This window comes from Apteryx mantelli, chromosome 1, assembly GCF_036417845.1.
Source record: "Apteryx mantelli isolate bAptMan1 chromosome 1, bAptMan1.hap1, whole genome shotgun sequence".
In the NCBI taxonomy this organism is placed as follows: domain Eukaryota; kingdom Metazoa; phylum Chordata; class Aves; order Apterygiformes; family Apterygidae; genus Apteryx; species Apteryx mantelli.
This window is the reverse complement of record NC_089978.1, coordinates 143,701,257-143,845,435: the sequence shown is the minus strand read 5'-3', so window position 1 is coordinate 143,845,435 and position 144,179 is coordinate 143,701,257. Positions and strand designations below refer to the sequence as shown.

Here is a 144,179-nt window from a genome sequence, read left to right as displayed (position 1 = left end):
ATAAACATGCTTTAGGGTACAGCAGGTGAACTCCAAATTTCGTAACTTGTATAACAGCATCACTGTGCTTTGCAAATACTGAATTATTTGTCATCAGAAAATTAGAACTGCCACCCTACCCCAAATGCTCTAAAACTTAGTATCTTCTCTGGATTACATTTTCTGAAAGATGTCCCATGGCCAAAAAACAGAGTAGATAAAGTCACCATATACATTTGATGCAAAATTATTTGGGAAGATACTGTACATTTTATTTTCCCCTTCAGGATTATAGCGCCTGTGTTTAGGGATTGACCTTTTGCTCAGCATGCCAGTCGTTTACCCAGTTAGTCTTCCATGCTCGGGCTCTGAGGTGTCTTCCTCATGGGATGCCAGAAACTCATCCAGCATGGAGGGGCATTGGACCACCTGAGGGGTCTCAGCTCTCTCCTTTTACATTGTTTTTGTTAGCCAGACACAGGACTTAAGGATCTAGGAAATTCGCATTCAGAATTTCCAAAGAGCGGGTCACATTTTCTCTACAGTCACTCCTTCAAACCCCTTCCAGATGATGGCTTTGTCCTTTGCAGTTCCTGACAGCACTTCAATATTTACCTTTCTGCACCTCAACTCCTCTCTTCTCAGGCTGAGGCTGCATAACTAGGAAAGCTAGGCCCATATGTGTAAGCATGTTTAGCAAAAAATACTAATAATCCAACACCACTGGACAGTGATTTGTCTTTTTGGTTTGTTTTTGGCAGGGCCCTGGAGAATTTGCATAAATAGAAAGACAGGTAGGCATAAACCAGTGATGAATGGATCCCTTGGCTTCCATGGTAAGCCACAGCTCCAGGCTGAGTGATAAGACCAGGGTATTAAAATGATTGCCTTATACAACAGTGTGATATGTGTTCTCAGGGTGCTTCTTCAGCACTGGCAATTATCTCTGTTAATGATGCGTTTGCAGTGAAGCTTGCTGGACTTCTTGGACCCAGTTCAGCCAAAACATTGCACCATCAGCTTCAGTGGATCTCAGCCCATTTAAATGAAGTTTGAGGTTTTTGCACCATGATTTACAGCATGTGATGCTTGGACAAAAGCGAATTGTGGTTGTACGCTGGCTTTTAAAAATATTTTCACTCTTGAAAGAAGCCTGATTGACGAAGAATATAAGGCATTGAATAACACACCAGATTTTACTAAGAACACTCTAAATATGCAAATTTATGGGAGGGGAAGCAATATTCTCACTCCTATTTAGGGTGGTTTTGATAGACAGAAATAATTCTCTTGTCACTTGTTACAGAGAAGAATTATTAATTTTGCTTTGTCTGTATAAAAGGCAAAAGCCAGCAATCATGTTACAAAGTAGGCTGCACAAATTGGTTGACTTTCAATGCCTCCTTCCCATCACATTTCATACAGAAGAAAAGATTTCTTAATGGTGCCAGGTTCCATTAGAACAGTAGCACAACATAGTTTTAATTGACGCATACTATGTCTTAGGAAAATAACAGGCAAACTCCCTGACCATTCAATTACCATATAAATAAGAATGCACATATCTCCTCTCATATCAGCATCTTGCTTTTTTTGTTGTTGACGAAAATATGTTAATGGCTAAAAGCAGCTTTTCATTTGAATAATGACTTAATGCTTCTGTGAATTTCAGATGGTGGATTAAACCCCTTCTTTAAAAGTTTGCAATTTCCCTATAGTTCACCAGCTGCCTTTGCTCAAGGAAAAAAAAGGCAAATGGGAGACTTCAAACCTCAGCACCTGCTAGGGTGCTGCTGTGGCTTATAAATCTGTTTAGTAAAACGAAGCATGCAAGTCCTCTGCTATCTTTTGTTCAAAGGACTATCATTGATGGGAGAGAGGGAAAAGGCCAGTGATGTGTTTTATGGTGTAGCCCAGGCTGGGCAAGGCAGAGGAGGCCCACAGGGGTGGGCAAACCTGGTGGTGTCTGTGGGACCCTGACAAATACCAACTGCGCCCTTTTCCCTTACTCTTTCATGTAAACAGACACTCTGGGCGCTGGATATCAAACTTGCTTCAATCCAGCTAAAAAATCAGTAACACCCCAGTGAAAATGATACTGGCACTGTGCAATAGCACTCACACCAACCACAAGGCATGCGCCCAGTGACATATAAAGGTGCAGCTCAACAGCCAGCCTTTAGGCACTTCTTGATTTCTGGAGGAAAGCTCAAAAGTTAAAAGCTCAAACAGGTACTGCTGTTCAAGTACGCCTAGATGCTGTTCAGATTCCTATTCTAGGATGAAAAATCAAGGCAATATCATATTCCCCACACCTCAATTCTGAAACAGTTTAGTCCTGCACACTGACTGCCTAACAGAAGCTTCGAGCATGTGAGGCAAGGTGAGAAAGTGATCTGTGGCTGGAGCATGCATCGGTGGAGTGGATTGCCCCAACCTGCGGTTACATGCTGGGATATACAGTAGCACAGGGCTGTGCTTGTGGTAGTTGTTCGATTAAACTGATGGTTAAAATTGCAGCCAGTTCTGAATCAGCTGTTAAAAAAAAAGCTTCCACTAGGTGGAAGGCTCTTCTTTCTACTTACTCCTCATCTCTTCTGCCTGCTCACTGAGAAGCAGGCCTGAAAGCTGCTGTGCTCTGACTGTACCCGCACGTTGCTTGGAAGAGCACTTTTATTGCATTGGCAATTCATTCCTGTAAGGGCAAGGCCCATCTTCCAAGTCTGCTTTTCCTCAGGTGTACTTAGCACCTCTCTCTGAAAAATCCAGTCTGTTAATTATTAGCTCCAAGTGACATATATGTTCAGACTGAAAGCAGGAAAACCATCAGGATCTTCACAATAGTGTGATTTGTTTTTCCCAAGTGAATTCCTCAAAGTAGCTATGCCTTTCTGTCCCTCTTGCTGTGGAATAAGAATCTATGTCCATTCATCTTGCTAGATAGGAAAATGATTTATGTTGTACTATACACTTGGAATGGTGCAAATAAAGGTATGTGTAAATAGGTATCTTTGTTTATAATTGCTGCTTGTAGCCATTATGTTTCTCTCATAAGGCCCATTACTGCAATAGCAGTGCTAAAACAAAAGGACCTATTTCGTTAGTTTAGAAGGGGCTCCCCTGGCAGAAGAGTAAGATTCAGCTTACCTACCATCTTGATCAAATAGAAGAAAATTAGGTAGGGTTCAAGCAGGCATGATATTGATTTAAAAAATCATATTTTAAAATATTCCAGTTTTAGTTCCTTTTATATACCTTCTGTATTTTTGGTCCATGGAGAGCACAGTTGGATTCCTAATTTCATACATCCATTTTAAAAAGCAAAAGACAATATTCCGTAATAGAGTACATAGAAGTTGAGCATAATAGATACAAGACAGCAGAAGCCATATGGAACATGAATAGGATTGCCTTGCTTTGCTGCCCATTATCATCATGGTCTTGTTCCATATGGTGATTGAGTTCTGTTTACATGACTTTGATGTCTAGGCATCTATGTTATTGGAGCTGTTAACCAATTAATAAAAATCTACTGCCATATGTGCTGATTCTACAGTTAGTTGTTTTATTTGCATTGGAAATTGATTTGGGAAGATCTCTGTTCTAAATCCTATTCTGATCACAATAATGTCCTTTCATATGGATACTGCACTCACAGTTGCACTTACAGCTTGTGCTTATTAGAGGGGGAGCTATAAATTGATGCAAAACTTTTGGTAGAAATTCAGATCCAATCAGTTCATAACCCGAAACAAGCCAGTTAGTTCTTTATGGTCCATAACTTGGGAACAAATTCTGATTAATGAATGCATGTCAGAAACCAAAGTTTAAATCATCACCTTACATGTAATTCAAGAAGGTGTTAAAAGAAAGGATAGGTGTAAAGATGAGGTGTTAAGAAGCTCATGAAGAGCCTTCTGGACAAGGGCTGATGAAACAGATAAAAAAGAACTTGGTTTAAGATTATTCATCAGTTGTTAATACATTTGGAAAGGGATACACAATCTCGCATTTTGGCTGAAGATCAGATATTTTAAGGATTCTCTTGTGAGCTTTATGAAGGACAGATTTTGTCATGTCTTTCTACCAGAAAGTGTACAACTTTTTTTGACACACCTGGTCCATGTTCAGAGGCAGGGTGATCCACTCCTAGGTTGGGTGGATCATTGCTCAGGGCCAATGTATGTCCTCACTGAAGTCTTTGGAGAAGTTATTTTTCTGAAAAACGCAGGTATGTCATCTTTCTCCATTTATCCCTATTTATCTCTGTCCTCCAGGAATTGCCAGCCAGGCTCACTTTGCCTTATGTTTACATTATCTACTACAACAACAAATGCATTTGTACAGCAGTGGCTCAATACCACTTGTTCTGTGTCACAGAACAGTTCTCTTGCACAGTTATTCTATGCATCATAATAAACTTGCTTTTGCCAGTGTAAAAATGTTTTCCTGCTATATTCAGTGACACGAACCCAGCAAATGAGGATTTGGCCCATATTAGAGTTTATTTCCTTTAAAAGGGAATGACTTTGAAAAGAGCCTGTGGATTCACCAGACTGCTATTACCGTAGCTCACTAATGCTAATTACCATGGAATTTCCCGTTTGAGGAAATCCAGCTGTGAGTTCATAAACGTGGGAAAGCAAATGGAGAGGAAAAACAAAATTCAGACAACTCTTCAGTCACTTAAATCTTGCTTTTGAATCATAGCTTTCTTTCTGCATTCTATTCCATTTTGTAGCAAAGAAAGGCTCTGACAAGTTGCATGAATGGGGGAAGTATTAAAGAAACAAAACCAGAAAACAAGCAGTTCTGTTTTACTGACATGTATATTATTTTTACTATAAGTGGTATAACATGAACTTCTCCTTGCCTTTTAAATTATGTTTTTGCTTTACTATCCATACAGTAGTACTGCACTGCCATTTTCGAAATTACAGACACATTCAAAGAGTACTGGAGGTTCCATTCAATCTATGTATTTATGCTGCACTCATCCTGGTAACCGACACGTTATACATCATAAATGAATCTAATTTTAAGGGATGGGGTTAAGTTGTTTTGCCTTAGAAGGTTTTCATTTGTAACTTTTTCTAAAGCAAATTTTAACAACAGTGACTTACATTCCTTAAGTGGACCTGGATATAAATTACAGATTTACAGATGACAAATAACATATATTTTGTTCTTGTTCATAAGGAATGAAAGGCTAGAATATGTACACATGTTAGAGTCAGACTGTCTACACTTACTCTGTCTGTAAATACCACAAAGGAAACTGGGGACTCTCTTATTTTGAAGGAAAAAGATTACATGACTGATTAAGCTTAGCCTAGCAAGATGTCACAGCCATACTAATTGATTTCTTGGAGACAAAACCTTGCTATTTCTATTCCTATTTCTACGAGATTGCATAAGGTCAGCTGGTCTCAGTGCTGAAACTTTTCTTAAAGACCCAACATGCAAATGTGTTCCAATTTGAGAGAAAAATGAGAAATCTTCTACAAACCTGTAGCCTAGCCTGGTATTACTTCAATTTTTTAGCAGTAAAACTTGCTTTCTGTAGGCAAAGTCTAGTCCATACTTAGCTTTAGAGCCTAGCTACAGATTATTGATTATCTACTGGCATAGTTAAATTAACACCTTGCACAGGCATTCTGCCAACAGCAGATGCTGAATAGCTGCGTTAGCCCCAAAGTCTTGCAGCAATGACCCTACAACCCTTACAGTTATCACTGCCCTGATCTGACTTTGGCTGCTCAGAAGATCACAGTGACTGCAAGCTCCCCTCTTTCAGATCTCTAGATTACCTCTTTCTACAAACTCAGCTTAGTGAGTACATAGGCAGGGGTCTATACAAAGCCGTCTCTAAAGAAGCTGTTCATTCAGACAAGGAAAAAGACCTAGAGAGGCTGAGGTACAACAGGGAGGAGTTTCGTGCTAGGTGAAGGATATGGAAGTACAAAAGTCCAACCAAAAATCTGGAGTTGTCTTCCTCCCCTCCCTTTTGTGCTACTGCTATAAAGAATTATATGTCATTCTTAGCAAGGACCTCACCATGGATGATGTCTGGAGAAAAGCATCCTGGAATCTCATATCAGTTGGGAGCTAATTAAGAAAGTAGCAAAGTCCATGGAAGGAGATCTCTTTTAGACCAAACTAATAGTAGAGAAAGCTCTCTCTGGGTTCTGCAGAACAAACTGACACTTCTTTCACTCATGCACTTCACTTCTACATCTCTTTTTTCAGATGGCAGTTGGCTGCATTTAGACACAAGTAAAATAAAATTTTGTTTTCAAGTAATACGGTTTATTCTAAATCCACCCACTGGATGTGTTAGTAAAAAGGAAACTGGAAGCAGCGTTCTTCAGCTGCTCTTTTGTGGTTGGGGATAAAATGCCAATACAATAAAAATACAAATGTAATGCAATGCATTTGAGACAGAAAAGACATGTAAAGCGATATCAGCATATTGAAGTTACATACATAAAATCACAAAGGCAAGAATGTAAGTAAATCTGGGAACTAGGCAATCTGAATGCACGGTTTTGCCAAAGAAACCTTTGAGGCATGCTTTGAAGTAAAAAATATAACATTTGGCTTTTTCAGACTGATGACTAAGCCCTAAATCAAAGACAGGCATGCTGTATTTTAATTTGAGGTCAGACCTAGTGATCACAGCAGCCCAGGAAAGATACAGAAAAGTCTAGAGACTTTTGTGGGGGACTTGTACTTGGTGAGAAAAAGAAGTGATCCAAGCAACTACAGGCTCTTTTATCTGACCTCATTAGTACACAAAGCTTTAGAACAAATGCTGAAGGAAAAACTAATTAAAGATGTGGAGGTAAATGGAAAGCTGGTTAAAATGCAGCAGGGCTTCACCACAGATAGAAGATGCCAGACTAAGCCAGTATCTTTCTCTGATAGATCATTTTTTCAAACAATGAAAATATGGTAGATCAAATCTATCTGGACTTCGATAAAGCATTTGAGAGGATGCCATGTGAGAAAATATTAATTAAGATGGAGAGATGTGGATGAATGCAAGAAATGAAAAGTAAGGACAATGGCATGTGCTGAAAGGGAAAGTCTAGATGGAAGGAGGTTACTAATGCAGTTCCTTAGGGACTGATCTGGGAACCAATCTCAGTTAAAATTTTTATTAGTGACCTTGGCACAAAAAACATGAGTCTGCTAATGAAATTTGCTGATGACATAAACCTAAGAGCTGCTGTTATGACGGAAAAGGATTGGAATACCCTACAGAAAGAACTGAACGAGGCTGTGGACAAGAGGAAGAGAAACGATATGCAACTCAATAGTGGCAATGCAAAGTTGAGCAGGTAGCAGAAATTCCTACTAATTCCAATAAAGCGGGGTGAGGAGGGAAAATACTAGTGCCACACACTTGTAAAAAAAGGGTACGTGAAAAAGAGAGATGTCTGTCTGTCTTATACAGACTGGGCGGACATCACCTGTCTGCTCCCCAGCCAGACAAAACCCCCACTGTTGGCAGCACAGACCTCGTCGGCAAGTACATGCCTCAGAGCCAAGAGTTACAGCTGACTTTTCCCCTTTAGATCACAGTAATGAATTATAAAGGGCCGATCTCCCCCCGAGCTCTGTCAATATGTTCATTACTTCCCGCTGCAGTCAGATGGCAATGCTCAAAAACTTGGTAATTTTTTTCCCTAAAAAATAAAAAGGCGGTAAAAAAGAGGTTAATTCCCGCATCTTGCTTTTGGTTTTAATTTTTTGTTTTTATTTTTCTGCTGCCCTCGGGCCAACTCAGATTTCCTTCCCAGACTATGCCGGACTTGGCCGACCCGGTGGGCGGCGAGCTCGGCGCGGCGCGGGGCGGGGCAGCGCCGGCAGCGCCTCACGCCTCGCCCGAGGGGGTGCCACCCCTCCCTGCCGCACACCGTGCGCGGAAAGAGAAACCGAAAGGGCGGCCCAACGGCCCAACGGCCGCGCCCCAGGGGGCCGCGCGCGCCACGGCCTCGCACCGCCCGCCCGCCCGCCCGCAGGTGAGCGCCGGCCCCGGGGTGGTGCCGCCGGGGGGAGCCTGCTTCGCCCGGCCCGGCCCGGCCCCTGCGCTGCCTGCGTGCCCCCCGCCGCCGCCCGGCCAGGTACGTGCGGCGGCGCCGGCGCGGAGGGAGGGAGGCGGAGTGGGGCCGGGGCTCCCCGGGAGGCGGCGGGGGACAGTCGCTGCTTCTCGGCCGGGGCGGCGGGGTTGTGGTAGCCGCCTGCGCTGGGAGGCCGCGGTGGGGCCGCGCTGCCCCGGCCCTCGGCGACACATACACATTTATATACGTCTGTGTATGTGTGTGTGTATATATATATATATATATATGGTAAACCAAGGATTTGGGGTTTGGGCTCTTTGGGTTTCTGAGTAGTTCTGCTGTCCTTTGGGTGCCCTATCTAAAGGTAGAGCAGCCCTCGCTTGTTCTGGGATTTTTTTTTTCTCCTCCCCTTTGCCCCCATAAGTAGTGATTGTACAAAACTCGTAACACGAAGAGTATGCTGAAGGCAGGCAGTGTCGCTGCAGCCGGGGGAGGGGGGGCGGATTTGGGGGCGATCTTCCCGCCCTCCTGCAAGCGTGGAGCAGTGTCTTGGAGTTCGTCCATGAAGACGGGCAGGAGAGGTTTTCGTGGTTGGCCGAATGCAGATTTACAAACCAAAAAAGTGGTTAACTTTGAGGTGGGATACTGATTTTTGCAGTTTCTTCTGGTAACATGACTCAAGGTCATGGTGAGGAACAGGGCTCTCTACTGTAACAGGTATTTTATGGCATGTATGGCAGGTGTTTTACAATAGCGCTTACATCCCAACCTGAGAACCGACTCTTGTGATTATTTACACAAGTAAGTGACTCAGCTGAGGAGGATTTGGTACATTAGGAATATGTGAAATAGTTTGCAAGGTTTGATGGTGTTATAGGTAAATGCGACAAATTGACAACCACTCGGGCCGGGTTGCATAAATTCCAATTTAATAGAATAATTGAGCAAGTCACAAGTAAGCAAAACAGCGCTGGGCGGCCGAGGAGTCTCCTGCTCCACCAACGGCGCGCGCAATCCCCCGCTCACAGTCCCCTTATATGCCTGTAACTTCTGTGGTTGCGCCGGCTGTTGCTGGGGGGGTCGGGATGAAGGCAGGGGTCTTCCTCTGTGTTGTGCGTGGTGCCCTTCAGGTCGCGCGCATACATTTCACAATACAATATTGCTCTGCTGGCTCAGTACAGTCATTGTGGTGATAGCCCGTACTTAGCGCCTAGTTTCATGGTAAAATCACTTCACGAGTTGATGTAACAAATTATCACCTATCACAATCCCCCCTTTTTGTTTTGGTCCTTTTTAATTTGTTCATCAAATCGAACAACAGCCTCCTGTGCCAGGGGGAGCATCTTTCTTTATGAAAATTAATCCACCTCTATCGGTCCCGGACTCCCAGTAACGGACTCCCCAGGTCTTTCCCAAAAACCATCCCGGATCCTCCGGATGGGTGATATTTATTACTAAATGTTTACAAGTTCCCGGGGGGGGGTATAGTGGGGATTTCCCCGATACCCCAGCTGGAAATCCTCTTTAGGGGGGGGTACACCCAGAAGGCCCCCATTTTACAGATAAAAACTTATCTAACCCTGCTTCTGGAGTCCAATCAGAGGCTATAGTTTCACATCCCCAATAAGCACAATAATAAGAGTTTGGGTAGTTACGGTATCCTCACCCAGGATTAGAACTAGGACAAAAGTAAAACCCCATATAATCTAGACATGGTTCAATAGGCACCAACTCACATAAAGTAGCTGTAAATGTAGGACTCCCGGGTACACTTCGTACTTGGATCACTGTTTGATCCTCCCACCTTATTAATGACCACTTAAAGGGTGGGTGTACATTATGTTCCCCTTTGATTCGTCTTCCTATTAAGCCCAGCACAATCATCTTCCAGAGGAGTAGTGAACCCATGGCTTGGCTAACGGATATTTTACGAACCCTTAATGCCTTGGAGGGGCGATCCGTGATGCCAAGTGTCTCTGGGACTTTAAAGAGTCTGGGCCTTTATCCCTGCTTAGGAGGTGGCTTATCGGCCTCAATCCCCACAGTTTCCATACATCTCTGTCTCCTCTGCCTACTCTTTTGCTCAGAGCAGCAGGGTGTACCGTCTTCTCGACAGCAGCCGTATTCTTCAGGGGAACCTCCTGTATGAGCTTTTTGGATTTTTAAAGGCTTCCCAGTTCTCCAGAGTGACACTCAACATACGGCACGGTCCACCTACACGGTCCAGTCTTGTTCAACTTCATCAATGACCTGGATGAAGGCACAGAGTGCACCCTCAGCAAGTTTGCTGATGATACAAAACTGGGAGGAGTGGCCAATACACCAGAGGGCTGTGCTGCCATTCAAAGAGACTTGGACAGGCTGGAGAGGTGGGCAGAGAGGAACTTCATGAAGTTCAACAAAGGCAAGTGCAGGGTCCTGCACCTGGGGAGGAATAACCCCATGCACCAGGACAGGTTGGGGGTTGACCTGCTGGAAAGCAGCTCTGCGGAGAAGGACCTGGGAGTGCTGGTGGACACCAAGTTAAGCATGAGGCAGCAATGTGCCCTTGTGGCCAAGAAGGCCAATGGTATGCTGGGGTGCATCAGGAAGAGTGTTGCCAGCAGGTCGAGGGAGGTGATTCTCCCCCTCTACTCAGCCCTGGTGAGGCCACATCTAGAGTACTGCGTCCAGTTCTGGGCTCCCCAGTACAAGAGGGATGTGGCACTACTGGAGCAAGTCCAGCGAAGGGCCGCAAAGATGATTAGGGGACTGGAGCATCTCTCTTATGAGGAAAGGCTGAGAGAGCTGGGCCTGTTTAGCTTGGAGAAGAGAAGGCTGAGAGGAGATCTTATCAATGTGTACAAGTATCTGAAGGGAGGGTGTCGAGAGGATGGGACCAGACTCTTTTCAGCGGTGCCGAGCGACAGGACGCGAGGCAATGGGCACAAACTGGAACACAGACACTTCCATCTTAACATGAGGAAAAACTTTTTCACTGTGAGGGTGACAGAGCACTGGAACAGGTTGCCCCGAGAGGTGGTGGAGTCTCCTTCTCTGGAGATATTCAAAACACGCCTGGATGCAATCCTGTGCAATGTGCTCTAGGTGACCCTGCTTGAGCAGGGGGGTTGGACTAGATGATCTCCAGAGGTCCCTTCCAACCTCAGCGATTCTGTGATTCTGTGATTCTGTGATTGGTGTTTTCAATTTTGGCCTTATGTGATCGGGGTGGTTGGCGTAGGTACAACCTTTCTCTGGTTGTACCCCTTTAGGAAAAGCTTCCCACCATTCCACCGATCTTTTCTTGAGAGCCCTTTTAATGTCAAATAGGTCAATTTGCCATAACAAAGGCGACAACTGCGGCTAGGGAGGTACCCGTACTACCAATGAGTCCGCTACTTCTCTTTACAAATCCTACATTCATAACACACAAAGGGATAAGAAATACAATGTGAGGTTTTACAAATGCGGTCTTACTTATCAAGGTTTCTAGGTTTCTTCTTAAAGGTTACATACATTCCCATACCGGGGTATAATATTTTCTAACAATATCTTAGCTACCGATTTCGCAGTTGCTCGGGCTACGGGAAAAGCTTCTACAAAGTAAGTTAAATGATCTTCCACTGTAAATAATATGCTTAAGATGGATTGTAATTCCTCCCATGTATAAAGGCTAGGACCCAAAAACTGATCTAGTTTTTCAGCCACCCCTAAAGGGTCTTCTAATAAATTCCCCATTTCCTTCTTAAAATCCCGTACATCCCCTGAACTCAGGGGCACGGACACAAAACCCATCCCTGGTTGCGGTCCTCCCATGGGGAGTTCTCGCAAGGGGTACAGCTGATCAGGTCGCCCACCTCCCCTCGTTTGACTCCTCGTGACCCTTCGGGTTTCTTCTGGGGAACTAGGAGGGTCTAGATCCCAGTCCGGGGTCGTTGGGGGGGGGGGGGCTACGAGGAGGGGCTGGTATTGGGTTTTGAGCTGGAGCTGAGGGAATATAGGGGGGAGGAGAAACGGGAAGTTCCTCCAATATTTTGCTTTTCTTCCTCAAACCCTTCTCTTTCAGGGTAAATATCATGGTTCGAGTATCTGGTCTTATCCATAAACCAGCATACTCACTTTCTTCTAAACTAAAAGGCTCCTTTGAATTCACATATATATTTAGAGCCTGTCATATCCAATTTTCAAAAGACCCATATATTGGCCAGTAAAGGGGGATAATATACCATTTTCTTTTTTTTACTTTTGCCTTTCCTAGAAGGCCAGTCATCCTAATGCTTAATCATTAGGGTAACCTCTATGGGATCAGAAGACTTGCTCTTTTTCTGTCCCACCTTCCGGAGCACCCACCTCAGTCACTCTCTTTCTTTCCGCAGGGGACCGCACTCACACCACCCGAGTCTTTACTGCTAGGACGGTTGTCCCTTCGCAGAGGGCGGCCCAGTTGGCTGACGGGTGCCCCTTTTCGGTCCCCTATTACAACTCTCTTTCCACAGGGGACCGCACTCACACCACCCGAGTCTTTACTGCTAGGACGGTTGTCCCTTCGCAGAGGGCGGCCCAGTCGGCCGTCGGGTGCCCCTTTTCGGTCCCCTGTTACACAAGGACCCCCTCTCCTGGAGGGTCCGCACTAAGGACCCCCTCTCCTGGAGGGTCCGCACTCACACCGTACACAAGGACCCCCTCTCCTGGAGGGTCCGCACTCCCCTGGGGACTTCTCACGTGCTCCGGGTATCCCACCCCAACCGAATGGAACCGCATACATATACTCACTCAGTCCTGAGTCTTCGTTCGGATCTTCGTGCACAAAGTTTATGGGGTACTGCAGTTCTTTTGCTTACTTGTCCTGATTTAGGGTTCGGAAATACAGGTTCTGGTAGGGGAACTACCCACTCAGGGGCCATCCGAAGACGGGATGGGGCGCCTCCCCTGAGTCAGAGTCCCGAAACCAGGGAAGCCTGTATCCGAGTCACGGCACCAAATTGTTATAGGTAAACGCGACAAATTGACAACCACTCGGGCCGGGTTGCATAAATTCCAATTTAATAGAATAATTGAGCAAGTCACAAGTAAGCAAAACAGCGCTGGGCGGCCGAGGAGTCTCCTGCTCCACCAACGGCGCGCGCAATCCCCCGCTCACAGTCCCCTTATATGCCTGTAACTTCTGTGGTTGCGCCGGCTGTTGCTGGGGGGGTCGGGATGAAGGCAGGGGTCTTCCTCTGTGTTGTGCGTGGTGCCCTTCAGGTCGCGCGCATACATTTCACAATACAATATCGCTCTGCTGGCTCAGTACAGTCATTGTGGTGATAGCCCGTACTTAGCGCCTAGTTTCATGGTAAAATCACTTCACGAGTTGATAGCCCGTACTTAGCGCCTAGTTTCATCGTAAAATCACTTCCCGAGTTGATGTAACAAATTATCACCTATCACAATGGTAGATAGGTGAATTTCTGCTCTTGTGGCTGTCCTCACTGACCTCAGGGTAGAGCTTCGTAAGAGCAAAAGTTTCTGCTTGTGTGAGAGTCCTATTGCAGAATTGGAGCTCAAGTCGATGGGAAGCATCATAAGAAACAGAGAGAATGGGGCAAAAACTACAGTAATAATTCTGTGCTTCTCTGGGTGTGTCACAGGTTGAGATTCAACAGTCTAAGTACAAGCCATGAAGTACATTGTGAAGAAAACCTGTAGCTATATACTATACCTTTGGGGTTTTTTCTTCCTCATTGCAACCAATCCTTTGAATTCCTCTTCACCTCCCTTATTATATATATTTTATTAGTTAAATTTTCAGGGCACTTTCTAGATGTGTTATATTTTTCTTTAAAACTTAAAAGGTTCATTTACATTATTCGTTTCCATGGGACCCCTGCAGTCTCTGGTGACCAAAAAATATAGCGTGTAATTACAATTTGTATCAGAGTGCACATGCACAAGGAATTGAATTCACATTCTGCATGAAACTTTCTGACATTTCTAAACGTCTAACCTTATTATTTTCCAGTAAGTGTTCCAGTAAAAAAAAGCAATGCAAGGTTTAGTTAAACTAGTTTAACTTGGGGGGGGGGCACGCTGTGATAGCCGGGAAGTACCTTCTGGAACCTGTTCCACTTGTTAGCCGCTATTTGCATTCCTGTAATTCCTTCAGTGCGACCCCCCCCCCCCCCCCCCCCCCCCGCAATTCACAGCGGTAGAAGTCATCCAAAGGCTGAAACCTTTTTAGGCATTAAGACAGAGACAAAAGAGGCTAAGCCTCTCCTCGCACGCTTGCACTGCAATTAAGCTGCTCACCTAAAATTCGGGGAAAAAGCTTGTTCACAGGTAGAAGCTTTTCCCAATCTGTTGAATGTAACTGAGTGCAGAACCAGGAATCTGCTGTCCTTTAGGTTGTATGTAGTAATGATTGTCTTTTTGGTTTTTTTTAATTTTTTTTTAATTTTTTTAAATTTATTTTTTACTTTTTTTAACACGTGTCGCTGGCCTGCTATTCAGTCCTTGAGCTGAAGGATCGGTAGACTGCTTTTTTTTTTTTTTTTTTTTTTTACTTTCCAAATCTGCCTTGGGTGTTTAGATACAGGAGCGAAAGCGCCTTCTGGAATGGTAGTCAGCGTCAGTGTCCTTGAAGGTAGGAGCCTTACTTCTACATCAAAGCCCTCTTCCAAGGAGAATGACCTCTGCGTCTGTGAGGCGTTTCAGAATCTAAGCCTAGTTTTGCCACTGACTTGTGTGATCCTTGTTATGTTGCCTGAAAAAGAGCATGCCATTTTAGTCTCAAATTTAGCAATTTGCCACGGAGGGACGGAAGGCTTGGAATAGAATTAAGAGAAGCAGTGATGAGTCTGTAACTGAAAAAGTTCTTTTAAAAGCTGTTTTTACACAAATAAATAACTTATTCCAGTGTTTTTGGACAAAAATATGCAGTATTACTGAGTGGAACTAGCTTTAGTAAGTGAAGTGAAACTGACTTCCTAGTTTTGTTTTCTTCGTTGTTAGAACAGGAATTCAAAAAGTTAATAAACACAGTGAGAAATAAACTGTATCTTTAAAGTTCTCCTGGTTTGAATAAGTGTTTAATAATAGTATGGCTGAAGAAATGTGTAGGCAGTATTTTTCATACTCCCTTTATGAACTCTTAAGCTCATCTTTAAGCATATGGAGAGACCCATGAAATAACTGCACGATTGAGCTGAATGAATCTATTCATGATTAAGACTATATGCTGATGTGGATAGCATTTTTTATCAGTTTTAAATTTAGCAGTTCTATCAGTTACATTGTTCAGAGTCAAAACTGACTTTGGTGTAAAGGGTTTGTGCATAGTATAGCTGTAAGTAGTTGTGCTGTGCTGTCTAAATTGGTTACATTTTGAAATTCAGATATAACAATACTGTCATTGTTTCACAGGCATTGTGTTATTGAAATTGCAGTTAATTTTGAATAAAACTGGAGTTATAAATTTGATTCAAATTACGAATATGTTTCATATTTTTAAATGAGACTTAACTGAACATTATACCTTTAGGTTAAGGATGGTCACTCTCCTGACCATATAAACTGCAATCCAAAACGTTACTGAGGCTAAAGATGCAGTGTGCAGCTCTGACAGGTGGAAATTAGGGAATCCAGGCAGAGTTGGCTACTCAGGGCTGGGTCACATAGCCAAGCCACTCGGGGGACTCCCCAGCTTTAGTCTCAGTAGTTCTTGCTGCTCACTGTATTCACAGTTGGGATTTCAGATTACTTTGCCAGCCTCCACACCAACATAGCCTACTGCCAGTCAAATAATACTGACCTGTCATGGTAACCATATATGACCTGCTTATGAGTCATGTGAGGCTGGAGACGCATAGGTTGTCCCACACTGCTTTTGAAGAAAGAAAAAAAAAAAAATCCACCCAACCGAAGCTCAGAAAAGTAGTAGTTGTTTTCATGTACAGGAATGAAGAAGTCCAGTTACAGTTTTTTTATTTAAAGAAAAACAATACACATAATTTTTCATGAAAAATAGACTGTGGCCAGTATCAGCATTTCAGTGGCAAAATAAATACTGAAAATTTTGAATTTGGAAAATATAAAAACTTACTGTTTTTAAATTTTTTTTTTAATAGCCTTAGAATGTGAAGGTGAAAGTACTGATTAAAGGAAATATTTGAGTCATCAATGTGTAAGGCAAAAAGGGAATGAAGGTAAAAAGTAATAGTAAAAGAATTGCCAAAAGACCTTTATATTTTAGCAACACTGCTGGGTGTTACTATAATAAGGTGCAAGTTTTGTTGTGCATATATGCTCTTCAAGCCTGACAGCTTAAAAACTAACAACTCAGTACCTTTTCAAGGAGACAATTATCAAAAAAAGCTTTCTTTGTATCAATGAGAGACTGGCAGGTACCAGTAATACTACAGAATGCCTTAGTCGCACCATCAAAATTTCCCTGACCCAAACTAAAATAAGCTGTTTTATTATAAATTATAAGGCATTTTTAAAAGAAAACTAAATACAATCGTAGGCTTATAATACCCAGTTTAAGAAACAAGAACATTTGAAGGAGGAAAAAAGAAAGAAGAAATGCTTTTCTGCTTCTGCTAGTAGTCTTTTGTTCATAGTTCCTGAATCTTTCATTCTTTATTACTGAATTCACTTTATATGATATTGATGCAATCCATATTCCTTGAGAGTTTATCTCTTCCTCCTGTGCACTGTCTTTTGGAGGCATAATCTTTGATCTATGATGACAATAATTTTCACAGCATATGCAGACAGTGACTGCAGATGGGAATAAGTAGCATGAACTGACGAACATGTAAGAAATAACAATCCTCTAATCATGCAAATAGGGGGTATGGTGGGTCATACCACACTTGCATAAGAAATTATGAATCCTGTGAGTGCTGCCATTTACTTCAACGGGGACTGCAGGTGCCTCTGAGAATCAAAGACTACGCATCCAAATTCAGGCATTCAGAATCAGTGGCCAACACTGAATCGGAGCTGTTATTTTGATTGTTCCTTTGACTAGTGGTTATACTCAGTTTTCATTGATTCTCAAGCCAATTCTTTATGTCAGGCTGCTCTCAAAACTCTTAGTTCTTTGAGCAAAAGCCTCTCCCTCTCTCTCTCTCTCTCTCTCTCTCTTTCTCTCTCTGTGTATATCTATATATAAAAAATAAGGAAACCTGTATATATAGGTTTTCCTCAAAACTATGTTTTCATACTATTCCAAAAGCAAGTTTTGTATTTCTGTTTTCACCATTCAGGGAGCATGGCAGAGCTGTCAGTCATGGGGAGCAGGCTAGGATCAGCTCTCCTGAGGGAAACACTCCATTCATATTAGTTGCATGTTGTCTCTAGGCAAACTCATAGGTAGTCTTAAAATCATCTAAGAGAAAAGTTTGGTTTAATGACTTACAAAGTATCTCGTTGGAAACTGTTGGCAGAAACAAAAATGGAATCCTCACCTTCAATATTAGCTCTGAGACCATCCATTCTCTTCTTTTCTGTGTGCAAGCCATAACTGTGACGATATTCTCTACATTATTTAACAAGAGGGAAAGACAGTCATCTTTTCATTAGAGATGAACAGTTCTCCTTCAGTGCTTCTAGATCACATTCTCCTGTGCTGTGGCTGGGTAGGAATTCCATGGAAAGAATGAGCCTGTAATTAAAAATGTGGCTTTACACATAGGCCTAGGGACCTAAAATATTGTTGAGGCAAGCTCATCTCTGACATTCCCCAAAGTTCGAGCACTAGACTTAGTTTATTGATAATCTTGTAACAAACTCTGTGGCTTTGTATCCATATATAATCTTTTAATAATTAAAAAAATAATAATAATTCTATTTTAGGACATTATATTGACACCAGTGTAGGTCATCATCAAGGCTTTATCTTAAGATTAACCATACAGACTTCTGCCTTTTGATGTGATGGAATAACTGATAGCAGTTGTAGGTTGCTGTTTCTGAGGCCAAGCAGTGTAAGTGGATGTAACAGCGAATGTGCTCATAGGAAAGAAATGGTGAGACGGAACAATCTTGGGTTTCATTTCAAGCTGCATTAGTGGGCACAGATTTTCTGCTTATTATCCCTGGTTGGGATTCATTCAACTTCTCTGTCTCATCTCTTCTCTCTTATCTTGTTCAAATCCCATTTCTTTCACTTAGCCTTCTCAGTAACCCCTCCTGAACTCCGATCTTACTTGCGTGCTTCTTTCGAGGTTGGAAAATTTCAGCCCGTAAATAAAGTTGTGAAGAACTGAAAATAGGGTCTTAGACTTGAAAGTTTCAGGTAGCCTTAATGATACCAACTAGGCTATGATACCAGTCTTGTCCATAATAAAGAAAATCCCCAGCAGTGTGTAACTTCATTGCCCTTCAGTGATGTCTGCCTTAAGGGCTGTTTGATTTGTTCATTCCCAAGATATCTTTTATTCTTTTCTTATGTTAATATATCCTGGGGATATTTCTTTTAACTGTAAATTCTTATTGAAGACTATAGCTGACATTTTATGTATGCTGTGCAGTGCTCGTATTTCACTAAATTTTTCTAACTTTGAAATTAACACCACTGGAGACTTTGGGCTTCCTGTTCTATATGGCTTCTACTAACATCAGGGAATATGGTATCTTTGGGATAACACTGCAGGATTACGCTCACAAGCTGAACATCAGAGCTTCACGTAGAAAATTCACGAGGAATCCTCACAGGGGATAGTGGTGTCCATCCCCACCACAACTTTCTAAACCATGCTAAAATCTATTAGTTATTCTGTCTAAACAGTGACATACAGTGGTAGAGTAATGCAATGGAGGTAACATATAACAAGTTACAACATATACCAAGTTTCCATGAATAGATTAAGTTTGTTTTTTTTTTACTAAATTTTAAGCTTTATTATTATAAATTTTTTAAGATAAATTTCAACCCCCTTATAGAGTTCTTGGGCATTTGAGCACCTACTTAGTAGCCCTTGGTGGGGATTTTGCTGGCCGTCGCCAGGCTCACAGAGATGGGCATGTGGAATCTTGGGCTAGGTGCAAAAAGAGCTGCATAGGAGAAGGGTACTAGGTCATTTACAAGGTAGTAGCCATATTTTTCTATTTTCCAGTGAATAACCTCTAAATAGTCTTGTCTTGTTAGTATTCTACTGATAACGAATTACCTACGCTATTCCTGATTTGGATGATGTTGCTCTCTTAAATCTCTTGCTTTATACACACATGCATGTGCGCGCACACACATCTACTAAAACTTTTTTGCTGAGATCCCTGCCAGGCTAGAAGCATTAGAGCCACCTCTGGGTGAACATTAAAGAAAACCTATTCCCTGTCACTTGTTAGTCCACTGAATATATGAATGCCTGATAATACATGCACTGAACAACCAGTGCACTGGTTGCTACATCCTGAAATACTTCAGGGTAGCTTTTATTCCCTAGCTAAGAAGAATTAGAGAAAATTCTGAACATCAGACTACTGAGTACATTTTTATTTATAAAAAGGCATTGAATTTTTAAAGAAGAATGCATAACCTGCTGTACAAGAAATTGAAAAGACTAAGATGTTTCCTGTCACAGACTTTCCACATCCATCTTTTCATTTATCATTCAGGATTTCACCTGACATTTCAGTCAGAAAAAAAGCACAAAAATGTATATTTTGTCTACTGTACACAGTCTTTAAGTTTACACATACTACACGTAGCTTAAACGAATTGAAATAGCTTAAATGAATTGAAACAATGAGAAAAGGAGTTGTATGTTGTCGTTTTGTTTTTTTTTTTTCCCCCTTCTAAACCATAGTCTTCCTTCTCTTGTAATTAATGTTACTAACCAGTGTCTGTAGCATCACTGAAGTTTCCACTTCTGGAAGCTGTCCCAAGCTTGAGAAGCAGCTTCCTAGAAGCTTGAGTCTGAGGCTGAAATTCAGAAGTTTGGCATGTTCCCCACAAAGCGGGCTTTGAACAAAGCCTTTGCAGCAGAGGCTGTTCTCCCGTAGCTTCAGAGAATACTGAAACTCCTGGCAGCTCCTGTTCATTTAGGGCTAGCTTCGATAGGGGGTAACCCTGACACCTTAGTAGTTTTAGCTCTTTGTCCAAATATACTGTGCACTTTCATGGGGGTATGATGCTTATTGTTGCCTATCAGATGAAATATGAATGAAAAGGCCACTCTTCCAAAAAAGTATTCAATATTTTTAGTGGATTTTTGCTGTGTATTTTAGAAGCTGAGACCTGACAGCTTCAACCTACTTGCTGAATCTTAGCTGAGAACGAGCAGTGTGTTCAGGACGGAATGCTACAAAGTCTTCTACTGAAGTCGAGGGCAAAAAAAGGTGGCTCACCACTTGTACTAAGAGAAGGTGGGCAATTCCTGAGCTCATCAGAAGAGAGTTTTGGTATAAGAAATGATCCCATGCTCAGGAGGAGAATACCCAAAACATAGGAGTGAGGTCCTATCCCAAATTTTTTGGTGTCAGTGTGAGGTTTTGGTGTTGATTTCTCTGGGGAAAGAATTTCGCTTTGTGTATACAAGAGTGCCAGAATACAGGTAGGCAAGTTTTTGATGTTAAACTCAGAATCCAGAAGCAAAGTGTAACTGAAAGCTTTGTGTTATCCCCCTTGCTCTGATATGTTCACTGGGTCTTGTTTCAATGTTTTTTAATCCTGCTTGTGGTAGGAAAATTCTTTTGAGACAGTGTTCAATTAGAGTAAGTTGCTGTATGTTTGCAGCTTTGTTTGTCTCAGTGTCTGGACTTATTATACATACTGCTTTGCTTGACAGAAAGACTAAACAGACTTGACAGACTCACAGTTGTAATCTTATCTTTGCAGTCGGAATCCTGTAAGTCAGGATAAAAGATATGTTATTAAGATCTGAGGAGGAAAATATTGAAGGAAAAATGCAAAAAAATTTTGAAAATTTCATGTTTGATTCGACGGCTATCTTTGTTTGGATGTGGTATAATACTGCATCTTGGTGTTATAAAAATGCTACTGATATTATAGGTCTTTTTAATGAGTTTCTTAATTTTTGTTCAATGTGGGGTGGCTTCCTTGATTGTTTACTATTACCTGGTGACATCCCATGGGTAAACATTTAATGATCTACTGCAGTTAAAATAGAAAGAAAAACTGCGTTTATAAACCTGAAAAAACCTGCACTGCTTCTCAAGCTTGGGACAGCTTCCAAAAGTGAATGCTTCAGTGATGCTACAGACACCAGTTAGTGACATTTACCAGTAGAGAAGGGAGACTACGGTCTAAAAGAAAAAAAAACGCACTGATGACCCTGAAAGCTAGTAATTTTTAAGCGATTAATTGTACTTTCACACACTGCATTTGTTTCTGATTCCCCCTAACAACCTGTTAGCTTTTTTCATCCCTTATTTTCCTATCACTTAAAAAAAGGCTTCTCTTCTCTAAATGAAAGACTCACGTAAAGAAACTGGTAATTTACTGAAGAGACAGTGAAGATACCCATATATAGGATGGTACTAACTGTGCAGAGGAAATAAACTGTAAATTGGGGAAAAAACTTTTCCTTAATTTCTTTTTTCTTATTTTCTTTCCTTAATTTTTTTTTATCTTTGCTCTTATTTGTAACAACACTAGGTAAAAATTTTCAGATAGAAATGTCATTTTAAGTATCAGATGCCTCTGAGAGGTTAAAATAGCTTCTTGTCCCAGCCTTAGAACTAGTAGGGTCCAGTTATTGTAAATGGGTCCCTTTTACAATGCCATCATTTTCAGGACTTAAAATATTCAACATATTCTCCTTTTGGTTTCTTTTTTTCTCTTTCTTCTTTATATTCCTTTCCAGCAGGCAGGAAGTGTGAATGAATCGGCTCTAGAGCCAAATGATCCTTATCTGCCTTTGGAATCGCTTACTTAAAACATTTTCTTCTGAGGATTTTAAAGTCAGATGATGAGAAAAATCTACAATAATGTTTATGAAGCCACATGAGTGTCTACAGAAGCCTGACTAAATTTATGAAAAAAGGAAGAGGGGAATCAGTAAAATTCATACACCAAAGACTGAATGGAAAAGTAATAATACTTTATTCCTGAATTATGCTTTTCAGTGAAGCTTGCAAAGAGCTCTGCTGCAGTGCCATTACTGACTCTGAATGGTACGTTCCTCCTTGAGGAGTCCCATTTATTTTTGCTGTCTGAGTACCAACAGGTGGGTGCAGAATGTGGAAGGTTTGGATGCTGCCAACTGTAGTCTGGGGGAGTGGAACCCAATTTCATCGTAATCCTTCTGGTACCTGGAGAAGTACTGGGAAGGAAAATACATCTCAATATGAGTTAGAGTGGCAAGACCTGATTAGGTGGAGGGTGACAGAACTGCCTCCTGGTTAATCAAGCAGCTAACACTTCTTTGAAGCTTTGATTCATGAAAACCTTGAACACGTAATTCATTTTAGCTGGACTTCTGTTGTGCGTATATTTGAGCTTGTGCTTTATGGCTATCCTGAATGCTTTCCTCAGTCTGGGCCTAATAGGGTAGTTTATCTATTTTACATTAACACACAGCGAGTGATTTACAGGCATTTGTTCTTAACATACAACTAAAAGTGAGGAAAAGGATTAGTTTCTGTGTTTGGAAGGAGGCAGAAAACATCAATTGCTTCATTGCATTGATGGAGTTTCCAAGGCTTATGCTGGACTGTGTCCCTGTTATTGAAAACGTATCTGGTAGGTAGCATACAAGGGTTTTTTTCTGCTGAATAGGCTAATTGACCAAGAGAGAAAATGGAAGAGTTTTGCATACTGGCTCTGAATTCTTTCCAGGGATTGGTGTCTAAGCTACTTCTAAAAAAGATAGAGTTGGTTTAGAAATACTTATTCCAACTGTTGCTTAAAGAATTAACCGACCATGGCCAACAGCTAAGGCAAAGACTGCATATATATAAAGCACTGTAAACAAATAGTTTTTTCTTGCCAACCATGTTGGTAAACCAAGTGTGTTACGCAGTGTTTCTGGAGGGGTAGGCTGTGTCCCCACATACTTGGAAAGGGTATAAATGTTATTTAAGAAAAACAAGTGATTTATTTAAAATGTTAAGTTTCAAATTATGGCAGTGTGAGGAAATGAGCCTCACCTGACAACCTTATTTAATTATGATCATTGCATTAATGAATAATTTGTATGTTCTTCTCTGCTATATGGCCTTGCTGTTTTCTGCTGCTCACTTACAGTATCTTTGTCCCCTTAGTTTCTTCTCAAACTCTGTGCTGTTATGTTTGCATACTGCTTATTAAATATTTATTAAACATATCAAGGGAATATTTTTGGAGGTGTATAAAATGATAAGCTGTTAGGTGCACAGGCTTTTCTCTGAGATCATCTGAAGGGCTTGAGTCCCTGTAAACTTAACAGTTTTTTCCCCCTTGCTGCATGAATTGGTCTAATAAAAACCATCATCTTTCCCTCTCTGCCTTGTTTAAACTCTTAGACCATCATGTCACTACAGCTGTAGTAATACCTTAGGCTATAGGAACACTAATGACTACTTCAACAGATAAGTAATGTAAAATTTCTATAAGTTTTCAAATTTTGTGATGTGCTGGCAGGGAAGAATAATGAATAAGCAATGTGGTCTTGTTAGATGTTAGCGTAGGTTGAAGTAAGTGAATCTACAGCTGATGCATTTGTATCTTTAGATATGTGTAAAAACTGTCATGTTCAAAAGTTCAAGAAGAGCTGGATGCCACTGTTAAGTACCTCTGAAGAGCTTTCTAGTAGTGTTTGATAGAGATGAATGGGCTAATATGTATCATTGCTGTAATATGTTACCAGTGCTGTATTTCTTGTGTGGAAAGTAGGATTTATTGTTTTCCAGATGTTAGAAATTTTGATTTTTTTCGTAGGCTGATGATTTTTGCATGTTCTCGGGGTGCAGTTAAAGATAGGAGGGTAATAAACCAAGTCCAATGACAGTAAGTAATGTTACATGACGGTGGCAAGATTTCTTTTGAGGATGACTTTCATTAAAATATGAAAAAAGTCTGCTAGCAGAATCCTATTAATAATGATATATTGTAATTTCAGTCATGCTACTGCTTCATTTTTTTCCTCCAGTCTCTTACCTGAGAACTTCTTTGTACCAGGCATGAATATAGACAAATACCTTTGGATAAGGTGATGATGTCTTCAGGGTGGAAGTCTTTTATAATGGGGCAGCGGTACCGGAATCATTATTACCAAATACACATGCAAGCAGATCACCCAGCAATAAAAATGTGATCCCAGATCAAGCAGGGATGCACAGTCCCATTTCTGTCAAGTTAATCAAAGTATGTAGAGGCAGCAAAAAAGCATAAATCCGTGTTTATATCAGCTGTAGGAGGACAGAAGATACCTGATGTCACACAAATCTTGCTGGTATAAAGTTAACCTGCCAAAATTGTTTGAACAAATCTTAATTCGTAGAGTTCATTTATGCTGACTCATTTCTATCTTTTGTGTGACCTCATTTTTTTTGATCCAGTACTGGTAACTTCAAGGTCAAATTTACTTATAATTGAACCATGAAATGAGATGCTTCTCATCCAGATTTTAGCTAGTCTTTTGGAGGTCTGTGTGCCATGCCAGTTGAGAGAGTTATACCCATGTAAGATGGGCATAATGAATAAGGAAGAAAATGAACAGGAAGCCTTTGAGCTGTCTTTTAAACTTTAAACCTAATTTAATTTTTTTCAACCTTTACAATTTAAGATGGAAAGATCTGCTTTTCCCCCCCTTTCTCTTCTGTTTTTTTTCCGTCATCTAGTTCCATATACTCTATAGTCTTTGCTGGCCAATTTATTATTTCACAGTTTTGCACATTCAAGAATCCTTTGTGCTCTTCCACAAACCTGTCAAATAGCTTTGCTCACAAAAAACAGCAACATAAAATGTTAGTTTCTGGTGAGTATCAGTTTTGATACTTCAATACATTTTGGTGGCAAGATGAGCCAAGAACATTTTAACATTGTTTTCACAATTCTGTCATCAAGAAAATACTTGAAACTCTTGAAATATAAAGGCTTTACTCATTTTTTGTTCAATTTTAACCCAAAACATCCTATAGAAATCTACCCTTGCATGGGATATGATTTGAAAAACAAGATCCTGTGGGGGGGATGTGCAGATGTGAATAGAGGTGAAATTTGAGGTGGATTAAAAATAAAATTACAGAAGGAGGTTGGGTTCAAGGTTAGATCTGAAGTAGCTGTTGTTGCTGCCTGATTATATTGATTTTATCAACCATGTGAGCTGTTTTGGGCCCTTATAAAGCCCCTTGGCACAAGCAGATCAATGACTGTGTTCTCATCTGAAACATTTGCTGGAGTGTTTTGGCAGCTTTGTTGCACTCACGCATTGAACTCTCGTAGTAAAACACTACCAGGCTTTGCAGTACTAAATCTCCTGCCTTGCACAGTAAGTTATGATAAATTAGAAATTTTCTGGGAGGAAGAAAATTTAATCTTAATACTCTCGACTTAATGGGAAAATAATTATTTCAGGCAAACAAACAACTGGATCTGTAGTACACTGATTAAGAAACAGGCCAGTGAAGTTGGAGAAACAGTGGAACAATAGATGCTGTTATCGTCTTTTTTGCTTGGTTTTGAACTGAGATTTATAACTAAAGTGGGGGTTATATGTTCACCATGTAAAATGCCTTTTGGAATTCTGCTTCTTTGCTTTAAAGTACTATTTTGTTTTGGTTTAGCGAGGATGTGTGAGGGGTGATGGTAAGCCGGACGAACTATAACCACATCTTGACAAGAAATGGAAACACTGTCCTGTGTTACATAAATGGAAGCAAAATAGTAATTTATTTTAAAAGCCCTAATTTATTCCAACCAGAGGAATCCCCAGTGAATAATTATGCAGTTAAAAAACCCTGTTATCATAATACACCAACCTTTTGTCCAGTAACTTGTCAAATTAATTTAATTAAAAAATACAGTCTTAAAAATATACTTGTCTGCAATTGAAAGTGTTTAATCCCTTGAGATGGAAGCACTAGTTAAACATGAGTTTGGCCCAACATAATTCTGCCACATTAGTGTGTATTACAGGATATTAATTTAGAAAGCAATGACTGATCATTAATGTTTATTATGATTACGTTGTGGTAATCTTTGTTTAGTCAATAAACATTTACACTGAATCAAAAAATGGTGTTGTAGTGTGTCATATTGCAGCCATTTATCCATGTTCAGATAATTGTGTCCTAACGATATAGCAAGCTTACATGGCTTTCTGTTAATTGGTTATACATTAGGCGCTTTTTTCCATGTACTTGCACTGTGCCAGATGAACGAGTGGATGTGATAAGAAAATAGCTGCACTGTTTCAGACAACAAAAGAGAATTTCTAAAACCTCTTTGCTCATAATGGGTAGAAATAATCCTTTTACTTCAGTGCTTTCAGAACTGGGAATAGCTGATACATGCAGATATTTATACGCAGTAGGAAAACAATTTTTATTTCACTGACATGCTTAATTCTTCTCATAAATAGAGTTTTGACTCCTTCCAGCAGGGGAGGTGGTGGGGGGAGGACATGCATGCATGCTTATGTGTTTCATGGTCTCCTGCCCTTCCCCTCCCTTCCCCTTCGAAATGTGTTACTGGCTTCCCAGCAGAGGAAAATTAGTGATGGGCAGTCTGTAGGTTCAAAGTATAACTTTGTTTACCTGCCTACTCCAGTTGTGGAACAGAGGTGATCACAGCCGTTATAGAGACAGGCACTTTGCAGTGTACTTTGAGATTTGATATAGTATGTAACTGTAAGAAAATGTATTATTAGGTTGACGAAGTCCATATGGCAGCCTGCAGTTCAGATACAGCCCCCAGGATAATTCCCTCTTTCAGCTTAACTAAAAGATTTGGTCATAGTTGCCGTTTCCTCTGGTGGGGAAAAACTGATGTGGTGGAAACTAAGCCAAGATAAAGGAACTGGGGAGAAAGTGGAAAACGAAGGCCTTGTGGTGAAAGGGGGAACAAAGGGACAGACAGGGGAAGGCTGGATAGGAAGAAAGAGAAGGGAGGAACTCGGTGGATAGGAGGACAGAACACAAGGTGCAAGAAGTTAAATCAAAGGAGGAATAGAGATGAGTCACTTGAACAGGCACAGAAGAGTGTGACTTAAAACTCCATCACAGCTGAACAGCAAGTAGCAGGTCACTGCTCCCCCTCCTCTTCCTACCCGGTGCTAGCGAGCACCAGGATTCACCAAGAGTTGACATTTGGCTGAACAGAAGATGGGATTACCTCATCCCATCTGCAAGTGGGAATATCGGATATTGGGGCTGAGCTGCCAGCAAAAATGGACCTTGAAACCAGAGTCTCCAGGTCTGTAAACATACATCAGTAGTGCCTGGAAGGAAGGAATGAGGATTTGGGGGGGCAGGCAGTGTGGCCAAACTATGTAGCATATTATGGAAGGGCTTTTGGATATTTAAAAAATAATGCTTTATAATTTATCCAGGAGTAAATACTGACAAAATGGCTGCACCATTATACCAAGTAAGCAGTATTCTACTATTTTCCAAGCACTGAATGGATGAGACTAGTATAAAATTGCTTTCAGAGAAATCAGTGCTGTTTGATCAGTGTGTAACATAGTATGATAGAGCACAGATACTCATCTGTTTCCCTTTCTTCCTTATTTTCAAGGCTGTGTCTTAGTCCATCACAGGAATTAACCTTTGTGTATGCTCTGCTTCTGTCTGGCTCTGATTATTACATAAAAAGAAGCTCAAAATCTCCCAAACTGATTTGATACATAATGGATAAAGTGTCTGTGTGGGTTTTTTTTTGTTTTTTTGGGTTTTTTTAGACTATATGCATTTAATTTTTGTTTTTACTCTTCCCCTTTAAGAGAACATTTTCATCATAGCCTTAAAAATAGATAAGTTCATACCTTGTTTCTGGGACACAAAATTGATGCTGCAGCACGGTGTTAGCTTGGACAAGGTGGGATTGGTATTAGTATGTAAGAACCTTTTAAAATGTATGCACAAATTTAATGCTGACAGTTGCAGAAATATTTACAATATTTTGCCTTAAATTGTTGCATGACGTTTTTTGTGTGTTATGTGGTATGAAAGTCAATTAATATAAACACAGTTAAGGGCAGTGATTATACGTTTAAAGTTGTTTGAAATATCAATACATAGTTGAATAATCTCTTTTAAACTTGCATTGCTGTTTTCAAAATAATATTTTTTTTCTCATTTTAGAAATGAATTCTCCAACCTGTGCATGACCTATCATCCTTCAAATTCTTAAATAATGTTTTCTTAAAAATTTGATGAATACTTTTTTTCTTTTAAAATTAAATTTTCATGGAACATTTGGTTAAAAATGTTTTGATGTTTCAGAGAAATGTGGCTAGTTTTCAGGATTTATGCCTATCTTTACTACACCAAAATCAATATAACTTATTAGAGCAGTAAAATTAAGTGCATCAGAATTTTCAGGATTGGAGTACAAATGGAAAATTTAATAAAATTAAAGCTGTTTAAATTTTCCTTAATTTCAAGGTTCAGTAACACTTTTCATCAATATCGATCTGTAGAAGTAACACTAGAATATTTGCCTTTACAGGCTTCATGGTATTTTCCTTTTGAAAAGTACTGTATTCAGTATTTCAGAACTGTGCAAAACCTCAGATGCAGCCGTGTAGCTTCATTTGCTGCATGCAAAATGCAGCAAATCATTACGCATCTATCATCCTTGCAAAGTACAGGTGTCCAGACAGTAAGCTGTGTCTGTACTGCTCTGAATGTGAAAGAAGTCGTCACTGTGACAAACTGAGACCCGCTTTATTTTAAGAACAGTTTCATCCATCTGTTTCTTTTTGTGCTTGCATGCTTCCCATTTCTGTTCTTGTCAGCATAGTACGATGGGGTATCCGCATCACAAATGTATGCAACCGTATCGCAGAGTGCAGGCCTTGCATGCAAGCTGCTCTCAGATTGAAGAGGGCGCGTGGCTGCAGGTCACTGGCTCCCTCTCCCTTCGTGGCTCGGTGCTGGCTGAAGCTAGAGCAGCAGGAGGATTGTGCCCGTGGGGCTGTGTTGCACCTCCTCTGCTCCCCGCGCTCCTGGCTTGCAGCACTCCCCACTGCCTCTCCTGGCCTGTAGCAGTGGCAGTGCACTTGCACAGTGTCACCATGCTAGGAAGGCAAAAGTGGCATCAGCCCCCCAGCAAAGTGCTTTTTTGCCTAGGAGAAATTCTAGAGCAAATGCCTCTGGCCATCCAGTGGTTTTATATCATGGGGGAAGCTAGGTCCTACATGTAAACTTTTGCTATTTGTTAGGTTAAGATACAGTATTTTAAAACAGTCTGACACAAAGAAACAAGAGACACCAGAGAATAGAGGGAGCGAGCAGGAAAGAGGAGAGCTGCAAAGTGTTAGTATGACAGCTATAGACTAAAAAAAGAAAAGAAGAAGATGAGGTAGCTGCTGAAAGGTGAAACTTAACAGGTTCTATGATATGATATATTTGTAGAAACTCCAAAGAAGAAAGGATTTTCCATAGTACTGGTATTTTAAAATGAGTCTATAATACTCCATACCCTTGGGTAACCTGCACCCACAGGCTTTCTCACAAAATCAGGAGCAGAAGCTTGGAGAATAGGAGTTGGACGGGGACTGATGCTGAGGGATCTGGGCCAAGGAGCTTAATGGAGGAAAAGACTAATTCATGAGAAAACAGAGCAATAGGAGGAGGAAAGAAATGCTGGGATAAGCTCTGTTACTCCTATTACTTGCATGGGTGTACAGCTACTCAGCTGCTGAACCAGAGTTTGCTTTTTAAAAGATAAACCGTGAGTGACGTGTGTGAAAATATGATAATCCTCCTGATTTTTTTTTTCTTATTCTATCATATGAAAATTGACCTAGAACGTGGCAGAAGCTCTGAGTAGGCAAATAAGCTTTTGGAATTAGCTGAAGTGGACCCAAGTCAGTCCTTAGAATAAAGGAGACCCAGAGAAGTTCAGCTTTGTACACCCTCTCTGACAATTGGTCCTCTTGGTGTTTACTTCCTGTCTGTGCACGGTCTAGCTAATTTTCACCAATGTATTGCCAACAAAAAGTAGTATGTTATTAAAGCAAATGAAATCAGAAATTTCAAACACTTGCAACAAACTGCTCGCAAGGAATATGGGCTTAGTTCTTGGTATACCTTGTGTAAGGAATACATTGAGGAAAAGTATTAGATAATGCAGACAACCCATGGAAAGAAAAGCTGAATGTTTTGAATACACTTCTCACAAATATATCATCTGCTCAGTTCATATGTTTGTGTTTATAAATTCCACAGCAAAGTTGCTGCACTATTACAGATAATAAAATAATTGTCTGAAACTACTCTTCCTGGTTTTGTGGACTGTACCCCTTGGCAAATGGTGGATGTATGCAGAATTGCCATCTTATCAAAATGTACGTTTCATACCGATGTTAGGTGGTATGCTGTGTCACACCTTTTAAAAGTCACAAGGACTTATCAGTTGAAGGCGAGAACATCAGGGGAAAAAAATGTCGAGAAACCACACTGTTTAAATTTGAAAAAGAACATATCTGACAATGAAAAAAAAGAATAGGCATCAAAGAAGTGAGTACATTGACAAATGTTGTGAGGAATCCCTTGCCTTTGTTGGGAGCATCCAGAGATGCTAGCTCATTATCAAGCCCTTCTGTGTGCGACTGCCTTCCTGTTCCATAAGGCAGAGTTCTTTTAGGGATGTCAGTAAGTAATAACCTTGCCCGTGGAGGGATATAGAATGTGGTATTTTGTAAAATACTTCCAAATTTCATTTTTTAATAAAAGGTTTAGAGTTTAGGGGTTTTGGGGTTTTTTTTGGTGTGGTTAGGTGGGGGAGGGCACTAAATCTGTCAGTTTACTAGAAATGGTGATACGTGGTGTGGAACGCTATTAAGAAGCTTATGTTATCTCTTAGGAACAGAGAATACTGCAATCAATGGGAAATCAATATCTGAGGGTGCTACAGTAAATTTGTCTTGTAACTGGAAACTTTCTAATTGCTGTCCCAAGGGAGCAGTAAGCTGAAAACTAGGCAGATGGTTTCTTCCCCATCTTCCTTCTTCCTTGATTCTATCTAAATTATTTCTAGCATCCTGGCAACTTTGTGTATTAAATGTTTTGCAAATGTTTAATGCTACCGTAGTTGTTCTCACTTGTGCAGTAAGTTTGCTCTTTAAAAGCCGGATGTTTTCCAACGGATTTGGGGGGGATATTTAAATCTGTCCTCTTTAGATTTAGTCACTACTCCTAACTATAATGTAAGGAATTAGTGTTAGGGAGGAATCTGTTTTTATTCCATGTTATGCAGCAGAAAGATTGTATTGCCTTTTTTCCAGTTAGAGGCTTAAGAAGGCAGCTTTTTTTTCCTGTTCCGTCACTTCGTTGAGCCTTTTATTATTCGCCTCATCTGAAAAAATTAGCGTCAAAGATACATTCTAGTTTTTATGACTTATGATATCATTTATGATTACAGGGTAAAACTCAGTAGGAGGGAAAAGCCTGGCATAAATAGGTCCTGTAGAAGGGAGGTGGTGCCCCATTTCTTTATAAGGGCTTTGGGATGTACTAGGTTGGGATGAGAAGTCTACGAAGATCAGGTATGTTGCACATTGGTTTTCGTTCTGAAAGTTTGGCTGAGCGCTGGTGGTAGTTTGTGAAACCTAAATGGAATGACATAACAAAGAAATAATCTCTATGTTGCTACAAAGAACTTATTGTGGTCAAGTTACAGCTTCAGCAAAGAGCTGGAAGGCCTGCTTTAAATACTTGGTGTAGTTGGAGGCTAAGATAAGTCGAATACAAGTGTGAGCTGCAGAGTTGATTTGGAGCTTCTTGAAGAAATCTCAGTATCAAAACTAAACATTCTTACAAAATTTAGTCATCTTATTTAGGGAAAAAGCTGGGCACAAAGTGTTCTGGTAGGAACATTCCATTTTCTTGACCTTATTTTGCCACTGTATTTTGCTTCAAAAGCTTTTTTTTTGTTGTTTTTTTTTTTAAATGTTGTCTCTTTGAATTAGATACTTATGTAGCATTTTCTCCTCACCATCTCAGGTACACATGTTCAGATAATATACCAATTACTAATGAGCAAACTGTGTCTATTACTAAGTCATCTAGAATACCTGTAACAAATTAGTTGCTAAATAAAACACACATTATCACACTAGTCACTAATTGTTAATTTTAGAAATGTTTAAATACCACTGAGAATAATCATGAAGAAATTAACTACCAGCTGAAATATCAATCACCAAGTATTTTATTTGCATGATAATTAAAAAATAACAATGGAATTATCATTTCAAATGCCATGTGGTAAGAATAACATGAAATGAAATATATCTGGCGCAGAATCCTTTCATTTTTTGAATAAAATTGTTGTTCAGTGAGAAGTTGCAAAATTTTCTCTTTTGTTCTTATTGTGACTTTTCCCTCTGTGTGCTTCTAAACTGAGAATTCCCCATGAATGGTGATAATTATTTTCAATAAGAAACAAATAAGATTATTATAAAGTAGTTGTTAAATTCTGAAAATCTTCGAAGTGGTAGAACCAAGTTCATATTTTATCTGTACAACAACATGTTGTAGAAATGCATGGTTGCCTTTGGTGGTAATTACTATTACATTAGTATCAGATCTGTGAAACGATGGTGAAAATTTATAGAAAATCTTCAATAGCCATCAGGAACACTTAGCAAGTACTTGTTTTACTGTGGTATTTGGGAGTTGTAGTCATATACTAAGATGCAACTGTATTTGGCCTGCATAAACCTGAAGCCAAAAGATGGACCTTGCGTTAGCCAGTTTACAGCCTGTCTGTAGTTCTCAAATGTAAAAATTATGATCATTCTGTTGACTAGTCCCTATTCAGCGAAACAGGTAAACATATGCTTACAGGTTAGCAGATGTTTACTTGCTTTGTTGATGTGAGCACCTATTTTATGTCTAGATACCACCACCTCCACTACCACCTGAGTCCAGTTTTTTAATTTAAGGGAAGTATTCTTATTCACTGCTCAGAGCAGTGGCTGGGCAAGACAGATCTTCTAAATTGTATTCTTGGTTCCTGATACTCTCGGTAGGTATGTTACTTAGTGTTATGTTTATAAAGCACTCCTAAGAGCATTTGACAAAAAGCAATGATTACATGCAGGAAGTGCTGGGCTTTTATTTTTATATAAGTTAATGCTAACAAAATTTTCATGATGCTGCTTCATGCAAAATGTGAGGTTGAGAACATTTCCTGTAATAAAACTTACAGCTACAATAGAACAAGTGACTTTGGCATGAGAATATAGATTTTCTTCTTTGTCTGAGAAATAAAATATCTGCAGGTAGATTAAGAATAATTAGGTTGTTTCCAGAAGTGAGATACTCCTCAATTCTGATGTCTGTCATCAAAACATGTGTTATATAAGTATTCTGAAGGCAGAAAAAACCAAATAAATACAGATCACCTTTGTTGAAAGTCCTGTTATTAAATATAGTCTTTTTCTGGACTGCTGTATCAAAAGTATTTCATAATACTTGTTGTGAGGAAATGATGCCCAAATGCAAATAAGCTGGTTCCTCAACAGTAATTGGGTAGTAGATTTTGTGGGGCTTTTGTTTTTTTTGTATCTGTATAGTGTGTAAAACGTGCCACGCTATGATGACAGCTACTTTCTTTTATTTTTATAGGGTTGACCCAAGGACCGTTTCATCCTGCAAGAATCAGTTAGCAAGATCTGCACAGACTTCCTCCTAACAGGAAACATGTCTGAAATTGACTATGAGAAGTTAGCTGAAATAGGTAAATATTTCTTATTATACTTCAAATGGCATCTGTGTGGAGTTGCAGGTGATTTAATAGAGCATCTTCAGTAAGTGAGAAGCTTCACCAGCATTTTGTAATACTTCTTGCAGCAATCCAGCATGAGTTACAGCCACTGTACTGATGTGTACCCTATGAAGGCCATTAGAGTTGAAGGTTAGTTTAATACATGCAGCATTTATGAATTATTGGTATATGTTCCCAGTGCAATGCTAGGCTATTGGAATATCACCATCATCACATATTGTGGCACAAATGGGAGTCATTACTCCAAAGAGACAAGTATTGAATGAGCATAGAGATTGCTGTATTGTATGTTATCTCCAAAGATGTTAGTCGAGCTGAGCAATATGACCATGGAATTAGGAGGCTCATCATTTTGAAAAATCAGCGTTAAATTTTTTTCCTGTCTTTTTGAGGATGCCAGGCTGAACCTCAGAGCATGAGTCTTTCAGATCATCTTATTTATTTATTTGCCTCCCCCATCTCCCCCATCTCCCTTTTCCTGTCCCTCACCTTGGCTCTGATTTCTCCAAATGTCGTGACTTTCATCAGCAGCAGACAGGCCTCTTTACTTTTAGGGCCCAATTCAAAAACCACTGAAAGCAATTTTCCCATCAAACTCTGAAAGCTCTGGATCAGGCCCTTCTTATTCTCTCCCAGCCAGGATTTAACACCAGTAACATTGCAAGTAGTAACAGATGATTCTCTGCTACGGCTCATGAAGCAGGGCAATAAACTCCTATCATTTGCAGGAGAGAAATGGAGCTCAGGTCTCTCTCCATCAGTTTGGAACAACGAATCTTTTTTTTATTTGTATTTATTATGAAACATCTCTGGAGCACCGGTCCTCTTGTTCACAAAACAAAAAAAATTATCTTATGTCAGGGGTAGCTAGCTTTTCAGTAGTTTGTGATTGCTGTTGGGACTGTAGTCCCTGTGAATAACTGCAGTACACATGAGCATGCATGTGTACTTTGTTTCTGCAGTTCTTTATCTCATGTCTCAAAGTCAGATGGCTGTCTATACTTGATCACAAATCCTTACCCCTTCGTTTTGGAAACCTGTCTATTATTTTGCGTAGTACAAAATAAATTTGTACAGAAGGGGTTGGCCTCTGCCTCTTTGTACCAAATGTTGTAGTTTTAATATTTCTTCCCTTTTTTTTATGTATTTAAATCACGTACTGCATTATGTTGTATTATTCATCCCAGCTCTTTGATCAGAATCATTCTAAAGTGAAAGAATACTGTTCCAGTTAAGGTTATTGTAGTTTTTTTTATATATGATACATTTTTAAAAGATAGAAAAATACACACTTGGGAGCTAATACTTTTATCTTTTTTGTGTATGAGGAAGACGCTAATGGTTTATTTCTAAAGGCAGATATTTGTTCTAAGACTTCTGTGACTTACCAGGACTGCTGATTTATTTTCTGTGGAGACTTTCACAGAATCACAGAATCACAGAATCGCTGAGGTTGGAAGGGACCTCTGGAGATCATCTAGTCCAACCCCCCTGCTCAAGCAGGGTCACCTAGAGCACATTGCACAGGATTGCATCCAGGCGTGTTTTGAATATCTCCAGAGAAGGAGACTCCACCACCTCACGGGGCAACCTGTTCCAGTGCTCTGTCACCCTCACAGTGAAAAAGTTTTTCCTCCTGTTCAGATGGAAGTGTCTGTGTTCCAGTTTGTGCCCATTGCCTCGCGTCCTGTCGCTCGGCACCGCTGAAAAGAGTCTGGTCCCATCCTCTCGACACCCTCCCTTCAGATACTTGTACACATTGATAAGATCTCCTCTCAGCCTTCTCTTCTCCAAGCTAAACAGGCCCAGCTCTCTCAGCCTTTCCTCATAAGAGAGATGCTCCAGTCCCCTAATCATCTTTGCGGCCCTTCGCTGGACTTGCTCCAGTAGTGCCACATCCCTCTTGTACTGGGGAGCCCAGAACTGGACGCAGTACTCTAGATGTGGCCTCACCAGGGCTGAGTAGAGGGGGAGAATCACCTCCCTCGACCTGCTGGCAACACTCTTCCTGATGCACCCCAGCATACCATTGGCCTTCTTGGCCACAAGGGCACATTGCTGCCTCATGCTTAACTTGGTGTCCACCAGCACTCCCAGGGCCTTCTCCGCAGAGCTGCTTTCCAGCAGGTCAACCCCCAGCCTGTCCTGGTACATGGGGTTATTCCTCCCCAGGTGCAGGACCCTGCACTTGCCTTTGTTGAACTTCATGAGGTTCCTCTCTGCCCACCTCTCCAGCCTCTCCAGGTCCCTCTGAATGGCAGCACAGCCCTCTGGTGTATCAGCCACTCCTCCCAGTTTTTATCTTCAGCAAACTTGCTGAGGGTGCACTCTGTCCCTTCATCCAGGTCACTGATGAAGAAGTTGAACAAGACTGGACACCGCTAGCTACAGGCCTCCACCTAGACTCTGTGCCACTGATCACAACTCTCTGAGCTCTGCCATTCAGCCAGTTCTCAATCCACCTCACTGTCCACTCATCTAACCCACACTTCCTGAGCTTGTCTATGAGGATGCTATGGGAGACAGTGTCAAAAGCCTTCCTGAAGTCAAGGTAGACAGCATCCACTGCTCTCCCCTCATCTACCCAGCCAGTCATTCCATCATAGAAGGCTATCAGATTGGTTAGGCATGATTTCCCCTTGGTGAAGCCATGCTGACTACTCCTGATCACCTTCTTGTCCTCCACATGCTTGGAGATGGCCTCCAGGATGAGCTGCTCCATCACCTTTTGAGGGATGGAGGTGAGGCTGACTGGCCTGTAGTTCCCTGGGTCCTCCTTCTTGCCCTTTTTGAAGACTGGAGTGACATTGGCTTTCTTCCAGTCCTCAGGCACCTCTCTTGTCCTCCATGACCTTTCAAAGATGATGGAGAGTGGCTTAGCAATGACATCCGCCAGCTCCCTCAGCACTCGTGGGTGCATCCCATCAGGGCCCATGGATTTGTGGGTGTCAAGTTTGCTTAAATGATCTCTAACCTGATCCTCCTCGACCAAGGGAAAGTCTTTAATGTGAATTCAGGGCAGACATAAAGGAACTTTAAAAAAAATAGAGGTTTTCCTAACTTCTCTTTGTGTTTTAGAAGCTTAGCCATTAGTGGCATTTTTCATCCTTGTGAAATGCATTTTTAGTACAAATCATCTTAAAAATAAAAATGAGACAATAAAACTTTCATATAGCTGTTTATAGGATAGAAAGGTACTGGGAAATTGTGAGTGGAAAACATTCATAAATATTTAGTAACAGTTTTTCTCTAACAATTATTAGCTACTGTATATAAAGCTGACTGAAATCAATACCTAGTATAGTCTTTCTGCCCTAGTGTATCTTGGGTAGTGGTCAATGCATATGAAATATGCAGAGGATCAGAAAGCAAAATGTTCTCAAAGTACATTTCTAAGTGGCACTAATGGTGTTATAGATAAAACTGCTATTTCCATCTTATTATATAAAATTATGTATCTTACTATAACTTGCACGATAAAAGAAGTAGATGATGTATAAGGGGTGGTATATCTTAGCAGAACATTAATTTGTCTCTTTAAATACAGCTTTTCCTGTTTTAAGCCAACAAGACAGTTGTGTGTTAGTGTGTCAATACAATGTTACTCCAGTGAGTTTCTGGAGAACATTCATTTAAATACTGTAGAAACATTAGCACCAGTAGTTCTTGCATCGTGCTCCCAGAATCTATGTTCTTTTGGATATGTACTTAAGATCACCTCTTTTAGAACCATGCAGCCGTTCGGAAAAAGATTGAAAACAAAACAAAATAAAACCAAAAAAACTCTGAAGACAGGACTGACTGACTTTTTGTTGCTTATTTAGTGCAGAGTAGATTTTGCCTTGAGGTTCTAGTCCAGGATCTGCTGAAGTTAGGGAGAAGAAGCCCATTGATTTCCTTGGGTTTTTGAGCAGATGTTTGCACCTTCACTCGGGACGTAGTTGAAATGTATGCTGAGTGGATGTGTGACTGCCGTGTCTGTTGCAAGTTCTGAAGGATAACGGATTTCAAGGAAGCGGTGGATTTGGAGGGAGCTAAGATGGGATTTTGTTTGTAGTATTTTATAGTACTGAGATACAGTGCTAATGATAGGTCCAGATCTTGCTATGCTAAAATCTTTAGAAAATTCAGAATGTCTGGTCCAAGTGAAGATTTACCTGCTTGGAGAAGTTAGCTCACAGTTAAGTTGTGCAGCAGTTTACAACACGTTCCCTGCGTGCCGCTGTTGGTGAGCATTAATGATATCTTTATGCAACACAATGAGTCTGCTGTCAGGGAGCGTTCACATGGGGTGTTAATGTGGAGTAGCTGTCAATGCGCATGCTAGCGTACTGAACACTGACTTCCCCATGCGGACAAGCTCAAAGTAAAAGACAAGAAGCTGTAGATGAGTGCAAAAAGCAGACTGTGGGAGTGTAGGGAACAAGGAGACAACGCCAGCAGTCATGAATAGCAAGGTCACAGCATGCTAGCTGTCTAATTGTTGTTGAGATTTTTGTGAGCATTGCAGCGGGTACTAATTTTAAGGAGGACATGAAGGTGGCTGTGAGGTATTATGGGGTTGATTTTCCCACATATGAGGATGGGAAAAAGCAAGAAACTGGTCTGCAAATGTAACAGTGGTGGATGAAGACCTGTGTTTTTGCCAGAGCTGAGCTAAAATTCAGCCTTTTAATAACGTATCAGAGGGAGAAGTTTTTCTTTGTTCATTATCGCTTTTAAGCATTCCTGCTTGCTCCTTTTAGAATTGCAGAAAGATGAAGCAGAAGATGCACAGTCTAACCAGGAAAAAACATTTATTCCACCACCACTGGAGGATCCTGAGCTAAATATTAATCACCCCTACTATGATGTTGCAAGACATGGCATCATCCAATTAGCAGGTATGTTTGGAAAAAAGAGTGCAGCTTCAGCTTACTAGACCCCTTATCACGTTTTTCTTACTGTACTCCTCAGTGATGCATCAGGATCATGTTAATACTTTCAGCCTTCATCCTGAAAAGCAGGTGAATAGTAGTAACCTGTGATCCAGTGCCTTTCTGCGGATGAATTATGAGCCAAATATTTGAGCTTAATCTTGCTTTAGAATATAAACATTACAATATATCATAATCTAAAGCTTAAATACTGACTGTAACAGATGTGTGGTTCATTTGAGTGATAAGCTGTTTTGTTTTCTGAGTAACCTGAAGTGTTATGAAGCCATGCATGTAATCATTTTTATAGTCTGCCCAGGAAAGGAAGTGCAACTGAAGAGATATGGGTTACTGTATAAAAACTAATAAAAGGCAGAAAGGAAACTGTTGATGCAGTGATGGAGAGAAGCTGTGGGTACATACCATATTAGAATATTGGATCATTTGATGTTTACAGTTATTTATTTTAAAATCTTTCTGGTAACATTAATAGGATGAGTAGGCACATCTATGAAATAAAAGCACCTCTTTAAAGCATGCATTGCATGTTTTTTTACTTTTGGTTCTTTTTTGGTATTAATGTGCTTGTTAAAATAACATTATAATCACACTCCTGAACTTAAGAATTTTATGCAATAAGAAGTAAATAACAGTATTCAACACTGCTCATCTGCAGATTGTGTTACCTTGCACACGCTTTTTGCACCTCATGCTTTAATGCACCTAGATTGTGAGCTTCCTGGAAAGCCATGAACTGAAGTGTGTATGTGTATGTACCTTCCTGAATTAGAGCCATAAACAGAGTGTCATCATTTCATTGGTTTATTAATCCAGGTGAATGTGAACTTTAGGGAAACCATTCCTCTAATATGGTTGAATAGGGTAGTGAAATCAGTGTTGACTTGACTTCTGACTTTAGTGGGAGGAGAATTTCACCCATACTAACTTCTCCTCTTGAAGCTACTTATACACAGGATAAATATTACCTTTTACCTTCATCAAAAACTCTCCTCCCAACATAAGATTCAATTCTGTAGACAAGGGACAAACTCTTGTGATTCAAAAACTGCTACCTACTGACCCTCTAGGATGTTCCTCACTCAAGCACCAGCTTTGGGATGGGGGAAATACCAAGACACAGAAGTTATTAATGAAATCATGGAAATAAATCTGACAGTGTGAAATAGATCTGTTAACAGACATGCTGGAAATGCCAGGGTTACTATAACTGTCCATCTAAGAACCTCTCCCATATGCTATATTAAGCACTACTATATGGTAATGTTTTAAGAGATCTCCGTCAAGAATTTTTTTATCCTGCTGGTATACTCCACATCCAGGTGTGACAGGCCATGTATTTTACTGCTTCAGCTTTACTATGATCATGCACAGCTATTTAGTAGTAGCTGTTTGTTGTTGCTCCTCAAAGCTTCCCTGGAAGTTGAAAGTTTCTTATTAACACTTGGTATTTGTCTGTTTTAAAACAGACAAATTTTTAGCTGGTGTTAGTTCTAAAGGATCCTTGTTATGTTTGTCTCCTTTGGAGGAATTATTGTGATTTTTGTGGCTATAGGCAGAGTGCCTGATGCTGAGCTGGAACTTCTGAGTCTGCGGTTGAAAAAACTCTTATTTTCCATCCCTCTTTACTGGAGGGGAGGGGACAAGCTGGCAGTCTTACTGTGTTCTGCTCAAGTGGCCAGTAAGACGTTCCTTGCTGATTTAAAAAGGTAAATAAATAACAGTTTACTTACTACCAAGGCAAACAAAAACCTTAACTTTCATATTCTCAGACTGATACTGTCCTTTGACTCGGAGGAGACCAAATGGTAGGGAAACTCAGAAAAGGGGGAAAATTTTGGAATGAGAAAATGGAATATACTGGAACAGCTCCTTTTAAAAATTCTTGCTTTACTGCTGATGAGACAGAGAACATACAGTGGGGACAGAATGTTAACTAACCTTTCCTTCACTTTATTTCTGTATCAAAGAATGGGAATGTGCCTCAGTGTAGTCCAAAGTGAGACCCACAGTGCTTTTATTTATTTATTTTTAAGAGAACTACTGGTAGCTTCCATCGTTTCATCTTAGAACTTGCCCTATATTGGTATTGGCTTGGAATAAATCCAAACATTAGATATACTCCTGGTGTAACTTCACTGAAGCCAACAGAAGTATTCACAAAATGAATCTTGGCTGAAACGTGTGGTTATCTGTAATGATTTTTCCTTAATGCTGTAGTCTTTGATAATGTGGGAGGTGGGGGGGAAGTCCCCTAACCCTTATGTAAACCCAGAAGAGAGTGAGTTTAGCTGCCATGTCCGTCAGAATTATTTGATGGGGTTTTGCAAATACACTGGACAATTTACATGCAAAGCACAAGCCAGCAGCCACGCTTCAGAATGCAGTATACAAAAATAAAGAAAGAATTCTGATAATATAATCTAAGAAGAGAACGCAGAGGTGTGCATGTGAATGCAGAACATGCAAAAGGTAAAAATATCATCAGAAGACACATTTCACTTCCACAAAATGAAACTTCTCTATTCCCAGTGTTAACTGGTGTTGAGTCAGATTTAAATGTTTTCTGGATTTAGAATCAAGTGCAGCAAGGGCAAGCTCTTCATACCTCTTTCCCATCTTGGAAAAGTCCAGTCCCTTTTGAGAATGAAACATTTTAAAATGATTTGTACCTAGCTTATTACAGTTAATCTCCTTGAATAAGAAAAGTATAATTTCAGTGTTTTGAATGGCTGTTTTAAAGCAATTCTGCAAGCTGTTCCTTCTGTTTTAATTCTGTGATTGAAAGACAATGAAACATGTTGTTTGCCATGATTGAAGAATGAGAACACTGAAGTTAGGTGAAAATATTTGCAGTAATTTATCTATCTTTTACAGTGATTTAGTTTCCAACAGTTATTTTAAAAAAACCTAAAATTCCACCTCGCTTCTTGTAAATTAAAGTGACTCGTACTTGCTTTCCATAACAATAGCTTTGACTGTCTGCAAAGGAGATTTTTGAGGTTTTTTTCACACTGTATAAATACAAATTAATTAATAGGGGACATTTTTGAAAGGTACAAGTTCTAATAGTTGTTTATTACATAGTGATTTATCCCACTAATACCAATGTGTTGACTACTTTAAGCATACATAAATGGCAGCAGTGCTGCAATGCTGTTTTTTTTTTTTTTTAATTTCCATTTTGAATTTTCAGACTGTTGCTTAAAAAGAAATTCAAGATTTTGTTTTTCTTTGGAGCAAAAATGAAGGGCATATTATGCATATATGGTGCATCAAGCTTCCTTATTTTCTATAGTTTGCTTTCATAATATGATTGCTGATAATTTCTTGTGGTACCTTGTTTTGGATATGCACTGATTAAGTAGAAGGCTATTTCTGATGCTTGTGATTTCATGAATGCCAAGCTGCATCCTTTTATGCATTAGACTAAACTTGCTAGTGGAAGCAAAATCCATCTTTGTTTTAAATCAATATTTTCACTAGCCTTTTACTGCTTTTCTAGTTATGTTTAAAGATTCCAGGTATTCGGCCTGTCCTCAGAGAGAGTGTTTGTATTTTTCTTCAAGCTTCAGTTCATCTCATGGCCATTTCTGGTTTCAGACCCGTGTATTAGAAACTGATTAGAATATTAGAAACTGATTAGAATAGTATTACATAGATCAGGCTGTGAAAGTTAAAGTAGTAATTTAGTTTTGGTCACATATAAGGAGAAACAGTAGTGAATTACCAAATAGTGAAACAGTAGTGAGTTGCCAAATAGGCCTAAGACACAAGTCTTTATAATTATCAGTCTACATTGGTGGCAACTTTGCCACTTCCTCCAATACCTTCAGGAGCAGATCCATGGTGTATAAATTACATGGTGTATAAATTGCACTGTCACGGGGAAAAAAAAAAATCAGTTTAAAGCTTTTTTTCTTAAAGGAAGATTTACTTTATCCAATTTTTATTTCCAAAACATTCCTGAAATCAGGTTCTCTGATGTTATTTCATGAATACCAGTTGGGGGGAGGAGTTAAAAAATAAAAATAAAAAAATATACACACGCACACACATGTGCATGCGCGCACAGATGCGCGCGCGCACAGAGACACAGACGCGCGCGCACACAGGCACAGACACAGGCACAGACACAGACAGACACACACACACAGACACAGACACACAGTCACAGACACACACAGACACACAGACAGACGTGCGCGCACACAGACACAGACACACAGACACACACAGTCACAGACACACACACAGACGCGCGCGCACACAGACACAGACAGACACAGACACGCACAGTCACAGACACAGACAGCTACACAGACACACAGACACGGACACACACACAGATGCGTGTGCTCACAGACACGCAGACACACACAGACACAGACACACACAGACACAGACACACACAGAGACACACAGACACAGACAGACACACAGACCTACACAGACACAGATGCGCGTGCAGACGCGCAGACAGACAGACGCGCAGACACGCACAGATGCACACACATATATACACGCACACAGACACGCAGACACATGCAGGCACGCACATGCACACCCACACACATGCATACACGCACGCGCACACATATGCATGCATGCACACATGCAGACACACGCACGCACATGCATACAAACACACGCATACGCACACACATGTGCACATGCACGCACGCGCACACGCACGCACACACATGCCATACACACATGCAGACATGCACACATGTTTGCGCACATGCACACACGCGCACACACACGCGCACGCACGCGCACGCACACACGCATATACACGCATGCACGCATATATGCACGCACGCGCACACACACGCGCACGCGCACACGCACGCACGCGCACACATGCATGCATATACATACGCACGCATATACGCACGCATGCATGCATATACGCACGCATACACACGCACGCATGCACGCGTGTGCACACACGTGTGCACACACACGCACGCAAACACGTGCGCACACGCGCACACACACGCACACACATATACGCACACGCACGCACTTATGCACGCACGCACATATGCACGCACGCACATATACACGCACATATGCACGCACATATGCACACACGCACGCACGCGCACACGCACACACACACATATACACACACGCACGCATATACGCACGCGCACACACACATGCATATACACACACGCACGCATATACGCACGCACGCATATACGCACGCACGCACACACATGCACACGCCCACACACATGCACGCGCCCACATGCACGCGCACACACGCACACGCACACACACACGCATATATGCACGCACACATGCACACACGCACGCATACACACACGTGCACGCACGCACACACATGCGCGCACACACGCACACATACACATATGCACGCATGCACGCACGCATACACGCACGCACATATGCACGCACGCACATATGCACGCACATACGCACGCACATATGCACGCACACACACGCACATGCACGCGCATGCACGCATACACACACGCGCACACGCACGCATATACACACGTGCGCGCACACACGCGCGCACACGTGTGCACACACATGCACGTGCACACACATGTGCATGTGCACATGCACATACACGCGCACATACATGCACATGCACACACACGTGCACACACACAGACACGCATGCACATGCATGCACAGAGACACACACGCAGACATGCACACAGACATGCACAGACGCACGCATACAGACGCAGACACACTCAGACATGCACGCACACAGACGCACACACACACACCTACACACAGACACCTACACACACAGACACGTATACACACGCACCTGCACACCTATACACACACATATACACACACATGTACACACACCTGCATACACAGATATACACACACGTACACACACCTGCATACACACATATACACACATGTACACACACACGTATATATACATATATATATTTATATATATATAGTCAACTGGAGAGCCCTTGAATACTTTTCAAGAAACTAAGGGCTCCAGTTCATAACCTATTTGCAGCACAAGAGCAGATTTTAATGTGGGCTTCACCCATTACAAAGCATGTCTTAACCAGTTGGATGTTGTCATTTTTTCCCCTCAATTGTTATGAGGGGAACTCCAGAATAAAGATTGAAAGCAATGAAGAATGCTCCCTGCTCTAGAAAGAGGGAACTTACCTGAGTCATAGAAACATAGGTTCAAATCCTTTGGGCACAGGAATGAATTGAACTTGAATTTTCCACTTTCTGGGCCAGTTTTCTGCTGCTTCTTTCTCCAACTCTTTATTTCTGAGAATGTCAAAGGAAATGAATCCTTCTTTATCACATTTCTTGCTTTTGAACATCAGACTGTAGGTAGTAGCATAATTTTTTAAGATAAAACTGAGTTAATTACATCAAAATATACGGACAAGTTTTCTTGCTGACTCTGAGAAAATAAAAGGGTCTGCTTTAAATATTATTTGATTTCAACTGCTTAAGAGTAATAGGCTTATTAAAATAAATGATGTCTTGAAGTGCCAATTTCAAATGAGCGTGAATTTGATTTTAGGGTTGCGTATCTTGAAAATATACCACGAATCATTCTACACCAGAATATACCTTATTAAAAGAATAGCCTGGCAATATTTCCCCTTCACAAAATAAGTAGATTATATTCCCTTTTTGGTTGACTATTCTGCTGTTTCTTTGCTTTCCTTATATTTTCTTTTACACTTTGTGTGAGTTAGCAAAATATTTAGTCTTGATGTTTAGTTTTGCATCACTGAAAGCAGTACTGACTTTCAGTGCCTTTTTTAAGACCAGAACATCATTTTCCTCCAGAGAGTCAACCAGACTTAGCTGCATGAACATCTTTAACTTGCTCTTACTGCAGCTCATTTTGCATACTTTAAGAATGGCAAAGAAATATAAAGAATTAGTTACTTCAAAAAGCCAGCTGTCGCTTCTGCTTTCAGCTGGCCTGAAGAAAATGTGCTATGGCAAAATATTTCTCGTAGCCAAAATGGAAAAAAACAAAAACTGTACCTGAAGGAATCTTTGAGGAATCTTTGTTTTCTGAAAGGAATGAACAAGGGTCTTAATGCAGGAAATCTCTTAAACAGTCACTTACAATCATTCTTATTTAGGAAAACACCTGAGCATATGCTTGATTTTAATTGCATTTTTAGTACTTTCCAGAATCAGCCAGGTGCAGTCCTCTCGAAGAAAGTTTTTTTCCTAAATGAACAGGGGGACGTGAGTGGAATTCAGAACAGTGCCCGTGAAGAGGGATCTTGGTGAAATCAGAATGGGCTGGCTTACCGAATTCGGAGTTGCTGCAATTTTCTGTGTTTACTCAGAGGATCATGATCACAAATTTCATGCAGCTTAAAGATGAAGTATTAAACTATACATTGTAACGTAAAGATTAATAACAGCACAACTTCTTATAAAATGATGATTCTAGTGTAAGTAAACCTTACAGATGTTGGCTACGTGTTTTTCATGTTGCTGTCTTTGTAAGACCCGCGAGGAGGAAACGGTGTGTGTTTGTTTCCGTGAGGTTTGAGTGAGAATGTGGGAGAGGACAAGCCTTGTATTACCCTTCTGCATAGGGAGGGGGATGTAAGCTTTGCAGTTGATTAATGAGTATTTCAGAGCTGCTTTTAAATTGAATTTGGGTATCTGTGGGGGATTCAGGTTGAGACTGACACTCAAATTTAAGTGTTAGCATGTAGTTGTCTACACGTGCACTAGTTTCTAAGTTCCCCTTATAGTTTATGGAGATTTAGAGCTCAGTTCTGTTGCCCATGCTAGGCAACTGAATTTTAGTGCCATTTGGGACCCCTTGGCATACCTGAGGTGCCTGCACTGGGCTGACAGTAAGACACACGACGGACATTTAAATCAGCTGTCTTCACATCTCAAACTGAATTCTACCCAAACTGCAATTTTGTGTAAGATGCTCATTCCGTTTTGGGGGAATGATGCTTTGGCTTAAGGTTCATAGTACTGATGCCTCATTTTGATTTGAAAATTATTTTAGAACTTTTATGGGTATTTATATTTATAAAATACACAGCATTAGCTGTTGTGAAAACTTGAATTTTCCTGTTTTTCTACAGGAGTCATTATATTATATGAGCTTCTTTAGTCTCTTCTGCCAGTGGGTGTCACTTCTGAGCTAATGAAATGAGCTTCAGAAATTAGTGTTAGGATGCTCTCATTTTTCTGAGGCAGATGATAGCAACATCAGAAATGCACCTCCCGCTACACTAAAGACCAGGTTCCAAGAACAAGTCACTTAGGCCTGATTTTACTGGCATACAAGTTCATAAGGGGGTACTCATTCTATCCAACTAAGCATCAAACTGATTTTAATGTGGAGATGTGGGTTCTAGATAGTGCTCTGGAGGTTCATGTTTTCTCTGTTGAATACATTTGGAGCCTTAGAAGGACTAGCTGGCTAACTTAATCAGCTAAATTAGATGCCTAAAATTGGGGAGTGTGAATACAGTTTAAGGGTTACTGAATAGTATCGTTGTGCTTTATTTCTGTAAACCTTCTATGCATGAAGAATGCATTGCAATAATAAATACACTGTAGATTTTAAGGCTTGCATATTATTGAAGCCATGTAAAGGCTAGGAGAGAAAGGGATTGGGATAGGATGAGGGAGAAGATACACTCCAAATAGGTTATCAGGCTATGAGCAGATGATAATTTTCATTATAAACTAGTGATGATGTTTTCCAGAAACCAGTCTGTCTTTTAAAATTTTTTCCATCGACTTTAACATCGGCAGTGTTTAGTCCCTTACTTTACTGCTCTTGCTAGAGTCATCCGTGCCAACTTCATATCTAATTCTAAGCAGCTGTCTCTTTAAATCTGAATTTTCTCAAACTTCCCATTTGTTTGCTAGATTCCCCAGAGCAGGAGTCCTGTATTCATTCTTCTGCCAGTTTCTCTGTATATCAGTGCAAAGATTCAAGTACCTGAACCCATGATTCTGACTAAATATATTTATGCTGTATTTGTTTTACCAAATAAGTTGTCTTAATTTGTCCTTTATTCATTTGATCCTTTTAATTGCATTTTAAAGTTGAAGAGTTGAGTTTTAAAACAAAAACTTGGCCCAAAGCAGTGTAAAAGGCACTCTGTTAAACCAAAAGGTAAAAGCCATTTTAATATAAAAAGTGAGGAGACCTTTATTTTTTTTGCTAAAATTTCCATGGTTATTTTAAAACTGCTTATTTTCATATGATGAGCCAAGCTGTTCAATGCCAGGAGAAAGAGAACTCAGAGTCTCTGCATCTAAAGGTGTAAGCATCTATCACTAATGTTAAGACATTATCTCTGTGTTATCTCGGCTGTGTGTTTTTTACTGACCAAGAAATTTGCCGTTATGTACGGGCAGAGACTCATACTGCATTAATTGTTGGTCGTATTTACTCTAAGTTACTCAGCTCAGGCAAAGCACAGAAGTTTAATAATGGCTTTTTTGTGACCCCATGGTTCCCTGGATTGTAGAGAGAAAGAGGAGGCTTGGAAGTACTGTTTGTCTTGCTCTTTAACATAATGTTTTCGAGGATTAGGCTCATTTTCACTAGCCTAAGTTCTATGAACAAAACAGAAATGTGAGCAAGTCTTTTCACTGTAGTAGCAAGTCTCCTGGATTTTGGCCCTGCTTCTGTTCCAGTTGAAACTGGTGGCAGAATTTCCTTTGACGTTAGGATCTGGCTTGCTTTGCTGTGGTGTGATAATGACAAGTTTCAGTGAAGTAAAATGATATATCACTTTTCACTTGTAAAATGATAATATTTAGTATCATCAGAACCAAAGTTCTTAAACAGTTGTGCTAAAATTACAACATTCAAAAACTCTCATTTGCAAATTGAAATGAGCTGTGTCATTAGAAAAAACTTTTCATTTGCAAGAAGCACTTAGTAAGTGCTGTGCCATCCAAATTCTTAATTAAAAAGTAGAATGATCCATTTCCCCACTTGCCCTTCCCTATGTCATTACTGTAACTTTTTTTTTAAACTGCGGAGTTTGCTATCAAAGGCAGTGTATGATTCATGCCTGTTTCAGTGAGACAGACAAATACAATCCCAGAGGTTATCTTGTATTTTAATGCACATAGGTCTTACTATGGACAATACACTCTGTATGCCCCTCCTTACTCATGGAGGAAGAGGCTGGTCTCGCAGTAGGAAGCTAACCGAATTGACTCAGCTGTGAGCACAGCTGATAATGCTGTGGCTGCAGCAGTCAGTAGTCTACTGGGATTTTTGTATTTACATGCTTTATTTGTGAGTGTCTCTGTGTGACGGTAGGTGGCTGATCTAAAGGCAGTAGTCCCTTGCCCATGGTCAAGAGAAATCTAACATCAGACCTTTTTGGTGCATGAGGGCAGAATTTGACCCAGTGACTTTTTTGTCAAAATGAAAAATATAGGGGTATAAAGATATAAATAGGTGCCTAGGGGAGTCTGAGTGTCCAAGCAGCTAAGACACTCAGTCTTTGGGAATGCTCCCTGCCTGAGGATGTGGAGCTCAAAAACAGTGCAGAAGGGTGAGAGGAGGAAAGCCTTTATACAGGCAGGGTATATACAAGTTATCAGTTTTCATCTGAAAGTGTTTGATAACATTAGTCCATGGAATGAAGTAGGTTAAAACAAAACTATACTGTTGACCTGCAAGTGACTTTAAAATATGCATTGAAACATCAAGGAGCAAAGTAGAAATTGTGCTTCTTTTTGAATTGTCCCCTGTAGAAAATGAGGCATCCTTCAGTTCTAATTTATTTAGTTCCAGGGAAATTTATTTAATTCCAGTAGGGAAATACAGGTTTTGTGGGATAAATATATTCTCTGTGCAGGATTTAAAGCATACTTCAAACTACGCACTCCTTTGAACTTACAGATTCCTGCCATTCCCCACTTTACCCTCCAGACTGCACTTTCAAGTGTTTGGGGAGGAATTACATCCTCAAGGTCATGGGAGTCAAACTGTCTCAGGCTGGGTAGCAAATGTGCTGGAGTGATGGGAATTTCCCAGAGTGCTCAGTCTTAGCCTGTCTGGTGGAGGGGAGGATAAGGGAGGCCTGATTTTATTTGGATCAACACTTCTTGTGTCATTTTAAAATTTGATGTTTTCAAAATGTTATTGATGCCTACGAAAAACGCTTGTTGATGCACATGAAAAAAGAACAGCCTCTTTCCTTTCTCTAAATCTCATCACTGGTGGGAAGATGGCACTGCTTTATTTATGTTTTTAAGTTCTTACAGAGGGAGGACGGAGACGGAGTTGGCTTGCCCGTGCTGTAACTCAGGGCAGGGTTGGGGATAGAGCTGAGGTCACGTGTTCCGATGCGTCGTCATTGCCTGTATGGCGCTACAGGTGCTCTTCACTACTCTGCTGGTAGTTCTGTGAAAGTTACTTTGCCTCAGCTTTCCCATCATTAAAACTGGGAAATGATGTTTGTTTATGTTCTAAGCGTATCTATTTGCAGTCTTTTATAAAGCTCATTATTTTTTTTCTGCCTTTTAATGCAGGCAGTCCAATGTAACCAATGGTAACAATTAGTGACTCATTTAATAGTTTAACTGGGAACCTTTCTTAGATTTAGAACAGAATATTCTACAGTGTATTGTAATGCAGCAGTTTTTCCACAAACAAGCTGTGAGTTAGAGAACAGTTTGTTATTAATGTTTTAATTTAATTTTAGTACATCATTCATTTTAATGCTTGTCACGTTATAATGCCTTTATAAATGCTCTGAGAACATCAAATAAGATACTTAAAAATAACTTCAGGAAATTAAATTATGACCTGCTTAACAACAGTATGCAGACATACCTGAGTATCTGTAGTTGTATTGTTGTGCATGTTCTTTCTCTAGTGGTGCTCAAGCACCCTATTTAACACGTGAGTCAGAATATATTTTTAATGAGGGAAGGGACAGCAGACCTTGTGGGATGAAAAAACACCTTCAAGAAAGATGATGGAAATAAACAGTCAGCCTATAAGGGACAGGAGAAAAGGATCAGTCAGCAGAGAAAGCTGTGTCTTGGAAGTCAAAAATATGGGGTTATAGTGATAATTGCCAAAAGTCAAGTTGAGTTAGACCTTAAAAGGATATTGAAACAAATAGCAAAAGGCTCTTTGGTTATATAAATAAAAAAAAAACAAGGAGAGAAAGTGGTCTTCTGTGAAATAAGGGTGGGATGGAGTTAGAGGTAATCCAGAGAAAGTTGCCACATTAAACCTTGGTTTTCAGTATAGACAATGATGTTGATATTTTTGGAAAATCTATCAAGTCCCCTGTGTGATGTCCATCTGCAATTCATTACCTAATGCTGGTCTCCATGTTTAGGAAAGATCCATTCAGATTGGAGCAGTGTAGAAAATGGCTAAATCAGGGGAATGGTGATGCTTAAAAAAGACAGAAGAACTAAATTGTTTACAAGGAGTAAAATAAAGGCTGAGAGGGGATACGATTACTGTCTAGAAATTCCTTCAGGAAGATAAACTGTACTGAAGGAGAAGAGTTGTTTCAGCTGAGTGATGTTATTGTCACAAGAACAAATTGGTATAAACTCACTGTGGCTTCTAGACTGAAATTGAGAAAAGGGGGTTGCTGGTTGTCAAAGCAGGGAGCTCAGGAACAGCCTTGTAGCAGGAGGAGCAAGAAGCAGCAAAACCTAACTGCTTTTTAAGATGGAGCTTGACAAGTTAATTGAAGGGATTATATGATACAGTTCTGGTGATAACACAGGCTTGGAATTGATAATGCAGAAGATCTCTCTCCTCAGTCTGTGTTCGTATGTGGAAAGTCATTAAGCGTTAATCTTGCCTCTTCCCTCCATCTTCCCCCTCCACACCTAAACTGGAATGGGTTTAAAAAGAAAAAATAAAGATACTGTCTCATCATGACTTCTGCAAGTACCGTTGAGCACAGGTAGGAACTGGACAAAATGAATACAGGGATTTTTTTTTCTTAATGTAAAGTTTGTCTGATCAAGACAACTACCTCTCCTGAACTGAATGAAGGAAAGCATATCACTGTCTGTGGTGGTTTTCATGTAAAACATGGATGTTTGTAAAGCTGTGACATACTCTGTTAGTTCAGATCATCTAATTTGAACCAGCATTGGTTTTACAAGTTCGAACAGCCTAAGAAATGGTGTGAAGCTATTCTGCACAATTTTCATAAAGCTATTCTGCACAGTTTTCATAGAAATGCCATAATGATTTTATTTATTCATTAAGTCACTCTCTTTCAGAGTTAGCTTCCCCCATTTTACCTATTTTCTTTGCTTATTCTAGACATTGCCTAATTAGGGAAGGAAAGGAAACAACAGAATTAGAAAGAATATCTTTAAAAAATATATATCATGTCTTAACTTTCTATCCTACTGATATCAAAGCCAAACTTTGATACTTTGGAGTATAGAAGCCAGGATTAAGTATAATTTAATTTGAACATTGAAATTAGACAAGAATATCTCACACATGAATTAAGTCTTAAAGTTTTCTGGGATGCTTCTGTATTATTTTAACAGGAATGATATCTTTCATGTAGACAAATGTTAGTATCTTAACACCTCACAGTCTTCAGGACAGAGTTACCCTCAGTACAAGCATTGCTTAAACTCTGAGTCTGACTTGCCAGATAGTGGAAGTCAGGCATGGGGTGGCCCCGGCACGAACACCAGCCTTTTCTCTGCAGGCAGCCTGCGTGAAGCTGTCTTGAGTCAGGGGTGTAATGGACTTGGGTGTAACAATATATGCTTTGCCAGAGAGACTAAGGGGATGGACATTTAGGGATCTTCAGGTTATAAAAAGCCCAGGTGTGTGCCCTGCTTGTTGTGTTTTAAATGGGATCTGAATGTAGCAGTGCTTTTGGAAAAGAGTATCTAAGAATGCTTAAGTTGCCTAAAAAAATCTGACCAAAGTGTGACAAAGCAGATGCCTGAAGTGCTTCTGGGCAGAGCAGTATTCTTATATATTACAAAAATAAGGCCTGAAGAGTTTAAAAACAGGCCACTTTTAGACTACTAGGGAAAGCAGGCCTATTTTCTTCCATGACTGAATTCTGCAGGAGGACTTTAGTGTCCCCTAGCAGGAGCTGAACACTTCCAATCTCCTTTGAATATGACTTTCTCAGCTTAGTTCCCTCCATTGCCAGACAGCTGCATCTTTTCATGCCAGTGGTGGGCAGATTGATTTCTGTATACAGCAAGTGATTTGACAGTGAAGTTTCACAGTGCGTTTTAGGTAGCGGTGGGAGCTGCAAAGGTAGCCTCAAGTATCAGAAGATATGAGCCATTCCTTCAGATAATTGAGATCCCACTGCATAAATAAATGAGCATTGTCTTTACTAACTGTTTTGTTCACCAGGTGATGACAATTCTGGAAGGAAGGTGATTACTTTCAATTGCTGCCGTATGCCTCCCTCCCATCAGCTCAATCACACCAGGTTGCTGGAGTAAGTTTCTCTCAATCCCCTGCTTGGACTACTTTGCATTTTATATGTGAACTTCTATTAGTTTGTTTCTAGGTGAATGAGCTTTTTGGGAAGAGAAGCAGGGGGCAGAGAGTGAAATGCTAATATTAAGTGAATGAGATGTGGATGAAGCTATCAGAGTTCCTTCACCAGGAATCTTGACTAGAAAGAGCAATTCACTGTTTACAGAAATTAACTTCGTGTATTGTAGTCTTGATATTGTTAATGAATTCCGATGGCATTTGAAAATGGAATTTATGATGAGAACCAATGAGATAGAAATTTGAGTATTTTAGTGCTCTGTATGTATGTTCTCATGAATTGTAGGATTTGCCTTAATTTGTTATACTTCATCTTCTAAGTCACTTAGTTACAATGTTTCATTATTTTTATGTCATTTTTTCTTCTTTTATAAAATAATCAACCTTACTTACCATATCATTATGCTTAAACTTTTTTTATCTCACTTTGTAATGTTTGTTTTTTGTGTTAAAGGGGTTGTGAACATGAAAAATCACATTCTTCCTCCATGTAAACTTGCTGCAATAAAGTATCAGAACATGTTTCTACCTGGATTCCCTAGCTTGTCACTACAATGGGGTCTGTTTTGTCAGGAGAGCTCTGTCCTTATTAAGCATTTAAAACCTATTTTGAGTTCTTGTACAGCCTCCATTACCAAAATATTTGAGCACCTTTCAGTATGCCTACCCTTACAAAAGAAGGAAGTGCTGTTATCTCAACTTTTCAGAAACAGAGGGATTAAAAAACAGGTTATTTAAGAGATGTGTTTGAAACAATGCTGCTTAATTTGTATGCTCCTCACACTGTTAGCATAGTTCAATAGCCTAAAGCCAAGGCTTCCTATATAATATAGAAGGAGTGCTAGCCCCTTGGAGCAAGATCCACAGCAGTCAACTCCTCACCTAGAGGAGCTACCTGCACTGATTGATAGGTAATGCGAAAGAAAGGAGTAACAACATTGCAGTCCAGATCTAAGAACCCTTCCTCAGTTCTGCAGGGAGGCACCTGAATAAAACTAGGATTTCCAGCCCTCAGACTCTTCTGGATTTGAACAATTAAATGCTTTTCTATATCTGAGACTACATCAAATTCTCTTGGAAAGTCCGTGCTAAGATAGAGAACTGAAGGCAGTTATCTGAATTTGAAGCTAGCACTGTATCTGTCAGGTGATCTGTGCTTTAAGTAGTTAGACCAAGCAGTCAAATTTTGAGGAAAAGACTGTGCAGACTAGGCCCAGATTGGTAGGTTGTTTGTGATTAAATCACTTAAAAGATTGATCTGGTAAAGCTTTTATAATGTCCCTGCAATTCTGTTACAGCCTGGGAACAGTTAATTGACTGTACAGAAATATTGGTTATTTTATGCCCACAAAACCCCTCTCCATTATTTTTAGAAGTACAGGCATTGGAATGCAATGTGCCAAGGAATTACATGGCATAAAATAAAGCATGAGACTCCCTGTATGTAAGAATATCTTTTTAGGTATATTTTCATTTCAGACTAATTAGAAGTCTTGAATAATTGTTACTACTATTTCTATTAAACTAACATCTAATACTCAAGTCAGGGATCAAAACTGCATTATACTAATTGCAGTGGAAGTCCTTGTCCCAGACCATTCACAGTCTAAGATTTACAGTATGCTAAGGGGAATAAGCAGCTAAATGAGGTGGTGGGAGTTCAGGGTAACAGTGAAGCTGCATGCTTTTGCATAGGTGGATAGTCAGAGTGGCCTTGATACTTTCAGATATCCACAGCCTAATAAATGCCACATGGAACTATCTATTTTATTAAATGAAAATGGCCTACATACGATTAAGCACAATAGCTAGGGCTATGCCACAGAATAATAAGAAAGCATTGAGAGTGACATGAGAAAGTTAAAATCTGACACAGCAAGAGATGAGGCCAGATTGTACTCCTCCATCATTGCTTTATTTGAATCATTGAGCTGTGTAATAGACCATACAGTGTTCTCAATTGTAGGAGAAAGGAAAGAGAAAAGCATCTTAAAGTATACCATAAAAGAATCAACACAAAGCAATCTGCTTATAAAACGTGCAGTATTATTTCAAGATGGGATAACTAGTGTAGTTCCTTAAATTAGTTTCAAAGGAGATGATCTTTGAACACAGTCCCTGCAATACAAAAAAGAGAAAGGCAAACATATTCAGGGAAAACAGTTTGCAGTAACCAGTCCTAATTGCCAGTAATTAGCTGATGGTTTTTTTTCAAGAATTTAAAATATTTTAAATTGGGAGAAAAAAATAAGATCTATTTGTCATTATTTTGAAAAGTCAAAGCGATGGTGTTTACTTGGCTAATAAAAAGGAATTTACAAAGACCAGAAGAAAGCAAAATACAAGTCAGTTCTAATTGTCAGTTAAAATGCATCTTTTTTAATTTCTTGGATAACATGGTCCCTTATTGTCTTCATCTTTTAGTGATCCATGAGTACTGTACATTTTGTAACTAAACATATTCTTTCAAATTTGGAGGTTTGTAGTGATGTGGAGTTATTGGTAACACTGCTACTAAAGCAAAATGAACTTGTTTGATAAATAATTGGAAGCAAACATGAATTTAGAATCACTTGCACTCAGTGCAAAAGTAGTACATTCAGTTTCTCAGCTACTGGTTTAAAAATCTCATCCAATATACTATCTTAAAACTAAAATGTTGTCTGTCTTCTCAGGTATTTAAAGTATACTCTGGACCAGTATGTAGAGAATGATTATACGGTTGTCTACTTTCACTATGGCCTGAAGAGTCTGAATAAACCATCTCTGAAATGGTTGCAAACTGCCTACAAAGAATTTGACAGAAAGTATGTCTCCAAAATATTTGGTTTGCTCTTTCTGTTGTGTAATGTCTCTACTAACTTCCATGAAAGAAGCATAAAGATATCTCGATCAGCTGGCAGGCTGCTGAGTTTGTTTTGCCATTGCAAATTCCTGTAATGTTCCCAGTGCTGTTGATGCTATTAGAAATGTCTTCTGTGCAGTACTAATCAACATCCTAGGTGCTGGAATGGTTATCCAAAGATATAAAAAGCATTGGCACAAGAACCACGAGCCACTGCTTTTCTGTGCACTGATTAACAAGATGTGTGTGACACCTTGTTAGCCATCGTTCTTAATGGTCTCACAGTTGTGTTTGAACCTTTAATCGTTCCAAGGCTAGGTTGTATGTGTAAAAGGAGAGATTTGTTTCTAACAAGCTATATCTCATAACCCTTGTGGCATTTGCTGGGTTTTATATATAAAGCCCATAAGGGACCACTGTGTTCATAGACTCCTGACCTTTAGAATAACTCTGGCTGCTGTTGAAGATCTCATGTTTTAGTTGGATGGGACGTAGCCTAGGCCAAAGCTACTAGATAAATTTCATTTTAATAGTGGGAACTAAAGATGCTTATTCTCTGAAAATGAGAGCTTACTGATGGAGCTGAAAGTTTTTATTGACAGCAATTAATCTTTTACTATGTTTGTAAGATGTCCTTAAAACGGCAACATGACCGAAAGCAAATATATTCGAAAAAATAGCTCTTTCCTGGTAGTGAAAGAGGGGGTGAGGGGGGGGAGTGGGTGTTGGGAGGGATCGTACATCTCTGATTTTTCCAATTTGGGAGATGGAACAGGAAGCAAATCTCAAAAAAAGATGCTGTGAAAAAGATGAAGGGGTGTTTCTATACTAAATTGAGGTATTAATACCTGAGTGTTTCACAGGAGTATACACTCTGTTTTGCAAATTGAAGCTGAGATGTGCCTAGTGCCAGAGCTCACAATCTTCTGAATTTCACCCAATAATATCCTGAAACCCTAACCCCTAAAACCCAAGAAAATGAGGTTGTGCATAGCAGCCAACAGAGCTGCAGCATGAAGCTGTCATCAGAAGCCTCTAACTGCTTTCATGTGATTTTTTTTTTTTGCTTTGGGCCAGCAGCAGAACAAGAAAGCTTACTTTTTGCTAGTAGGTTTCTCAATATGGTCAATACAACATACCTGTTATTTCTGAGACAGGGTAAGGGAGAAGAAAAGGAAAGGGTGTCTTGTCTTCTGTGAAAGATTTGGAATGTCACAGTTTTTTGCTGTGCTGGGACAATTTCTGAAAATAAATGGTTGTACGGTACTGGAAACCTGCCCTATCATACTATTTTCCTTCTGGGAGAATCCCAAGCCAAATTTACAGTTGCTGTCTGGGGAGAGGCAGTATGAGGGCAATATCTTCTTCAGTTTCATTCCCTTTTGACATGTGTAACATATCAAGTGCAGAATGTGACCCTCACTTATGCCAGAAATCCATTTTTTCCGTCTCCCACCCTGTCCCAGAAAGCAGGAGAATCAAAGGGAAACAGATAAACCTGGGTAACTGGGTAAAAGCGGGCAAACTTTACACCCATTATTTTACTTATGACTTTATGTATTGTCATTAAGAAGTTCACAGCAATATTCACAGCCAAACACATATTTTTAACTATACTAGCCAGAGAAAAAAACAAAAAAGAATACCTTTCAGCTTCTTCCATATGTGTGTGTTTTGGAGGTCAAAGGAAAGAGAAGAGGAGAGTACAAAAGCAGATAGTAATTAGCTAGCATCAAGAAAGCAAATGTTTAAAAGGAGTAGTTTCAAAAGGTTAAATCTTGCTTTTGAGTTTTACAGCAGAGGCTCAGGAAAGTCGGACGTATAACTGTAGTCTAGGAAACTATCAAGCATGTAAACTTCCACAAAAGTAATGGCTTATACCTGTTGCTTAAAGATACAAAACAAACTTAGAATGTAGACTTCAGTGAGGCAGCTCAGGTTTTTTGCTTGTTATTTTTTGTTGTTGTATTTGGGTTCTTTTTCCTATTCATAGTGATGCACAGTGTCTGAAAGTTGTCTGCTTGTGTATGATGCTGCCTTTGTAAAAACAATATCTTTCTCATTCAAAGATATATAAGCCCAATTAAAATTGAAAAGGAAAAACTGCTGTAATTGCTAAGTTGCTCTTCTCTTCCTTCTTATCTTAACTTGTTATGAGAAGATTTTTCCTAGGAGTTCGCGATCATTTTTTGCTAACAGTAACCCTTGAATGGTGAACATTTGAGAGGGGTTTTCCTTACTGGGAAAGAGACTTAGAGAAGTAATAAGCAACAGTTATATATAGAAGCAAGATATTTGATTTCTGCAAAATGAAATTCAGAAAATGTGTAATGTTGAATAAGCTCAGAGTATTTTCATGCAGCCTGGTTTTCATTTTTGTTTCAGCCCAAATCTATTATTTATCGTATTGTGATGTGACACTACAGAATAAAGCAACACTATAATGGAGAAAGGTTTTCCATTTTAAACAAAGGGGACCATCTGATGTAAATCAGTGTGCAGTTGGCTTCATCTTTGGTAATTACTATCAAAACAAGGCAAATGTAGTAAGAAAAATAAAAGATTGGGTGTAAATTTTACATCTGAAAATTTAGAACTTTTCTCCATCATGAAAATCCTTTAAGTGGAAAATAATGGGAAATGAAGGAAAGTTATTTTTTTTATGTGATAAAATTTTTAAAGACTCTTCCTCCTCTTCTCAATTCTTTGTCAGGTTGCCTCTTCTCCAATATTTTTCTTTCCCTCCCCCAATTATTAAACTCACAAGACAACAGACGCTGGTTAGTAATATAGTAAGTAGTGTAATCTTAGCCTACTATTTTATTGTCAAAACCGACCATTTGTTTTGTTTTTATTATTTCACATTTAATTTCCTCTGATTTGAGTCATTTTAAGGTACTTGAAAAGAATGCTGTATAATGTTCCAATAATATAACCTTTCATTCAATTGTAGCTATTCAATTCTACAGTATATTAAAGTCTTCTAACAATTTCATTTTCTTTTTCTAGGTATAAGAAAAACCTTAAAGCACTGTATGTTGTACATCCAACCAACTTCATAAAAATTCTGTGGAATATTTTTAAACCTCTTATAAGGTACTTGGCAGTTTATTCAAAAAATTTTCCTGTTTAGTTTAAGGATGGTGTGTTCTGTAATAAGTTGCTTTTAAAAAGGCTTGAGGTAAAATATGTCAGGTAACCACACAATACACATTTAAAATATGGCTTGAACTAATGTATAAGGTGAGCTTAAGCTTGGGTATGAATAATAGGGTAGGGTTTTTTTCTTTCTAAGAAAAGGGAGTTTCAATTCATAGTGTGTTCGATGGTAAGGATATACGTTCAAGTAAGTATCACTTTAAAGCATAGTTACATGATAAAAACTGCAGACCTTGAATGACTTTTTTGTCCTATTTTACAGCACTTAGCACAATAGAACTGGGCCCATGACTGGAATTACTAGGTGCTGTGGCAAAGCAGGTGATAAACAGTTAACCTTTGGTCTGAGCTCATGTGCTGAGATGAATAGGAATGAGGTTACTTGTGTGTTCAAAGTTAATGCATATGCCCTGAAGGATTTGAGACGGAGGGTATAAACGGTGAAGGTGGATTTATTTTACTGGTGGATGCTTTTCCTTTGCATGATAAAAAAAAATTGATGCTATTTGCATCCATCTACATATCTACACAAATATTAGTGATAAGATGGCTTCCTTGGCTTTTGCTCCTGAACCCCTGCTACTTTCAAATACTTCTGCCCTTTTTTGGATTGTATTATGAATATCCTCAGGGTTGAAGGAAGTAAACAGCTTATTTTGAGAAGCTATAATGAACCAACTAAAAATGTCTATTACAGTAACTTGCAATTAATTGAATTTTTGACTGGTAGAAAGTTAATGAATTAGAAGGGATGGTTTAACTTCTAGACAGATCAAAACATGCAAGAAGCTTGTGAAAATATGAATGGTAACCATGGCTAAAAATCATTCTGGAATATACTGTTCTTGAAACAAGAAGAATGACTATGAGTTTTTATTTTAACTGGCAGCAAAATAGATGCCAGAGATGGAGGATGTAAACTAATGGTGAGAAAAGTGTGACTGAAGCAGGAGTCTGGTAGCTCATTGTACCTCAAGAATGAGATGGATGGTTTTTGTTCCTCATTCCCTGTCAGATGGGTATGGAGAGCTTTCTAGAAGGAGGCTTAGGAAGAAAAGCAAGCAAGCAAGCAAACAGGAAAAACCCTTGGTGCATTTGTCAGCACTTGGGCAAAACCAACCATTTCTTCAGAGGCTGCAGACTATTGGGGGGAATAGCCCCAGCGGAAGTCTGCTGAGAGGGGCAAGGGAGTGTGTACCTTGCACATGGGGCCTTCAGGGTGGATTGAGCTCAGCTCTGCAGAGCACAAGGGCTTTGATGTGCTGTACTGTATGGACCAGGTCCACCTATTAGGCTGAAAAACCTCCACAACAGATCTGTTGAAAACTCCGCTGAGAGCTACTAAATAGAAAGATAACGCCTCTGGTTCAGTCCCTGAGGCTGTAAATTGTTGGAAGTTGGGAATATGTTCTGGGGAAGGATTACCTTGCGCTTTTGCTTGTATGCACTTCTGTCCATGTCTATTGTTAGTCACTGTCAGAGGAAAGAGACTGGTTTAGATGTTTAGGGGGCCTGGAATGGCCATGCATACATTCTTATAGGGTAGTTATTTGTGGGGAATTGAGAAATCAGCTTCAGGCCTCAGGAGTTAAGCCAGACATTGCATGGTTAAGAGAAAGCAGCAGAGTGGGCAAGGATTCCTTTTTATAGCTATTTCTGGAGTGTTGTCAGTGTTCAAACCACAGCGTGGAACCAGGACTGGCTCTAGGATTTGCCTTTCCCTGCATACATCTGTACCCCTCCTTGCACTTCCAACTTCTGGCAGGAGTAATGCACCTTGGGTGTTTATGCAGCTAGCAGAGCCACAGCTGGGTAGCATCCATGCTGTTTGACTCAGAATAGTAATTAGCTGTTAATTCTTACCGAAAACAAATTACAGGTACCTCTTCCAAGTACTCACTTCCCTTGGATCTTATAGGATATCTACATAAATAAGATGAATGCTTCCACCCCCTCCCCCCTTTCTCCTTTGGAACAGTATGATGCACTGACTTTTAAATCCTTGTTTACTTTGGATGTGAAAATGGGTAATACTGATACATTTAAGCATTCATATCTGGCATAGAAAATTGGAACCAGGGCTTGTCATCTTAGAAGCATCATCATCTTGACCTTTTGAATGCCCAGCAATCTTGTTTGCATTTAACTTTTACTACTGTGTACCCACATGCTTGTTTTGATTCTAATTTAGTACTACTCTACTCCCTATTGTTAGAATATGTGATGTACAACAACAAATTTATTCATATAATGGGACTGACAAAATAATTAAAAACATCAGTAAAGTCTGAATTGATCCATAAGCCAGAAGGCCAAAATTGGCTGAAGCTAGGAAAAAACCCTCTTTACTGCTGAAAATGGTTTAATTATCAAACACTTCTGCATTCATGGTTCGGGTAGACTGTCTTGTTTGTAAAGCAAGGGGAAAAATAAGGATATAATTTTACAACTGAAGTGTGAAAACATGATTTGCCTAAACTGTATTCTCATTTAAGACTAAAACTTACTGACATCATTAATTTACTAGAATTGTACAATTTAGAGTTTGTTCACTGTACCTTCTCCATCTAGGTTGGAATAATCTTCCCTTAGCAAGTCATGCTTTTATTTAAATGTTGATATCAAACCAACGTTCACAAAAAAAGGTGGAAAATCCTCTGGACTTTGTTTCCTAACTTTGCTGAATTACAGCCCAGACTCATTTGTGAATTGTGTTTCCCATAAAAATCACAATTGTAAATTAAATGCCATTGTCGAAAGCATATATTTGTTTTTCTATTTGTTAGGAACTTGGCTTGAGTACTTTTACATGAACAAAGCATTTATTGCAACCTGGGTGAACAACAGAATTTTCGGAGTGAAAATGAAAAGTAATAAGTATTTTAGCATAGTTGTATTTGAAAATATTTAAGAAAATTTGAACAAATGTTCTTGAAAAAGAACATTTAAGAAAATGTGAATATGTGAAATTTTTCAAGCTGCAGAAGAAGTTGGTTAATCTCCCTTGCAGTCCCAAAAGAGCGAGAAGTTAATGCATTAAGTCAAATGCATTGTTTGCAAAGTGCAAACAAATATCAGAAGAGCGCATGTGTGAGCTAGTGAAAGCTGCCCATCTATTATCAACATAATACACTTTTTGCTAGTGGTGGTGAGGTAACATTTGTAAAGAGCAGCAAAAATTTCTAATTGCTCGTGACTTAGTTACAAATTATCTCTTTTATAACATGTTGTGCATTACTAATAGATGACTAGTTAGAGAATTCATTTAGCCCATTGCTTACCTAAGATGTTGAAATTGCAGGCCATTTTGGAAAAAACACAAGCTGAAAATCTCTGAATTTGTACACACACAGACTGAAATCTATCAATGTTGCAAGATTGCTTACCTGTTAGCAAAATTTAGCACCTCTTTTGAATTAAAAGCTTGTAAAGTGCTCAAGTAACTTACCTTTGTACCATCTCCCACTAGAGGGAGCCTGTGTATGTATGTTTGACAATTCAGTGATAAATTCATTAATGGAAGAGAATTTTTCTCCAATTTCACTATCAAAGTAACTTGCAGCAAAGTACGGGTTTTATCATACACACCTGCTACTTTTCTTGACTCTTCATTACATTTTGTGTTGCAGAAAAATACAAAATTGAGACTGTGTGTATAAATGTGTCTCTGAACCATGCTTAAACATGTTGGCCTGTATGTAATGAGTTTCTGGCTGAAACTCAGGATCTAACTAGTGATACCTGATTCTTCAAATTCAGAAGTCTGTATTGTGCAACTCATCCAAAGAATCTTATTCTTCAGGGTATTTTTTAGAAGCCATAATCTAAAAATCACCTTTTCCAAAAAGGATAAAGCTGATTGCCTGACACTTGGAGGGGTGCACACTATACACTCTGTGAAAATTTTGCCTGTCACTTACTAGTTTATACTATTTATCCACAGGTCCATTATTTTGTCTTTTGGTAGGGAGGAATATCTAAAAAACCACAAACTTATTGTCCTGTTGGCCATATAACATTTCCTCCAAAGTTAACATGAGTCTTCTACGCAACATTCCTTTTAGTAAGTTTTCAAATGCTGTGTGAAAGCTGTTTTTCAGTGGTTTTTAAAGCAATGTTTTTCATATCTATGCAAATCACAAAACATTCAGATGGAAGTCAGTTATTTTTATTCAAATCAGACTCTCAGGCATGCACTGTATATGTTTGATCATATGAAATGAAATACATCTTATGTCTCCTGCTGCTTCAATTACAGTCTAATTCTGAGTTGCATCAGCACTTACATTTTTGTAACAGAAACTAAACCCTTCATAGATGTTCCTCCCATGCTGATTTTTATCCTTCTTTTCCATTTTTTTTTAGCCATAAGTTTGGGAAAAAAGTCACCTACTTGAACTATTTAAGTGACCTGAAAGAGCATCTCAAATACGACCAGCTTAATATCCCTCAAGAAGTCATCCGGTACGTGGCAGGTTTAACATACCTCATCTCACCTTTTCTTAGATGGAGTTGTGGCCTGTTCTTTTTATTCCAGACAGTCATTAAAGAAATAGGATTAGATTCTAAAAGTCTAATTTACCTATTTGTGTTTGGTTAAATTTAACTCTGAAAGCTGCATTGTCATCAGACACTGAAGAATGTCATACGTTTGCAAAGGAGAATGCTATATAGTTCTCTACAGATCTGGAACATCTAAGTCTCAGTTGTGGAGTGTTTTCTTAGTATAATTTCAGCCTCTGTGTGAGCATTAAGAAAACCAGTCCATGTGTCAGTACTGCTTTTGAGTACCAAGTAATGTTTGCAGGCAAGAATACACTCCTGACCTATTTACTTGCATATTATAACAGATCAAGTGACTTTCTTTTGCTAAGAGCATCTGCAATCAGCATGGTGTTGACTGAATTGAAACTTTATGGATATGTCTTTAGCAGATCCATGACTTTTATGTTGTGTACATGTGTGTTAGGGAAGGGTGTTGGAGGAGAGACAGGAGAGAAAAAGAAATGCACAGGGCCGGAATTGTCAAATGCCACTATAAGTATCAATAACAGTCTCTGGCACAGTGCTTTACATGGAAAGGCTTTGATGTACTGACAGGAAGTGATTTTATGTCACTACTGAATGAAAGTAGCTGGAAGCTTTGATTATGACTGTTATTGAAGCCTGGTGGGTTTTTACACACCTTTTGTGTAAATATGGAATAACAGAAAAATACTTTACAGCTCTAAGGTTATAAAATGGATTGCATGGTTGCCAAAGAAAGGGGAGTTGTGTTTTGAGTAGCAAATAGGCTTGAATTTTGCTTTTAAATTATAGTGCATTCCTGTTTTGGGGGCAAATTTATCACTGTACTCCATTGGCTGAAGCAAAAGAGCTCTTTTGTTATGTCTTCCTTAAGTATTCTCCCACAAATGCTACTTAAAAACTTCACTAATGCTCAAATTAAATTAACTGTAAGTTCTCTAGGACCTGCAGAATATTCTCTGTTGTCAGGAGCATCATGATCAATACTGGTGGCTGTTCATATATGTAGTTTTATCAGCTGTGATGCACAGAAAATCGATGATTTCTTGATTTTTGCAGACATGATGAAAATCTTCGGGGGAAACAGAAGGGAAAACTGCCACCTGTAGTGAAGATTCCTCCACCAAGACCACCTCTACCGACCCAGCAATTTGGGGTCAGCCTGCAATAGTAAGCTATTGAGATTTGTAAAGTGGTACCTCTCCATTTTATCCTGCAGCCTTTTGTAATGTGTGGTTTCACTGGACATAAAGTCTGCGCAAGTTTTCATAGTGTGTGTTTAGTTTCTGTCATTTTCTTTGAAAGATATAAAACTGTGAGGCTAGCTAGTAGCTTTTATGAATTCAGGACAGGTCTCAGTCCCCGTGACCTGCCCGGTCATCATGTTTACAGTGTATCTTTATGGTACTTAATGCTAGCAGGGCTGCACAGTTCCCCCAGTGGACAGAATTTTTGCCCATATGTGACAGAGCCCCGAGATAATCTGTTGCCAATGGATGCTGGCATGTATGCAGGTGTTTTGGTGGTGGTTTAGATAGTGGGTAGCAAAGCCATGACAAAGCTTCAGGCTCCAAGATGGATGCATAAAGCCAAAATGAATTTTTGAGCCCGTATAGATTGTTGCTTTGCTGCTCCTGCGTTGTTCTGATCAGAGTTTTATGAAATGAATAAAATACTCTATTCCAGAAATGCCCTGACAGCTGTTTACATAGATTACAGCACTGTATGTGGTATAAAAAACGGTTTAATTTACACAAGGAGTGGAGTCGCAATAGTATTTGTAAGATTCAATTTTGATTTAAAAAATAAATAAAACCCCCCAAAGCCCTACAACAACAAAAAACTTCTAGCTTCCCATCCATAGTAATTTTTGTCAAGAGCTATGGTGAACTCTACCTTACTATGGCATCCTGCTCAAAAGCAGTTGAAGAATACTGTTCACATTCAACAAAGACAATTTTGTCCGTGTTAGAAATGAATTCTACCTGATACACAAATGTTTGCTGGATCCCCTCCTACCCCCACTCCACTTTTCTGGTTCTAATGATTCAGCTGTAAATGAGATATAAAATAAATTTTTCCCCTGGTTAAATGTTAAACATCAGTCCTCTCTGGAAGGCCTGAAATTAGAACAATCAATATCTATTATGTAAGAGCTGCTATGACATTAACTTTTATGATACCTCTTTAGAGTTCAACCTAACACTTGAAACATGGCTAACTCACTTTCCTAATTCAGAAAATACCTTTTGGGTGATCTCTACTGGGTCATTAAGAAGGACAGTGTTTTATGCCACAGCTTCAGTAATAAAGATGAAACTATTTGCAGGCGTCAAGGCACACTCTGTCACTCGCCTCAAGCCAAGCCTCCCTGCCCAAGCAGCTCCAACCTCTCACAGATTTAGGCGATGAGGCAGTGTGTTGTGCGCCACTCTTAATGCTCTTTTATTTCTCTGACTGTTTCTGAACAGTGTTTTTCGCTGGGCTGCACATGCTGAGGGTGTTGCCTACCTTTCCAAGCCCTGCTGCTTTCCAGCTGTGTTACCATGAGCAAACCATATCCTTTTTGTGTACCTTAGTTTCCCCATGTATAAAAGCCTGGCTAATTTATAAAGAGCTTTGAGATCTGTCAGGGAAAAAATACTGAGCAAGACATTATTATTATTTTTAATCTGGTGAGTTCCAGCACTCACTAAGGAGATTTTGAACTGATGCCATGCATATGTAAGTTCAGTTCAGAGCACTCACGTGTCTAAAATTTAACCACACAAGGATATGCATTCATTGTTTGCCCAGTGTTATTCAAAATCCGTCTTGCGGGAGAGCTTGTGCTCAGTTGCCGTATAAAAATAATAAATAATTACCTGAAAACTTTAAAATGAGAAAAAAATGTATTAATTTAGATTGTATTAATTTACATTGAGGAAAGGTAAAGGTAATGGAGGAGAATGACATGTATTGAGAGCTTCTAAAATTTGAACCAAAAAAGTATTGACTTTTATCTTGATGAATGAACTGCTTTTGCTAATTCCTTCTCTTTTATGATCTCTATAGCCTGTAATGGCAAAATATCAATAACCTCACACCTCTCTAGCAAGGAAGCAGGTTTGAAGTCTTCACCTAGGTGAGATTCTGTCCATTTTGTGAAGTGTGGTACAGGGAGACCCTGATTTTATTTTGTGTAGGTTTGTGGGAATATATGTACTATGTGCTGTGTATTTTGTTACAGTCCAGTAAAACTAGTATTATCAGAGATGCTACTGAGAGAAAGCTGCTGTCATTAAAAGACTGTTTCTCTGTGGAGGTTTTTCTTTAGTTTAAAGAAAAGAAACAAAACAAAAGGACCTGTAGGCCTGAGGCTTCTTCAGTTTTAATACTTCTGGGATGGCGATTTTTATCCAGTCTGTAAAAGGATGGTGAATGGGATTTAACCAAAGCCCTCATAGATGGGCTAATTTTGATCGTATGTGTAATAATGGTACCCCAGTGACTTCTGGCTGCAGAATGTGGTCAACCCATCCATTTACTTAAAAGATCCATACTCATACCCTAAAAGCAAAGGCAGTGCTTTCTCTGGAAACACTTTCTCATTTAACTTTTCCCTCAGTTTATATTTGTTAATGCATTTGGTTTCCAGAGATGTACTTAAAAACTAGAACAGCAGAAAGTGACAAATGTTGTTTCAAGATCCCTCACTTTTGTCTCAATGGACAGGAGGAAAAACCTGTTTTGTTAGGGCAGAGAAACAAAGCTTGAAGGAGGTTTTCATCTAGACATGGATAAATGACTGTCTGAGACCAGTGCTTCCTCTTAGAGGAATCTGTTAAATCACATAGACATTTTTAACCTTGTAGAGTGGGATTTTCAAAACAACATAAGGCAATTGGGCATTTAAAAATCATGGAAAGTCTGTGAGAGCAGGGGGTATAGTTCTTCAAAATGTCATCTGTACTGAAATGGGTTTAATTTATGAGTGAGGTGAAGAGATTATTCTCAGGTTAGTTCAAAACTTTTCATTCTTATGTTACCCTCAGCAGCTCAGGGTCCTATATCTGAATTTAAAATGGTCGCATTTGATCTCTTTAACCTTTCAATATCATCTTAACCTTTTAAGGAGGGAGAGGAGGAGGAAGCACCAAGAACCAAAATGACTTTTATCTCTTTAAAGAGCAAAATGATCTTTATATTTACTCCTTGAGGTGATTGTGCAGAGAGGAAGAAAATCAATGTCTAAATATGTAGGTACAATTGAAGGAATATGAGATGATATTTGTGCAGTTTTGGCCATAGTTAGCAGTCACCATGTTCTTCGTGAGGAGTATAGGCAGAAAGAAGTTATTTGGTCATTCCAACCATGTGAATATAAAAACTTTACACAGCAGCATACTCTCAAGCATTTCATTTGTGTCCTATAATTTAAAACATCTATTTTAGACATTTTCAGAGAGTTTTTAAAAATTATGTATACCAGTTTTTGTGGCTGTCTGTTATTTTATGTATGTAAATGCAGAGGGAACCTTAGAAATTAGACTTTATTTAAAAGAGCTTTCCTGTGAATCGAGATGTTGCTGTTGTATGGTGCGGGAAAATGAATGGATCTGTAGACAGGAGCTCTGACTGAAGTTCAGAGGGGAGTTTGAACGGTCATATCTGTCTTTTTACAGTTTGCATGCACTACGCTATCTGTGTAGCATACCTCAAATGCATGCCATACATATAGAAAGGAAGATACATTAGTCCCAGGAGCTAGGATCTGCCTATAGTCCAGATCTTGCAAATGCCTATTAACAGGGAACTGTGAAGAAAGCCAGAATCTTGTGCAGGAGCAGGCTTTATTAGAATAACTATTTATAAGGAAAACATTCAGTATAATTAACCCCACTGACCATCTCAAACTTGGAAATATTCCTACACAGTATGTTTGAATTTTCCATAGAAGAGCAAGACAGTAAGGGTATGAGACTGGGATTCAGGAGATCCGAGTTCTGTTCTGGGCTGTGTCACAGACATGTATGTGATCCTGAGAAAGGTGTTCACATTGTGATTCAGCTAAGATCTTAAGTGTCTGTCCAGCTTTAGTTAAATTTACTTCTCTGAGTTTTAAACCTGTACTTTACAGTAGGCGCAGACGTGAGGTGGAAACCTTCATCATTGTGAGCTTCCATAAAATGAGGACTCAGTTATTTGGTCTTTGCAGCTAGAACTCAAATCTAGTATTGAATGGTCCTGAATTTTTCACTGAAGCTACTATAATACAAACAATAATAAATGAACTTAATAAAGGCAGTTAAATCACCCAGAGGTGACTTATAGGATTTCTTTAGAATAGAGTGTGAGGGACTAAAAAAGATTGTCCCTCTCCCTATTTAATTCTTTATGCCTCCATGTACAGAGCAGACGCCTACAGCTGCTGAACAACAGTCTTTCCATGGAATTTCTGATCCCTGGCTTAGATTGCCTGAGAGCCAAATTTCACCTGTTTCAGTGGCCTAAAACATCTTTAAAGGTTTGAAATCATGTTAAAAACAATGTGATTTTCTTGGAAACATAAAATAACCCAACTGAAACTAGTACTTAGCTTCATGGATTTAACAGACAGAACAGTCCTCCTGGGAAGTCTTGTCCGCACTTATTTTTCAGTCATGATTTAATAGGAATCCATGCTCCGATTTGACAAATACTTAATGTGTAGCTCAAAGTGGATGGGATAGTTTGCGTGTTTGAAGTTTATCATGTCCTTATCTATTCTGCTGATTCAAGTTCCTTATGCGCAGCCACAGTGGGCAGAATAACAATCACGATGAGCTAGTTTAAAGGTTTGTTGAGCCTCGAGTCCTTTCCTCAACAGTGGGCAATAGCAGATGCCTAGGGAACAGTATTATAACAGGGTGAGTGTATAGTGATATGTCCTCTGATATAATGGCCTAGCTTCTAGTGACTGGAGACTAAGAGGACTACAGGGTACATGAAAATGATTTTCTGTTACTCACCAGTAGCTATCATTTCTATAAATCCAGATGTTTCAAAGAGAGTTCATATATTGCATTTATGTAGCAAGATTATTTTTCTTTGTTCAGTAATGCCATCTTCACGCATAAAATGTAGAAGCAGCAGAAATGAGCTATTCGGAATATATCCTTGCTATGGTGTGCTGTGTGTCAGGGTGCAGAAATAGGATTTTCATTCTAAAAGACATTAGTAAATATTTTATATTTAAAAAGGCAAGAAAAAGATTAGGGTGTACTCTGCTTATATTAATTAGATGAATACAGTTAAAATACATGAATGAAGTTGGCTAAATTTGCAACACTTTAATAATTGACTGTATGGGCTAAGCTGCATCACTGTTTTCCGTTGTATGTTTTTCAAGCTCCTATGAACCCCTGTTGCTCTACTCTATTGCCTTTGTAATCAAGGAACAGTACAGCTGAGCTCCAGCGCAGAACACAGAGTTGACCTTGACTAGCTATTGACATTGTTCTGCTTTCTCCAATTGGTTTTAAAATCTAAAATTAAATATCTTTGGGGGGAAGACAGGAAATGTTTTGTTTTTCTAGCTATTGCCGTAGATGGGGAGAGGGGACAGAGAAAAATACACAGAAATTGCAACAACCGTACAGCTTTTGCTTGTTGAATTGTTATCAGAAATGTTTCAGCGTGCTTTCTTTTTGGTCATAATCTTTCTGCTTGTGCATGCTGTGCATGTGTGACCAGGGGAAAAGAATACATTCTAAACCAAATCTCAGCGTGTCTCAGCGGGGAAAAATGAAAAGGAGAGGGAAAAAAAGAGAGAGAGAGAGAGAAAGAGAGAGATTATCAGCCAAGAATACTTACTGACACTTCAGAACAATGTGTAAAGGTCTTTAGTGATGACTGTCCACAGTCTAGAAATGAGTCATTGGATATATAACATTGCAGTAACTAATCGTATGTTCTATAGTGAGGAGCACTCTTCTTGGCTACCGTGTTTGTTGGAATGGATCCCTTTTGAATCTGACATATTTTTGCATGATACTGTTCATGTACAGGAATCAGTTATAGAAAGCTGTACTGTGCATTGAAATGCTCTGCCTTGCTGTTGTCTCTTAAGCAGCAAGTGTAAGAGATCTCTCATTTCAAATTGCCTGGAGTAGTGCCTGAGCTCCAGTGTCAGTTTGCTTTGTCCATCATAAAGCACAGCTGCTCATCACACCATCCTGAACAAGGAAAGAAAAATGCAGTTTACTTGACAGGATCCGCAAATAGAGAGTAGAGGTGTAATTTCATTGATCTCTGAGCTGGTCTGATTTACATGGAGTGAGGTGATGTCCCTATTATTTTCTGTCGCCTTAGGTCCAGTAAACTGAACACTATGTTCCACATTGTGAAATACTGTGAAAATATGCATCCCAATTTTCCCCAGTGCTAGAAAAATGGAACAAACCTCCGCATGTGACTTACAGTGAATATTCATTTTAAAATGCCATTTATCTTGAAGACCTCTTTCATGTACTAGGAATGGAACCTGTCCTTCAAGGGAAACAAGAATCCTGTAGAAAATAGTAGATCTGCAGAAACTGTATCTTCTTTCTTCCTAGAAACAGAAAAATGATGTGTAGATTTTATTATTCTAACTTATAGCCTAGTTATTTGTCTCACCTCTCTGACAGATTAACTAGTTCTCAGCAGGAGAAAGTGTTGTAAATAATCAGTTTGCTATTTATACGCTGAAATGGGGGAACACATTTGTGGGTAACAATAATAATTAGAAAACATTTATAAAAAGCTGCTGGCTTGCTATTTAGTGCCTCTGGAGTGAGCAGCTGTAAGAAAGTAAAAACGATCAGTGCAACTTGGGAGAGATTGGGAATGGGCTTAAATTGTCAATAATAAAGATGTAACAGCTTCCAAGCAAATTAAAGTGTTGATGATGTTCCAATTTAAGTGAATTAGTCTTTCCACTGATTTTGATAAAAGTTGCCCTAAACATTTAGGGTACTGATTTGAATATATGAAACAAAATCATTTGACACACAAGGAGTGTGTCATAACTCATCTGTTAGAAAAGTATAATAAATATTTTTTTCCTTGCCTTGATTTGCTGCAAGCTTTTCCTCACTGGTATCCCAAACAGAAGTATTGACCTCATCTCCCTCCCCCTTTTCTTATATAGTCCCTTTCTGGAGGATATCCTTTCCCCAGGGATTTCAACTTTGCATGCTGTGCGGAGAACCCCTAGAACTTCCTTCCTGATATGGTTTATTAGCAAGGCCAATTTACTAGCAAGGCTGCACAATCATTGCCTATTCTGTTCCGTTTTTTGCAGCAGGGTTATTATATGCACTGATCTGCTGCAAGAGCAAATAATTCATGTACAGAAGAAACTTTCAGAACACTGCATGTGATTCCTGGTTTTTTTTGCATTTATGCGGCTGCGTTCCTTTTGCTGCTGCTGTGGGTAACTTTTGCAGGGGCTAGTACGAGAGCTCATGGTATTGCAGTTGAGTTGCTTGTTAATTTTTCCTCTCAAAGATTTAAATGGAAGTCGGGGGCAGGGGAGAATGGCCCAGGTCTCGGAGCTGTTCTGAGAGCACCCCACAACTCCTGCATGGTGGTAACACTAGCGCTGACTTTCAGCACTACTTTGCCACCAGCATACATGAAACCACTGTAAGATTGTTGAAAGTAACCTTGAAGCAGAAAGAAGCAGCAAGAAGCAGCAGAGACTTGGTGCTTTAGGAGTGACAGAATTCATCTCCTGATGAGTTTGGGAGAATTTTGCTGCTGGAAAAGATATCTTACTGAGGTACCTAGTTGTCGCTGTGGTAAAGGAAAGAATGCTACTCTGAAGGCTAGGTCATAAACTTTGTCCCGGTAGCATTTCAAGTCATGGCAATCTCTAGTTGTGAGTTTTGTCATGTAGCGCTTATGGTCTCTGGGTTAGCTCTCGTAGACATCTGTGATGATGATGAAGATTGAGATTGGACCTTGTCTTACAAGTCAGGTCATAAATCTTTCTTCTGTCCATTAACATGTTATTTTGATATTGCAAGGAATGATTACTCTAGCAAGTTCAATACTGTTTTGTATTGAAATTAATGGTGCCTTGCCAATGTGTAAGGACAAGAAGTTGCATCATTAGATCTTAAGATCATACCTGCAAGCTGCAGCAAATGATGAGAATTACTGACCTATAGAAGTTCATACTTTAGGATTATCTGAATGAAACTTGTTCCGTGCCTGATCTTTTTCATTCTGCCAGTGCATTACATATATATGTAGAGTTTATTTGATCATGTTGTGAACGTGCTAGGTGAAAGTGAACTGTATTCTGTAACAAAATTCCAATGTCTGCCTACATCAAAAAAAAATTCCTCTTTCCTACTCAGTTCTTGTTAGATATTAGATACAACAGGATCTACTATACAGTATCTAACAATCATGTAACGTGTTGCATGGCTTTATATAACACTAATGTTACTACCATTGAAGTGACACACAAAATATGCATACTAGAGGAAAAAAAATACTGTACAAGAGAACCTGAAAAACATATTCACAAACATTAGTGCCAGGGAAGAGATTGGATGGTGAAAATAGGAAGGAGGAAGAGTAGGACTGGATGGGAGAGGAAACCAGCTGGGGAGAAATGACTCTGATTGCTCAGCTTTGATTTGTCCCTGAAGTGATGAATGAGATCAAAATGTTTGATGGTTGAATAACTGAATAGTGTGGAGTATGTTCCCCTGTCATTTAATGGAGTAACAGAGGCAAATCCACAGGATAATTCAGCACTGAAGTCAGGATCCTGTTTTGAGACTTCGCTTCAGAGGAACTCACCCACCACCCCCATATATGAAGCCTGGGGTGACCAACCTCCTAAACTCAGGGGTCCAAAACTAGGCAGTCTACATATCCTCTTCTAACACACTTCACAGGTGTAAGGAAAACATATGGCAGGCGAGGGGGAGGAGAGAAGGATTTAATTTAGCAATTTCCCCTTGCTTCCATGCTGAATTTTCTTGCTGTACTGGTTATTTTAAAGTGTGTTTTTATGTGTGATGTAAATACAAAATCAAATACTGGATTGGCCATTTCACATGACAGTGTTTAAACAGCTGTATCAAATACATCTCAATTATTAGTTGTTTTATATTAATAAAGTAATAAGCAAGCCTAGACAGAAACAAAAGAAATCACAGTACTTTAAAAAGAAAAAGACTCTAAGAATCATTCTCATCTGCAGGCATGACCTCAACTAATAGTACTAGGTTGAGGGTATGTTTAGGTGTTGTGTGTACTTGTATAAACATTCCACATTTTCTGTGGATGAGCTGCAGCAATTGCAGTCTCTTATAATAAAGTCACAGATCTCTGTGCTCCTTTGTGCTGGTGCTTTAGAGTTTGTCAGTAAAGCTGATCATCTTTTAAATATCAAACATAAAATTTTACTCAAATTTATTTCAAGTATACTTAAAATCTGGGATTGGTCCTTTATTTTGTTGTTGATTACTATAAGAATGTAGCAGAATACTCAGCAGATACCAACTGTCTTTTTTTGTTATACTTTGAAAATGCCAAAGCCATTTTTTTTTAAATAAGAAAGATAATTGCAGAATTTTCTGTGCTGTCTAGATCAAGAAGATGCTGTGTTCGATTTTTGCCTCAACTGCTCGCTCGTGAAAGAAAAAGAAATCTCATTTCATGGGAATCATTCAAAGCTTTAATAAACTCAATCTCACTGTATCGCTTTGCCTTCAAAATAAATAGTACAATATCCTTTTAATTATACATACACAGTGGCTTAAAAAGAGACAAATGACAAAGAAAAATCTGCATGATAAAAGGCTCCGAAACTTGCAGCATCCCTTGATCAAGACTTACTATAAAACATTCACTGCAAACTCCTTCCTTGCCTGCCTCTAAGCTGCCTTAAAACCACGTTCCACTAACAATGTACAACCGAATCCAATCAAAACCATCACCGTTGTCAGCACTACGTCATTGTTAAGAGCAGCCCTACTGGGACATGCCAGTCGCGGCCAGCAAAACTAGAGCAAAAACAATCTCAAGTGGGGGCAAATTGAGCCCAGAACACCATTATCTTGCTTTGTCCTTGACTCTGTGACTCTGTTTCAGTATAGGAAATAGCACTTACTTATTACTCATCCCCATTGTAGTTATACAGCTTTTCGAGGGAAAAGAAAGCAGTTAGGAATGGCTGCTTGAATAGGACTCCAAGTCACCTGTTTCAATGGCTCCTTCGGGGCCTTTTGTAACGGTGGAGAACCCTTGTGTTTGGTGCAGGTACCAAGGTGCAGGCTCCTTAATTTGTGGAATTAAATGTACACTTTCAGATATCCCTCAGGGTTTTTTGTTGAAACTGCTCTGTTTTGATTTTAGGTTTGGCTCTTTGTCTGTAAATCTCATTTAAATGCTGTTTTTTCTTTTCTCCCCCCCCCCCCCCTTCTAACAGTATCAAGGACAAAAATAAAGGTGAACTAATCCCACCAGTACTGAAGCAAACTGTGTCCTACCTAAAAAGAAAAGGTGAGTTGTTTTTTTTGGGGTGGGAGGGCTTGAGAGTGTGGAGATTTGTCTTTCAGAACCAGGACAATAGTATGAAACTATATAACTATCTGTGCCCGATTCAGCAAAGTTTGTAGAAATATCCTAAATTTGAAGCATGTGTTTAAATCCTGAAAACTTGAGTGGGAAATGGGCACTACCTTGAGAGCTTTGATGAATAGGGAAGATTTTATTATCAGGTCATTGCCCACTGGAGGAGGGGGGGGAAAGAACTTTCACCATGAGGATTAGATTAGGGAATGGCAAGTAAGAAAAGATGTGTTTTCTTCAACCCATATCATATCGTTGATTTTAATTAGAACTCCCAGTAAAAAATCAATGAGAAGTTCTGTTTTTATAGAGCCGGTGGCCATAAAAACTCATTGAAATAACTTATTTTGCAGGTGTAAGCATGAAGTCCTCTCTTCACAAAATATTTTTAGTGACACTCAGTCAAAGGGCCTTTGACTGCAGTTCATAGCTATAATTAGAGTATATAAAGATACAAAGTTCCACACTTAAAATAGGGACATCCAGTTGAGTCACCTCTGGACAGCTGTCTGTACCACTGGGCTCCCCAGCGCATACCTGACCAACACTAAGGAGGAAGTATCAGGTGCTATCTTTAGGGCAAGTGCACAATATTCCCTGCATAGGGAAGAAGGTACATGCAGGGGGAAAGTCAGAGAGGGGGTTGTAGTCCTGAGAACCACAGCCTGATTCCTGTTATTTCCTCAGTATAATGCAATTGCGCATTTTGATCCTTAATTTTTTAAGGCAATGACAATAATATTTCCATAGCCTTTTGTGTTCCAAGATCTCAGAGCTTCACAAATGTTCACTAAATCTCACAGTATCAATGAATCTATAAGCTAAGCAACATTTATCTGACAGGTGACAGAGCAGAAACAGCATAGCACAGTTACATGACTGGCACAAAGTTACACGGTGGTAGAACTGGGAATGATACCGACAATCTCTGAAAGAAGGGTGTGAAGTTTTAATAGGTGTGTCTGTAAAGGCAAGTGAAGAAAATCAAAATGTGTTTGGTTCACTTATTTCAGAAAAGGAAACATCACCTGGACCTTAATGTGCCATTAGTTTTTACAAAGTTTGAGTAGCGTTTGAACGGATTTTGAAGATGGGCATGATTTTTGTTAAGACAAAAACCAGTCTCAGATCTGTATTTTGCTGTTAAATATGGTCATTTTATCCAAGATTTTCCTTATTTAAAAAGCTATTTGTATTGATGGCACAAAAATAAAGAATATTATATATATATTATTTTGAATAAAATTCATCCTTCTGTAGAGAGAGGCTTACCCAAAACCAATGTCCCAGAAAAATCCCGATTCTTAATTTCCATCCTTGAGCTGTCGCTCTGAACAAGGTGAATTTTGCTTTCAGTATTGAAATTTATGCATCATTCCTCTCTGTTCTTTTTAACTATTGCTACCAGGCTTAGTTTGAGTTTATTTGAACCCTAAGTGAGAAATTTCAAACTTCTTTTAAACACGTACAGAATAGACCTCACGTGTGTGTGTGTGGAGGGAAGCCTGACTGAGAGGGGAAGAAAAACACTTCATTTCAACTCTACTGCTGATACCCAAGAGAAATCCTGGCTTCATTTAAGTCAGTGAAAGATCATATTTATTTAACTGATGCCAGAACAGACCCTTAGTGTCTTGCCCTCATTGCTAGGCTATGGTCCTTCATATTTTAGTTTACCCCATATTAAATAAGAACATTAAATAGCTGCCCATTTTATTCTTACTTGTGTTTCATACCTTGAGCGAAACTAATTCATGATATGCACAGGAGAATGAGAGTCAGTCAGCGGATACCTGCTGACAATTGGCAAGCAATGGAACATAGCATCCATAAGGATGATTATGTACAGAACAGTTGGCTTCTTTCTTCATGAAATTGCTGATTTATCTTCCAAATTCCTGCAGCAACCAGAGGCCGAGTATTGGAGTGGGACCAATTCTGCTATTAAAATATCTACTGGTTTGCAGTAGAGGAAGAGTCCTTAATAGACCTTATTGAAGGCCTGTTGGTCCAAAGTCAGGACTTCCACTCAAGCTCATGAAGCTGTTTGGATGTGCTGTTTCCAGACTAGTGTTAAAGATGAAAACTTTGCAGGTATAGCGTGTATCAAATATTTTATGGCTGGATACAGGGAATGTAAATTGTTCACTACTAAGAATGTTAAAGGCAAGTGACTGGCAGCTTGAGACAATCCCTGTAATTATAATTGTAAGTGGATAATTAGAGCTTGTGTAGTGTATGTCTTAATGTCTTTATGTCTTAAATTGTTATGAAACAATCATCCTTACATATATTTAGCTCATCTTAATAGGCAAATACCTCTTCCTCACTAATCCACTAGAATCAAAGAGCTAAACCAAGGATGAATGTGCACTAATATCATTACTTTTCAGAGCTGTTTCTATTTAGAAACTGAGCAAAAATATAGTCACTAAAAATATTGATTGATTTAAACCTGGGGGAAGGAGGTTGTACATCTGGTGCTTTCCTGGACCCCTTTAAAGATTTTAAAGAAATCAGTGTTGTATGGTCATAATTATATTTTGCTGGTGACCAATGTTTCACTAGTAATTTCATGTACTGATTTGACACAAAAGCTCCCACATAATCTTGTTTTTGTTCTTTCTTGATGTTTTGTCTCATCACTGTTGCACCAGTCCCATACTCTTCCCTCTCACCGATTGTTGAGTCCAGCTCAGATACCCACAGTTTTCTGAAGCAACAAAACGAACTGTGTGATATAGGAAAAACAAGTTTCAGTTTTCATGGTTGTGATGCAAGAAAGGGTTTTTTCAACCTTGTCATTGCAGAATTTCTGTTAGATGAAATATTTGTTATTCTGAAAGCAATCATCATCCTTGTTTTTTCTCCAGACTTAATTTTTTTCTTTTTTGGCTAAAAATTAATAAGTTCAGCTCAGTATCAGCACAATGTGTAAAGGATAGTCTCTGAGGAAATGCGATGAACAAAAGCTCTTGTCCTGGTCTGTGCATATATGCAAGTCGGTGGCATGGTAATTCTGGCCGCTGATACATAGTCCAGCCATGCACTTGCTAGCCAGGCAATCTTATTTTTTCCCCATCTCTCTGTCCTTACATGCTTCCAAGAATGAAGGGCATGGACTCTGCCAATGTTGTTATTTTCCAACCAAGCACAAGTTTGTTCAGAGCTGACATGTTCCCTATCATAAGGAGATCTCCACAAACCAGATTTCTAAGGAAAGATGGCTTGTCAGGTAGAGGATTTTCTGATGTTCTCAGCCAGCTGATAGTTGAAAGCCAAGTACCTGCCATGCTAAGGCTGTTAACCAGGAGGTGATAGACATGCATTTTTTTGCACTTGATTATAAGTGTGCAGGTATCTGTTGTACCTGCTGTCTGCTGTGATTTTAACTCTTTATCTAAATCTGGAATATCTCAATTCTGCCATCAACTTCAGTGAGTGTCGGTTCCAGTGCTGACAGCCCGAGGAAGCTGACTGTCAGTGTTCTTTGCACTCCAGACGCGATTGTGAGCACAGTGAAAACTTCAGTTCGTCTTCCGGAAGTGACAAAGATTCACTGTCATTCCCCCATTCCTTTTGATTTTGGCATAGTTTTTTGTCCTCATAGAATTAGCAGAGTTGGGTTTTTTTGTTTTACCCTAGTGCAGTATTTCCACTCTTTCTTCCCATTGCCACCTTTTCACATCCGTGTACCTGAAGTCAGTTTCTGACACTCTGACTAAGATTACAAGCACTTCTGCAAAATCATGTTTCATCAACTGGGTTAAGATTTCTTAAAACATCAGTCTCTCTCTGACATCCCTAACTCCATTCTGTTCTACTCAAGCTTGTATTTCTTAAACAAATTTGATGCAGGAGCTGTGGTGGTACTCAAACTTGGCACCAGCCTGCAGTTATATACTACCATGTTAAGGAAACATTCAGTCTGTAATGTTCAGCTAGCCTTTTTCATCTTATTGACTCCAACCCCTTTGGCAGGTTGCTGCATGTCATATTTTTTCTCCCTGATATTTACATTTTCTGACTCAGTTTCAGACAACGCTCTTTGCACGTGCTACAAGTGTTCGTCTCAGCGTGGAGGCATTTTCGTCTGTACAAATGTGCCAAAACTCTCCTCCTTGTGGCAAGTTATTTATTGGACTCTGAAGGCAACAAATATTTTCTCATCCCAAAAAGCCAAATTAACATTGTGCTAGTGAGTGCAGGTTTTTTCTTCATATATTTATCCAACCGCATATTTAGATAGCTGTTTCTGGACAAGACATCTCTAACTGGATTCAGTTATTAAGTCACCCAGTATCTTAACAGAGACTAAAGAATCTACCATAAACAGAGATTCTTGAACATCTATTTGTATAGTAGAAATGAGAACTGTTATTGGCTGCTGCCTCAGAAACTATTACAATAAGCATGATAAACTAAGTTTGTTAATATTTTATAATAATTTTCAAGTTATTTTTTCAACAAAGGAAGAGAAATTAGGCATTTCACTACTTTCTTCTATCTCCACTTTAGAATGAAAGATGCTTTTAATACTGAATTTAAAACTGCTCAATTTCAATGCCTGCTAACCTTCACAGGGAAGAATTGGTTTCCTACTGTGAGTTCTGAATGTCTGACAAAATCATCAGCTCATTAAGACTACATCTTAGAGACCATCTTCTGGACCAAAACAGGGGAGTACTCTTAATTTCAAAGTAGAAGTATCAGTGTCATCCTGAAGCCAACTGGTGATTTAGACAGGCAAAAGAGGAAGGATGTGTTTAACGTAGCACATTTGTGAATAAATCTTCATAGTAACCCACAAACCAGAGGACATTTCTTTTTCTGTGCTCAACCTCAAAACCACAACCTGTTTATCTGTCTAGTTTATGAATACAAGGTTTGACATCACACTAAATAAGACTTTTGTGTACTACCTTATCTCTACCACGCCATGAGAAATTACTCTGGTTAATTAAATATTCACTCTTTTGTCAGAACTATTCATAAGTATTTCTAACCTAGTGTCATTCCTTTGGTGGTAATGATCTCGATGCTTTGCTCACAGGCCCTTTTTCTCAAAAAAGCCCAGTTTATGCCACAGGGTAGTAATTTTCTTTCTCTGGTTAATATGTCCCCATATGTCCCCAGCAACCTATTTTGTTCTGAAGTGAGTTTGTAAATGCAAGCTGTCACTTCTGACATTGTTTTGGTAAACAGGGATATAAGTAATGCTATAGGGCGTGCTGTGTATGGCTTCCATAAAGCTCAGAGACTGAACTATCTGCATGGCTAGAGCTGCTGGTGTTCTCCATACCAACAGAGCCGAACAGACACGGGCTACCTGCTTCAGCCCTGGTGGCAGCATTTTATCCATCGAAGGCTTCAGAATTCAAAAAGCGGGTAGCAATGCACTTCTGCTTTTAAATTTAGTAGATGTCCCAGCAGAAGCTTCCTTTCATGTCTTTTACTTGCATGTCTTTCTCTAGAAAAGCAGATTACATACTATATATAAGGCATCATGATACATTAAAAGCTAGATGGCATAAGGCTGGGGGGGTTGATGCATGTTTAGATCAGCATTAACTCAATTCAGAATGCTCTCTTGATTTTTAAACTCTGACCCACAGTTTGAATATACAAATCAAGACAATCTACACAAAAAATAAAGTTGTATAGCAAATCCATATTCTGTTTGCGAACACCCCAACAACTGAAGCTCAAAAGAGAGCCTTTAAGGGAATTTTTATTTGATTCACTATAAGGGTGGGTATAAACTGCACTATTGAGACCTGCATCAAGATGTCAAATAGGTTACAAAGGGGCAGGCATGTTGCTGAAGCCTATCTCCAATATTAATACATATTAGTATTTATAAATAAAAATTAACAATTTGAAATATATAGATAGGATTATTATTTTTTAATGTATTTGATGTTTATTAAGAGTATCCTCAAAGGTATTGATTCCATACTCGTCCATGTTTTAAACTTTTAAAGGCAAAGCTAATCTCTTGGGATTATTACAAAAATTTCCGAAATTTTAGAATGTTTGTATTCTTAAGAAACTGGGCAAATAAAGCAACAGTTATAAAAAATTACATGGAGAACTTAGGAGAACTGATTACTAAAGAGACCATTTGAGATCAACAGCAGCTCAGAAATGATGGAACAGACCAATAAACTCATGGTGAAGGAATCGCACTACAAAGTTATAAAATAGAGAAGATAACTGTCCCCTATAGGAAAATTATCTCATAGTAGTCCCCACTAGTGAGTCTTTCTCTTTTACCTCATCTCTTTTGTTGAGTACAAGTGCTTTGCAGCGCAAACTTTTTGTTCTATGTTGTCTAGTGATTCCACAGGAGAGTTCTGGGCGATGACTAAGACTTCTAAATGCAGCAGTAATAACCGTGCTACAGTAGTTTAATGATAAAGTAATAAACATCCTGTAGTATGGTTATAGTGACAACTAACACTGTCCTTTTTCTGTTCAATAGCAAAAGCAGTGGTAAACAGCAATTAATCTTTCCTCCCCATCCCCTTCATGAAGTACAACAAATCCTGCTGAGGGAGAAAGTTTTGGTTCCGTTTTTTAACGTGGATGAATACATCCTGGTGGTGATGGTCAGAATGGATAGAGATGGATAGTGATGCATTCTGAATACACTCAGCTTAGCGAGTTTGCCTCCCAGCCTCCACTTCTTGCAATCAATCAAATATCTTTTAAAAATGCAACAAAGAGAAAGCTTGACATTGGTCATATAAATATTTCTGAGTTGTAGGCTCTTTCCGTTTTCATGAGAACGTTTTTACCTAGGGTTCACAGAGACGAGATAAATCTCAACACTGGTTCATGTGTCATCAAATAAAAATGAATCTTGTAATAAGCACAGTTTTTGTTTCTGGTGCTCAGTCATTGTAAATAAAATATGTTCAGAGGTACCAAGTGTAAACTGAGACTATTCATTCATAAATTGAAAGGCTAGGCTAAGCTGTTCAAAACTACAAGGCCACAAATACACTTTGGTTCTGTGGAGACTGCTCTGTTCTAAATCCTTGCTCTGCTGGTCAGTTTTTCAGTAGGACTGGAATTGTACCTTCCCTTCTTTCCGTCTGTCCTTCTTTTTCTGTGTGCCTTCTTACAGAGAAAATCATCTTTACAAACTGCAGGCACCACACTTGCTTGTTCTGTATTCATTGCACAGATTGCAAGGGAAGGCTGTGTAATATCCTCCTCAATCTTCTACTGTAATCTAGCTTTTAAAAAAAAATCTCAAATTTATTTTATACATAAAATTTCACAATTGCTATCACTTTGGACAATTAAGAGGATACAATGAAGATGGACATTTTAAATATGCTATAAACTCATCGCTCCTCAGTGTAGAAATAAATTAGTTCTAATTTTTAAAAAGGAATTTTAGAAATAGTTAATCTGCAAGAAGATCCCTAAATCAGTTGTATTAATGAGAATGAAAACTGATTCCAAGTCAGCATGGATACTTACTGAGACTGGGTAGGACTAGTCAGAGACACGTTTCCAAACTCAAATCGGGACAGAAGGAATTCAGATGCTCACTCTTTGCTACTTCTCTTATTAAAGCAGACAAATTAACAAAGGTTTGTGGTGCCAGCAAGCTTCAAATCAAGGATGATTGAAAGTAAAAGAATGTAATTTTCTCATCTCTTTTTCTTTGACAAGTTTTCAGCAATGTGACAGCATGTGTTGTTTTTAATATATCTTTATTGGTTTTGATTTTCTGTGTTTTTCCTTTGGGACAAGAGATCAGAGGGGTGGAAGGGGGATAAGTATTTTTAGCAACAATTTAATAATTTCAAGTGTGACACAGTTGTGTCATTGCACTGTAAAATTTTGTCTACTGTGGTAAAACCCATCTTATTTCAATGTGGAATGAAGTACCTGCCTGTTTTCATTTATGAATACCGACATATTTAAATAACTAGCAAAATTTCTGAGATGCATACATACATACATACATACATATGCATATATATATATATATTTTTTTTTTTTTGCAAGGGAGCAGTTTGTGCTGAGTTAGCAGAGGATTTGCCACCTTGATAGACTATTTGGGAGAGACGTGGAGCTGTGTGTTTGTCAGACCTGGAAAGCAGAAGCTAGCTGCTAATGTCAGTCATTGCCTAGCAGTGTTCTACAAAGTATTGTTAGTCCAAGGTCTGTATTCTCTATGGCTGGACTGTGTTGTCCGTGCCATTAATGGCAAAATAGTTCAGCTTGTATACAAAAAAATACCAAAAACACTCTTTAAAGAGATAGCTGACATGAATCTTGCTATAAACAACGTTTGATGGGAGGACACCAACAACAAAAATTGAATAGGCTACCTCAAAACAAATTTTTTAAAGGACAGAAATGAATGTTTTGAGCTGCAAAGACCAAGATTGTCTTGAGCCTATTTTGTTTCCTCATTCCATAACTCTCTTGGCTCTGGTATGTATTCTGTCTGCAAAAGAAGACCAAATGATTAATTTTATTTTAGCATGAGTACCTAGTGCTAAGCAGTGCTTAGTTATGGTAGTTCCAAGAACTGCTTTTTTTGCTTCTGCTGACTTAAGAGGAAAAGACAGGTTTGGAAAAAGTATCCAGACTCATCCTTTTTCACCTTCAGTACCATAATTGCTGTTGACTCATGCATTCCTGTTTACTTATAGGCTGAAGTTATGACCCATGCTTTATTTAAGACTTGCTATTAAATATTATTTTGTGGTCTGAGCATCTTTTAGGCAAAGAAGAAAGACTTGTTGACCATTTTGCTGTTGCAGTTCTTTTACTTTAGAAAGAGAGTATGACTTTTTCTTCTTTCCTAAGAATTGTTTCACTAACTTAAATGTCCTTTGTATCACTTCATTTAGATGGGTGGGTTGTACGTGTGGGTGTCCAGAAATGTAAGAAGGATTGGAGATACTTGCTTTGGTAGTTGGCTTGTTGCCACATGTGATCAAACAAATTACCATGTATTGATTCAGTTTCAGCTGTCCTGAAAAATGAATTCTGGAAGAAGCACAGATAACATCAGTATTCAAAATTTCTGTAGATAGAGATAAAAGTTGCTTTTTCTCATTAAGACCTCCAAAAAACATATCCAGCAACTACTGCTTACAGCTACTGTCTGCACTACAGATTAATGTCTTTAATTAGACTCTTTAAAGCATAGCCAATAAAGGAATAAACATGTTAAAAATAGATATTTATTACACAATAGTTTACACAGTGAGATTCACATCAGTTAAAAGCATTAACTATTAAATTCCTGCATACCAAATTGTAAGCATTTATGATGTCCATCCTCAGAAAGGCTTGTTTCTATAGAAAACTGTCTTAGTCCACTGACAGCCAACATAAAATTCTACCATTCTCAGGAAATTATTGTATTTCTTGTTTGCTGTGGGCAATGTCTTGATGAACTAGCTGTTCGGCACTGCCACTTTCAAAACCATGTCTTTACACAGGTTGCACTATAAATCTAAAGGAACAGTTTTACTACAGTGATATCATTTGCAGTAACTTTATTCAGTTGAAATTGGTCTGGCTGGGAATAAAACAAGAGTTCAGATAGATTATAGTTACTGTCTGTTTGGTTCCTTTAGTAAACACACACATTGTCTTTCTTAGGTATTGCCATTTGAGAGTTCATACTCCTTCCAGACTTGGGCACATGAGCTAAAGTTTTAATATTCAACTTTGAATTTAACAGGCAAGGGCATAAATGTTTAGAAAATAACTAGGAACCATAATCAGCTAAACTCTAGCTAAGCCTCTAAGTCTAGTCAGTGGAGCACTTTTAATAGAAGTTGGGTTTTCTTTCAAAAGCCTCTGAAACATGTCTGTAAAAATCTATTTCTAGTGTACATTATCAGTTCTTTTAGTATACTGATCTACATTCATATGAACAATACTAAATCTTATTCTATAAGGAATGAGTTGATTAAGGAATTTTGTAGTAATATGCTAATTTTTCATTTACAAAGTGTACTTTCACATGAGACCTCAGTGAATTTACAAGAATGAGTAATTAATGTATAACCTCAAACTTTCTAAAGCAGCATAAAGATGCTTGATCATGCAAATGGATATAAACGTACTTGAACTGAAATACACAACCATTGATTTCAGTATGGCTATTAATCTGCTGAAAGATGAGCATGAAAAAATATGAAAGTCACATACTCATATGTAGAAACACTTACTCACATGTAGAAACACACAGGAATCCCTTCAGGTAAAGGATGGTCTGCCACGCTTCTCAAAAGATCAACAATTCTGTGTTGTATCAGACCAGCACAGACTATAAGTTCAGACCAGCATGCTTCCAACAGTAAACTCAAATAGAGAATACACATGAACCAATTGTGTTACCTGATGGGTGGAAGCAACAGCACAAATTGGAGGGAAATGATGATTTTACCAAAATCAAAAGCAAGAAGTACCACAAGTCTCAAAAAAATACTGTTTCCTATCCCAGCCCCTTTTTGCTTAATAATTCAGATAAATGTCTTACCTTAAAAGTTATGATCTGAATTTAGATCCTTGATTCTATGCAGTTTACTACAGTTTTTCCTCTGTAGCTGAAGTCAGCTTTCACTTAGTCAATGACATGGAAGCAAATTAGGTAGATATAGTACCTTTCAGAGAATTTAAGATATTTATTTCAGAAATGCCTCAAGAGCAGAATCACATATTTCAAATTATTGTGGCCAGGCAGTGTTACGTCCCATTGATTTTCAGAAAGAGGTGAAAGGATCAGTGGTGTGCACAAAACTACTTTTAGGCTGGGGAGGCTTATATCCCTTTGATGGCAAGAAATTGGCTCCTAGATCCAAAGCTGTTATGAATCCCCAGACTAGAGGATCCCATCTCAGCCACTGACAGAATAGGGAGCTTAGGGAGCCAGTCTTTGCAGATACCCTCTTTTGCTTGCTAAATGCTTAAAGCATTTAAAAGTAGAATAGCAGATTTACAGGCATGGTTTGGGTCTTGGTTTGCAGGTACAATCAGTGAGAGCAAGGTACATAAGCAGCCTGGTGAATCTAAATCTTCCACTTCTATGTCATTAGGCTCTGTTGAAAGCTACTTCTAAAGAAAAAAAATAGTTGGCAAGGCACTCTAAAACATGTAAGAAAAGGTAGTAGTATTTCTGTGAGACACATTAAAGAAAATGCTCTAGGCACTGTTACAGCATTATTTGATTCTACACTCTGTTTTTAATGGCTTTATTACCCCCCAAAAAAGTGTATGTCAGATGAGGATATCCTTCCATTGAAACTGAGCTTGACAATAAACTCAACAAAGTGACAGTGTTTGAGTACTAATGGTCTCTAAATCTGCTAGGTGGGCCCATTCCCAAATGTTCTTCCTCTGTTCTATTTTCAATTGAACCCATTGAGAAAAACAAGAGAGTGGCAGCTTTCATGGATGGGACCTACATTAATTGTTTTTTCAGGACTACGAGTAGAGGGCCTCTTCAGAAGGTCAGCCAGCATCCAGACTATCAAAGATGTTCAGAAACTCTACAATCAGGGTAAGATGTTATCATGCCATTGCCACAGATTAGTAACAGTGTGAGGGCTCTGTTGAGGGCTCCTTTTATCTATAGGGAAGCAGTAATGCTAGCTTTCCTCTGATTATTTAATCGCAAAGCCATTTGTAGCTTAAAATGTCGTATGAATAAAAGCACTACTACAGAAACTTGAAAGATGACAACAGGCATTTAAAGCTTACTGAATAGTGAGTCATCAGTTGATGTCACACCAGAGCTTCCAAAATCTGTAGCAGCTAATGAATGGTGAGGTTTGAGTCAAAAATGGTCTTTTTTTTCATAAATACTTGCATTGCCCCTGTGCACTTTAAGTTACTGCAGTTAGTTAAAAATTACCAAGTACAATGTCTTCTTGTCATTTTGCCTCCAGCATTTTTCCATGGTTATGAAAAAGAAATATAATTTTACCTAATAATTTATGAAATGTATGGAAGTCATTTTGAAAGTCATTGACTTCCCTGTGAAGTCATTTTATGAAATGCCTTTATGGAGAGAATCTCTTGCAGCCAGATTAATAAAACTCTATGAAAAATACAAAAAGAAAATGCTAAGACTTACCAGCAACTGGAGGGCCAAGAGGTTTTCATTTCTGTGATGTGAAACAGTTTTTATACAGGAGTTAAAAAATTAAAATATATTATTGAACACATTTTTTCTTCTTTTTCCCCTATTAGGCAAGTCTGTGAATTTCGATGACTATGATGATATCCATATTCCTGCTGTTATCCTAAAGACTTTCCTTAGGGAACTCCCTGAGCCATTACTAACCTTTGAGTGTTACGATCATATCCTTGGAATCACCAGTGAGTATAAATCAGTTTTAGGGGAGTTTGTAGAACAAGTTGAACTGGACCTGTCTAATTCATAATCACTGCTGTTTGCTAACCATGACACAGTCGTGGCTATATATTATTATATAGCCAGCTGTTAATGGACACCCTCATAATCTGTACCAAAGCAAGGCTGAGAGTCCATCCAGTAGAGGACAGTGGTGTAAGTATCTTGTCAGGATTTTAAAACATGGGAATTCGAAGTTCCGCTGCTTTGTTGAGCATCGTTGGCTGTTTCAGAAGTCTGACAGGTATCTACGTACTGGATATATAAGGGGCAAATTTTCCAACCACCACCGCTTTTTCTTTTCCTTTCTTCTTCTTGGTTTAGACTTCACTCTGAAAATGTAAACACATTATACAGTTAGATAATGTTAGTGCAGACACTACAGATTGCATTGTAAATACAACAGATAATCTGTATCTTCTCTTCCATTCATGTTGTATCCCTTGTATTTGCTTTGCCTGATATCAGTGTCCACTCTCAGTGATTTTCACTGCTTGTGCATTCAGAGGGCTATAAGAACAAGTAATCGTGTGACCAGCAGAACTAATGAAGTACAGTTTCCTGTGGATTTGCATCTCAAACACAAGCTCCTTTTTGGCTCCTCCAATGTCTAATGAGACTTGATGCCACATTGCAGCATTTTTCCAAGTGGGGACAACCATTAGGATTTGTCTCTACCCAGCCATCCTATTTCACAAAATGTGTAGGGATATAATACTTCTACATTATCTACTCCTCTCTCAAATCTTGTCTAGTTGTCCCAACAGTTAAAGTAATTGGTGGGGACCAAAAGACAGGTGACAGCACAAGTCCAGAGGTCCAGTCTCTATAGAAAAGCAACCTGAAAATCAGGCCTTTGAACACTATTCTTCTCTCTGTTTTTTCACCAAATTCTCCCTGCCAGCAGTCTGAGGAGAATGAAATCCTGCTTTTACATACACAAAAATGTTCCAGTTTTGAAATTAATTTTCTTATGGCCTTGGCAGGGAAGAATTGTAAGCCTTGCAGACAACCGGAAAGTTCTTTTTTTCCAAACAATAGAACATGCACACAAGAGAGTTAGTATGTTATGTCTATCATTTATATGAATATTAATGCTATTTTGGACACTTCTTTGTCTCATAGAAATTATAGAAGCAAAGAAGTAAGTACACACACAGACATTAGAAGTTTGGTAAGTGTGCACAAGAATAATAATAAAAAAAAATCTAATACCTAATATGTTTGAGACCCCGACCTCTCTTCTCAAATTTAGTTGAAGTTACCCAAAAGGTGCAAGTGTTCTTTCAAGCAAATTCAGGTGCATGCGCACACATACAAAGCGTTTTCTCATACGTTTTGTTTTTTTTATTCTGCTAAATTGAAATTGTTCTAGCGCAGTTGTCCTTGAGTGTGGAAGGTGACACCTGCATCAGAAATGAGTGGGAAGTGTTCTGTTCAGCTGTGGAACCTAGTAGGAATTTTGGCCAAGACTACCAAGACAAACTCTAATTTTCCCAGAAGGGAAGACATTGATTATCTAAAGACCTGACACCACACGAGTCTACTAATCATAAAATTCTAATCATGCGGTCTTTGTCAGGCACCGAAAGTTGTTAATGCTGACTGGGCAACCCCATGTAGTCCGAAATACCTAAGATTTAGTACCCAGTACTTGTAGAGACTGGTATTTTGCCATCCAAGCTACAGTCAAGTGAGCAGGGAACTAGTGGGACTTGCAGTGACAAGTCACAAGCACACGTTGTTCCAACACCTGATTTTTGAGGAAAGCATATCTTAACAGAGCGCATTTTCCTATAGAGTCTGGTAGCATACTTTTGATAACCATGGGGTGATGCTGTTGCAAAGGTTGGGTTATCATCCATATCATGCCTGTTGCTGTTGGGGTAGGTGACTAAGATAATTCAGGTTGGGGAGAAATCTCAATTGCTATGTGTTTGTAAAGTGTAGTGAAGACCTAATCCTGAGGTTCTTGTGTAATAATGCCTTTCACATAATGGTATGACAAGTTTACTGTACCCAGAGGTACTGTATTCTAGATAAAATCCTGTACTGCACCCATCAGTGTAGCACCTCCAGGTACTTTTCATATAATAAACTTTTTTCATGTATTTCCATTTAAAAAATAAATCAGATCATGTTCAGAATCTTCTGAAGTTCTATACTGTTTTGCTATTTGAGAGTCTTTAGATCACCACCTTAAAAATCAAATATTCATCTGTCCGCACAATAAATGTCTTAGAGCATTGAGAAAAATAGGTCTATTCACAGGTAGCTTGTAGACATAGAAGGAGTAAGAATAGTCACTTTAGGAAGAATAGGGGAAACTTGGAAAAAGGACCTATAAATATTAATTTTTACTGAATTATCTTGTTCTGACTTTCTGGACATCATGTTGGTTTATGCTAGAGCTAAGTGAAAAATAAGAATAAATGTTAAAAGAATCTGAAAACACTTCATTGTCACTCTCACTGTCCTTGCAACGATGAACATTTTTGCCTTGCAAAAACTTTGTGAAACATTCATTCCATGTAATTTTTGTTTATCGGTATCTTAAATGTTGACAAAATATGTTGAAAAGTTGTGTTTAAGAGAATTCCTCCTTGGGCTTTCTTGTTATGCAGTATGATGTCCACTGTCTTTTTTGAGTGGTGATTTCCTGATCCTAAAAGATCTTGAGCTTGAGAACCAAGCTGGACTGCAGCAAATGTGTGTTCTCTGTGAATACAGCACAGAAGGGAATTTTGAAGAGGTGCGAGCGCAGGCAGCTGTCTTGGGATGATTTAAAGTTCTTATTCTGTCTTCTGGAAGTCAGCAGAGCAGCGTGTAATGTACATATTACATCTCTTATCCTGAAAACCTAGAGATAACACTGGTCCTGCTTTACAATACTTTGAAATGATAGTGGAACTTTTCACCCCAGTGTCTCATCTGAAACATTTGAAAGAGTTATTGATGGGAGCTATGAAATAAATTGGCTGAGTGTTGACTAAAAAAATTAATAGAAACTTGAAAGCTTGTAGTTATCAAAGAATTTCTTCTCTGGTCATGAAACCTATGAATACAAGTTCCTTTATCCACTATTGATTCCTGAAATACTGCCTTCTTTGCGGAAGGCTGACAAAAAAAATCTTGGGACACAGAGTATTGTGTCTTAAAGTAATTGGCAGCTTTGTAGTAATAGAAATGTGAACACGGCTCACCAGGGTATAGCTTCATGTATTTAATTCAGAGCTCAAGGGAGCATTTAACATGCTGGAATTTTGTGCCTGCACACATCCTTATGTGAACCTCTAGCTGTTTCAGAGAGAGAGAGAAAGGCAAAAGTAACTAACGTAGAAAAAGCATCAGCACAAAATGGGCTGGTTGGATCAGGCATGATTGTAATCTTTGGACCTTTCTCCAAATTCTTGTTAAACTTCCGCAACTAAAATAATTACTATGTTCAAGCACAGTTTTTCCGTCACCTGGAACAGCACTTAAAGTATATTCCAGTGTTAGTGTAAATCTAAGCCAGACTATTTAGGTGGTGCAAGGAGTTTTGGGTGCAATTCCAGCTTTTGCCTATCTGTAGAAATAAGTTAATGAACCTGTTCAGGCTCATCCCTAGAAAATTCTTACCCTCCCAAGTGACCATCTCAAAAATCTTTGTCCAAGACAAAAGGTTTCCTGAAGAATCACAAAACTGGTTTTGTAGCTAGTGGAGTGTGAAAAGAACATTTTGGACAGGACTGTGTCACAGCAGGAATAAAATCATTGTTTAAAAAGTAGATGTCTGAATCCAGTTCATGAAGAAATAATAGGATTTAAATCAAGAATTTTGAAAGTCCTTTTTAGCAAAGAAATTATTTTGGCTATTTCACTGAGTGGAGAAAATACTCTGAGAGTTAGTCTTAGCCACATATATGATAATCCTAAATATGATAGGGTAATCCAAAGAAATGACTCTAATTGTTATTGTGTTGGTGGTGATTTTTAGAGCCAGATTCTGTGATCTGTTTTACAGATGCATATCCAAAATAATTCCAGTAGATATAAATAAGGTGTAATATTATTTGGTGATATTTTGATCTCTGGAGTTAAATTATACTGATCTTGACATTACAGATGTGGAGAGCAGTTTGCGAGTAACCAGATGTAAACAAATCGTTCAAGGACTTCCTGAGCACAATTACGTTGTTCTGAAATATCTGATCTGCTTTCTCCATATGGTGAGTATAGGCAAAATGTCCAAAGTTGAGCCATTTTTTTCCCTAACTTTCTTCTTGTTAATTCAACATTTTAAATCACCCCAGAAAATGAAACTGAAGAATTTAAAAAGTATGGTAAGGTGGTTATGCAGTAATTGCTAATGCAGAAAACTCAGGCTGCAGGGCTGTCCAGCTCTAATAAAAGTCAGTGTTAAACAATGGTCTTGGCCAAACTTTCACTGTAGAATTCCCTAGATGCAATAAAAACTACTGTGCGAATACAAATGAAACTGCATCTGCACTGAAATGCTTAAAAGTCTTGTCCCCTTCCACTCCCCACTCACACATTTATACTTTACTGATTTAGTTTTTGTTTTTTCCTATTTTGGAGTGAAAAAGCTTTTTAAAGACTTGAAAACAGGGGTTGGTGAACTTTCAGTACTAGAAAAAAACTGGATGAATTCACCATTTTTTCTCCAAAGTGTAAATCTTGGGCTGCTAAAACACCAAATAGATTTCTGTCATTTCAGAGAATGATAAAAATATTAAGGAGCTTTAGAATATTCCAAAATCATAAAATATTTTATATTAAATCATAAAAATAACATTTTCTCATTCAAAATAGCCTTTCATTTTGTAACTTACTACAGTGTTAATTGAAAAACTTTGACCATGTCATTTTGCAAGTATTTTTGGTATGCTTCAGGATAAATCAAATTATATGTCTTCTGCCTTAATTTCAACTTGCTCATTATTTTTTAACCCATTTTGGGAAACCCCACAAGTTTGGGGTTTGGAACTTCATTAAACATAGCTCTACTATTAGCCTAGCGATATACTTTTGCTTCCAGTTTTTGTGTAGGAAAAGACAGGGATAGGAGTGTAAATTTCCCTTCCTTTTGCCTTATCCAGTGCATTACGTTTTCCAAGCTGCCTTTTTCAAACCCAGATGCCTAAAATTGAGGCTTATGGTATGTTGACACCTAAATAAAATGATCTAGCCTTCAGAAGTCCTAAGAGCCCACCAAAGCAAGGACTTATGTGGAACGATGCTGATTTTCACCAGTGAAGGAATTAGTCCTCAGTAACTCTTCTTGGGCTAAGACACATTTGCCATAGTCTAGCCAGTAGTATATTTCAGAAACAAGTACATTTAATCCCTTTTTATATCAAAACCCTACAGAAAAGCAAGATTAAAGGAAACACACTGATATGACCCTGACTCAGACAACACTAGCAAGATTCCTGTAATACCCACATACTCATTTTTTGTTACTTAGCTGAACTCCAATGCTATTAAGAAAATCCTCATGTCATTTGCTATTATTTTAGCAACTGATATCTCTCCTCAGTGTTATGAATCGTGTGACTTTGTTCCAATAATAGATGCACCATTGCAACGTGTTTCTTAAGAGCTGAGCACTTGAGGTGTCAATGAGGTGTGCAAAAGTACTACATAGTGTTTTCCTGTAATTGGGCAACAGAACATAGCATTATTTTTGAGTATGCCTTATTATGTAAAGCACAGCATCAAGTTGATACTAATGCTCAGATCTGCAATTTTTGCTGATCCATAGCTTTTCATCCTTAATGTCTCAGGGAATATTTGCATTTGGAAAGGTCAAGGGAACGTGAAACAATCTAGGAGCTAGAGATTTCTATTCATTGCAGATTGGTGTGCCGTGCAAGCTGCCACAATTCAGACTTTAACACACCACTCTTCCAATAATCCTAGTTTTTACCTACAAGTATCAACCTTCTTACCTTTAAGAGGCAATTTAATTCTTCCATGAGCTCAGCCTTGAGTAGTGCAAGAGGTACTTGTGCTAATTTCATGAAGTGGGATGAACTGTAATCACTGGATACAGTTTTTGAACACTGTAAGTTTGATCCAGGCTTGTGAAAAGAGAAAAAAAATCCCTATTTTTTCTGCAGTCTCAACCCCCTTACTTAATGAAACAGCTCCTTCTAATCCAAGAACGCTACACCAGGACCATGTGACTCCTACAAAAGAAAAAGACTTGAATTTTGAGTACAGGTCCAAATCCTTTAACCTCAGATTGGCAGTGAATGATTGTGCCAGTAATGAGCGCAGCATGCTATGAAAGGTGCAAACTGTCCATCTCCACTCTGCAGTGCATATGTCTGCTAGAGAGTGACCTGCTGGGGTACGTGGTCCCCTTGCATTTGAAGTGGACTCCCCAGACAAGATCCATAGGCATAATCAGACAACTAGAAGTAAGGGGAAAAGCAAAGGTTTGTTTTCCCCAGTCGGTCCTTTAATTGTGTCTGTAGAAGATTTCTGTGCTTGCTCAGCTGCTCTCACAAGAGCTGAGTGTACACAAGCAAGTGTTTGTGTCCCGCACGCCCCGCTTTGCCTGTGCCGTGGAGCGGGTTTGTGAATGTGCATACAGGTTTACAGGGCTCAGAGAAGTTTTCCTGCAGATTACTTGGCAGAACATGCTGGGGGCTACAGTTTCACAGTTCTGAAGTCAGAAAACAAATTACAGTTTTCATGGAAATTGGAAACTGTAATTGCAGTCTTCCTTGATAGTTTACGGTTAGTTTGTAGAGACAATATTATCTTTTAGGTTGTGTTTTTATAACAATGTCTTCAGTGTCGTACCAGCTTATACAGCTCCCTCTTTATATACTTTCCCTCTTTGTGGCTCATTTCTGCACCTGCATTCATGCCCGATACAGGGGAGGAGTGGCTGACTTGACTGAAAAGAACCATTGCAAAAACCCTGCCAAATCGAAACCTCAGCCTTGCACCAACTAGAAAAAAATGGACAAAGCTTTGGGCAGATGAGCTCTTCTTCAAATCTAAAGCTGAAGCAACAAAGTTAAACCTATGTACAAGCTGGAAAAAGTTGCTCTGAATTAATTTTTTGTCTCAATCGCTTGTCCAATTAGAAGCGTAATTAGCACCACTAAACCGGTGGGGGGGGGTGTGTGCCAGAGAGGGTGGGCCTTAGGAACACTTAGATAGCTAAGCCTCATTGAGCAGACCCAAGCTGTTGGCACCTATGCAAGGTTAGCAGAGTCGGGGATGGAAACTGGTATTGTCAGTCAGTTTGTAGGGGTGTTTTAATAACTAGTAAAGTTAATTTTCTTTTGACAGTGTTTTGTGGGGGTCCCTTGACCATTGAAACTAAGAAGTCAGAGAGATAGTGATGTATTTATATATTTAAAATGTGATGGTAATTAGCTGATTCTACCCTTTATCATTTCTCTGTATGAGTTTATTATGGTGTATAGTGGCTCTCTAGTTTCACTCCTGTAGTGTCCATGAGGGCACTGGGATGCACATATGCGAAATCCAAAAATTGTCATAGTTTTGCTGGGGAAGCTTGGTATTTATTGTGGAGTGGTAGTGATGTGTATTTTGCATTTGTTGTGTGACACTAAAACTTCAATGTTTACTTGATGAGTTTAGCAATGTACAAGTTTTACTTGAAGACTAAGAATACAACTTCTAGACTTTATTTCAATATAAGCTGTCGTTATTTAATGATTTTGCTATACATGTTACAATGAAAGGGGGAAAAGCAAGAAACTGGAGCTGTGTAGTTCTTTCCTGTAATATGTTTCTGTGATGTTCAGATGATTTGTTCAAAGACATGATCTAGGTCCTTGGAGAATTGTCTTTTATTAGCTTGTCAAATTGGCAGAGCAAATGTATTCTCACTTGACCCAGAGGTGATGGTTGCTAACTTCATGATGGAATCAAAGAAGGAGTCTAGGGGGTTTATTCCAAATGCTAAAGATGTCATTTGTATTTCTTAGATAGATCATAGCTTTGGGGTGTGATTATTTAGAGGGGCAGCTCATAAAGAGGTTGGCTGACTGCATGCTGCCCTTCCGTGGTCTAGTGCTGGAAGAAAACATCAGCTGCCGCTGAGAGCGTCGTAGATGAAGTGGATGTATTTGTGATGTTTGTGAAAAAAATGTGGCCTTGGAGTAGTGAGGGATCTGAGACAGTTTGAAGCCTGATCCTGTCCGGGAGGGATAAAGCCATTACACACCACAGGTATGACGTGGCTTCCTTGCTTGTGGCTCTTGATGAGCAGGCAAGGATTATTGTGGCAAGAGAGTAGGATTTGGTCGCACATTTTTTCGTGGATCTGCTGGGGAAGGGATTGCTTTGCATTTTGGAGTGAAGCAACGTGTAGTATCTCCTTTGAATTCCTAAGTGACAGCCTAATTGATGACTCACAGGTAAGGCTTAGTGTAGCTCTGCCTTAAATTTAATCAGTGCTTCATTTTATCTTAAGGATTTTCTCCCTCAGGGGAAAGGCTGTGACATGGGTATTTTTGTTGATCCTTTCACCATTGACTCTCTCCTTGAAGCGTTCACAGAGTGGTAGCGGGGGGGATTCTTTTTTTTTTTTTTTCCTTTTTGGAGCATCCAGCCCATTATTTAGTTGTTCTTGAGAAGAGGTAAGAAGTGATTTCGGAGACATTCTTTGAGATAGTTGGCCAAAAAAGAAAAAAAATGCTAGCTCTCCCAGCAAGTCAGAGTGTTCTTGCTTTGTGCAGAAACATAGGCCTTTAAAGAGAACAGCTAATTCAGGCTGGATGAGTTTCAACTAGCATTTGAAGACAGCACCTGTACGCCGCTAACAAAACAGAATATGACAGGGAGCGCTGCCCAAAAAAGCAGTATGAACAAAGTTACAGCAGGTTTTTGCTCCTTCCACCCTCCGCTGTCCTGCAGTATTATACCACAGGCTTTTGTGCCATCACAGGTTACCTGCCCTGTGTACGCTTAACGTACCCGCCTTAGGGTATACAACACACAGCTTCGGTCTTGTGCTATAAAAAACACTGATGGGCTGCAGCAGAGCTCTCATGTTATTTTAAACACTTTCAGCTGAAGGAAACACCAAAAAATAATTTGTCCTAGATCCGCAGGGGTTGCACAGCAAAACACTATATAGTGTGAATGCAGCCAGTCAGGGCCATTTGACCTGAGGGCCGGATCACAGTCCCTGACCCTGTTATATTTAGCAGTATCCAAAGGCTAGCTTCATGGTCTCCCTACCATCAGGGTTGTACCTAGGTCAATGTCTCCTCATTAACAGCATAGACATCATTATCCTGATTGTTTTCCCTCATCAGTTATTTGGTAGTAGTTTAGGATTTGCTGCATCGCAGTAGTATAATGATCTCTTGTTTAAGCTGATCTCATCTGAAGCAGATTAAATGAACAAGATAGGCTTGTTGGTTTTTCTTTATAGTTAAATAGTGCATTGAGAGCTGCATGTGAAGGTCAGCAGGCTATACATGATTAGTACTCTAGAGAGAATGGTGTGGTTTTTGCTTAAGGTCATGAAACAGGCATGGCTGTTTAATCTGTCGTCTTTTTATTTTCACGTTGTGAACCCATTCCTTTGGAAAGGCAGTTATGGCACCGGTATCCCCTTATTAACAACCTCTTCCTTTATCCAGCCCTGTTCCATGACCTTAAAAACAAATGAACCCTTTAATACTTGTAGCCAAGCATAGTAGCATTGTAGCTCTGATGGCCCAAAAGGGCAATGCAGAGATCGGAGGGAGAAATAGTACCTCTGGTTGGAAAATTAATGTGGTTGGGAAGAAAATGCTAAGCTTTTGGGCACATAAACTCTTCTTCATGTCCCCAAGGGAAAGACTTTCTTCCTGTGACCAAGGGACATGAGATCCCCTCATGGCTGAGCAAGCAGGCTCCTCACTAGGTTGAATGTTGAGGAGAAGGAGATAGAGAGGAATGAATACTGCTTTATTGGGTAGAGGGAACTGGAGTTTACGCACATACTAAGAAGAGTGCAAGTGATCATAATGTTTCTTAGGACTTCCTCTAGGGCCCTCAGACTTCAGTAATACCACAGAGTTGCCTTTTCAGGAGGCTCTACTGCAAGGCAGAAATGGAGAGACACTGAGAAGTAGAACTTTTGCTTTCCTATTCCACTTGAAATTGTAGCAGGAAGAATATGTGGGAGATTTTGCCCAATAATCCCCTGCTGCATTCTGAGATGACAACTTTGGAATAACTAGTACATCCCAATTTGTGGCTGGATGATCTTCTCATGACAGATTACCAATCAAGAAACAACTCCAGCCATCAGCCTGGAAAGAACTGGATGAATCACCTAGGCCAGGAGGAGTGAAGAGCACCTTCAGCTTGCTGGTTCTTTAGAATAACAGGGAACAAGTCAGATAAGACAGCAAGGTCATACTGGGTGTTAGATACATGCCATGCAATGCAGGAGGGCAAAACACCCACAAATTCCCTGCCAAGTGCACACAGGAAAAAAATTCCTTCCTGCTACCCAATTATGTGCTCACATCCACAAATATTAGTAGGACACATCACCCAGGTACAGGACAGATTTCAGTGCTGTGCATCTTACCTACATCCTATTTCCAGCTCCACTGTTTTGGAGGAATTGGGTCGGAGTGAGAAGACTTAGACGCAAAGTTGTGCATCAATGGGAGGAAAAAAGTCCCTCTAAACCCTTGCAAACAACTTCAGAAATCCTGGAGGTTTATTCTGTAAATGACGTAATACAAAGAGATGGAATAGCTGTTCATTTCCACTATCCTCCCCCTCATCTCCCATTGGAGATAACAATAGATCCACACAGAAAGACTCAACACATTTTATTTTCTGAGCATGAGGAAACAATTCAGTCTTTTTGATTGACTTACTGACATCTGATGTTGTACCTGATGGACGCAGATCCCAGTGGCCCCATAAGCCCAGCTGAAGCTTTTAAGAATCTAGTGATGTACCTGTGGTCAGGGTCTACTCCAGTCAATTGGTTCATCCTAGATAGTGTATGGTATCTTCTCTCTCACTTTCTGTGGCACATGTCTACATATACTTATTTATGTTTATATTTTTCCAGATTTCGCAGGAGAGCATATATAACAGAATGACAGGATCCAACCTAGCCTGTGTCTTTGGCTTGAATTTGATCTGGCCATCTAAAGGAACAGCCTCTCTGAGTGCTTTGGTACCTCTAAATCTTTTCACTGAACTACTGATAGATTTCTACTCAAATATATTCAACTCCCGAACAGTGCCTGGTGAGATCTTACCTTAGCACTCCTAGAAAAGGAAACATGGTGTGGCTGCCTGGAGGAAGAGTCTCCATGTCTGAACTTATGTGAGCTTTATATATATTCAGGGCTCTCTCTTGCAAAGAACAATTTCAATAAACAGTAAAGTTTCTATAACTTTCCAAATACCAAAGGTGTTGGGAGAAGCATGCTTCCCCATGTACTCTCTTCACATGGGAGAATATGTATATAATGTTCCAAGACCAATAGCTAAAAAAAATTCACCCCACTGGGTGCTACTCTGTCATTTCTTTAGGGATCTGAAGACCTCACTACATGACATTATTTTCTGAGGCCATGCAGAGCTAAGTTCTGGACCACTCCTGATTGTACAGCCTTTTTTTTTATTACTTATTTGGTAACAGGTTTGTTACAAGTTTATCTAATAAGTGAATAAAGATGGAATCAGTTTTTAAGATACTAAAATTTTTAGAACTATTTTTCGATATATTTAAGTGCCTTGCTTTACATAAGAAGTTGTGTCCAGTTGTGACATATCAGGTTTGCAACTGCCATGGAGAATGAAGTATTTCCTGGACAGTTTAAGCTGTGCAGACAGCTAGCTAATTATGCTTGCAAATATCTAATATTCCCAGTTAATCACTGTAGCTGCACATGCAAAGTTTATGGAAGATTTTTTATAAGTTCAAATGGGGAGTTCAAATCTTATGTTTTTTCTTCAAATACTTGGACATTTTGTTTATATCAGTGACTGCATAATTCAGAATATTGAACAACTTTGTTTAAGAAGAGCATTCCTTATGTGTGCACTGCATGCTTTTGCAATTTGAGTTGATAGGAATTTGCTCTTCAAATCAGTTTCTCTAAAAAGCAGTAACAGCAACAACTTGTATAATATACCTAATGTCACTTTTATATGTTTAAAATCTGTTATTAATCCCAATGTGAATAATTAGCCAAAATAACATGGGAAATTTCAGTGTTTTCTTTCTAACTATGCCATTAGTATTGCTTGTATTTGATGAACTCTTTAATGCACTGCTCGTTCATTGTTTAGCACTGATAATGGAGTGGTGTAACGGGGTTATCATTACCGTTGCTTGCAAAGCAAAAGAAAATGAACCAGTGGTGACACAGGTAAGCAGTATTTTCCCTAACGGTCTGGTCTTCCTGCTCCTGTACAAAGCTACTGAAAGAGAGGGACCGTTCAGGCTTTAATAAAACTGGAGGCCAATTTAGCCATCCCCTCCTCTGCAAACACAAAGCCACTTTTTATTCTGTAGCTTCTAGGCAGTTGAGAGTTTGTATTTCTTGCCTTCATCTCAGCAGTTATGAATTACCCATCTATGTAAAAGGTGTAACAAAACCGTACTGCAGTGGATAAAAGATGATTTGTTCTTGTCAGCAGTTTAGGGAAATAACCAACTATTCGGAAAGCCGTGGAATGCTGGATGTGTCAGGCCTTCATTTGCCCAGTAGGTGTCATCTATAGCATTAAGCAACGATTAAAATTTGAAAAATACAGAGGCTCTGTAGCAAGATATTTTAGGATGAACTTTTCAAATTATGGTCATGCCTTTTGCCCTGTTCCTAAGGACAACTTTTCACTCTCGAACGTCTGTAAGTAATAAGTAAACATTATTCCTATTTAAATGTAAAATATTGCATAATACAAAGAGAATAACATGTATTCATGATTGTTGCGTTTCAGCAAAATGAGATTGCAAAAGATAAAGCCAAGTTTTGTACTGTAACTAGTCTCAGTTTTAGACCTGAATTATCAGTGACAGCGTTGTAGTCTGTTGTATTAAGAAAAACAAACACAATTATGTGCAGTGCTGCTCAGTGATTTGGCAATGTGGTTCTGTGAATCAGCACCATGTACTTACAGAGGAGGAATTTGGCCTCGAGCCAGCGGCTGAGACTAGGACTCAATGAAACCTGAGCATTTTGCCACTATATAACTCTCTGACCTTGGTCAAAATATGTATGCCTTAGTTTCACTGTCTGTAAAAGGTAGTAGCGCCTGGCATTTGAAAAGTGCTTTGGGATTAAATGCTGATAAGTACTACAAAATAGTTATATTTCGTTTTCCCAAGTTTTCCTCCAAAAATCCAGCAAAATTAAAGGACATTTTAAATCTAGTAGTCTTCAGGCAAAATTGTGTAATGGGACTCTGAGTACTGAGCAGCTTTGGCAAGGTGACATCCCAGAGCCCTCAGACTGGGGGGTTTACCTCATAGTTTTAGTTTTCCAACTCCCTTGTCCTAGGTCAGGAGAGAGCAGGAATTTCCCAGCTTAGTGGCAGTGTGCTAGTGAAGCGAGCTGCCAAGCACAGCTGCCCCTTATCCCTGCAGCAATTCCTGCAATAGCGGCCATGGTGTATTCAACCTTTTATTTTCTTTTATTCTATCTTTTAGCAAGTGTTGGTCTTAGGCACCAATTGCCTATTGCGTGGATCAGCAACAAGTAAAAAACACAAGCAACGAGCTTCACTTCGGCCAGTTTGTCTGCCAGGCGACACAGGAGATATTTAAAATCAGACTCACTCCATACGTACTGGTCACATGCCAAACTACAGGTCTTCCTTTTAGTTCTTTGTAAACTACCATTTTCCAGGAATTTATAGCTCCTGTCATTTACTGAATGAAGAAAAAAATGGCATTTTCGCATTTCAAAGTTGCTTCTTTCTTTAAAGAACAGATACCATCTGTTCTCCATCAGTTTGGGTAATTTGATGCTACTTAAGCAAAATAGACCCTCTGGTTCTGATTGCCATAAGCACTCGTGCTGGCGGAGGACAGGCGCTCCCTCTCCATGTTTCCTTCCTGCCTCCCCCAGATGCAGCCATGAGAAGAAGGAAGTATCATACCCGGCACCAGCCCAGCCTTTTCCTGCAAGACGGGAAGGGACTTCCCCAAATGAAGTAGCAAACCCTTCCTCACAAGAGCCCGTCTCTATCCCCCATGCCCCAAAGGAACTGGCAAAATCCAACATCTGCTGCAGAGTCCCTGATCTCCGGCCTGAATGCCAGATTTAACTATGACATTAAATCAGCTCTCATGAATTATTCAGAAGGGTTTGGAGTGAAATTCATGTTAGAGAAATATATGTTTCAAATTTCCTGCCTCTGAGAGGAGTCCTGGAGGTGTCCCCTGCAGTTACTTTGATAACAGTTTCTCTTTACAAATGATAATTGCATGATTCGAGCTTTTGTACAGTGTGGCCTTGTGAACTCTTCTCTCATATCAAAGAACAATTTTCAGATCATTTCCATAGCAAAAAAGAAAGTGATTATGGAGATAATCTGTTGGAAACATACATGCTGGATTTCAGTTTAAAACAATAAAATGCAGTCATGAAATGAGAAATCAAGTGTTACATAGCTGACAATATGCAGAGAATAAATTGCCTAAGCATTTTAGTTTACTGAGCTGTTAGGCGTTTTAAAATTGGTCCCAAGATTAGTCTGATTATCAGATGCCTCTAGCAACAAGCACTGAAGGGGGAAGGGAATACTTTTCTACCCTGAATCTATGAGGAAATGTAAAAAGATTGAACCATGTCATTATCCAAGGGAATCTTTGCAATCTTTACAAAAACCTTCCATAAATGAATATCACTTACATCTGTGCAGATGTTCTGTATGTGTATGCTGCACTCCTCTAGCAGCATCCATCACAAAATCTCTCACAGCCTTATAAACTTTAATATATTCACCCAGTCATGATGATACTAATAATAGAAAAGCCCCAGAAATTTTATTCACATATTAAATGTGTACTTAGGTAAAGGAGCAAGTTGAACTTTTAACAAGATTCAAGGTGTAGTCATCCAGCTTAATTTCCTGAATAGTTCATCCTCACAACCCTGGAAAGTGTAGGCTTGCCAACTCTAGCACCTTTCAGTTGGCAATGGAGATTTAAGGGGGGGAAGAAAGTAAGTGAGAGAGAATTACTGCCAGCACCTGTAATTTCTTAAGTTAGAAACTCATGTTCAACTGAAACATGACTGGCCAGTCACACTTCTACCCTTATTCTATTCATTTCTAAGATATTTTTACCTATGAAAAGAAGTTGGAAGCAAACACAGCCTGCTTTAAGTAGTCACATCTCCATTGAAGCCAAAGGTATGACTGTGAGAAATGTATGAATTGTATGTGTTAAATGATATCTGTGACTGGCTGGTGTAAGTTGGCATTCTGCCTTTCCCAATGGAGCAATACTCATTTTCACCATCTAAAGTGTTTGATTCTTATCTTTATCCATGCACATACTGGAAAGCCATTTCAGTGTATTGCACAAAAGATTCCAATAGCATCCAATATCATCTAAGAGCAGTGAAGGATTAAAAAGGTGTGGTGTACTACAAACACTTTCATCTTTCTGTCGAATGGGAAGCCTGAGGAAGTACTCCATTCAGCAGTGAAATTTCTCTGGGGTTAGGTTCATGGCTTGGACAGTGAACTGGCCTGCAGAATAAGAACAAAACTTTCAAATACAAATACCAGAAAAAATTTGCTTTTCCACAGCAGGTTGCAGACCTGTCAGCAGCTAAGAAGCATTACCCAGAATTATCACTATAAGCAAAAAAGGACTTTGATTTGCCTTTTAGAGAGAGAGAGATCTATAAACACACAATACAGTTGGTACACGAGTTCTTCATACTCTTCCTAACTGGGGTCTGTTATCTTAAATGTTAGAACCAGGGTAATTGCGCATAGAAGGACCATAGCCCTACTATCCCGACTTTTCATCTCTAGACCAGCTGGCAGAAGTTGTGCCACAAAAATAATTAACTGATTGGAAAAATATTTCTGTTGGATTGTTCCAACTCAACAAAAATAAAAGCATTTTCTTAAAAGCCAAGTGGTTTTAGTGAGGTTCTTGCAGCAGTCATTGAGGTCTTCAGGAGGCCTGTCCAGCTGCCTTTGAGTGGTGGGTCCCTGGGCTTGCAGCATCCCAAGGTCCAGCTCAGCCTGCCGGCTGTGCTGCTCCAAAACAGGACTGGGTTCCCCTCTGAGGGAAAAGGAGCATTGCAGATTTTCCTTTGCGGTCTCTTTTGAAATGGAATTACCTTTCCGTACATGGTGCTGGAATGATTGTTCAGGGCAAGGAGGGAATTCTGCAGGAGCTGGGGGACGGGGAGAAGGAGGCACACGTGACTGAGCAATCATTAAAGCGGAGGGGTTTTGTGGCCCTGATTTCTCCATGGTGTAATAATCTTACAGCAACTGCTTTAATGACTGCCAGTCTGTTTGCAGTCTCCCGAGCACCAGCTTGTCAGTGATAGGGTTAGGATTTGTGTCTGTGCTTTAGAGTGGCTGAATCTGATGCCTGACCCAAATGCTGGAGTGGCAAAACTGCAAAACGGACCTCTGCTTCTCAGAAACAGCCTAGGGTACTAACTAGCTCCTTTTCTTTTGCTTCGGTACTCAGAAACTCATTTAAGCTACCATTAGCACAATGGAATTCCCAGAGTGATGAAGACCTTCCTAATACGAAATCAGGACTTCTCTTTCGTCTTTTCGGTTTTCTCTCTATTACATGGATCGAGTTTCCCAATACTGAAATGTACTGTCAAACGATTTCTGCACTTCAACATCTAATCACACGCAAAAGCAGTTTACAGCCTTTTACTCTTCTGCCGTAAAGATTATCCCCTTAATTAATGGGACAATAAAAAGCAACTGTAAAATGCACCAAACTATCATCTTTAGTGTATGAACTTAATTTCTGCAGCAGTCATGTAAGAGTCTTCTGATGGGTGAATTTTTGACCCTTCATCCAACAATTTCTTGACCCAAAGCTCTAAAAATAGGAAGGGCAGGTAATTAGTTTTTCAAAAGCTTCCAAAGGAACACGTTCTCCCTCTGCTTCACCTGCCAGGGTTGCTTTGTCCTTTTTTCTTCATATTTCCCACCCCTTCCAAGCTCCGTCCTCTGCCTATTCCCATTTACATCCCTTTTCATCTTCAGTCTGTCAGCAGTCAGCCTAAGTTGGGAGACGGATGTTCACATCACCCATACACACACACCCACACGCATGCATACACATTGCGCTGTTGCTCATGGTGGTGACTATGCAGCTGCTCATCCCAAGACTCTTCTCCCTGCTTTGCTCAAGCGCCCTGTTGCTCCCCAGCTCTGTTTTGGCCAGGTCAGAGACTCTCATGGCCGTTCTGCAGCTGGATAAATTGAAATGAAAGCACAAAGGTTTGGTTCCGTGAGGAAATGCCAAAAATCACAGTGGTTGAGTGTGTGAAATTGCCCAAAACATGTTTCTCCCAGCTTCAAAGTAGAAAGATAGTTATGTTTTTGATTTAATAACCCAACACTTGTGATGAAGGGAAAAAAAGTTACGAATAGCTTTTCCTTTCCATTTTGCCCACCACTCGCAGGCTTCCTCATCAGCCTCTGTCTTTGGAAAGCACATCATACTGATGCATGCTTGAAATGCAGCCATGGTTGACGTCCAGTAAGGCTAATACTGCATTTAACAGCCATGTCCAGAGTGGAAACAACATCCCATACAGACAGCATAGCTTTCCACTCCAAACACCTGCACAGAGCTGAGCGATGGATCGCAGTACAGGCTGTTGTCAGTGTCTGCCTTGTTCCATGTGAGGAAACTGAAGAGAGGATTTATTTCCCTCCTGCCTTTCCCTCTTGGCCCAGTAGCTCCCTCGTGCTAGCTGGGCTACCAAACATGAGTGCCCAGTAGCCCCGAATGCTTACGTGTAGGGCCTTCTGCATGGAGTACTTAATGCCGCTAGAAAAAAAAATACGCGAGATCCTGAAATCTCAGTAACCGCTTCCACTTTTGCAGAAAGAGTAGAAGACCTCTGCTATCCTGAATCTTGGATAAATCTTTTTTCTTATCTTTGCCTCATGGCTGAACTCGCAAGTAATACTGCAGCAAAAGTCTTTTGAGGTCTAGACTGCACGCTAACAGCCCTGATGGGTAAATGGCCAGAGCACAAAGACAAAGCAAATCCATGCCAAAATAACATTAAAAATCAGTAAGATAATATCACTGTCTTCTGCACCAAAAGAGCTTTTGCAAAATAATATAAATGAGAGGGTGAAAATAATGCGAGGCTTTGTAAAGCTCACTCACAGGCCCTGACACCAGGCATACTCCTGCCAGGGTGGCAAGGAACGCCCCACTCAATGCACGTCACAGCATCACAACTCCTTGCTGTAATTACCACTTGGAAGCTAACAGGCCTCCACTCCCTAGGTGGCTGATGCACTTTCTAGAGTCACCATGTGATCCATGTCCACTGGGAGCCTCACTGTGAAAGCACTGTCTTGGAGGACAAGTTGTCTGAGGCTGCCTCAGAAAGAGACCAATTTTCCTATGAGAAACCTAGTTGCACTAAGGCTCTGAAGAAGATGATGGTGCACAGATGGAGAAGACATCCCTCTCCTTTGCAAGGATCATCATGGAGGAGACCACCAAAGAGCAGGAGCAGCACGGGCAGCTGGGGAAAGTGAAGTTACTTGGCTAATGTCACAACCAGGATGACAAACTAAACTACTGCAAGAGACACTCCATCTCCTGAAACTCAGCCTGGTACCTCTGCACTGCTCCAGGTACCTAGCCACAGGGAATGGAGCCCATTTTTTTCTTTCAAGCAACCAACATTTTGCATGATATGTACACCAAAACCAGAATAAGCTGGTACATGATCACCAAGGCAGATTACAGAAGGCTTTTAATGAACCTTTAATTTGGTTTTATCATGACTGCTGAAAAAATGCATTTTGCCCTAATAATTGTTTTGAATGCTCTTATGTGTCAAACTAAATGTAACAAAATTGTACATTAGACATGTCTACTAAAAAGTAATCACAGCAGTCATCAGATTGAGGCTAAGAGGCAAGAAAGCTAATGACATGCTGTATCACTGGCATGAACTGCTGTGGTGCGGTTCCCCCTGGACTAATGCTCCTGGTTAGCCTGGTAAATCACCTGAAGCCGATACCTCTCGCACACTATTTGTGTTTCATGATCACAGCATTTGGGGTTGGAAAGGTTTTAGACTAAGAATACCCTGTACAGAAAGCATTTCAACAATAATGCATTAAATCCTTCATTCTTCACATGTTTAAATACAACTATTAGACTAATTGAGTACACAAATCAGTGTGAGTGTACATCTGCCGCAGAAAACAGCCAAAGCTGCTCTGCTTGAATTTACTACAGCCCTTCTGCCAAATATGGGTGGATTGACACTGCGTCCAGTATGTTGAGACCTTCACACTGTATATTTTAGTATCCCGTCTCCCTTAATCTTTCCATTAGGGGGTCCCAAACTTGAAGAGCAGAAGACAAGACACTGTTAAACTAATGATGTGTGTCAGAACATGTCCTGTAGTCTGGGCACCCAATACTTCTGTGTAAAATTACTTATGGACATTTTCCTTTTGTTTTTGGCCATAAGTACAGAGGAGGGCAAACTAACTTTTGATTTGATCATCATGAACAACTGATCATCTCATGGGAAGAGGATTTTTCAAAGGCACTTCTGGATGTCCTTCATTTCAGTGGACTTCTCCATTCACCTGTAAGGGGTTTCCTCCAAACCACTTAGTCTAAGCAAAACTCTGACCAATGGTCTTAACTATCTTGTTTCACAGATGCACAACAAAAACATGCTCAGATAGGCAGCAAGGAGTCACAGTCACTTATGTACACCCTGATCTGCCACTGACTGCATTTTGTCCCTGCAATGTATTTCCTCATGCATTGATGAAGAGGACAGCACAGAAATGAATGTGAGCCTGAAGCAAAGAGTGTTTTTGTGAAGTTACGTTTGGCAAGCGTGTACCGCTGCGTCACTAGTGAAACTTGGAAGAAAGCCTTGTCTTCTAGCATTTACCAAAAGGCTTCTCTGAACCGACTGGTACCAACTAGGAGCTTTACAGTTACCCCATAGAGCTCCATCAAGGTTATGAGATATCTGATCCCTGCCACACTTCAACATCTGTTTTTTTGCCTTCATGGCAAGTCCTGTCAACATCCTATTTATGAAGGAAGCCTTGGTCTTTAAACAGAGCATTTTATCCAAGACAAATCCCATTTGAGCCATTTCTGGTACCTGGTGAGCAAGGCAGGCTGATAAACTAATATCAGCAGACAGGTAAATTTTTCATTCCCATATCTTCCTTCACCCAAGACTTTGACAATCATTTTATTTGCCAAAGAGTTCCTCCTTCATGTTGTACAAAGAGAAATTAAAAAGACGACTGAAATACCCAGAAATCACATAGCAAAGAAAGTCAAATTAATTATTAAAAAAAACCCTGAATTCTTTTTGTGGCTGTTTTTTCTCCAGCTGCACTATCAAAAAAGAGCTATCAAAGAAAACTATCATTAGTTTGTAATTCAGAGCAACTTCAGAAAGTGGCACTGACACCTCAGCTGACAGCTTCCCAGCAGCCTTGTCATTTCCACGGGCTGGTCACTGTTGCTGGCGGGCGCTGTGACATCACAGCCCACCAGCACCCCCGTGCCAGCAGCTCTCACAGCACCCCGACATGGCAGGGAGGCAAGCACCAGCCCTGGCGCACACCGCGGGACCGGCTTTCTGCACGAGTTTATGTGCCAGCAGCCAGCACCCACGTGAGCAATACAATGCCCAGGCCAGCACCAGCCACTGTTGGTGTGAGCTGCAAGCAGGGCCCAGGTACATCAGCGCTTTGCGGAAGGGCTGCCCCACAACACTGAAATAGTTTCTCTATGTGGTTACTTAAGGGCAAACAGGAGGAAAAGAAAGGGTGGCGAAGCCCTCAGAGGCATGGTTACTACTTGTACCACAATTTTTAGCATTTCACCTACCACCAGCCTTCTGTTTTGCTCTTTGATGCAGCAGAAAAAGAAACCAGGGAGGAAAGTGAGTGCTGTAAAGCCATCACACATACATAGTTCAGATTGGCAGAGGGATCTGGGGACAGATGTAAAGTCTGAAACTACTTTTAACCCTTTTTAACTGAAAAGATTTTGACTTGATAGAGTTCCTTTACCTGTGTATTATCCAGCAAAAATTTTGTGTGCAACTGCATCATTTTGGACATCTAGCCTCCCAGGTTCTTAAAGAAGTTGCTTAAATTAGAGCTATTTCCTAAGCGTAACTCGTTCGCCTGGACTTTGTTCCCGTTGACCATGTCACACTACAGATACCAGATAAGATACTAAGGAAAGCAGTATTTAAGAAGGTAAGATTATTTAAAGCTGTGGTCTAATAATGCTAATTTGGGGGGTAGTCATCCATTTGGTTTTTGGCAGAGAAAAATTAGTCTACAGCAGGAAAGGTTTGAAGAACAGGCTTCCATGCGAGTCTCCAGTTTTCGTTGCTCTCCTACTTTAACAATATTGTATGAACAATATATATTGTATTGTATTATTCATTTGTATTATTTATTAATGTATTAATATATTAACTTACATATTAGTAGTATATTAATAATATATATTAACAATAACAATTGGGGCCTGCAGACCCCAATCCTGTAAAGGGAAGACTGTAAAGGAGATTATAATTGCTAGGTTTCCTGTCCGTAGCTTTCCTCAGAGGGCTGAATGTTTGCCCAAAGCCTCCAAAGGAGAAAAGTAAGGTCCTTGGGGGCCTCTTCTGAAACATTGCTGGGTCTCCTCAACCCCTGAGGCAGGGTCTTAATGCTCTACCAAAGAGGTGCCGATAAGGTTGATGGACTGTTCAGGGCACCTAATAGTTCAGGAAGGGAGAACTTCAGTCGAGGTATTTTAAAAACTACCTGAAGCAAAAATCCTCATGTTCATTGTGAGCTTAGAGCCAGCAGGGCCCCCTCGCCGAAGCCAAGCATGAAGACAGACATGAGTGCACCTCACGCATGGCCATAGCTGAGTTGTTGCATTTGCTTGGCTTTGTTTAAGCACTTTGGGCTCCTGCAGAGCCTGGCATTAATTACGGTCAGGCCAGCACCCATCTCGCCTAAATCATGCTCAATGTGACTGACCTAACCCATTGCTTCTGCAATGGTCTGGGCATTTTGCTACCTGTTTTTTTTGCAGACTCCACAGGCAGGCACTGGTCCCTAAATGTGATCTCTGCACATGAACCCTGACAACCGCTTTAGCCAGCTGCTGCCATGAGCAACTCCTGTGTCTCAGTACAGCTGCAAAGTTTCGGACAGACAGGAGAGAGGAACGCATGGCACAGCCAGCGCCTGGGCACGGGGGGAGTCCGCGGCTCTGGGCAAAAGCCATTTTTATAACTTGGTGATGACATGGTTGCATTGGCATCACCTGATGCTGCTGCAGGATGGCTCCTTACAGGAGGGATGACCACTTATACCTGTAAGAGAGCCTGTTGTGTTGAGCTGGCAAACTTGCCAACAGAAAACTCTCAGATGAAAAGCAGGTTTAATGGATAAACGATGCTTCTGCACTGCTATTAGTTTTTGTGCTCCAAGCCGTGCTCTTTCATGTCGTCTCATCCACCCAGACCTCCTGACTCCTGCTTGCAACGCTGGTTTCAATAAAATAATCACTTGTGCTATTTGTTAAATGATTTTTTGACTACAGAAAACAATTTGATGACCAGAGGGGCAAAGGGGAAACTCCCCAGCCACCTTTCTAGGAAAAAAACAGCACTAAAGCCGGTGGTGTGCCTCAGGTGCAGGTGCACTTTCCCACGGCTGCCCTGCCACACAGCTGGGCTGGGAGTGCGACAGTACAGTGGCAGCATGTTTCATTTAGAAATGGCACAAACCTCCTCTTGCTTAATATGTAGCCTAAAAAGGAAGCCTTGTGCTAGTGTTTTACCACAGAAACAAATGCTTTAGTTACTTGATAATACTTGATAATAATCTTCCAGGTAGGCAGAGGCTTGGTGGCATTTAACAAGGATTTATTTGTATTTACAGCCCTAGAGTGCTGAAGCAGTGATAGAAGTATTCACACTGCTCTGCAGTGCTTTTAAGTGTTAGTGTGCAGTTTAGCCATGGCAAAACCTGCTGCTACTTTTTACACTGTGGGTCTTCAGTTTGGAAGGCAAATGTGCAGAGTAAATGCAAATGGGGACCCACCAAGTTGCACACACACACACACACACACACACACACACACACACACACCCAGCCAAGGCAGTGGCATCTGCCTGTCTTTGATAAGAGTTTCTGCATGTGAGAGCAAAGCACTTTTAGACTGAAATTAAAAGCTTTGATCTCTTTTTTTGTTTCATTATTATTTCATGTTTGAGGTCTTTACGTGTTCCTTGTGGTTCTTATTCGGCCGGTGTATTTAGCGCTCTCGCTCCCACATAGCGCACACACAGACGGAGCAGCGCCCTGGCCAGCTGGCCCCGGCAGCCTCCAGCGGGCTGCAAACGCTCCCGCGGTTACCTTTATGCAGGGCCCGAGTGTGGACTGCCGACAGGAAGCAGGGTTGGCCACTGCCAGGATGTTTAACAGCAGTTATTTGCCTCCCACAGCAACCAGCTCCGTTGCAATCTCCTGTTCCCCAACAGGAGCAAACTCATGGGAAACCCTCTAGGGTAAACAGCTGCGAGCTGCTAGCGCAGAAAAACTATTTAGGGGACCACAAGCCAGACAAGGTGGGATTACTTAGGGAACTAAAATGCTTTTTTCCCCTCCCATGATGGGCTAAGTCTTTCCTGGGCAAGAGCTCAAGGATGCACATGTGTGTGTGTGGGGGGGGGGGGGCCTGAGGTCCAAAGCACAGTCCCAGTACACACTCCCTTGCAGGGCTCAAATATCAAAATATGAGGGGTGGGGAAAGGATGCTGAGCTGTCAAATACACATTTTTAAAGGTCTGGCGTGTTGTGAAGCCCTGGAGACGGCTGGATCAGGCTTGCGCTGATTGCGCCACATGCAGGGACTGCCCATGGCCTGCCCGTGGAGAAAGTGGCACCTGTTCAGAGCCGGGAGGTTCAGCATCCACAGTCCTTTTTACCATTTTTTTTAACTGGGGCTTGATTGCCCTTTGCCTTGCCTGAACGCTGATGCAGGGGGCTGAGGCTGGCTGACTGGGCTGGTTTGGCCAGGGAAGGGCAGGAGCCTGCGGAGGGGAGCAGGGCATTGCCAGGAAGCGATACAGAGAGCCAAACTCTTCCCCAGCCTCTTGGAGACAGCTAGTACAAGTTTCACTGCAAGGGGGACATGTGTGGGGGGAAAAAAAAAATCTTTGGATTTGGACATTTCTGTCAGACCAGAGAAGTAACCCCCAAAGAAGTAGCTACAGCAAGGTCAGCCGAGCAAGCTTTGCTGTTGATATGTCAGACGGGACCTCACCATATCCGTAGCCAGCCTGTTCCCATGGATGCCAATGGATCTAACACCACTTCTGTCAACGTCCAGGAGGAAGAAGGGACACATAAGGCTCCCCCTTCCCCTCCCTGTTCAACACTTCTGCTTCAATGAAAAACAATAAATTTTATTCTTTTAAAACACGCTGCAGGGGGCAGTTCTCTGGAAGAGGGTGGGCTGGGCAGGTAAACTGAGGGGCTACTCAGGGTCCCTGGTGATTGCAGTCCACTTTAGAAAAGCTCCTGAGGTCAGCCAGGAGCATTACATTGAGATTCTTGGTAGGAGTCAAGTCAACGTGCAAAGAAGATCTTTCCAAAAAAAAAAAAAAAAATAGAAGTAAGTGAAGAATTCAGCTTCTTGGGAACTCTTCCAAAGTGTATTCAAAGCATCAGCTGGGAAACCATTAAATGGTCCCTTGTTTGTCATGAGCTTAAGAGAAGCCAGATAAAACAGAGGAGCTGCAGAGGCAAAGCATAAACTTACCAAGGTAAGCAAAAGCTCTCAGCAGAGTGGCTTAAACGTGTTTAGCAGCATCATGCTGCAAGTGTGCCATGATCAGCACCTGAGCTTTGAAGGTTCATGTTGATGTTTTCTAGCAGAGCTCTCCCTTTTGCTGCTGACACCCAGGGCAGAGATGAAGTCCAGGCTCTGCTGCCACCAGGGGATGCTGCAGGGGCTCTCACCCAGCTGCCCCTCTGTCTCTGGCAAGGTGCTGCCCACCACAATGACACTGTGTTTGGTTTCCCCTCATCTGCTTGCAGCTAAAAAACCGTGCATCAGAGACCTTTACCCCATGCCAAGCATGGGACCCAGCAAATAACACAGTGACGGTCCAGGGACATCCACACATCCACAGAGGAAGCAAACCATGTGTGTGGGTCTTGCTTGGTTCATTTTTTTGCAGTCATGAAGCCAGACTGCAATCATGGAAGAGAAGCAGCATGTAACCTGTAGTCAGTGGCTCAACACATTTTCTTGTATGACACTATTTCAAACCATCAGAAAATTCTGGGGAGTTGTGCCAAATGCACTTTAAACATCACTATTATCCAATCCAGAACTTCATTTTTCTCAATTTACTGCTTCATGCACTGTTTTCTAATGCTCCCCCTCCTTGGTTCTCCCTGGCTTTTTAACTAAGGCAATAATATTTTGCTAGCCAAAGAAAGCAGAAGTGCCCCCAGGAGGTGGGCCCTGACGCCCGTGAAGTGCTGCACGCAGGAACACAAGAGCCAGTCTGGGTGATGAACTCTCGGTCCTGTGACCAGCAATGGCACAACCCCTCGCTCTTTCAGAAGCTACAGCTTAAATCATGACGACAGGATTCAATAAGATGGAGTACATTGGAGGCCCTGGATGATGGGGATGTTTTTGGAGAGGGAGCATTTGAGGGATTTCTTAATTTAAGATCTCCTAACTCCTCTGGTACCTCTGTGCTTGCCTGTGCTTGGCTCTGGAGGTAAGAGGCAGCTGCTGCCCAGCACCTGTTGCTCGCGGGCTTGGTATTTTGGTCAATCACATGAAAGGACATGATGTCCCTTCCTGGGGGCTGCACTTGTCTCTCGCTGTCATTCGTGCCCCTGAACAAAACCTCCCCGCTTCAGAAAGCGAGGTCATTTTTCAAGAGATGTTGGGCTCGCTCCTGAAATCATTGTTTAAGACTAATCAATATCAAATGGAAAATAAAATATCCTAGTATCGCTGCAGAGCAGCCACGGCCTGAGCGGGGGGCAGGAGCCGCTGCTGCCTGGATGGGACAGAGTGCGAATGCTAAAACACAGGACTGCTTTAATGACAGCAGCCAGTCCGGCAGCAGCAGTCAGCTCTGGTTCCCCTGCGACTACTGAGCAGAAAGACTAATGCCACGGCTCACTCCCAAAGACAAAATGCAGAAGGGAATTAAAATGTCTGTGCTAAAAGTGCTTAATGAGCAAAGGTTGGGGCGGGGGGGGGGGGCATTTCTACTGCATTTAAACAACACAGAAGTTGTCTGCAACCCACCAATGAAAATGCAAACAACTTCAAAGAGCAATGCCACTTATTTATTTTTTTCCCCCCCCTCGCTGGCTAGAATTTCTGTGTGCCTGTGTACGCTTTGTAGTATTTCTTCTATCATGACAATTTAATTTTTTGTTTGCTTTTTTAAGGGAGGAAAAAAACCTACTTTTGCTTTAATGATATTCGCCATGGTGAACTTGAAAGCGGCTCACAGAAGCAGAGCTCTGGCATTTTCTGTTTGCACCGATCAGTCGCTGGCGATTGATCTCAGAAGCCAGGCTTCATTTTCTAAGCAAAAAGTGAGCTGTGGTTAGCAAAATCTGATTAAAGTGAGTAGAGCTGCATCTGATGTGGCTGTTGCCACTCATTTCTGCATAAAGTCTCTCTTTTTAACTACAGAGGACCTGCAGAACACAGAACAAAAAGCACATATCCATTTATAATGCACTGTTGTGAAAGTTTAAGTGTTTACTAATAGGCCATCAAACTGCAAGGAAAGCAGCAAACAATGGGTATGGCTGCAAGGAGAATAAACTCCTGCACAGCTGTTGTAGCTTTTGTACGACATCCTTATACAGAGGCCTAGCACAAGACAGGCGCTCACTGGACTGATGATGCTGTTAAACCCATCGCGCAAAAACTGCTGCCAGGGCTCCTGAAATAAATATTAAAAAAGAAGTGGGTTCTTGTCTTTGCTTCCCGATTTTTGAGCCTTTAGGGCACACAGATCCATTATGGCTTCTCCTTCTTAAGAGCATGAAGCCTAAAAGCATGTGAGATGCTGCCATAGCCCATGCAATGCCAGCCTTCCTCAATCTGCTCCTTTGGAAGGGGCTGGCATCTCCCTGCAGTAGTTCATGATAGACAAAAGAGTTACCTTTCCTCCCATTTCTGAGGAAGGGGAGACAGCGAGGGAAGGTAGAGGAGATGAAATTGCATTCGAAGAGGTGCAAATACAAAACTCACGCTCGGAGACAACACGTTTCCTTCAAATGGCTATTTACAGAGTGGCTCCTCTGTGAGCTAACTAATGGCATGTGAAAAGGTCCTACACACCGAAAACAGTCTGTCATGTTAAAATGAAGAGCTCTGAAGCTGTGAAGTCTGGCAGAGCTGTACAGCTAACTTCCCCGTGGAAGGGGAAGGGGGATCCCCCAGCTCCCGACTGCTTTCAAAGACGATGCCCGGTGCCACAGCAGGCAACGTGGCGGCTCCTGGGGCTTCTAAAAACCTGCACCAAAATCTTAATTTAAATTACTATCAAAGATTAAAGGCTAGCACAAGCCTACCCTCCCTTGCAACTGCATTAAGACAACATGCCGAGCTCTGTAATTGGCTCGTGTCCGCTAGCACAGCGCTGGGTTGATAGGTTAGGATGATGGCAGGATGCTGAGATGGATTACATATGACCTGGTTTTGCTGGTTTGGGGAAAGAGCAACACTGGGGAAAATAAGGGTGCTCTTTCTGTAGTAGGGGATAGAAGGGAGAAGGGCAAAACCTAGCTGCAGCAGAAGCAATGAACCAGTTCAAAAAACCTCCCTGCTAACTACAGCCTGAAATGAAACTGCAACACACTGCCAAGTGTGAAAAGAAAGCAAGACAAAAAAAAACCCAAACACCCCCCCGAAAAGTTCTGCCCAATAGGTGGAAGTGTCATTACTGTGGCTCCTGCTCTGCATAAGCATGAGCCACTGACATAGATTTTATGTGGCTTTAATATTGTTTTCCCTTCCTTTTGCTTGCTTTACTGAAGACTTACTTTCCTTCCACCTGTCAGGAATCAGAGAATTCCTGCAAGAGGCCTAATCTCTCATCCTTTAATTACTATGTTTACCCCAAATGGGTCCAGTTGTCTCATCTGAAAGCACAGGTCTAAAACCAACCGTCTGTTAGCAGGTAGCAGCAGCCAGCTGTATGTCCTCAGCCTGGAGAAGGGTCCTTTCCACAACCCCGCAAGAAGCAAAGGCTGCTTTGCCCACCACGCGCGTGCCCACCACATATGCCCGCCAAAGCACGAAGCAGCACATGCAGACGGCTTGCCTGACACATGGGAACACGTTACGTGTGGCGACCTTTTCATGCCTCTGAGCCCTTGACTTTCTCCCCAGCTAACCCAATTCATTTCCATTTGGGCAAAGCTAGCAAAGTGCTTGAATTCTGGTCAAAACTTAGGTAACACAACCTGTGAGACATGGAAGAGGATTAGAGAGACGTCTGAGGCATTGCCAGCATGATTTTTATGCCTCTGCATTCAGATCTGAAGAAGAGCAAGATGGGGGAATTACTCAAAGAGTTGGGAAGGCAAGAAAGGGACGCCCGGACAAAGTGTGTCTGCCTGAGAGAAACGATGACCTCAGAGAGAATAGCCTAGATAATCTGGAATGACAAAAGTTAAGAAGCAGAAAAAACAGGAAGAATTCTAGGCATTCTGGCATTGCTAAATCTCAAAATTTAATACAGTGATGGAGAGAGCGGCACTGGTAACTTCCCCTGAACTCAGCAGGAGTTTGGCTGGGAATGGATCCCAGCAGCGGGTCCTGAAGAGGCCAAGCTGTATCCCTTCAGCACAAGTATCACAATGACTACAATGCCGTTAAATTGTCAATCAATCAAGTTTAATGCATCATAAAGAAGTAAAACTACATTGCCATATTTAAGACAAACACTTTTTTTTCTATGCACACTATCCACTGGACAGTCCCCTTTTCAAAATAACTACTTTTAACAGTCCAAGACACTTCTTCAGAAATTCTTCACATATTCAACCTTCCACGCTTTTCCTTTTTTTAATTTGTCTGAGAAGGAAAAAAAATCATTAAACCTGAAAACATTTACATTGCAAGCCACATTAGAATGCATAATTGGCATATAATAACCAATGTATAACAATTGTGTTTTACTTAGTTCACTTTGTTCATCAATAAAAGAATATAAAAATCTTGTTCAACTGAGTGTTGTGTATTAAAATAGATTTGTATAGTACTGCACAGTTTCTCCCGGAGTTGTGAAAATGGTTGAAGGGACCATGTGCTGCCTAGTGATGAGCGACAGAAAAAGCCAGTCCCTCTTTTTTTTTTTTTTTAAAAAGGTATTCGGCACCATGTGATATGCTGATGTGAGAGAATAGCCTTGTGTTGGGCTCAGGTGGCTTCTTGCTTTCCTTACGTACCTGTTGTGCTAACTGGCTGAGAACCCAGAAAAGATGGAGGCAATGGCGTCTGGTGGGTGTAATTTTAGCGAAACTGGGGTGCCCATCACTAACTTCCGAGGTAGGCCTCAGGATTGCAGGAAAGGCCTGTGGCCTACTGAGGGGCCGGCTGGACCCTTGGAGTATCAGGAAGACTAGCTAGTGAAACAAGCAGGTGCACTAGGATTTTCTCAGGCTAATGCTAAACACCTTTCAAATGTGCTGAAATGCAACAAAATTTTAAAAAGGAATCAAGTTTCCAAAAAACCAACAAACCCTTACAATTTTCCATAGCCCGTCCCTCCCCCAAGACTCTTGATATTATCCAATATGAGAAACAACCTCTTGAGGCAGTTTTTTTTTTCCTGTACCATTTTAGCAGATATTTCTGCAAGCAAAAAAGAAAAATTAAAAAAAAAATCACATTACATATTTTTAACAATAAAAATGCAGTACAAAAATGTAAAGTTATCTTTTTGGCATATTATCTGTACTGGCAAGAAACAAAACCAGAATATTTATTTGCTTTTTTTCTTAAAAAAACCCCAAAAATTAACAAAAAAGAAAACCCCCTAAATAATCCCTTTAATAAACAAAACCCAACCTGCCAAAGATATCCACTATTATGGTTTATGCTAAATCTTGCACAAAAACTCCATGAGAAAAATACACCAATAGCAAAATAAGTAAAAAGGACCTGCAAAAAAGTAAGGAGTTTTACAGTCATACTTTTTTAAATACTTCGGAACGCATATACAGAAGCATCAGCATGAAAATACTTCAATATTTTACTAGAAACGCTAACTTCATACAGTTTCTTTATTTAAATATCTGCAATTCTCAACTATAATAATACTGAAAAAATGATCTTTTGTTTCGAAGGCTCTGTGAGTGTCCATGACATCATTCTTGTCAAAACAGCCCCATTTCCAGTTCACCTGAATCAATGGGGCCAACTTTGTTCAGTTAATAAGAATCCATGTCAAGTCCTAAGCAGTTCAGTTTCTTTTTATATTACCAATTTCCCTTCCACAAATAGCTTTCAACCCAACTACTTCTCTACTAGCTCACTAACTCTTTGTATTTAAAATTTCCCCCTTAAAGCAGAACTGTAAAACTGTCTGCCCCCCACAAAAGGATATTCCACTTCCTATCGGCCAAACTTTTCCTGTCCATCCTTATTCATAAATACATTAAGGCCAACATAACAAAAAAATCTCATAAGCACTGAAGGTCTTGGCAAATACAAAACTGCAGCAAAAACCGCTCTGTGGGAAGTTGCTGCCACAGTGACCTACAAACTGGACTGATTGGTTTGCAAGTTCTATGCGTATAAAAACTGAGATTGTTTCTTCTCTCATTTGTTTCAGGCTAATCTCTCCTTTGCGCATGTGTATAAAGTTTTTTTTTTTCCCCCTTCCTTCGCTTTCCTTTCTCGCAGCCAACTCTGTCAGTTGTTACCCTGTGATTGCTGCAAGGCTTTGTGCATGGCAGCAGAGGCAGATGAGGGTTTGATCCAGGGGACAGTTAGCAGGGAGGAGGTGGTGGTGGTCGTCATGGTAACCTGAATCATCTGCTCATTTTGTATCAGTCTAATGAGGGTTTTGAGACGTTCCAGTGATGACTGAGTCCCTTTCTGCTGGGCCAACAGGCTGTTTTTTAGCTCTAAGCATTTCTGTCAAATAAAGAGAAGAGAAAAGAGAAGGAAAGACTGAGAATACATTCAAATTGGTGTCAAACATCTCTCCAAGCATCCTTTTGTGTCTTGAGTGCATGTCCTTCACAAATGAAGTATATTCCCCTTTGGGGATAGCAAAAACACAGCTTAACGAATGGAGTAATCACCAGCACTGCATATACTGCAGCAGCTGTCTAAGGTAACTATTCAGCCAAGTCCAAATGCATTCAGAAGACATTTTTGACTTCATCCTGTAGAAAGCCTGGCAGAAATACCTTACATATGCCAGAAATATTATTGGCACAGGACTGTTATAGCTGTATTGCTGTAAAGTACTGAAGCCACCAATAAGGTCTCTACAGCTTACCAAATGGCACTGATAAATGCTTGAGGGCTAAGCCTCACCATGATGTATTTTGAACCTGTCACCTATTTTAGGGAGTCAGTATTGTGAAGGTAAGTTGCTTTCTCTAAACATGATTTCAATATTTTGGGGGCAGAAAACTTAATCCAAGCCACTACTGTTATACCACTATAGTCACAAGAAAACCCTTTTCCATGGGGTGCCCAAACTGCACCCCGTAATAACTTAAAACATTTCATACGAACCTACAAGAAAATGAGCACCACAGCAGGAGCCAAATGAAAGCTTCCAAAATCTTCTCCCTCTGCTCCAACAAGAGATAAGGGAGAATGAGTAACTCTCCTTACATTCCCCACCTCCATATTGCTGGGCATCCCATCCTTTACATTATCAACTGGCCTGTGAGTGACTATGTGACAGACCAAAATCTTGAGCCCATCTGCTAGATGGAAGGGGACTGTGGCTTCTCTAGTATCTGAAATGTCCTGTTTTCTTTCTTCCAGTGGGCTCAGGGATCTAGCTGGCAAAACTGGTTACTTGTCTGCAGGCTGTCCCTCCTCGGCTGTGGTCTTGACTACCTAGCAGGGAGAAAAATTCTCCAGTTCTGGGGAAGTGGCAAATAATCACTGGAAAATCAAGTTCTGTTTGTTTGAAAAGCAACTGTGTGGAACTGCTCAGATATTTGTTTAGAAAGGTAAAATCTCAGGTGATGGATAAATCACATTGTGTTTTTACTGAATAATACCATTCCACCTGTGGTGTGTATGTTAGTTTTCCCTTTAATAAGATTTCTCTTTAATGTAAATCTCTGTTAAGGAAAACATCAGGAATGAAATTGCTCTGTGCTGGAACAGCTTTAACTACTTTTCTCCTTTCAAGTGGATATGTCTCCAATAAATATAATCATTGGCTGATATTATCATTTAAACAAGAGACAGTATTTCCCACTGAAAAAATCTGATTCTGCTTAGGCAGAACTCTTGCTGATGTTGACAATAGCGACATACACCTGATAGCTGAACACATCCCCAGATGTCTTTCATTTTCCAAAGACCTCATCCCATTGCACTGTCCTACCCACATAAGATATTCCATACCCTAGAGTCACTTCTTCATGCATAGGTTTGTTTCCAAAAGTGCTGATGGTGGCTATACATACTTACAGGGAATATTCCCCACTGTGATGCCTTTTAATAAGTTATTGCTTTTCCTTCCACTCTGTTTTGAATGTGATAAATATTTTAATGTGCATCTTCTGGGTAATACAGTGATAAAACATGTAGTGACCAGTTCCTCTTGCAGCTACCACTCTAATTTTTTCAGGGTAAGGATGTTTGAAATATTTCTTGAGATTGCAATGCAAACTAACAGCTACCCCTTAAGAGTGGGCCAGAGGTGAGATAGCCCCGAATGAGTTCCTTCACCCATGGAGAATAGGAATTATGGCTTTGAATTCAGCCCAATCAGTACTGTCAGTGACTGGTCCTCATAGCAGAGTATGTGTGGGAGCTGCCTTCAACATCTAGCTTTGTAAACAATGATTTGATGGATAAAATGGTTGCAAATCCATCTCCAGTCATAGAGAGGTTTTTACAATGTTTAGCCTTTAAGAGAAATAACAGTGACTATTCCTACCTAACCTCAAGAGTTTTGAGCTGATGGACAAGCAGTTACCACTGGAACTCATGGCTGTGACTAATCTTTTCATCAGGAGAATGGAAATGCCCTAATGTCACTGGGCAGGTCAGAGCTGCATACAGCACTAAAAAGAAGACAGGTACAATTTTGCGGGTTTTTTTGTGTGCAACAGGAATTCAGTGACTGGTGATTTCTCCTCCTCAGTCTGCCAAAGTAGCTTGCTTTCATGCACAAAGAAAATCCACGTGCTTTTCCTCAGAGAGAAACATATCACACATGAAGATCTGTAGCTTGGGAGCACAAATCATTTTCTAGTCACAAAATGTAAGTTTTTCAAGCATAAATTCTTTATAAACATCTCTGTAGGAGACTGTGTTCCCAGTCAGGAGTCCTACCTTCACTGCATTGCTGAGAAGTCGATCTTTTTCTTCTAACTGTCTACGCTCACTCTTCAGCTCACTGCCTCTCTTTAATAACTTTCGCTTCTCTTCTTCTTTGACTGTGGAACAATAAGATTAAGGATGCAGAAGTTAAGAAAAGGATATACGGCAAAACTGTGTGCTTGACAACACACACCAGAAACATGTATTTTGTATGGTGAGTTTCAGGTCTAATTAGTCTTTTGTCAACAGGTACAGTTGAAGAAATCTGGAGTTTCTGCTTGCATGCACATTTCTATGTCAATGGCTAGCACGTAGGACAACCCTAAAGTTACAGTGCACCTTTGAGATTAATTAGAATCAATCCTTGGACCACATGTGGCCCTGGAAATCTCCAAAAAAAAAGTGTGGTTGGAATGGCCACAGTTCAGTGACCCTGACTGAAAAGCACCGATCATACAGTGCCAGACCTCTGCAAAGCTCCTCACAAACATGGTCTAATGCCCCAAATAGCCCATTTTAAGAGTAAAATGGGGAACTAAACAAGAATAATGGTGCATGTATGAAGACCATCAGATATCATATAATACCTGATACTAATGACTGTGCTACCAAATAATACCAAAACAATTAGGTGCTACTATTACTGCAGTATCTGTGATACTAGTCTGGCACCATGCTACACATGTGCTTATACAACTCTGCCTAGCCTGAGAGCCTCTCTCTGCTTCCTGGCCTGACTATGATTCTGCCTCCAAACCCTGTTTCGAGACCCATTCCCAGACACCACTTTCAAGATAGCCTCCTCCACAGAGTGAAGTTCCTCAGAGACTGATCTCTGCTTCCTCGAAGAGTGAAAATAGGCAGAAAGCAGACAGATAGTAAGAGGAAAGAAAGCAGCACAGCCCTTTACAGTCCTTTGTTCAAAATGTTTAATAATGCCATGAAATAGCATTAAAATACTTTTTTGATGTCAGTGCTGTGAAGGATTCAAAGAGTATCACTCATCATGAGCAGAGAACAGCTTGTCAATAGCTATGTTAATCCCTACCTGTTTTATGTGTAACATAGGAGTGAACAATAGCCAGAGTTCCAGTCCATGGCACATTGTCATCTTTCTTTAACACCTATGAGCCCAGGATGCAATAAAAAATTAGTACTCCACAAAGACACACACACACACACATCAATTCTTTTCTTCCTCCAACCTCACAATTCTGCAGGACCAGTTAGAGGGTCCTTGTCTCAGAATTCAGAAGCTGAAAAGCAATGAGATAATAATTTGAGTAGCCAACTCTGTTGGAGATGACTCTTTTTCACTTCACTATAAACAGTGCTACCAAACAATGCTAAAAGAGGTTATAAATCCTGTATTTCTTGTTGCCATGAGCAGAAGATATTCTTCCCCAGCCTCTAACAAACAGACCTTCACGACATCAGGAGTATTGTGCAGGTACTTTTGTCTACTGAGCTTGGGAGAGGTTGTTGGACTGTATGAAAATATGAGTGTGCTGACCTAATCCTGGGCTGCTCTGCTCTCTACAGCTAACATCCAAGAATTTCCTCTTGACATTTTCAAAGGAACATAACAGTAATCTCAAGGCAAAATACAGAGAATTCTGAGGCACAAAAACTAAGCCTCCACTCTACATTGTACTGTTCTAGTAATTGTTTTACTGTTGATGCAAACAGCATTTTTCACAGCAACTAGGCAAATTAGCATTTCTAACACGGCTATGATCAGTAGCTATGTGCAATAAACATGATTTAAAGAAAATTAAGTACTCTCCTTAATACTTTCAGATCCACTGGTGAACAGTGTCTCCTTCTGACACTGTCTTTCTCATCCTTAAGATCTACATTGCTTGTTTTGCAACCCCACATGCTGGTGGCTTTATTGTAAAGAAGGGAAACAGAAAGGACACGAATAGACATTTTTAATCTTTTTCCAGGACAAATCTTGACAGATGTGATTACTGTGAAGCTAAGACACTAAATGTTTATATAAATTCTAAGTCTAGCCCAATGAAAATACCAGAAATTAAAACAGCAAACTGTTCAAAAAACCCTCAGGATTATTTTTGCTAACCTGATCCCCTAAGCTGTGACTGTAGGTTAGATTAGTTTAGTAGTCAGCAAATTGAAGGTTTCTCCCATTTTCTTTTCTTGGTGTGCTAGGTTCCATGTAGCTTACCTTCTGTTGGCACTTTGGACAGACCCAAACCCCCTTGGGGGCAGTTTTGAGGGGCGGGTCCAAGCAGTTGAGGTGATATGCTCTGGGACATGTGCCACAGGGCTGCAAGTTAACGCCACGCTTGCATGCAGTGCAGTGTTCATCGTGGTGGATCTCATTCTGCAAGAGAAGAGAAAGGATGGCTTGGATCAGGTCACCCCATGGAGTAGTTCTCCATGGACAGCACTCACAGCCACTATTGCAGCAGACAGGCTTATTCAAACACAAAATCTAATTGTCAAAAGCACCCTGGCAGCTGTAGAAGGAAGACAAAAATAATGGTGTATGATACCAACAAGAACAAACAAACGAGCCAGAAGCAAGCTCCATAAATTGAAACAGACAGAAAAATAAAAAACAACTAATTAAACACGGGAGGGAATCAACTAATATAGCCAGCTTGCAATGTCAGAATTGTTTCACTTGTTTTTTGATAATGTGTCACTCCAACACATGTATCACCATGTGTATTTCTATTTTGAAGCGTGGGTCAAAATCAATATGTGGATCACTTGTCCTTCAAGTCCAAAGCAGAAGGAAGCAAGCAAACAAAAGTTTCTGGGGAAAAAGCACAGTTCCATGTTTTATGCACATTGCCTTGAAGAGCAGCGAGGAAAACAATAGGCTTGAACACCACCTCTTCCCATGTACCCTCTCTTATGAATTCCTCTAGAGGGCTCCTCTGTCCCTCTGTTCTCCATTCTGCTAATTGTTTTCTGCTGACTCTCTGACAATCTTTCTCAAATAAGACTGATTAGTACTTTGTCTGAAGCAATATATAAAATGAACTAAGACTCATCAACAAAGTTACAATGTCATGTAGTAAATTGCTATGCTAATCTGGTGGCAACGTTAATTATGCTTTGTATAATTAAGTGCATTTTAATAAAGCAGAGACTGATTTTGAAACTCTCATGGTTTGTGAATCATTATAAAAAACCTAAATTTTCCTAGTACTTTTCCAGAAGGAATAATAATTTCATACCTCTGTTAATTCCATAAATATATTTTCATTTTGGGGGATATTAATTATAATGTTTCATGATAATTTTAGCCAGGCTTAAATTGTGAATTTTAAATTAGTCCTGTCAGAAAATGGCTCTCCAAAATATTACTGTTTAAAAATTACCTGCTTAAAAAGTCTTAATTTTAACCTCAATATAAAGAGATTTAATCTATATAAAGTAGAACACTTACCTCTTTTTCTTAAAATGTTCATTAAAATCACAAATCATCTGGACTACCAATTTCTCAGGCAGTGGATTCCACAAAGGGAAGCCTTGAACATGAAAGCCCATGAGTTCATCTCTTTGAAATTCTAACTTAGAGGCTCAAAGATTAGTTAAGTGGGAAATGTTTCACAAAAGTAGTATGAAAGGCAAAGAGAATACTGCAATTTTGCACCTTGATAGAGGCTACAATAATCAAAAGAAAGCACTGAATTGCACAGTGATGAGGAAGACACGGGTAACACACAAATCTTGCTAAACATACCTTCCAGAACGGATCCTCATTTGCTAGCATATGAAAGAAGGGCAGAGAACAGATTAGTGGGAAATACATCAGTGCAATGAATGCCAGTTCTCAGCTGTATGAGTAATTTTAGCCAAGCTGTGACATAACAGATCAGGACATTGCCAAAATAACTGTGGGCAGGAAAGAATGCAACAGCAAGCAGTGGAACTAGCATCAGTAAGTATTTTTAAATTCAAATTTAAAAATTTACACTGCAGGAACAGTCTGTCTGAAGGTCTGATGCTAATATACCATAGTATGAGGAGCGCAGATTCTATTTCAAATTTTCAGTAGAAAGGAGTTCTCCACATATCACTTGTCAAAATAGTCTTTTTTATGGACTTCACCCTGCTGAGTGATGAACAGCCTGGCCCCAAACCAGCAAGGCACTTAAGCAGCCGCTTAACTTGGAGTATGAAAGTGGTGCCACTGACTTACGGTTAAACACATGTTTAAATGTTCAGCTGATTCATGGCCAAAGTGTTCAGCTACTTGCAGGAGTGAGCCTTGTATTACTATCAACTCTTCATCATCAAACTGCTTGCACCCAAAATGCCAAGATTATTTGACCTTTTGATGAACTGAGTTTATAGTGATTGCAGTTCACAGCCTGATAGGAGCAAAACCCATCAGAGGTGACTGGAAAGCAGGCCAAGTTTTCATAAAAATATTTCTGAAATTCATCACACTTTGGTCCAAAAATAAAAAGCTGGAAAATTTTAACAGCTTTATGGAAACTGCATAGTGGGCTGCAATTTTTGCTGCTGACTCATAAGAGACTCATGCAGACTGTCCCTGTGACAAACAGCTGATGGAGAGGCCTCTCTTTAGATTAAAGTGGTGACAACCAAATTGATATTTCTGTCCTTAGCTCCTTCAGTTCCCTCTCCGATGTGGCGGGGATATAGCTGCCACAGTGTGATCCCACCTACGCAGAGTAACCTCAGACTTCAGTTGCTTCCTGCTGTCACATAGTAGAAGTCTCATCTGTTATATCCATCACCATACACACACACCTACATATGCAGACACATTCACACCACACTCGCACACATGTGAAAATGGGAACATAAGGGTGAAGGAACATCCGCATCCAAGCTAGACCAGAGGATATGAAGCCCAGTGTCTGTTGCTTACAATCTCCAGCACTGGCCCTTTAGGCACAGAGGGCAAGAACAGAGCAAGCATAGAGTAAAACTTCCTGCTCCGGGAGTATCCTCCCAGAATCTAGCAGTCTACAGTTTATGGACTCCCCTAACCTGGAGTTTGCATCTTCATCCTTATGTTTAACAGCAAATTCTATAAACCTGCCTAATTTTTCCAGCAATTGTAGCATCCTCTTGCAATGAGTTCTATAAATAACCACAGACTTTTAAAATCTGTATATGTCACTTCGTATACACAAATACACACAGAGACCCATGTGTATATGACACCATGATTATTCAGGGGATATAAATGTTACTCAGATAAACAGAGGCTCAATAATTGAAGAGTTTCTTGTACAAATGATGTATGTCAAGGGATTTCAGGTAAGACATTTTCAGATAAATGAATTTTGATTAATTGATATTTTGCTGAGAATTTACAAGAATTGTTCTCCTGAACAGTTCTAGAAATGAGAGTTGTTCCCTGTACTTCAAAGGGATTTTTATTCTGTTTATTTCTCTTTTCAGCTCACTTTTACTATGGAGTTTTAAACATTTTAAAGTATGTTCACTTCTGCCTTCAAGTTGCTGAAAAATTAAACGGAAGTATTTTTTTTAAGGAGTGTTACACAATAGAAGGGGCAGTCGACTATGCTTTGAAGGCAGACAACGAGACTACTGAAATTCCACGCTGTCTGGGACAGCAACTGCCTTTGGTTCTGAGTTTATACAGCATCTAGCACAACTGTGCCCAGCGCATGTCGCAATTACATGTAACTAATGAACACCTAAGAGGTGGGAAGCTCTGCTATAAAGAAGTTCAAATTGACAGAATATGAAGAATCTGAACACAGAGTCTGGATGCTGAGATAGATAGGACTCAAACCACAGAGATAGATAGGACTCAAAAAAGAATGAACAATTAAGGATTGTGCTGTCTTCCAAGCAGCTTTGTTACAGTCGCATCATCAGAACTTTCTCACCTCTCTACTTCCTTCCAACACCTCTCTATTTCCTTCCTGGGAAACATGGAGGAAAGAAAGTCACAGAAATCAAACCCTAACTTATAAGAAAATCATTGAGAGGCTAAGGATATGGCTTGCTAACATCGTCAGTCTCTCTAGATAAGCATTTATATGGGGAAAAACAAGTACTATGATAAGACAAATGATAAATTATAGTTTTAATTTCAAAGAGAAAACTAAACCAGGAATAATTTTTTCCACTGGGGCTCACATGAGCATAGGCTCTTGCTAAGAGGCATGTCATCGTAACTGTTTACTGTGTAATAACCTCTAGTCCTCTGAGACCCTATGCGTTAGAGGCATGTTGTAAGTAGGCCAATTGTCTGTATCTAGCACGTGAAGTTTTGAAGGTGAAGAGAAGCACCAAGAGCGTTTAAGCTGCTGATCCTGTGGCACAGGAGTGCAAGGCCGGACCAGAAACACGAATCTTAAGCTCTAAATGTGACACTTGACAGATATATCAAGCAAACACTGAAAATATGTTAAAATTTTATGTCTTATTGAAACAACTCTTGCAAATGTTCCTTATTCTGAAATAATACCTGGCTTAGAAAAACCCCTGTGTTCCCTTAATTGTGATGCACCTCAGTAAAGCTTAAGTTGTAAAGGCAACACCAGGGAAGGACATAATCACATTTTGTTACTGTCTTTCTCTCCTCTTAAATGAATTCAAGCTTCTCACTTTCTCCCCTAAAATTCTACATGCCTCCCATCTGAAGAATTAAATTCCATGCAGTTGTCTCAGCTCAATATTGTCCTTGTTTCTTCTCCCACTCCTGACTCTGCCTTTTCTATATGTTGCACCTTCTTCCTGGAATGGGCTTCTTGACACGAGCTAATCATCATCATCTCCAAATGGCTCCTCTGAAATGTTTATTCTCAAGGCTTTTACCATGAAATTTTCAGCATCTGAAGTTCTTAAAAATACAAGATTGGAAGGCATCTTCAAGGCCATCAAATCTAGTTTTATGGCTCTAGCTCTTGGAGTCAGAAAAACGTTTTTCAGATGTTGTTTTTAAAGTGAAAGATATGGTAATTTCTAGCCCTTGAGGATGGACAGCAAGTTCTTAAAGCTGACAAAAGAGAAACAAATGAAAAGCCCAGAACACTATAAAATTTTTTTAATCCAAGTTTTTCGATACGTATTTTTAAGTACTTGGGGTTGGTAATACTGTCTTGTTCAATTAGTTCTCCTACTGCATGGTGATTACAATGCTAGAGATCAGATTTTTCATTGATTGAAGAGACTTTGGATCAGTTTCTACATAGTTTTGACCTTTAGCCTTATCCCTTAACTGTTTTTTGTAGCAATACCATCTATTTTCACAGCACACGCAAAAGTGCAAGGACCTTACACAAAGTTACACCTTATAGTACTCCAGCAGTAATTCATAAGAAATCCCACTAATAAATATTTAACATGTAATTAGAACAGTAGTATATTCATCTAAAAATATGCTTACCTCTTGCTGAAAGAAACAAGGGGTTATTCAAATAATTTGATGCAAGGCGTTTCCGCTGCAAGGGAAAAGAAACCACAGTCATTGAAAAGTGCTCTGTCTCTCACTGTTTTGTATTAACAACCTCTAAAGAGCTTCCTTCATACATGACCAAGAATCCAGAAGCTAATTCTGTGACTTAGAAGATTTGCTGCTAACCCCTAAGTTTAAACAGTTGCACTATTTACCATTCTAACAAGTCTTTCATAGAGCAGCTTTATGTGCATTAGATTTTATTAACAAGAGATAAACATAAATTGCAAATGTTATTAATTGAGCTTCAGGAGACCTTCCAGAGATTGGTAACAGCGATAGTAACTCCAAACTTAGGAGATAAAGGAAGTTCATAAAGGAAAAACTACATATTAAATTGTCGCTGTGAGATGAAATTTCTATTTGTGTATATAGCAATGGTGATGGACATCCCACCTGCAAAAAGACATCACTACTTTCTGTGACAATTGCCCACAGCTAGAAGGAACATATTTTGTTTGCAAGCTGTGTACTACTGCCTAAGCAAAATATTTCTCCTTCAGAAGTTAATATGTACAAGCCCTAAGAGCTGGCAGTCATTTCATTTTCATGTGGTCACCAAAAAGACTTTCAAACCTGAAAACACAGTCCACTGGAAACACAACTGAGATGTTTAACTAACGTAATGTAGTCCATCTCCAGCTTGTCAGATGGTAAAAGCTATTGACCAATAGCAACCCGGGCTTCATTAACAGTCTATATAACCTCTAATTGTTCCTGTAAGCCATCCAATACTTTTCAGTAGGACTGAAAACTGTACCATTTTCCTCCATTAGATATTGTTAGACTCTGCTTGGAGGAAAATTAGAGGTTTTTTTGCTAACAAATGATTTAATCTGTGGTGAGTAAACTGTTCTCTTATACATGGGTGCCTGGCAGTCTGTTAATGAATTTTCAGTTGGCATTTCTTTCTTCAAAAAACATCCAGCCTGAAACTTAACCCCTTCCTATGCAAAAAATAAGCCACTGAGGTGGGAGAAAAAAATTGTATCTCAAAAACATAAGAAAGCTTTGAAAAAGAAAAAGAAAAACATTCAAACGAAGACATAAGACTGATCACATTTTTGTAATCAAGGAAGTTAGCATCACCACTACAGATGCTAAGCTCCTGCCGTTTGAGGGGCGTTGGCAAATAAAAAGTCTAATTTATATGCAATTTCAATTTAAATAATCATGAATTAAAGATCATTCAGTAGACTAACCGTAAATTAAACTGCACCAAAATGCCTGAAATGCCACAAAATACCTCAACTCACTGATTAGCAAATCAATCTGAGCAGCTAATTGATCAGAGAAAAACCATCTGCCTCCATTTTCCTTGAATGGCATTCCCCATGGTCAGTATTTAATGACAGCTCCTAATGAGGACACAGATGATCAACCACAGGACTCTTCAACAGACATTCTCTCTATGTGCCATCCTTCACTTCAGGATAGGCTTCTGAGAATAGATCTAATGAGAAATATGAACTAGGGGTGCAGCAGTCCTCCTCCATTACTTCCTCCACCCCTGCTCAAAATAATCGAGTTTCTCAAAAACACTGCTCAGAGTACAACCACAAAGCAAGTGTTTTAATAAACTCACCAGGACAAACCAACCTCAGAGGAGACAGCACAAATTTAACACTAGTAAGGCTAAGGTTCCAACAATGTTAAATACTGGATGTATGAACATCAGAATTTGTTCTTTAGAGGTCACTAGAGAAAAGTTCCTTAGTCTGGAAGAATTCAAGAGTCCAGAGCTGATCTAGAGTGTAAAAAACACCAATGCTTTCAAAAATGAACAATCAAGCCACTAAGCAGCTTGACTACACTGGTGGATTTCTTCTTAGCATCATCTGTTTGCCCTCTGCCAATAAACTTGGATATCTGAAACACTGACAGACCAAAAATTCTGCATTGTTGGTACCTAAACAAAGAAAAATCACTTTCTTTAGGCTTAAAGAACTCAAAACACAGAGAAATCTTGCTTATACAGAGAGTTGGTTGCAAATCAGTTTTATTTCTGTAGAAACAGCAGCTCTAATAGTTTCCATTCCGAAGTTCAAATACTGACCCCAAACTGGGGAGAAATTTTAAAGGCAGAATTTTAATATAGCAAATAAATGTATATATTTCAATTCAGAAACAAAATAAAAATTAATTTCAGAAAAAGTTAAGTCTATTTATATGCTGTTTTTAGATGAGGTTTGCAATCCGGTATTGCGTAGGACCAAATTTTGCTACTGCCATAAATGTGACAGTGTATGTATAACAGACATCAGAGATTACCCATAGCAGTTTTATTTTTAATTATGCATTATTGTATTTACTATGCAGGCTTCCTTACCACCTGCAGAGCACACTGATTCTTAAACCAATACATTCCTTTTATGAATATGTTACTAATATGAAAAGCAAAGTTCTCCATTTATTCTTTAGCACATATGAAAAGAGGAATAGCAATGCAAGTTTCAACATAATGCCTCACTTCTGTTCCTTAGTTCTGACCTACAGGGACCTTCTGTATGGGTACAAGAGTAATTAGGACCCATATTAATTTAGTCCTTTTGGCCTTTATTAAAACTAACATGAATTTCAGTTTGAAGCAAGTGATGTTGTGGTGTGAAAACCTGTTGCTTAGATACTAAGATGAAATCTTTTCTTTCTTTTCCACATCAATATCTCTTTACAAGCAAATGCATGGTTTTGCATTCATATATACTTTTTTAATAAGAAACACTTTTTATTGACATGAAATAGAACTGTGGTAGAAAGAGTGAATGATGAAGTACCTCTGTTTCCAAGAGTCCACTGTAGGCTGGATTTGCTGTGCTTCTCCTCTTTCTTTCCTGACGCTTGCTCTGGATTTCTGTAACCATGGAAAGAAACATTAATTGTGTATTTCTCATTCATCAGGGAAAAACGTAGATCTAACTTGTTAAGCAAGATGCTCTTACCCTCAACCCCTTGGGTTTTGTGTTCAGTTTCAGTTTCTAAAATATAATTGGGTTGCATCAGCACTGATATTTGTTACAGTTCAAGGTTTGGCATTAATAAGCTTTTCCTTGTAAGAGTCAAAACACAGGCATTTTTATTTTTTTTTCCTCCAAGGTGGACTTATGCTGCTCTACAAGATTTTTGTTATGATCCTTTTAGAAATATATTTAGTAAGCATTAACAGAGAGCTTTCAAAACACCATCAATGTCTGCTGTTAACTAAAATGAATCATATAAAGCAGTTAAGCCTTGTAAGTCATATCAGATGAAAGTATAAGGTCCTTTTAAATTTCATTTACATTACTTTTCCTCTGCTAAGATTAGAAAAAGCATGGTCATAATGGGAAGGCTAGATTCAGTTCTAACTAGGGAGTGACAACTTATGAATCCAAAATACACAATTTCATGATTTTGAGCATGCAAAATATTATGAGCAATACATACATCTGTGCCAATGGAAACAGCAGACAAAGGCTCATTGAATTGCAGTACTGTTTGAAAAAGGGTGATACACAAGAGAACTCTCTTGCACTAAATGCTAACACCTATTCGAGATAGTATTTACTCAGCAATGATTAGTTGTACGCATAGTTCTGCAAGTAGTCACAGAAAGAGTGAGCGAAAACCTGACCCACTGAAATATGTGGGTTTAACATTACTTTTACCTTATCTAGGATTTAATTGCTCTCATGTATTGAATTTTTCTCCAGCTGTTCATGTCAGTTGAGAATGGTGAGATTACTATAATAATGTATTTTACAGCCTACTTTTTATTTTGGTAAGAAAGTAAGAGCAGACATCTCTCAGAAGGAAAGGAACTGGCAGGAAGACTAGCTTGTCTGCCAAGCAAACCAGAAGCACACCTAACTCAGGACACTGCCTGGTTCTGCAGAAGGTCTGGCATCTTTTGTCGGTCTGATGTAAAGATGTCTATCTCAGAACATCCTCAGTGCCAGAAAATGGCCTTCAGGATATTGTGCACTATCTCCCATTTGCAATCCAACAGTAAGACACAGTCCAGCTTTCAGGATATACATGATACATGGGAAGTGGATTCCTGACACATAATTCTTGTTTCCAGGCACCCTTTCCAAAGCTTGATCACTTCCCCACAGAGTAAAAGGGGCCATGTATCACTTTAAGTGTTGCTACCGTACATGATATTAGTATTATCTGTTATGTCTTGGACATGGTGTCCTTAGAGATGAGGCTAACACTTTGCATAGGTTTTGTACTGCTCTGAGTTCCAAGATACTGATTTGGAACTTTTCATTCACAAAGGACTATTGGCTAAACCCCAGCCCTTGGAGACACAGACCTATCGGGAGGAAACTGGACAGATGAGAAAAATGCAAGAGCAGCTACTTGCATATTCCCGCTAGGTTTTCCTACTGGCAAGGGAGCATCTCATCTCTCACGCTCAGAAGGTGTCGCCTAGGGAAATTCAAGGTGTACAGTCAGGTCATGTCACAGTCAGGCATGAGACAGACATAGGCTGCCATGTGGCCCAGGGAGCTATACAGAATTTCACTATGAAGAAATGTGTAATCTAAGACTGCACTGAGATGCCAAATGATGATAAATTCCTTGGCTGCAACCACTGCCAGCATCTTTGTTAGCACATCTGGTGCTAGGAAAACTCCACCCACAAGGTTATTGGATGGGTAACAGTTCTGTTCCACAGTGAAGGTATTTCCTGTGAAATGCTCTTATGGCTATGTAGAAATTACAGTCCTGAAGGTTTCAAACCCTTTGGCCTCCTCTGAAGGGAATCTGGTCTCAGTAGCAGGATCGGTGGATCAATGGATCCAACAACCTGTCACAGAGCCACATGAATTAAGATGGTTGTTCTTGATGTCAGTTACAATCCTTATGATAACATGGGGAATGCACACATCATCAGAAGGTGGCAGAGATGTCACAAGAGTGGAAATTGGGCCTCAAGGCTGGCAGAGAAAAGGAAGAAGTGGACCTCTGCTGACTTTTTACTTTGATCTTAACAGTGCAGGCTGTAACCATGGTTCTTGCAGCCAGTGTTAGCAACCCAGCCTCTGTGGTCTACAGATTCCCTATGGCAAGTGAATCCAGGGCTGCAACAATCTCAGGGTCCTTGTGATGGAGCCGTGAAATGGCTGGAGTTAGGATCACCCAGCTGTAGCCTTTTTCAGAGGTTGTCACAGGGATAGGATATTGGGACTTTTCACTGGTCCAGAAGAAGAAACTAAGAATTTCACATGGCAGAGCTTCTATATGTCAGGGTGCAAAACTGGGCTGAGTGTCTTCAGAAGGAGACTGTGATGCATCTTCAGCTCCCTGCCCTTATGTGTTCCAGGTTTAAAAAAGAATTTCTTTGGTACATTCTCTCATCAAGGCAAGAGAGCCATCTGATGGACTCTGACCCACACATGTGGCACAGGCCTGGAGTACAGCTTTCAAAGAAGCATCACTATGGGATGGAGATAAAAGAACAAAGCTGACTGGTGGCAAAAGGAATAGCAATGGTGGAAATAAGGAGAGGGGGAGTAATGAGCAGTGAAGAAGCTTCATTATATGTGACCACTGAGTGTTCCACCTTAAGTGAGTGAATGCAAGGAACTCAAAGGACACTTAATGTACTCCACCCTACCTACCCATGCACCAACCATCAGGGAAGGAAGACAGGATGTGAGCAGTTTATTTATGGAAACTGTGAACACAAAAAATATCCAGGCTTGAGAGATAAGGGGTAATATACTCTAGAGTATATAAGTTCAATCTAAATGCTCATCTAGATGCTGCCCTTTCTGCTAAATTTGGCAGAAAGAGCTCCAGCTGATACCAAATGTGCCCTGGATTTTAGTGATGTGGATAACAATTCACTGGAAACTGGGCTAGGATAACCATGTTCATATCACACAGGGCACTGATGAGCTACTACAGAATAACTAATTGTATTTAACTGTGATGCTGGGATAATGTAAAGTGAATTTACTTTTCATCAGAAAATTCAACTACACCAGGTAGTTTTGGAGGCAGGAAACCCACAAATTTGGGTCAAGTTTTGCAATAGCTCTGGCTAAAAACATTACAAGATTTTTCCTGAAAAAATCAAAACATTTTGATACGTTAAATTAAAAAAAAAAAAAAAAAAAGAGGCCTGAATAATTTTTAAATGGACCAAAACAGGGCTTAATACAGTGAAGAGAAACAATTTCTTTTAACTGATTAAGATGTGCCAATAATCCAAATGGAAATATTTTATTTTTTTCTTTTTCTAAGGTAAAAAAAGAAGTTCATTTTTAGAATGAGCTGAACTGAACAATCCTTGAAAACATTTTGTTTTGTATCTAAATTTTTTAAATCCATTTCTTTTTACACAGTGGTAAGTGTTCTAGTAGCCTAGAGAAAAAGATTTAGTATGTCACATTCATACACTACATCATAAACTTGGGAGATCTTATTCCTTAGTTTATTTAAAAAAAAAAAATCCAAACAGGAAAACAAAGCTAAACTCTAATACATTTGACAGAGATGAATATACTTGAAGATAAGTTTCTGTCTGAGGCAGAGCTTCAATGAACTACCCCACCACCATCATCAATAAACATTCTGTATGGTCATTCCATGAGGCCTGTAATGACAATTTATGCTTAGTGAAATCCATATCTTGCAGAATGTCAGCAGAAGGTTCATTTACTGTAAAAGCCCTCAAAAGATGCCTCATGTTTGGTCTCTGCAGAACAGTGCTCTGTTTCCAGTACAGGGAAAACATTCCTCTGGAAGTTAGATGGGAAGGCTGCTAAGCTGATAGAGAACTCCATATAGGAGTGGATCACAGCCCTTCACCACAAAATTAATGAAGAAAATGAAGAAAAGCAATAATGCTGCAAATTAATGATACTGAATGAATAGGCTTTTAATGACTCAATCTTGATACAGTTTAATTCCAAAAATGTAAAATTGAGAAACACATTAGAAGTACTAAAATAAACTGAACTGTGTAATGACCGCTACCTCCTGATAAATAGCAATGGCCGATAACAGTAAATATGACATAGCACTAAAATAATAAACCTTCAGCATGTGAAAGCTATAAGGGTATTTTTGACAGTTGTAATCACCAATAGTCATGAAGAAATACCTTTTCCATATAAAATAGCTTGATGTAGGAACCATTTATTTAAAGCTAGTAGGAATGTAAAAAGTGAATTTGTCTGAAAGAATTGATTTTGCAGGATTAGTATTGTAGGAGTTAGGTTTAAAATGTGCATCTCTATACTTACTGTATAACAAACAGAACAGAGTGCTACTTGGTGTTTTTAACATAAACACTAAATCCACACAAACAATTTATTAGTTCCAATAAAATCAAAAGGTAAAGAATTATTCAAAATCAAGTTCTCTGTGTTGTAAGCATAATTTACACTTCAGCACAATTTCAAACGTTGTCCTACTTTACTTAGACAAAGAAAACAAAAACCTGTCATCATTGGCACTTTTTGGATTAGAATTCTCCCCCCAAAATTGCTGTAGCTTTTTAATTTCCATTTCAATCCATTACCATTAAGGGATTAAAAAGGCCAATGGCTTAAACTTTCTTTAAACTGCTTTAAAATTCTCAGTCACTAGGACATTAAATGATTTTCTAAAATGCAGATTTAAAGAGGAGAGACACTGAAAAAAAAAAGGCAACAAAACCCAGAGAAAACCTGCTACATATATTGACAAGACCTTTTAATTAAGACATTATTTTCTCCCTAATTTACAACCTATTTTAAAACCAAGGAAGAGAAGTGCAAAGAATCTTATTAAAAGGAAATCAAGCTGTAAAATGGTAACTTGGGATCTTGAGTCAGCAAGATATCTAGCAATGTGGCTACCTTTAAAGCAGATAATCAGTCTTGTTGATTTCCCTAAAATTTGTACACTGGAAATTCCTAAGTAATTTGTTGACTAGGGTTCATGGGATGGGTGGTAGGTGTCAATTATCATTAACATCTTTTGTAATCAAAAATCATTTTCAGCTGGCACAGATATCAGATATTAGTTCTCCTAATATCAGTGGAACACACCAAATTATATTGGCTGAGGATAAAACTAAAACATCTCAAGCTGTATTTTTTTTTTTTTTTTAATAAGACTAATGGCTGTATCTATTGCTCTATCCACAAGAACCAGCTCCTTCTGTCAAGAACTCCTCCAAGCCATTTCACACCTTTGGCATATTTGCTGAACAAGCTCTTTTCTTCCCCTCATCTACATTTTCAGAGGGACAAACCTAAGACAAAGAAAGATGCAAATCTCTTAATTCTTGCACGGTATTTTTAGAAGGTTGCAAAAGAACACTGAACGGTATGCGACTCCTGCATTTAATTTATGTGCATTATTTGTCTGAAATCATGTTCAGAAGCCTAGGAAGGTATGCAAGCAGTTCTCCTATAGAAGTAGGCTCAAAGTCTGAAAATTAGTTTATTTTTGGCTAAATAAAAATGGACGAAAAGGAAATCTTAGTCAGAGGGTTTTTTTTTTAATTTGCTTAAAATCATACCAAACAAATCCTGAATTTCACCACTATTTTACACCTTGTTCTGCGGAACGCTAGAGACAACAGATCCAATTAACTCAAGAAATGGGAATAGTTCCATCTCCTGTGGTGAAGGAGGAGAGGGCATGCTTGCTTACAGAAGATTTGGGTAAATATATTTGAACCTCCCTGACTCTTCAGACAGATCAGTGTTGGTCAGAGCCTTTGCAGACTTTCAGCTTCACTAGCTCCCTCCAGTTGCTAACAGCCTTTACAGGACCAGGACGACTGCCTGTTGAGCTATGAAAACGCCAGCTTAGGCCAACTGCGCCAGCTGTGAAGCCAGTTCCCACTCCTCTTGAGCTGCACAATGGAATTGGAGGCAGAACAAGATAAGGTCAGCCATGGTTTTGAGGCTTAAAAGTGTAATCGTGCATAGGCAACATTGCACCTGATCTTCTGTAGCCCTTCTGAGGACAGAATCATCAATTGGCCGCAGAGCAGCAGAGGGAAAAGATTTCACTCAAAAACTGAGCTGTAAAACAACATATGCCATCTTACCTTCCAAATGTTCTGTTGTAACCAGTCCTAATGCTACCATAAAGGCAATTTTCTAAGGAAAAAATAAACAGGGGTTAGACTTTTTCCTACAGCAATCATGGTAAACATAAGTAAATAAATAACCTAGCATTGCCAGAATAAACCCAGTAAAGGTCTTTTAGAAATGTCTATTATTTGAATGCATAATAATGTGAAGAACTTCAATTAAAGATTTGCTTCAGGTATGTCTGGCCAGACATGTCCTACTTGTATGATTATATGGCTTTAGCAATTCAGAGACCTACAAAGCGAGTGCTGTACGATTACTGATTTTACACAGCTCATGATCAAAATTCAACCAATTCAATCAATTCAAATCCATATTGCTAGTTACTGTTTTAGACCATTTTTTAGAGAAGTGATCTGTGTATTATTATTACTGTCTGGAAATGGCACTTCTTTTATTGGATATAAGCAAGCTGTATAAAATAAAAGAAGGAATGATACACTTTCAGTAAACTTTGCAGTGCTATGCATCTTCTAATAATTAACAAGAAATTCAAAGGCATATTGATCGCCTTCCCCCCCACCTTTCAGAAATTGCTCTTCCCAAGGTACATAGTAAGAATACCGCAGGCATAAATTAGGAAGAGGTACACTGATCCAATATCTGTCCCCAATGGGAGTGAACAAACATCTCTCACTGACAGTGGTGAATGCATGCTGCAGTGAGGAATACGATCTACAACATTACTCAGAATTCTTACATATTATATATGCATAAAGCAGATCTGCATACTGACAAATCTTCAAATATGCCAACGCAGTAATAAGGCAGGTACTAGAGCAGACCAAATTTTCTGTCAGTGATTTTTCATTGGGAAATTTTTCCTTAGGGAAGAAGTTTTGCTGAAGCCTTCATATAATTTTTTTGATGGAAAGCTGAAATTCTGCCGTGTTATTTCAAGCCCAAACTGAACTGAACTCTCTGGCTTTGCGTCATGTCTATGGTACTGTGGGGTCAAAGCGATATCCTCTCTCTGCTGTGCTGAAAAATCTTGCTGGACCATGTTACCCAAGTGTCATTCTTACAAGGTGCCATTCCACGGGGGAGACAATCTGACTACAAATACCAAGCTATAAGGAAAGCAGAACCTACAATCCAACTCTGACAAAGCATCCAAAGATCATAGGAAGATGCAATGATCTTACTCAGCCAAAATAAAATGTGTAGATTTAGGTCAAATTAAGACAGTGTTTAAGTGGTAGAAGGTCAAAACATTCTGTTTCAATCAAAGAAGTGTGAGGAGAATATGTTTCAGCACTTCCAAGTCAAAATTAGTTTGACCTTTTTGTTTTGTGAAAAGCTTCATGTTTCAGCTTTTCATTTCAGTTCAGGATAAAAACAACTGATAAGTCAATAGAACTACTATTTCCTTGGTATTTCTGACTTTAACACAGTGAAAGTATAAAAATAAGCATATCCTCATAAAAAGATCTAGTTGAGGGGTAGGTTCTTCAAAATCAGGTGGTCAGCATTGGGTATCCATATCTTCCATCTGTGAAAATCTCTACCAAAGAGGTGAATTAACAACCTCGTAAGATGGGAATATTGTCTTTCCACAATCTCCTAGTAGGTAATTCTTCCTGTAGATTAAAAAATGGTCATGTGGAATCTCAGCACTGGCAATTTAGATGATACTTATGCTATACTTCTGCCTTCAATAACTGTGATAATGACAGGCACATGTGTTCTTTTGCATGTCAGACCTTGATTTCAGTAACATTCACTCCTTACATGTCTAAAACACGAGCTAGTCACAGTGGGGGTTCCACACATGAACAGGAAGATGAATATTTGATCTGAGATCCACTGTGCAGATCTGAGAAGAAAATTAGTCAACTGAGTTGAATTACAAGCTTCACCTGACCCCACCAAAAATAACTTTGTGACAGGATAAGTCTCAAAGCAGTCTCTGAGCAGTAATAATAATAGCTAGATTTAGAAAGTTGGAATGGTTAATATGTGATCACATTTCCACAATGGAGCATGGAATGCCTGTATAATCCAAACATTAAACTGTAAAGGGAGCATACTTTTTCTTACATCTAAACTAAAATTTTTTGAGTACTGGAATGCTTTCTAAACAATTTTCTCTCTTCATGCTAAAATTATTTGAACAAATTTCTAATTAAATTTAATGATAGCATACTTGTTTAATGTATGATGAGTTTTCATAAACGGACTTGATAATTATCTCATTATTAAAGATAGGAAGGGTTAGTTTCCATAGATATTTGAAAGATGGTTCCTTTTCAAAAATCCCAGTACAAACTATATTCTTTTTAACAAGCATATTAACAGAATATTTGTTTTTATGGGTTTTCCTACTGCATACTCACATAGTTCATTGAATTCAACTCAAAATACAACTTCCACTGCTATGCTTTCCTTTCAAATATCACAGAGTAACTACAATGAAACGTTGCTCATTCTCTTTACAGTAAACCACACTACTGATGCTTCAGTTTCTCCAGGTTTTTGTTCTGGGCCTAACACTAGCATTTAGCCCAAAACTGCAATGTGTCTCTCCTGTCTTTCTTAGGTGGAGTTAAAAATGCTGTTATCTAAATAACCAGCATTCATTGCAGAATTTTACTTTTTAAATAACACACTACTAAAATATCATGCAAAAAGTTGCCAGAAATGTAAAATTTTAGCAATATATAAAAGAAGACTCAAAAAGTATTGGGAGGAATTCTGACCATTTATTTCTGCATCTGAGGTCCTCAAAAAAAGTAGACACTTATTCCAGAAAGGAACAGCTCCCTTGCATTCATTCTTTGCAGAATTCATTCCAGTGGGAGAGGCTGGTGCTGATGAAAGCCATCACTAGACTGGCTGCAATTAACTGCTTCAGTTAGTTGCCTCCACCCTCTGGAGAGCCATGCTCACTCAAGGGAGTGGGAGGCCTGCTTTTCCAGGCCCTCCTCAGCCTGAGGGGGACTAAACTCACACTGCTCATATCCCAGGAGAGTGCTTTGTCACTGGACCTGGGATTATCCTGGGTGACAGAGACTCTCTCTCCCTTCTAGGAAAGCCATTCCACAGCTGGGTGTCCAGGAGTTCTAGCTGCAAGAACAGCAGACACAAGGAACCTTGCTTTAGCCTAATGACTAAAGTAGTCAGGGATGGGAAAAATCTTAGCCTTATGCAAAATGCACACAAATTGCAGGGAGCTGCATCCAGAATCAGCTTTACAGCCTCCCAACAGAATGACCGAGCCATGAACAAAAGAAAATAAGTATCCTTAATCTTCTGTGTTTATTCCATTACATTCAGCAACTACATAAGGAATTCCTGGCTGTTTGTAAGCCTGGTTATTTCTGTTTTATTTGTTGTACTATTTTAAATTAAATTTCTTAAATCGCAGTCTGTCATGACTGATATTTATGTTGAGAAGTATTGGAGTTCCTGCCTCAGTTTTGTGCTCTGAAGATAAATAAAGGTGTGGAGAGAAGTGCCTAGAGTACTTATTTACTTTAAAAAAAAATCGTGGTATCTTTATTATTCTTTGCCTTAAAATTAATAATCTGTCAAACAGCCTCAAATGCTTTTAGAAATGTGCAGAATGTCTTTTCATGTAGCAAAACAAAGATTTTTACAAAACCATTTCATTTTGTAATTATATGTTCTATTTATGTCATTACATGTGTTTACACTAATTATGCTGTTAGTTCTAATTACACTAATTGCATAAATACATGATAATCAACTAAAGTTTACTTTCAAAGAACAAAAGAAATTAACTCTAGACCTACACATTTAAGGCTGTGGAACAAATCTATGAAAAAGGAAAAAAAAGTCATAGTCAAAGGCATAGCTTCTGCATCCTATGCAGAAAACTGTGCTTGCAGAAACCTCCTGTATACAGGGTAGGAACAATGTTTTCAGTTACGTGAACAAAGTAGTCAAAAGGATCAATGGCACCAGGATAGTCAGGAATTCAACAGAAAGCTCATTAAATTTATAATTGCTATACTAAAAAGTGTCCCCCAGTCTCATAGTCTCTTCCCGGCATCTCCCTGGAATTTTTGCTCTATATTTTGGGGGTATAAGTTATACATGAAGAAAATGGATGATTTTTCTAAAGTTCTCTTTTTGCTTCCTCTTTTTATTCTAGCTCTTTCAGTGTCTCTCAGTCCTGGCCAGGGAGGAAGGAAAAGTGTGCATCTCCAGCAGCTTTGTGCTCCCCTGTCATGCCTTCCCTGACTGGGTAAATGGGTGAAGCTGGACTGGAGATTCCTCACTACCACCTTGCTAGCTGGCCACTGTGTGGTCAGAACTTCCAGTTTTTCCAGAAGAGATGTGGTCCATGGTTCGTGAACGGATAGCTAGCTATTGCATGTGCTCTGACAACTCAGTAAGGTGTAAATTTGCATGCGGGGCCCTGAAGAACAATGTTATAAGGTTGCCTCTGCAAAGCTTTCTGCCTGGTAAGGGATTTAAAGGGAGAGGAATGGTGTGCACAGAAATAGCAGGTACTGCAGAGGCATTTTGGCACTTGGGCCGCTGGCTTCAGCTGCAAAATCAGGTATATACCAGTGGGTGTGGGCAAGGAAGTGCTTCTTCCTCCTTTCCCAAGTTTCTTGATTAACATAGTCTGGGGGCTCAGGGGTATGTTCCTTAGTGAGTGGTTTGGGGCAAGGGACAGACCAAATGACTCCAGTCTATCTGCCTCCTTCTCCTCCAAGAGCAGAGGCTTGAATATAGAATGTCCAAAAAAAATTTTTTTAAGCAGGACCTACTAGCCTTTTTGCCCATAGGGTGCTACACAATGAAAGAACATTTCAGAAATACCTCCATAAACAAAACAAGCTCCTATAGTCCCATTGTCAAGTGGCAACGAAGATTCATACGAGGGCCAGATTTTAAACTTAGGAGATTTCGTATGTTTGGTTTTGCAGAGCCTCTGCATAAAGTTGTGATATTCTAGGCTAAAAGCCACAGCATTTATTCTTCAACACTGTTTTAATTATATGAGTCTGGTAAATAGTAAAAGGAATGAGCCCCCCATATTCTCCAACCTGTAAATTTATATTGTAATAGTCCTGTTAAACCTACAGCTCCAAGGATGCTTTCTTGCTACAAATTTATTAGAATAGCAAGTTTAAGATTTCACAGGATCTGAATATTTCCATATTGGAAATAGATTCAGTCAGTATAACTTCTCAAACTGCCTCAAAAGTACTCATAATCTAATTTGAATACATCTAGTCAAAACCCCAAATGCCTGTTAAAGATAGGCTCCATTTCTACATGGTTTCCTGATTCATTTTTTAGTTTACATAGCAAATGTAGTTCATAAAAGAAATTTAATATTATAACCTACTTCCCACTTCCTTACTCAATTTAAAGGATTTTAATGTATTTCAGTCTAGAAAGAATCTGTATACATATGGAAGACATGTACACAGCAAATGCAAGAAATTATGTTGTTACATACAATCTAAAAATTGCAAGACTCATTACAAAGAAGAAGAAAATGTAAAAGCTCAGCTTGCAAAAGAAAAGTTAATTCAACCTCATACACAGCCTGTAAATCCAATGTTACATATTTGATAGCATAAAAGAAAATATATTAAGCTTGTACATATCTTTCACAAGAAATACAGCTGCACCCATGCAAGGTGCCTGGATCATCATAAGGCCTACAATTCTTACATTTTGGGAATTGCAAGGTTTGAACGATGCAACCCACATCTGTCAGTGCACCTCACTGGGGGAGAAATAACCCCATATGCATGTGATGATTAGATAGAGGCGAACAACTGGCAGAACCATGGGCACAAATGCAGTAATTGTATTCACCCAGAAGAATGTTTAGAAATGGCTCCTGTAACTAAGCCATACTGTAGCTCATTTGTAAAGGAAAAAAAAAAAAAAATCACCTCTGGATT

The 144,179-nt window shown here is 39.6% G+C and overlaps 2 protein-coding genes across 11 annotated transcripts in view; one reads left to right on the top strand and one right to left on the bottom strand.

Moving 5' to 3' along the window:
* Positions 1-33,765: 33,765 nt before the first annotated feature.
* ARHGAP8 (Rho GTPase activating protein 8) lies at positions 33,766-111,284 on the top strand. Of its 10 annotated transcripts, none has more exons than XR_010885682.1 (13): positions 33,766-33,870; positions 38,664-38,801; positions 53,248-53,335; positions 56,070-56,201; positions 59,249-59,335; positions 63,764-63,862; positions 64,985-65,095; positions 75,381-75,454; positions 86,994-87,071; positions 87,764-87,892; positions 92,034-92,137; positions 99,010-99,270; positions 100,242-102,646. XR_010885682.1 is itself a non-coding variant. In XM_067305286.1 (13 exons), the coding sequence occupies exons 1-12, from the start codon at positions 33,834-33,836 to the stop codon at positions 96,103-96,105; spliced, it is 1,191 nt and encodes a 396-aa protein (XP_067161387.1). In that variant the 5' UTR covers positions 33,766-33,833; the 3' UTR covers positions 96,106-96,149; positions 99,010-99,091. The 10 variants fall into 10 exon arrangements, 8 of the variants coding, with proteins under 8 accessions (XP_067161387.1, XP_013803125.1, XP_067161416.1 ...); XR_010885681.1 differs by having other exon boundaries at positions 99,010-101,913; positions 102,026-102,043; XM_067305286.1 differs by lacking the exon at positions 100,242-102,646 and adding an exon at positions 95,992-96,149 and having other exon boundaries at positions 99,010-99,091.
* A 5,805-nt stretch (positions 111,285-117,089) lies between these two features.
* The window catches only part of PHF21B (PHD finger protein 21B), a 67,439-nt gene continuing 40,349 nt past the window's right edge, over positions 117,090-144,179 (bottom strand). Inside the window, exons 4-13 of the mRNA XM_067289846.1 lie at positions 144,171-144,179; positions 138,240-138,291; positions 131,971-132,047; positions 129,128-129,182; positions 125,471-125,493; positions 123,938-124,096; positions 122,795-122,870; positions 121,759-121,862; positions 119,145-119,358; positions 117,090-117,291 (exon numbers count right to left, since the gene is read on the bottom strand). The exon at positions 144,171-144,179 is cut by the window's right edge and continues 114 nt beyond it. Of these exons, the coding sequence (XP_067145947.1) occupies positions 117,239-117,291; positions 119,145-119,358; positions 121,759-121,862; positions 122,795-122,870; positions 123,938-124,096; positions 125,471-125,493; positions 129,128-129,182; positions 131,971-132,047; positions 138,240-138,291; positions 144,171-144,179 (822 nt within the window). The 3' untranslated portion in view covers positions 117,090-117,238. The remainder of the gene's footprint in view (positions 117,292-119,144; positions 119,359-121,758; positions 121,863-122,794; positions 122,871-123,937; positions 124,097-125,470; positions 125,494-129,127; positions 129,183-131,970; positions 132,048-138,239; positions 138,292-144,170) is intronic.

Excerpts from the sequence above, each read along its gene's own strand:
- ARHGAP8 (XM_067305275.1), top strand. The coding sequence starts at position 33,834 with ATGTCTGAAATTGACTATGAGAAGTTAGCTGAAATAG. Across the intron at positions 75,455-86,993 it reads GTCCTACCTAAAAAGAAAAG|GACTACGAGTAGAGGGCCTC; the intron begins GTGAGTTGTTTT and ends TTGTTTTTTCAG. Across the intron at positions 92,138-99,009 it reads TGATCTGCTTTCTCCATATG|ATTTCGCAGGAGAGCATATA; the intron begins GTGAGTATAGGC and ends ATATTTTTCCAG.